The following is a 104145-nucleotide window of genomic DNA, read 5'->3' on the forward strand; positions in this document are numbered from 1 at the left end:
CAGCTGGGGGAGGTGGCCTGGCTCGTTAATTCAGAACTGTGTTTGAGATAACCGGCTTTTTTAAATTTTCCCAAGTGATGCCACTTTGAAATGGATGCTTTGGCAATCAAAGCTTAAGTCAGGCACCTGCATTACCAAACCAAACCAAAGCGGGCTATCCCCGCTGACACTACAGAAGCATGTAGGTTTTCCCCATCTTTTTGTATTAGAAATTATGCCGAAAGGGTGCTTGGAAGCTCTCCTCAGCTGGACCATTAGCCGCAGGCAACTCTGCGGCCCCTCCAGCAAGTGGTTTCCTAGTGGCTCTGGGGGCTCTGCAGAGTGGGGCTGAGGTGTTGCCACGTGGTGGGAGGCCACTTTGTATTTTCTAATTTTATAAGTGATGGGATTTGGCTGATCTTTCACCTTTCAGTGTTTTGTTTTGTTTTGTTTTGTTTTTAAAAGATTTTATTTATTTATGAGAAGGAACAGAAGCATGGCAGGGGGCAGCCGGAGAGGGAGAAGTAGGATCCTCGCTGAGCCTGATATGGGGCTGGATTCCAGGACACAGGAATCAGGACCTGAGCCACCCACTCGCCCTCCCAGTATTTTTAAATACAAAAGTGCCATGCCTGATAGTCATAATTCACCTGAATTTCCATAAAACAATCCTAAGCAAATAAAGTTATTGCTTTTATTTCTTTTCTTTTTTAATTTATTTATTTGACAGAGAAATCACAAGTAGGTAGAGGCAGGCAGAGAGGGAGGGGGAAGCAGGCCTTCCTGATGCAGGGCTCGATCCACGACCCTGAGATCATGACCTAAGCCGATGGCAGAGACTTAACCCACGGAGCCATCCAGGCGCCCCTTCATTTTATTTTTTAAGTTTATTTTATTTTATTTTAGTGATCTCTCTACCCAACTCAAACTCACCACCTGGGTGAGTTGGGACTCAAACTCACCACCTGGAAATCAAGAGGTGCCTATGCTTCCAACCGAGCCAGCCAGGCACCCTTAAAGTTATTGCTTTGATTTGATTTATGTATTTTTAATTTTTAATTTTAATTTTAATTTTTTTTTAAGATTTTATTTATTTATTTGACAGAAAGAGATCACAAGTAGGCAGAGAGGCAGGCAGAGAGAGAGGAAGGGAAGCAGGCTCCCTGCTGAGCAGAGAGCCCGATGCAGAACTCGATCCCAGCACCCTGAGATCATGACCTTAGCCGAAGGCAGTGGCCCAACCCACTGAGCCACCCAGGAGCCCTATTTTTAATTTTTTAAAAAGATTTATTTGAGAGAGAGCAAGCACATGGTCATACTTGAGCAGGGGGAGGGGAAGAGAGAGAGAATAAGGCTCCAGCAGACTCCCCAGGTAAGCCTGGACACCCATGCAGGGCTCAACCCCAGGACCCTGAGATCACAACCTGAACGGAAACCAAAAGCCAGACAATCAACCCTTTTTATTTATTTGCTTTTATTGCTTTTATTTATTTATTTATTTTTAAGATTTTATTTGTTTATTTGACAGATAGAGATCACAAGTAGGCAGATGCGGGGCTCCATCCTAGAACCCTGAGATCATGACCTGAGCTGAAGGCAGAGGCTTAACCCACTGAGCCACCCAGGCACCCCTGAAGTTATTGCTTTTAAAGCTGTAGAAACTCGCAAAGTTTAGACAGTGTCCATTCGAAGGAGTGGTGGGGGGGACAGTACTGACCTGGGCCAGGGCGTGCTGCACAAAGGCTACCACATGCGGCAAAGGAGGCAATGCTCCAGATGCTGCAGACTGGGACTGTCCCTGTGGCCTGTGCCAGGACTTCCCTGGTCGGGCTCCATTAAAATTAAAAACCTTTGTGCATGAAAGGATACTATCAAAACAGGAGAAACAACCCACAGAATGGGAGGAGATAGTCACAAATCAGAAATCTGATGAAGAATCAATACCCATGATATATAAAGGACTCTTGTAACTCAATAGTAAAAACAAAAACAAGCCTCCCTGCAAAAACAAAAAACCCATTTAAAAAAACGGACGAAGGGGGCGCCTGGGTGGCTCAGTGGGTTAAGCCGCTGCCTTCGGCTCAGGTCATGATCTCAGGGTTCTGGGATCGAGTCCCGCATCGGGCTCTCTGCTCAGCAGGGAGCCTGCTTCCCTCTCTCTCTCTCTCTCTGCCTCTCCGACTACTTGTGATTTCTTTCTGTCAAATAAATAAATAAAATCTTTAAAAAAAAAAAAAAAACCGACGAAGGACAAACAGACATTTCTCCAAGGGAGATATTCAAATGAACAAGAAGTACAGGCAAAATGGCCCTGAGTCCACAGAGAAATGCAAATCAAAGCCGCAAGGACACCCACTGGCATGGCGGGAGAGGAAAAGGCAGATAGCAAGTGTCACGAGGGTGTGCAGCCTGGAACCCTCATCTGCTGCTGGCGGGGGTGGGAATGGTGCAGCCCCAGGGGAAACCAGTGTGGTAGTCCCTCAGCAAGTTCAATGTAGAGTTCTGTATTGCTGGGTCACCTAATCCCAGGTGCACGCCCGAGAAGTAAAAACACGTGCCCACACAAAGTTGTACGCCGACATTCATAGAATTATTCATGATAGCCACAGTGTGGACACCCAAATGCCCATCAGTGAATGAACGGGTGACCAGTGTGGTCGGCCGTGCAACGGGACGCCTCGGGCAGTGAGAAAGAATGAGATTCCTCACACCCACCACAGAGTGGATGATCCTTGAGAACATGATGCTAAATACAATACGCCAGACACAAAAGGAGAAACACAGTGTGCTTCCATCCATGGGGTACCTAGACAGGCACACTTATAGGACAGAAAACAGAAGAGAGTTACTGGGGCTGGGGGAAGGAGGAAGAAAGGAGTTATTGTTAACAGGGTCAGCGTTTCAGTTCGGATGATGAAAAAATTCTGGAAACAGATGGTGGTGATGGCTGCAAAACACTGTGACTGGCTTAAAGGCACTGAACTGGATACTAATGGTTAAAATGGTATATTTCATGTTATGTACATTTTACCAATATACTGAAATACGGTTTCTCACATCACGGTAGCAGAATCTGGAAAGTACAGTATCCCATTTTGCTGGCGAGGCTGTGGGAGAGCAGGCCTTCTCATATTTTGCTACTGGAAGAAAGCTGTCATTACCAAAAAAACATAAGTGTCCTTACCTTTTCTTTTTCTTTTTCTTTTTTAAAGACTTTATTTATTTATTTGACAGAGAGAAAGAGATCACAAGTAGGCAGAGGCAGGCGGGGGTGGGGTGGGGGGGGCAGAGCAGGCTCCCCGCTGAGCAGAGAGCCCGACATGGGGTCTGGATCCCAGGACCCTGAGATCATGACCTGAGCCGAAGACAGAGACTTTAACCCATTGAACCACCCAGGCGCCCCAACCTTTTTTTTCTTTAAAGATTTATTTATTTTACCACCCAGGTCTACTCACCCACTATTCCTTGCACAGGCTGAGTGACACACAGAGAGAGAGAGAGAGAGAGAGAGAGGCTGTGTGTGTGGATAGTTGGCGGACAGAGGAACAGGGAGAGAAGCAGACCCGCCACTGGTGGGGGTGGGGAGGAGCCTGCCTGGGGCATAACCCTGAGATCAGAAATCAAGCCAAATGCCCAACCCACTGAGCCACCTAGGCGCCCCCTGTGTCTTTACCATTAGCCTTAGCAATGCTAATTCCAGGAATTTACCTTGAAGGTACATCCTCAACAATATGAAAATACCTCTGACCTGGTTACTCATGGCAGCTTGTAATCACAAAATCCTGGAAACAATTTAGATGTTCATACAGAGAAGCGCAGTTGAATGAGAAATCCATCCACACAGCTCTGTGAACTGATGTGGAATGATTTCCAGGCTCTGTTGCTAAGCGAGGAAAGGGATGTGTGAAGAAGTATCTATAACGTGCTACCTTTGTGTACAAAAGAAGGGGAATTAAGAAAATAAACATTTGCCTCCTCACTGGAGTATAGAGAAGCCTAGGAAAGAAAACCCAAAGAGGACGGAGATTGATTTCAGAAGGCAGTTGGCAGGACTTGAATGGAGAGAGAGAATTTGGGAGAAGCCATTTCTTTGAATAGACCTTTTTGTCCAGACCTGACTTTTGGAACTATGTTATCATTTTATGTATTTGAAAAAATAAAATAAAATCTTCAAGGATGGGAGAAAAATAAATCCCCAAATTTAATACAAACAGAAACAAATAAACCAAAGCATTCTTTCAAATGAATAACATAAACACACTCAAGGCTGAGAAAAAACAAAACCAGTAACTCAAGTAACTTTTTTTTTTTTAAGATTTTTTAAATTTATTTGACAGACAGAGATCACAAGGAGGCAGAGAGGCAGGCAGAGAGAGAGAGGAGGAAGCAGGCTCCCTGCTGAGCAGAGAGCCCAACTCTGGGGCTTGATCCCAGGACCCTGGGATCATGACCTGAGCCGAAGGCAGAGGCTTTAACCCACTGAGCCACCCAGGTGCCCCCTCCAGTAACTTTTGAACGTAGTAATATTTGGAGCATAGGCCACCGGGCTAAAGACAAAAAGAATCTAAACAAATATTTAGTTCTAATTGGAACTGGTAGGCTCCCCCCGCCCCCCGCCACACCCCCCAAATACAGATGAAAAATTCTGAAGCTACTTTTTGGAATTCTGGCAAACTCAATCCACAAATAAAGGAAACCAAGTCCCTCCGGACTGGAAAACGGGTTTACAAATACTGAGTGGGAGAACAAAGAATGAACCAGCCGATTCGGTCGGGATTAAAGACGGTGTAGACTCGTGCATGTGTGCATCCTATCCGTTTCCCGGCTCCGTTCCGCAGGAGGTAACGATGCCACAGCTACGCTGAGTGCACAGCAGAGAAACCACACTGACCACCTTTCCTAAACACCTGAACACTGGAAGGCAGATACCTTTTCACGCTATGCAGAGAACAGAGCATCACTTCCGTGGTCCCCCCTGCCCAAAGCATGGACCCTGACATCAGGCTAAACATCAGACACATCCAACTTGAGGGACAACAGTTAAATAAGGTCTGCGGGTTACTGTACTGTTTCAGTCTTATTTTCCTGATACTGGAAACTGGGCTGTGGACTCATTAGAGAATTCACTGCTCTCGCCATAAAAAAGGTTGACTGCTTATCTAGGGGGTGGTCCCGAGCAGCCAATTAAACGCGCTGATGGACACAATTCAGGACAGAACAACGGATGAATACTGGCAAGGGTCATCCTTGAGGAGAGATCTCACTGGACAGGGTGGGTTCTAAGAAACCGCCAGCTCGGGTGCAGAACTAGGCTCCGCCAGGGTCCCCTGGGTTACTCAGAGGGGTTCCGCTCATGCAGGCGGGATCTGCAGGTGCCCAGGTTGCAGGAGAGCAGGGTTCTAACAAGGCCAGGGCGGCCGGCGCTCCCACAAGAACCGGCGGGCCTTCCCGTTCCAGCTCCCGAGATTGGGCAGGTTAAAAAGGAAATTTGCTAACAGCCAACACAGAGCCCCAAACCCGAAGGGACTGCCGCCCACCGGGTCCCCGAGAGGATGCCAGACCCCGCCACCATGACCGGCACCGCCAAGGGCGAGCCCAAGGTCGGCGGGCAGGTGGCGGGGTCTCAGCCTGGCTGGTTTCGGCTCTGCTTTGTGACAGCACAGCTGGTTCTCAGGCTAAAAAAAAACCCGGTCTCTAAAAAGGTCACGAGGGACATACTACATGGGGTGAAAAATTAAGGGTGTTTGTGATGTTTCTGCCCTGACACGCTGAGCCCGATGCGGGTTCCGTAGGAGAACATGGCGTCGCAGCCCGGCCGCCTTACCCCGAGGCACTAGTACGAAAATCATCCCCAAGGGCAGCCAGCCCGGTCCGGCACCGTCTGCAGCGTGGAAGCTGCTAACACCTCGGCCAGCTGCTGTGGCCTTCGCCTCAGGCCCTGGCCCTGAACCTGGGCTCTGAAGTTAGGTGTTGGCCCGCTGCTTGGGGTCTGCGGGGGCTTCTCCCGGGTGCGGAAGGCCGGGTGCGACGCCGCCGCGGGGGTGCGGTGCTCACACCTAAACAACTCTGTCGCTGGCCTCGGACCATCAACTCCAAACATGGGGAAACAAAATGGCGGCCGTGTCCCGGGCCGAAGCCACATACGGGTTCCGCGGCACGCAGGACCTACAACTCCCAGAGTGCTCTGGGTCGAAAGTGAGGGGGCTGGGAGCGCGCTACCGTCCCTCAATGTGGCGCGAGGCTCTGTGCCCCGCCCCCTCCCGGCGGAAACCCTCTGGAATACGTGGCCTGCTACGGGCCGCTCACCCGCCCTTCTTCGCACTGACCGAAGGGACTCGTAGTTCATTGGCAGCGGCGTTGACCCTCCCTTGGGTCTTAAGAAACTACAGTTCCCGATGTGACTTCGGCGCTTGCGCACAACGCCGCAGGGCGTACTACGGTTCCCGGCGGGCCCTGCGACGCGCGCGGGTGCGTGCTGACGCGCTTAGCTGGTCGTGCTGACGTGCAGCGTGGCCCAGGCGGGGTGCGAGTGGCGCAGTCGGAGCCCGCTGCGGCCCCTGAGGAAGCGAGGAGGCGTCGGTGTCGGCTGAGGCGGGCGGACCGGCGAGGCGAGGCGGCAGCTCCAGGCCCTGAGGGACTCGGGAGCTTGAGCAGCGGCAGCACCTCTCCCCCTCGGAGGCGGCGGGCGGAGGCGGCGGCGGCGGCGGGTGAGAGGGTGAGGGAGCGCGCGAGCCGGGTGGGGGAGGGGCGGCGGCCCCCGGCGCGAGGCCAAAGCGCGCGGAGAACGGTCCAGGCCGCCGCGCGCACGCGCGCTCGCCGCCCCTGGTTCACGCGGACGCCCTCGCCTGCCTGCCTCCCCTCCCCCTCTCGCCTTCCCTCGGTTCCTGTCGCGCGCGGGCTTTTACTGCTCTCCCCCTCCCCCATGGCAACGGCTCGCGCCGCCGACTGCTCTCGGGTTCGCGCGCGCTCGCGACGAGGAGGGGGGAGCGCGCGCCTCGGCTTCTCGCCTCCCCCACGCGTGCGGCCGAGGAGGCCCTCCCGCGGCTGCCCCTTCCGACATTTTCTCGGCGGGGAGGCGGCGGCGGCGGCGGGACTCTGTTCCTGGATCTCTTCCCCCGAGTCTCGCCGGCCTCTCGCTTCCCCGTCCCTCCCGCGGGCTTGCGGTCCGGCGCGGAGCCTCCCAGACTCCTGGGCGCCACGCAGCCCCCTCCCCCATGCCTGAAGGCCGAAAATAGGCCTTGGCGGCCCCGCCGCTGCAGGGAGGCCTCGACTCGGTGCCCCGCGTATGGGGGCCCTTCAGACTCGTTACCGTTTGTCTCGAACTGGTAGGGCGAGGAGAGCTCCAAATCTTGGTTTGGTTTTGTTTTCTTTTTTTTTGAAAGACGTTCGGCTCAGGTACGTAAAGGCAGACTATGTGCTTTTCTTAATTTTTAAAAAAATTTTCCACTTTTTATCGTCGTCTTGAAAGTTGTGCTAAAGCCGGAGAGGCCGTTGGAGCCCTTCTTTGGGGGAAGAAAGCGCTGGGCGCCGGTGTAGGCCTTGGCACCCAGCTCTCCGGAGCCTTCGTCCGCACTCGCGGCTATCTAAAATGTCGTCTGTGCCAGGAATCGGGAAGAGCGTCTCGTTGCCTTTTAAGTGTGTGGTTTTAGGTCTCGTCTTGAGCTACTATTTCAGATGTGGGGTTCCCCCAGCGTCTACCTAGCTACTGAAATGCCCTCTTAGGAGCTTCCGTATTAGGTCTATTTTTCCCTCACACCCACGTCCTTGTTTCTGGTGCGTTTCTTGAGTGTCTCAGTATTGAATTTCCAGGTTGCCGTCTATCTCTTTGTTAGTTTGGCGTCGTGATTTTAACTTCCCAACAAAAGAAATCCTGTTGCCTTGCTTTGCAGCTTATTTTTATTCTTTTGACTTCGGCCTGGGTGACTTGGATGCTCACAGCGTGGCACCCAGTTAAGGATGCCTGTTTTATAAAGTTAATTGGTTTGGGTGATTTCTGTGTGTGTGTTGGGGGGTGTTCCCCTTTGGTCTTAACCTTTCCGTGTTTTGAGGACTGCATCGGAAGCTGTGCGCTGTTTTTTTGGGGGGGTTCCCTAAAAGATCTCCAGTTCCTTGTGTTTTAATACTCTTTTAGCAGCTACCAGTTTTCCCTTCTAAGGGAGTGGGAGGATTTTTGTGTGAGGTATGGAAGTGTGGGTGAGTAGTTAGGCTGTCAGAGCATCCCGTAAGGGGGGAAGAAATTTAGGTGGGCTTTAGAGAGACAAAGAAGGACCTAGGTTTAGGGTGGGGAGGATTGGTAGTTGAGAAAGCAGAAGGGAAGGTTGGAAGGTACAGAAACTGATTTTTTTGTGTGTTGTAAAGAGATTTTTCTTATTTTGTGCATTTCCATTTTCTTTTCGTAGATTAAGCCTTATTTGTGACTGCTTTACCTTAGTGTAGTTTTCTCTTTGTTTTTAGCCCTCTTGAGTGCTACTGGGGTTGGGCAAGGATCCAGCCTTTAGAGTTTGGGGATAGAGGTACAAGCAGTTCTGGAATTGGGCAATTTTCCTTCCATTCAGTGTATCCCCGTACTTAAATTTTTGTTGTTGTTTGTTTTAGTATGTTTTTCCAGGTATTTGTATGGTGTTTTTTTATTCTGGAATTTTCAAAACATACCGTTTCTTTTTTATCCAATTTTATCTCTTTTAATCTCTCCACTTGTTCCTTGGGGTAGTTTCCCCTCATATTTATGCTTTGTGAAGCTGTCTACAACAGGATGAGATCGGGGAAGAAACAAAGTGTATACAGTAGGGAAAAGGAATAGAGTATGTGTGAATAAGAAATGTAACCAGAAGAATGGGGGCTTGAGGGCTCATTCTGAGCCATGCTGGAGGTTGGGACAGGTTGAGAGGAGAGAACGTGGTAGAAGGTGTGGAGATGAGAGGGATAAGGCAGGGCTGGAAGAGAAACTCTAGGAAGTGAGTGAGATACAGGGGTTGATAGGGAAAGCTGACATTTGTAAGTGAAGGGGGAGTATAAAGAGTGGGGGGCGGCTTCTGAGTAAGTTTAGGGCAAGGAATGTAGACAGTATGGGAACAGTTGGAGCAGAGAAGGCTGATTTGATGTATTCAGAGCATTGAGTTAAAAACAGGTGATGTTTAAGAGGAGCTAATGAGACTTGGGTGAGCTGCAAATCATGTAAGAAATCTTGTTGGGAAGGAAATCAAAGGAATAAGAGATACAGGTGGGTTAGTGGATAGGCGCTTGTAAATAGTTGGAATCCAAGAAATGACCCCTTCCTTCTGGGAGGTAAAGTACAAGAAGATTATGTATTCAAGGTTCATGTGTTTGTGATACGCATACTGGCCTTTTCTTCAGCGTGAGGCTGTACAGGACACTTGGCTTATATGAGGAGCCAGTCAGTCCACCTGGTCAGGTACATAGGGGTCGTTCAGTCTGTTTTGTTTTCATAACAGGGTAGTCTGAAATTCTCAGGTCTGCTCTTAGAAGAATCTTTGAACTTGGACCGTGGGCCTTAGTTGCCACAGATCTGTGGTGGTGGTGGTTCCCTGTTTGGAGGCCTCAGACACCAGATGTTAGGGATTAGATTAGTTGGTGGAGACATCTCTTGTACTTATTGGGGCTGGAGAATAAAGAGGCGATGTGGAGAAATTTGAGAGAAACAGGTTTCTTGTTTCCTTAGTGTGGAAAAGAAGAACATTTAGGTGCAAATAGAAGTGGAAATAGCTCTTGCCCTTTGGGGGAAAAGGCTGTAAGAGCTGGGCTGTGATTTTAATGGAGAGTATGGGAAGGGTGAGGAAGGGTTTTTGTTAGACCAGGAAGATTATGCAGTTAAAGGAGGTTTAGCGTGGAGATTCATGCTGAAATAAGGATGAAGGAGTACAAGGATTTGGGTGGTGGTAAGTGGTTAGTTTGGGGTCAGGGGCCTGACCCGTGTTATCCCGCTCCCCCTCAGGAGCGGTGGTGCCCCCCCGGGCACGGGGCCATGTACAACGGGATCGGGCTGCCGACGCCCCGGGGCAGCGGCACCAACGGCTACGTCCAGCGCAACCTGTCCCTGGTGCGGGGCCGCCGGGGTGAGCGGCCTGACTACAAGGGAGAGGAGGAACTGCGGCGCCTGGAGGCTGCCCTGGTGAAGCGGCCTAATCCTGACATCCTGGACCACGAGCGCAAGCGGCGCGTGGAGCTGCGATGCCTCGAGCTGGAGGAGATGATGGAAGAGCAGGGGTGAGGGGAGGGCTGGGGGAGAGCCAAGCACTGAGTGAGTGCAGAGCTGGGGGAAATTAGATGGGATGTAGGGAGTTTAGGGTTGGTTGAAAAGAGGCCTGTAGAGGAGTTCAACGGAGGGGAGGAGATAAAGGAGCTAGTGAATGGAAAGGAGTTAAGGGACAGCTCAGGGTGGGAGATGAGGAAACTGTGACAAGAGGAAGCCTCAGGGAGTATGAGTTCTTTAGGTGGAGGCACATGGGAAAAGAGGGAAGTCGGAGAGAGAGAAAAATGTGCTTTAAGGGGAGAGGTGGGGAAGCAGGTACCAGGGAGGATAAGAGTTGAGGTATAAGCTGACAGGTGTTGTCATTGGTAGAGAAGAGGAAGGTAAATGGATTTAAGGATCGAGGCCTTGGAACGTACTGAAGGCAGGGAAACAGGAACTGGAATAATACCTGGATAAGAGGAGATCATGGGTTGAGTAGGGAAGTGAAATTTTGGAAAGGGGGTGTAGTCAGGCAGAAGACCTTTTAGAGCAGTGGTTTTCAAACTTGAGCAGTGGCACCCTTTTTACACAATGTACTTTTGGAATCTCAGGAAATACCTGTTGTTGAAGTTGGGGAGGAGAACCTAGAACTTGCTTAACTTTCCTCTTTTGGCCCCTGGAGTGTGGCATGTTTAAAATCCACTGTTCTAGAGGCTACAGTCAGTGGACAGAAGAAAGATAACAGGAAAAGATCAGAAAGATTTAAGAGAAAGGCCCTTTGGGTGACAGTGAGTGAAAAGTTTTATGTGTGCATGGAAAGGGAAGGGATCCTCCTGGGAATGAGGAAGCTGTAAACATGGGACTGGGGAAAGTGCTTAGTCCAGCTTTAACCCTGAAGGGATTTGTTCTTTAGGTACGAGGAACAGCAAATTCAGGAAAAAGTGGCTACTTTTCGACTCATGTTGCTGGAGAAGGATGTGAACCCTGGGGGCAAGGAAGAGACCCCAGGACAGCGGCCAGCGTGAGTCTTTTCACTGTCTCTTACTTCCTCTGGACGCCAAGTAGTTCTTTATATTATCCTCCTTATCTTGTACTTTTCCCCTGCCGTCATCTTCTTTTTCCAGTCCCATTGGACTGCCTACAGTTGTGTGAATATCACTTTGCTCTTTGCTAACTCCTTCTGACCTTTGCCTTATTTTTCCCATAGGGTAACTGAGACTCACCAGTTGGCCGAACTGAATGAAAAGAAAAATGAGCGACTCCGTGCTGCCTTTGGCATCAGTGATTCCTATGTGGATGGCAGCTCTTTTGATCCTCAGCGTCGTGCTCGAGAAGCTAAACAACCAGCTCCAGAGCCCCCTAAACCTTACAGGTACTTAAGGCCAAGACACCCATGCCAGCTCCTTTTCTTGATTCTGAGTACTCTGGTTTTTGTTTTTGTGGGGTTTTTTGGACTGCTTATTATCAAACTGTTGAGATTCTGTTGTTTTGAAGTTGAAATGTTTAAAATTTGTCGTAGCACTTAACCCTGTTTCATTTCATCTTTCCCCAAGCCTTGTCCGGGAGTCCAGCAGTTCCCGCTCACCAACCCCAAAGCAAAAGAAGAAAAAAAAGAAGAAAGATAGAGGACGGTAAGTTAGTTGGGAAGTTACTCTAATAGCCAGAGAACCAATCCTGTCGTTTTCTTTCTCTTTCTGGAAATGGAGAAGCAGGTGAGAGTTGTCACAGAAATCAGGGAAGATGGGCGGGTGCCTGGGTGGCTCAGAGGGTTGGGCCTCTGCCTTCGGCTCAGGTCATGATCCTGGGGTCCTGGGATCAAGCCCCGCATTAGGCTCTCTGCTCAGTGGGTAGCCTGTTTCCCCCTCTCTCTCTCTCTCTGCCTGCCTCTCTGCCTACTTGTGATATCTCTCTCTCTGTCAAATAATATCTTTAAAAAGAATCAGGGAAGGTGGAGTTTCCATTCTGATTTCAGTTGGGGAATGAATATGTATGTTTCTTCAGTGGGGAAAGGTTGATTCTGCATTTTTGTCAACTAAGAGTTAACCAGCAATATTTTAAATTGTATTTTTTTTCTTATTTTGAGATTTGTTGCTTTATGCTAGAGATACACTTCTTGGAGAGTAAATAAGTCTGAGAAACTGGTGTGCCTTTTATTTTAAAAAGCCTCCTTTTGGGGGTAATTGTAAGTGGGAGGGTGAGGGAAGGAGCTGAGCAGAATGACTTTGTTTTTAAACCCATCTTTAGCAGGTCAGAGAGCAGCTCTCCTCGACGGGAGAGGAAGAAGAGCTCTAAGAAGAAGAAGCACAGGTATGAGGTGGGAGTATGTGGAGTGATTGTGGAGAAGCTTGATGAGTCCAGACAGAGATATTGGTTCATTTTTTTTTCTTTTCTTTTCTCTTCCCCTTCTGACAGGTCAGAGTCTGAATCCAAAAAACGGAAGCATAGGTAAGAGTTTTTTGGGGCATAAGGGGCATAGTGGCGTATGGAATGGTGAGCCCCATTGGCCTTGCCTGTTCTCCAAGGGGTTTCTTGGAATTTAGCTCAATTTTTTGATCTTGCACTGTTAAAAATTTCCCTGATTCTTCCCTTTTCTATTTTGGTTTTATTGTAAAATGATTATTTTTAATAATCTCACTTACATTGTCAGGTCTCCCACTCCAAAGAGCAAACGTAAATCTAAGGACAAGAAGAGGAAGCGGTGAGTGAATTTGTGTGGATTAGAGGGTAATTAATTGGCCTAGCAAGTAGGTAAAGGCTACCTGGTGGGGGATAGAGAAGAATTAATTATGTCCTTGACTGATGGTGGAGGGTTGAGAGATGGATGAGGAGAATCCAGTACAAGTGTGACAGTGAGTTGTGGTGACCTTCCTTCAGGTCTCGAAGTACAACACCAGCCCCCAAGAGCCGCCGGGCCCACCGTTCAACATCTGCTGACTCTGCTTCCTCTTCTGATACTTCCCGCAGTCGGTAAGGGGTGGTCCAGGAGGAAGGGAGGGAGAGGGACTTGTGGGTTAATCAATTTAATATTTATTGAGCGCCCACGGTGTGCTAGGCGCTGCACAGACCATTCGGAAGACACGGTCCCTGCCCTCTAGGAGCTGACAGGCTAAAGCAACAGGATGGACAGACATATACATTTCCCCTTCTCTTTTTTGTTTTTGTTTTTGTTTTTGTTTATTTTGTTATTTTTTGTTTTGTTCTGATGTATATGGACTGCCAGAATAGGGGGGGTGGTGGTTTGTTCGTGGTGTCTGGGGGAGGAAGGAATCCTTACCCTGGCTTCCTTAATCGGGGAAGGCTTCCTGAAGGAGGTGGGCTCAGAGGTGAGTTGTGAATGAAGTGGGTAGGGAATGGGCAGGGTGGAGGGTTTGGGGAGGTTGGGGGAGGTGAATAAAGGGGTAGAGGGAGAATGTTTTTTGGGGAACTGTTTTAGGAAGAAAAAGACAAAAGTGAATTGGACTTGAATTTCCATATGAGTGATTTGAGTGATGTGTGTAAGAGAAGGCTTTTTGGAAGAGGGTTTGTACAGTCAGGAAAGGTGGATGGGAGCTGGGGAGGGGGTATTTTGTTCTCCCCTGAGCTGATTTCCTTCCTCTTCCCTGCCCTCAATTACCTTCCTCAGGTCTCGAAGTACAGCAGCAAAAACCCATACAACTGCCTTGACTGGGCGAAGTCCTTCCCCCGTTTCAGGGCGGCGAGGGGAGGGAGATGCACCTTCTAAGGAACCAGGTACCACCAACACAGGGCAGCCTAGCAGCCCGGAGCCCTCTACAAAGCAGCCTAGCAGTCCGCATGAAGACAAAGACAAGGAGGTATGTTAGTGAGTTGGTGGATGTTTATTGGGTTGCAGGCTTAGGATGGGTGTGTGAAGTGAAGTTTTTGAAAATGAATTTAGTTCTCTTTTGTGCATTTCTCATCAAGTTCTTTTTTGCATCTGCACATTCTTTAAAGTTACGTTTTTCAAACCTAAGTGGTTATTAATAGGTTTTACGTCAGCATTTTTTTTTTTTTTTTTTTTTTTTACAATTTATGTACAGTTTGGGCAATTTTTTTTTTTTTAAATTTAGCCTTATTCCTTGATCTATCTAGTTTTTTATTTTGCTAAATGCTGCTTGTAGTTAACTAAGAATTTTCAACCTCCTGGCTTGCTGCCTGCAGTTTGAAAACACTACTACATTTGTCTTTCCAGTACCTACCATTCTGTGGTTATTCTCATTGAGCCTTAGTCACGATGTTTGCTTGCTATTACATAAATTGCTCTTTGCTAAATTCTTTTTTGTTCATTTTCCATGTCATCCACAGTTAGGTTTCTAAACAAGGTGGATCACCAGAAAAATTTGTTTTATGTTTAAAAGTGTTTATAACTTAGTCTTCTGTCTGCATTCTTTTCAAGGGTGAAATCAGATGCCTCCTGCTTTGGGAAACCGTTTTGTTTCTCCATTTTAAAAAAGTGCCTTTGTGTGTGTGTGTGTTTCCATAGCATTTTGTTATGGTTGTTACACAGTGTCATGCATTAGTTGTTTTTATTGTGGTTTTTTTGTAGGTAATAAGACTTAAAGTGACAGCTTGTCCATACTTTTGTGTTACCTTCACTGTCTTTTTATATGATCTTCTGTTAATGAATGATGGTCTGTGGTGAGGAAAGGGACAACTTGGTGTAATAAGGATGTGTAGAGAAAAATTTCACTGGGAAGGACATTGTGCTTTTACAGGTGATAGGAAGTTTTGGTGCTTACATTCCTATCCGTACTTTTTTTTCCACTCTTAGAAATCTGCAGTTCGACTTAGCCCCTCTCCGGAAAGGAGCAGCACAGGCCCAGAACCACCTGCTCCCACTCTGCTCCTTGCTGAGCAACATGGCGGCTCCCCACAACCCCTTGAAACAACCACCTTAAGTCAGGAGCCAGTGAACCCCCCATCTGAGGCTTCCCCACCCAGGGGCCGTTCACTACCTAAGTCTCCTGAGAAACCAGCCCAGTCTTCTTCAGAGAGCTGTCCACCATCCCCTCAACCTACCAAAGTTTCTCGACATGCGAGCTCTTCCCCTGAAAGTCCTAAACCTGCACCAGCTCCTGGGTCCCGCCGAGAGATTTCTTCTTCTCCCGCATCCAAGAGTCGCTCACATGGCCGGGCAAAGCGGGATAAATCACATTCTCATACTCCTTCTCGAAGGGTGGCAAGGTCCCGTAGCCCTACCACTACTAAGAGGGGACGCTCTCGGTCTCGAACCCCTACCAAGAGAGGTCATTCTCGGTCCCGATCCCCTCAGTGGCGTAGGTCCCGGTCTGCACAGAGGTGGGGACGATCCAGAAGCCCCCAGCGACGTGGGCGCTCTAGGTCTCCTCAGCGACTAGGCTGGTCTAGAAGCAGAAATACCCAGAGAAGAGGCAGGTCTAGATCAGCAAGGCGAGGCAGGTCACACTCTAGATCCCCAGCCACTAGGGGCAGATCTCGTTCTAGAACGCCAGCCCGTCGGGCCAGGTCTCGTTCTAGAACACCCGCCAGGCGGAGATCACGATCCAGAACACCCGTCAGACGTAGGTCTCGCTCTAGAACACCAGCCCGGCGGGGCAGGTCTCGCTCTAGAACACCTGCTAGGCGCAGATCTAGGACCCGATCACCAGTACGACGGAGGTCTCGTAGCAGATCACCAGCCAGGAGAAGTGCCAGGTCACGTTCTAGAACCCCAGCAAGACGTGGGCGGTCACGCTCTAGAACCCCAGCCAGAAGAGGGAGATCGCGGTCTAGAACACCTGCAAGACGAGGTCGGTCTCGGTCTAGGACACCGGCAAGACGAGGACGGTCTCGGTCTAGGACACCTGCAAGACGAAGATCTCGTAGTAGAAGTGTGGTTAGACGGGGAAGATCTCACTCTAGAACGCCACAAAGAAGAGGCAGATCTGGTTCATCTTCAGAGCGGAAGAACAAATCCAGAACGTCACAGAGAAGGAGCAGGTCTAACTCAAGCCCTGAAATGAAAAAATCTCGCATTTCTTCAAGGCGGAGTAGGTCTCTCTCTTCACCACGGTCCAAAGCAAAATCTCGCTTGTCTTTGAGGCGAAGCCTTTCAGGGTCCTCTCCGTGTCCTAAACAGAAGTCTCAGACACCACCAAGGCGCAGTCGCTCTGGATCATCCCAACCAAAAGCTAAATCTAGAACGCCACCAAGGCGAAGTCGTTCTGGTTCTTCTCCTCCTTCTAATCAGAAATCTAAAACACCATCAAGACAAAGTTGTTCCAGTTCATCTCCTCAACCTAAAGTAAAGTCTGGAACACCACCAAGGCAAGGGTCTGTAACAAGTCCCCAGGCAAATGAACAATCTGTAACACCACAAATACAGAGCCGTTCAGAATCATCACCTGACCCTGAGGTGAAATCTGCAACCCCTTCGAGACATAGCTGTTCTGGGTCCTCTCCTCCTAGAGTGAAATCTAGCACATCTCCGAGACGGAGCCGATCTGGGTCATCATCTCCACAACCCAAAGTGAAGGCAGTCATGTCACCCGTCCTAAGCCATTCTGGCTCCTCTTCTCCAAGTCCTAGCAGGGTGACATCTAAAACACCTCCAAGGCAAAGCAGATCAGAGTCTCCTTGCTCCAAGGTGGAAGCTAGATTGTTGGAAAGACACAGCCGTTCTAGGTCCTCCTCACCAGATACCAAAGTGAAACCTGGAACGCCACCAAGACAAAGTCACTCAGGGTCTACTTCGCCATACCCTAAGGCCAAGCCCCAAACTCCATCGGGGCACAATATTTGTGGATCAAAGTCACCATGTTCCCAAGAGAAATTGAAAGACTTAACAGCACAAAGTTCTGGATCCTTCTCTCTGTGTCCAGGAGTAAAGGCTAACACACCACCAGGAGAGCTGTATTTTGCTGCTGCCTCTTTGCAACAGAAAGGACAATCTCAAACTTCACCAGACACTAGGTCTGATACTTCGAGTCCCGAAATGAAACAGAGTCACTCTGAGTTTCCATCTGTGCAGAGCAAATCTCAGACACCTCTTAAAGGTGGCCGGTCCAGGTCCTCATCTCCAGTCACTGAGCCGGCCCCCAGATCTCCGGCAAAACAAGAAGGAAGTGAATTGTCAAGTCCTAGGCTAAAATCTGGAATGTCTCCTGAGCAGAGCAAGTCTCAGTCTGACTCTTCCCCATATCCTGCAGTGGACTCTAAATCTCTTGTGGGGCAGAGTAGATTGGAGCCTTCTGAATCGAAAGAGAAAACAGTCTCACTCCTTCAGGAGGAGATGACTGCGTCCTCTCCTAGACCAAGAGACAAATCGAGTCCTCTTCCAGTGCAGGACAAGCCTGATTCCTCACCAGTACTCAGAGAAATGCCTAAAACCCCATCAAGGGAAAGAGGTGGTGGTGTTGGATCATCTCCAGATCCAAAAGACCAAAGTGTGTTAGCTAAGCCAGGCCAAGATGAAGAGTTAATGGAGGTGGTAGAGAAATCGGAAGAATCCTCAAAGCAGGTCCTCTCCCATCTGTCTCCAGAACTTAAAGAAGTGGCTGGCAGTAACTTTGAATCGTCTCCTGAAATAGAAGAAAGACCCACTATGTCTCTGACTCTTGACCAAAGCCAGTCGCAGACTTCCTTGGAAGTAGAAGGCCCTGTAGTGCCCTCAACTTGGAGTGGGCCACATTTTTCTCCAGAACATAAAGAACTGTCTAACTCTCCCCCAAGGGAGAATAGTTCTGGATCACCTTTAGAATTTAGAAACTCAGGTGCTGTTGCAGAAATGAATACTGGGTTTTCTCCTGAAGTCAAAGAAGATTTGAATGGATCTTTTCCTAATCAAGTGGAGACCGATCCATTTGTAGACCTTAAAGAACAATCTACAAGGTCTTCTAGACGCAGCAGTTCTGAGTTATCCCCAGATGCAGTGGAAAAAGCGGGAATGTCTTCGAATCAGAGTGTTTCCTCACCAGTACTTGATGCAGTACCCAGAACACCGTCTCGGGAAAGAAGTAGCTCTGCCTCTCCTGAGCTGAAAGATGGCTTACCCAGAACCCCTTCACGGAGAAGCAGGTCTGGGTCTTCTCCAGGACTTAGAGATGGGTCTGGGACTCCCTCAAGACATAGCTTGTCTGGGTCCTCTCCTGGAATGAAAGATATACCTAGAACACCATCCAGGGGGAGAAGCGAATGTGATTCTTCTCCAGAACCAAAAGCTTTGCCTCAGACTCCTAGACCAAGAAGTCGTTCACCATCGTCCCCAGAGCTCAACAACAAGTGTCTCACCCCCCAGAGAGAGAGAAGTGGATCAGAATCCTCAGTTGAACAGAAGACTGTAGCTAGGACTCCGCTTGGTCAGAGAAGTCGATCTGGATCTTCTCAAGAACTTGATGGGAAACCAGGTGCATCCCCTCAAGAAAGAAGTGAGTCAGACTCCTCTCCAGATTCTAAAGCTAAGATACGAGTGCCTCTCAGAGAGAGGAGCCGCTCTGGATCATCTCCAGAAGTCGAGAGCAAATCGCGACCTTCTCCTCGGCGCAGTAGATCTGGCTCATCTCCTGAAGTTAAAGATAAGCCAAGAGCAGCACCCAGGGCACAGAGTGGTTCTGATTCCTCTCCTGAACCCAAGGCTCCTGCTCTTCGGGCTCTTCCCAGACGAAGCAGATCGGGTTCATCAAGCAAAGGCAGAGGCCCTTCTCCTGAAGGAAGCAGCAGTTCAGAGTCATCTCCAGAACACCCACCCAAATCCAGAACTGCTAGAAGAAGCTCTAGGTCCTCCCCAGAGCCCAAGACCAAGTCCCGTACCCCACCTCGCCGTCGCAGCTCTCGATCATCTCCTGAGCTGACCAGGAAGGCCAGACTTTCTCGTAGAAGCCGCTCTGCGTCGTCCTCACCAGAGACCCGTTCTAGAACTCCCCCAAGACGCCGAAGAAGTCCTTCAGTGTCTTCCCCAGAGCCAGCTGAAAAGTCGAGATCCTCACGCCGCCGGCGCTCAGCTTCATCCCCGCGTGCTAAGACAACCTCAAGGAGAGGCCGTTCTCCTTCGCCAAAGCCTCGTGGGCTCCAGAGATCCCGTTCCCGCTCAAGGAGGGAGAAAACCAGAACGACTCGACGTCGAGATAGATCTGGATCTTCTCAGTCAACCTCTCGGAGAAGACAGCGGAGCCGGTCAAGGTCTCGGGTCACTCGTCGGAGGAGGGGAGGCTCTGGTTACCACTCAAGGTCTCCTGCCCGGCAGGAGAGTTCCCGAACTTCTTCCCGACGCCGAAGAGGCCGTTCTCGGACACCCCCAACCAGTCGGAAGCGGTCCCGCTCACGCACTTCACCAGCCCCGTGGAAACGTTCAAGATCTCGGGCCTCTCCTGCCACTCACCGGCGATCCCGCTCCAGAACACCTCTGGTCAGCCGCCGTCGGTCCAGGTCTCGAACCTCACCAGTCAGTCGGAGACGATCAAGGTCCAGGACATCAGTGACTCGACGAAGATCTCGATCCAGAGCATCCCCAGTGAGTCGAAGGCGATCCAGGTCTAGAACGCCACCCGTAACCCGCCGTCGTTCGAGGTCCAGAACACCGACACGCCGGCGCTCCCGTTCTAGAACTCCACCAGTGACCCGAAGAAGGTCTAGATCTAGGACTCCACCAGTAACCAGGAGGCGATCACGAAGCAGAACATCTATTACTCGCAGAAGGTCGAGATCCAGAACATCCCCAGTTACTCGTAGGAGATCTAGATCTCGCACGTCTCCAGTAAATCGCAGGAGGTCCCGCTCTCGAACCTCTCCAGTGACACGCCGCCGATCTCGATCCCGAACGCCTCCAGCTATTCGGCGCCGCTCTAGGTCTCGGACCCCACTGTTGCCACGCAAACGTTCTCGAAGTCGCTCTCCACTTGCCATTCGCCGCCGTTCTAGGTCCCGTACTCCACGAACAACTCGGGGCAAACGGTCCTTAACAAGATCTCCTCCTGCCATCCGAAGGCGTTCTGCATCTGGAAGTAGTTCTGACCGTTCACGTTCTGCTAGTCCTCCAGCAACAAGGAATCATTCTGGTTCTCGGACACCTCCAGTAGCACTCAATAGCTCCAGAATGAGCTGCTTTAGTCGTCCTAGCATGTCACCAACACCTCTGGACCGCTGTCGATCACCTGGAATGCTTGAACCACTTGGCAGCTCTAGAACACCCATGTCTGTCCTGCAGCAGCCTGGTGGCTCTATGATGGATGGTCCAGGTCCCCGAATTCCTGATCACCCAAGAACATCTGTGCCAGAGAATCATGCACAGTCAAGAATTGCACTTGCCCTGACAGCCATCAGTCTTGGTACTGCTCGGCCGCCTCCATCCATGTCTGCTGCTGGCCTTGCTGCAAGAATGTCCCAGGTTCCAGCTCCAGTGCCTCTTATGAGTCTCAGAACGGCCCCAGCTGCTAGCCTTGCCAGTAGGATTCCTGCAGCCTCTGCAGCAGCCATGAACCTGGCCAGCGCCAGGACACCTGCCATACCAGCGGCAGTGAATCTGGCTGACTCAAGAACACCAGCTGCAGCAGCAGCCATGAACTTGGCCAGTCCCAGAACAGCAGTGGCACCTTCTGCTGTGAACCTTGCTGACCCTCGCACCCCTACAGCCCCAGCTGTGAACCTAGCAGGAGCCAGAACCCCAGCTGCCTTGGCGGCTTTGAGTCTCACCAGTTCTGGCACACCCCCAGCTGCTGCAAACTATCCCTCCAGCTCCAGAACACCCCAGGCTGCAGCCCCTGCAAACCTGGTGGGTCCTAGATCTGCACATGCCACAGCTCCTGTGAATATTGCCAGCTCAAGAACCCCTCCTGCCTTGGCACCTGCAAGCCTCACCAGTGCTAGAATGGCTCCAGCCTTGTCTGGTGCAAACCTTACCAGCCCCAGGGTGCCCCTGTCTGCCTACGAGCGTGTTAGTGGCAGAACCTCACCACCACTTCTCGACAGAGCCAGATCCAGAACCCCGCCAGGAGGCCCAGGCTCCAGAACCCCACCATCTGCCCTGAGCCAGTCTAGAATGACCTCTGAGCGGGCTCCCTCTCCTGCCTCTAGGATGGTCCAGGCTCCCTCACAGTGTGTTCTCCCTCCAGCTCAGGATAGAGCTAGGTCCCCTGTGCCATCTGCTTTTTCTGACCAGTCCCGAGCTTTGCTTGCCCAGACCACCCCTGTAGCAGGGTCTCAGTCCCTTTCCTCTGGGACAGTGGCCAAGACCACGTCCTCTGGTGACCACAACGGCATGCTCTCTGGCCCTGTCCCTGGGATGTCCCATCCTGAGGGTGGGGAACCACCTGCCTCCACTGGGGCCCAGCAGCCTTCTGCACTGGCCGCCCTGCAGCCGGCAAAGGAGCGGCGGAGTTCCTCCTCCTCCTCCTCCTCCAGCTCCTCTTCATCATCGTCATCATCGTCGTCCTCTTCCTCCTCCTCCTCTTCTGGTTCCAGTTCCAGCGACTCAGAGGGCTCTAGCCTTCCTGCTCAACCTGAGGTAGCACTGAAGAGGTGAGGGGCTGGGCTCTCAGAACTGTTTCTATGGGGCAGGTTTTGGGCGTGCTTGGTTGGGGGGAGGGAGAAGTCCCATCCAGAGATTTTCTGCTCTTCGAAGGAGGTGTGGGGACCTTGACCCTTAAGCCGGGGGTAGAAGAGAATGCGGGGGTGGGGGCAGTGGGAGGGGGAGGAGGAGCGGGTCAGATAAAAGTCTCCAAAGGTTCATTCTCTAGAGGATAATGATGAGTTTTCCGTCTCTACAGAGGACAGAACTAGAGGAAATGGACTTAATTTTACAGCAGGAGGGATGGCAGTTAGACCTCAAGAGGAACTCCCTGGGCTGGAAGGATCTTCAGAGGTCATCCCGTCCCTCTCCCTGCCTCCAGGCAGGACGGCCCCTCCCCCAGCCAACCCGCGCACACGCAGGGGCCTCCCCAGACTGTGGCTCTCCATGGAAGGAGACCACCCTGCTCGACTTCCACACCTGAGCCCAGGGGCCTTATTCCTCCATCAGGGACATTCTTGAGGTTTAGCCTTGATCCCTTGTGCTGCGGGCCCCAGCCTGTTGCTTGTGTTAGCAGAGGTTGGGTCAGCTCGGGGCCACTGCTCTCCAGAGAACACACTCACTGGCTCTCAGCTTGGACAGCGCGCAGGGCCTCTCTGCGGCACCCCTCCCCCACTGCCGTTCCTCCAGGCCAAGGAAGGTAGGGTTGGGGCTGGGGCGGCTTGTCTCCTTGTGACACTCTGCTTCTCCCGCAGGGTGCCCAGCCCCGCCCCAGCTCCAAAGGAGGCTGCTCGAGAGGGACGTCCTCAGGAGCCGACCCCAGCCAAGCGGAAGAGGCGCTCTAGTAGCTCCAGTTCCAGCTCCTCCTCCTCTTCCTCTTCTTCCTCTTCCTCTTCGTCCTCCTCCTCCTCCTCTTCCTCCTCCTCCTCTTCTTCCTCTTCCTCCTCCTCGTCTACTTCCTCCCCCTCCCCTGCTAAGCCTGGCCCTCAGGTCTTGCCCAAACCTGCAAGCCCCAAGAAGCCGCCCCCTGGCGAGCGGAGGTGAGTGCTGCCCGGCTTGAGATGGAAGGGGTGGGGTGAGACCCTGGGTGTGCAGTCCCCGCCGGGAGTCTCAGGCGGACTGTGGTGTCTGGTTCTGTGGGAGGAGTTGGGCTCTCCTCTCCCCGCCACCTTCGTGGTGCCCTGCTGTGGCGAAAGGCTGCACCATCCGAGTGGGTGCTCTGGTCCGAATCGTGGAGTCCTAGGTTCCGTCCTCTCCCCGCCCCTGACATGCTGCCTGCTCCCTGCTCCGAGGTCCCAGGGATACTAGCTTTTAAATCTCCCCGTTGCTACTGCCAGGGCTCCGGTCTGGCCACCATCGTCATCTCCCGACTCTGTCCACAGCCTCTTCCCTGTCTCCCTGCCTCCACGCCATTCTCTTCCACACGTAGCCAGAGGGATCTTTCTAAAACGCACATCTGGTTACTTCCCTCCACTCCACAAATCCTTCCGGGACGCCCTGTGGCCTGCAGGATAAAGCCCCACCTCTGCGGGAATGGCGTGTGAGGCTCTTCACCAACTGGCCTTGCCTGCCCTGTGTTCTCCTCTCCTGCCCGCCCCCACACATGCCCTGTGCTCCAGCCACACCCAGCGCCTTGCAGTCTAAGGAGAACCCCATGCCTTTGGACATGCTGTTCCTTCTGCCTGGAATTCCCTTGTCCGCCTGGTGAACTCCTCGTTCTGCAAGACTCCGCTCAAACAGCACCTTCGAGAAGACTACCCTGCCCCACATCCCCTCCCCCTGGGTCCCCAGCCCCATGTACATCGGTCCTTGTGGGGCTGCTTCCCATACACGGGGCCAAGTGGGCCTCCCTTGGCCTTCCTCCACCACCAGACCGAGCCCCTCCAAGGGCAGGGACTCTTTATCTGTGCCTCCCCCGCTGCACCCCGTGCCCTGCCCACTGGGGCACTCGGTGGATGGTGTGCGGGCGGATGGGTGAGTGAGCAGACAAAGGTGGGTCTGAGGCTGGCCCTGTGTGGTATGAGGTTTGGTGGTCAGGACCTGGGGGGTGGTCCTGAGTGCCGGCTGGTGGCTTTGGAAGACTGTGGTGCTATGGGGACTTTCTCTGCTCCCCAGGTCCCGTAGCCCCCGGAAGCCAATAGACTCCCTCCGAGACTCTCGGTCCCTCAGCTACTCACCTGCGGAGCGCCGCCGCCCCTCACCCCAACCCTCGCCACGGGACCAGCAGAGGTAGGGCCTCCCGTCAGACCAGCGCGGCCCCGTGAAGAGTTTCAAGGCCCAAAGGTGCCACAGGTTAGTGTTGCTTCGCGCGCAGACTGATGTCATTCCTGTGTTGTTGCAGCAGCAGCGAGCGGGGTTCCCGCAGAGGCCAGCGTGGGGACAGCCGCTCCCCGGGCCACAAGCGCAGGAGGGAGACGCCCAGCCCCCGTCCCGTGCGGCACCGCTCCTCCAGGTGTGTCCTCCTGGCGTCCAGCGCCAGGTCCCCTTCTGTGTGCCCCCGCGCTGGCTGATCTCGGCACTGACTGTCCTCTTTTTTGTTGCAGGTCTCCTTGAATCTTTTTTGGGGGGGATTCCACCACACCCTAAGTTCTGGAGCTGCAGGGAGTGTCCCCTTTCCCCAGCAGAGCCATGGGGAGGGGTCCTTGTCTGCCCCCCTTTGAACCCTGGCAGCATCTTGGGGGAGGGCTCTCTCTTTTCCCTCCCCCCTTTTTTCTTTGTTCCTGTGAAATGTTAATCTCTGTGAGTTTTTCCTGGTTCACGTTTTGGGGGGTTTGGGGGTGGGTGGGAATGAGAATGGGAGTTGTGGGAGGGGAGGATACAGTTGGGGACATCCTGGTCTTGAGTTAGAAAGGGCCTGGGAGGCAGTGATGCCCCCTTTTAACCCTAAGTTCCTGGGGAGCAGTGCTTTGGAATTTGGGAACTTGCGTGAGGTATACCTAGAAGGAAGGGGCAGGAGTGGAAATGAGTTGGCCCCTGCTGCCCCCCCAGTGACGTTGTGGCCCCTCCCCCAACTTTTCTTCACGTTTCTTAAAGGCATTTTGGTTTTTTAAAATCTGTACAGCAAGAGCAACTTTTTCTGTCAAATAAAAATGAGAAATGCAGGAATTGGGTCTATAGATGGTTTATTAGGGGTGAGAGCTGTTCTACTGACTGCCCCCCCACCCCCGTGCATTCTTATGGCCTCCGAGGACCTGTGTTGGGCAGCTCTAGGCTTCGGGTCCTTTGTGGAGCCGAGTCTAAAGCCAGGGCACTGGCTCCAGCTTCCTTTTGCTCCTGGCTTGTCCTTACCTCTCAGAAGCTGCCGTGAGCCTGCCTACTGGTGGGAACTCATGAAAGGAACAAAGCCTCAAAGCTTGGGTTTCCAGGCTGAGCAGAAGGCTGGCCTGCGGGCTCTGGGTTCCTCCCAGGCCCCTGTGGTGGCCTCAGAGGGGCAGGTTGGGGTGGGGGCAGATGGCTGGGACCACAGAGCTTGAGGTCTCTGAAGGTGGCCTTAGCAGCAAGGGGCTGAGGTTGGGTCTCGCAGGGGTGCAGAGCCATCCCAGGGAGGGCGAGGTCTGCAGCGGGAGAAGGTGCGCAGAAAAAGGCAGCAACCAGGCAGACACCCAAATCTCTTTTATTGAGGGGGGTGGGCACTGGGGTGGGCCCAGGGCCCTCTCACTGCACCGCTTGTTCATTGGCGCTGCTTCCTGAGTCCTGTGGCTTCATCACATCGGGCAGCTCAGGTGGGCTGGAGAAGGGCTCGATGCGCAGAGCCTCAAAAGCTTCATCTGGTGGACAGGGAGGTTGAGAGAGCTGGAGGGAACGGTTAGCGCCAGCTTCCGGGGTCCTCTGACATCCCCATCTCTTCAGAGTGAGTCTTCTCCATGACCCTACTAGAATTGCGTCCCCCCTACATGCCCAGCCGGACTGCCCACCCGCCTTCCCCATGCTAGAGTCCTCTGCCTCACCCTTTATACCCACTAGGGACGCTGTGGGGACCCCTGCCCATCTGGTCCCCCCCCCCCCCCGAAGCTCCACCATCTCCTTGTCCCTTTCACACCTCTCTACCAAGTACAGATTTTTAGATTCAAACCAGACTGTTCTTCCTTGTGTAAAGCCTTGCAGTGGCTTCCCATGACGCTCTGAATAAAATATCTCAAGTCCATTGCCCTCTGTCCACCTGTCTCCTGTGTTCCCACATCAAGCTCTCTCCTGCCTCGGGGACTTTGTATTTGCTGGGCCCAAGCCTGTCACTCTGGCTGGTTGGGGGAAATCAAGGGGACAACCCAAACGTCACTCGTCAGAGAAGCCCTCCCCAGCCTCTCTACATAGATCGTCACTGCATCCCAACTGTGTGTCACTTCAGGAGCACTTACCTACCGCTTTGCCAAAATGGCCTTGACCAACCAAACTGCTTCCCCCACTGGCACAGTAGCTCCAGAAAGCCCCCTCTGGTTTCTGTTGCCTTAGCAGAGCAGGTAAGCCCCACTTGCAACCCTTCTCGCACTTTGTTCCAACAGGGAGACATCTCTCTCCCTGGCTCAAGGTTCTCAAGCAGTTAGACCACCGAGGACAGCTGCCCACGTCTGGCAGTTCTGTTTGTGACAACTTGGCCGAGTGGGCAGAAGGCCATCTCTCCTAGTGGCCAGAGATGCTTAACCACCCTGCCGTGGACACCCAATGGCCTGACCCCCAGAGGTCAGCAGTGCCAAACTGGACCCTGGCTCAGCTTAACTAGTTCATCTTCCAAGCCACACATATGCAGTGACCATTCTTGCCTTCGTTCACAATTCCATTTTTGATTAGCTAAATTTGGAAACCGCCCTTTAACACTTGATTTGAGCAGCCAGTCTGCGCTGGAAAGTTCTGTCTTGCCCTTCCAAAAACTCTTAAGGAAAACAGTTACCCACGCAAAGGGCATTTTTGCAACAAAAGTAGCCCAAAGGAGGAACAAAGAACATCTAGTCTGGTCCACACTGTGTCCTCTATAAAGACAACAATCACCTGTCCCAGTGGTGACACCGCCTAGGGGTTAGTCACCCCCATATTCAATGCCCTAACTGGGGTCATGGGAAAAACAAATGCCCTCCCTCTGTTCTGAGCTCTTGGAGAACAAAACAGGCCCACGACATCCTCCTCAAGAGTCCCCACAAGCCTGCAGGAGACACCTGCCCTTGAGAGGCCGGGAACCACAGGGGGAATGCAGCCGAGCCCGGGCTTAGGAAGCAGAATGGGAGATGCGCCGTCCCCTCACGTAACCCCCTCCCAAGCGCACCTCTGTACAAAGTCTGCACCAGCTGTGCGCCTGCCTTCACGTCACAGAGGGTCAGAGGGGACCCGCAGGAGAGGCCCCTTAGATACGCATCTGCCAAGCACCCTCAGGCCGAGGCCCGGGGTGTGTGGGGGCTTGAACCACCCGTGAGGCTGGCCTGGCCTGAGTGCCACATGCCGCTATGGAGTCGGAACTCCAGCCAGGAGGACGGGAGGCATGAAGTAGGCGCCCAAAGCCAGAGCTGCTGAAGCCTGGCACAGTGACCCTCATGAAATCTGACAGTGGCTAAGGTGGTACGCGCCTTCCTCAGGCCTCACTATAGTTTTCTCCTAAGAAGCCAGAAAAACTTACCACCTGAGTCTATACAGCCATCCACACAAGGCTGAGTCCACGGCTGTGAACCCCTGTTCAAGTTTCTAGAGACAATAAAATTCAAACCTCTTTTTCTTGGGGGAAGAGGGTGTACTGGAGGGCAGTGAGCCACCTCCACCCTTGTGTTTCTAAACACTAGGCAGGGGGCATGTGGTTCATGAGAGCACAGTTCCTGGGGCAGGCAGAGACCTGGATTCCAGATCTGGCAGCAGTGACCCCACCTCCTCAGGCTCAGTTACTCATCCTTAAAATGGGCACAACACAAGCGTGCGTGTGGAGATGCTGGAGGGCTGTGATGGCTGCAAACACTGCATGGCACGGTGCTCAGCTCAGGGCAGGTCCCCGCAGTCTGCATTTGGACTGCAGCTCCCCAGGGGACTGCCTGTTTCCAGTCTCCAAAGTGGAGACTGAGTATTAAATGGAAAAATGGGAACAACGCAGATTACAGGACCCAGTACTCGCTAAGACCTCTGCACACACAAGCTGGTAGCGTGACTTGGACTGTTTGAATCCTTCATGAAATAAGCTTCAATTTCTACAAACATCTCCTCTGCTGCTTTTTTTTTTTTTAAATAATCTTGCCGAGAAACAAATACATGGTCTGACTGCGCTTTGTGGCCTAGGAAGACACTGCCCTTGACGCTGAGAGGAGCACCAGCGGGCTCCCCGGTGACCCCTTCCTTTGGCTGTCTTCACTTGGTCTGGCAGCCCCACTCACCCGCTCGGAAGGCCAGCCCTACAGTGGCTGGGGCCTGCGGCCGGGCCGTCTGACTGGTGAAGCCGCACTCTCCCAGTGTCTTGCCGTCATCCAGAAGCTGGTCATCCTGAGGAGAGAGGCAGGGTGTTGGGAAAGGCCCCAGGAGGGGTGGGTCCCAAAGACTTCCCTGGTCAGCAAATACCCTGAAAGTTAGAAGAGGGAAGATAGATGGCCCCAAGTGGGGCCCAGAAGCACCCCCAGAACATAGCAAACACAATTCACAGGGCCACACACAACACTTTCCAATCAGAACCTTCCAGGCTACCACTGGGGAATCTTTTTCCCTTCCAAGTCTCCAGGTGATCCTAATTTCAAGAGTCCGTGATCCATGGGCAGACCTCATTTGAATCCCAGCTCTGCGACCTTGGACAAAGCGGTCGAGCTTTTTGATGTGCAGTTTATTGGTAAGCTGGCAATTCTCGGAATTCCCAACTTGTCGGGCATCCCCGAGGTTCCAGCGAGTGAGGCACCCCCAGAAAACACGAAAGGCAGTACGTGGAAGGAGCACAGGCGGCAGGGAAGCGTCCCTGGACGCCCGGCAGGAGGGGCTTTCAGAGACGAACCCAGCCTCGGTCTGGAATCAAAGGCCAGTTTCCCACTTCCCACTCTCCAGCGAGAGTCAGACCAGGACCGCCAGGTGAGGGGCGCCATGCTGCTGGACGCCCGAATCGGGCCAAGACGGAATCGGGCCCCATGGAAACCCGAAGCCCCAAGCCATCTTCGCTACTTAACTGCAGTGGGTTTGAGGGGGAAAGGACGGGCTTTCAGAGCACCGGCAGGAGCATGGGGACAATGCGCTCGTTGGCGGAGGCCTGCTGGGCCTCTACTCACTCCGACCCCCTTGGCTTGCCGACAGTAAGGAGTGGGACTGAAGGGGTGCGCTTCCGACGGGCCCATGGGGCCCTAAAGGAAACGGGGTTCAAACCCCGGCTCTGCCGCTGACCTTGTGCTGAGCGGCCGCCTCGCCCAGCCTCAGTTTCCCCAGCCCTCCGCCGCGGGGATGAGACGCGCTGCCGAGCCCCCGCGCGATCCCCGGGGCCGCCCCTCCACGGAGCGCCGGCACCGCCTCGCCTCCACGCGGGGGAGTTCCGGCCACTGTTTACACCAACGACGCGGCCGCCGCGCAGCGCCCGTCCCCGCCCGCCCGGGGCCGCACCTTGTACAGCCGCTGCTCGTCGGGTGGCCGCTTGAGGATGCCCTCGACGATGCGCTTCAGCTCGAACACGGTACTCGACTCCTTGGCGTCCGTGAAGATGGTGGTCTTGTGGCGCCGGATCATGAGGAACACGTCCTGGGGGCGGCGGGCCGGCGTGAGCGCCGAGCCCGGCCCCCCCGCTCCCCCGCCGCTGGCCGTCCCCACCCCCACCCCAACCCCGCGCGGCCCGCCGCCCCCCGTCGACCCCCGCCGGCCCGGCCCGCCGCCCCTCCCCCCGCACCCGCTCACCATCGCGGCTGCTGCCTGTATCCCCTCGACGCGCCGGCGCGGCCACGCTCCGCCCCGTTCCCGGCAGCCCGCGCGGCTCGCCCCAGCGTGCCTCGCGCCCCGCCCCAGCGTGCCTTGCGCCCGGCGGCGGCGGCGCCATCGCCGCCGATATTTTAAGTGATGCGAGCCTGCCGCTCGATCCGACTGTATGTCTGGCTGCCGTCTCGGCGCCGTGGCCTGGTGGGCGTGCGGCCGGGGCCCCGCGCGGCAGATGGCGGCGCCATCTTGGGAGTGGCAAAGCTGAGCCCCACCCCCACCCCTCCGGTAGCATTGAGGGGGTGGTCTGGACGCAGCATCGACCCGATGGTGGGGAACGTTGGGGACTGACGTGGCGAGTGTATAGTAGCCCCACATCCCAGGGAGGGCCAGTGAATGTTGTGTATCTTGGTCATCGGGGCGCAGGACTTTCGCGTCTCAACGAAACCACCTGTGCTGGTGTGTGTGGGGAGGGAGGTCTCATAATTGAGGGGCTCCCTGGCCGCCATTTTGGGGGGGGTGATAATTCTGGCTCTTCCGGCTGCCCCCACGGCCAGCCTTGCCTGGGCTTTGTGGCCGGGAAGGACCCTAGGAAGCTGTCCGTGGGTGTTGGGGGAGGAGGTGGGCTGGGGGAACTCCCAGGGAAAATGTCCTAAGGCTCCAGGGGACTGTGTGGCTCAGTAGGTTTAGGTCTGTCTTCTGCTCGGGTCATGATCCCAGGGTCCTAGGATCCAGACCCCCCACTGGGCTCTTTGCTCAGCGGGGAGTCTGCTGCCTCCGCAGTCTCCCCCTGCTTGTGCTCTCTCGCATGCTCGCTCGCTCTTTGACAAATAAAATCCTTTTTAAAAATGCCCTAAGCCTTTGCCAAAGTTGGTGCTCGCTGCCCAGGGGAGGAGGGAGGAGGAGCCCCCCAGCCCAGGGGCCTTGGCTGGCTCCGTGCACTGGGGTTCTGGAAGGACCCCTAGACTTGGTTTCCCGGGCTGGCTGTCCTTGCAGGGGGCTTCCCTATCAACAGAGCAGGCCTTGTCCTTCAGTCACTGTCCTGCCTTGCCCCAGGTAGCACTTACACTAGAGCAAGGGCAAGACGTGTTGTCTCTCCCGTAGCCAGTACTGGGAGGGACAGCGCCTCGGCTGGGTCGCTCACGGCTCGTGTCCCCCATGCCGGGGCACCCAGGGAGCCGGTGGGTGGCCCTGCATGCCAAACAGCGCTGCCGATTTTGGGGGCTGCGATGTGAATGACGTCTCTTGAGAGTGGTTAGAAGCTGAACCTGCTGCTGCCTTGGCCGTGAATCAAGCTGGTGACTAACAACTATTACCCTTAAAAAAATAAAGCTGCGGGTTATTTTACCAGCGAAACTGGGCTTACCTGGGGAAAGCGGAGAATTACAAGCCGGGACGAGCAAGCTGCCGCAAAACCGTAGGCAAGTCAGCAGAACGAGGGAGAGAAACTCTGGTAACAGAGGAAAGGCGAAATCGGGAGGGCTGTTGCAAACGAAAAAGTGAACTGGAATAAAGTGAGTTCTAGTAGTGGCTTCTCATTGGCTGGGCTGTTGCCTTCCTCCAGCTGGGGTGGTCAGGTAGCGTGCACCTGCCCGGGGGTGCGACTCTCCCCGTGGGGGCCGCGGTTGATGAGCGAGAAAGCTGACAGCGCCCCCTGCTGGCCTCCCGGCTGCGTTCTAAACTAGGTTTCCTTTGACTAATTTTCCCCAGGCTGGGCTTGGTGTTCAGACCACCGGGGGATTCATTCCAATCCTCCGTCCCGGTGCAGCCTATGCCGCTTTGGGCAGTTAAGGTCATGAAAGCCCAGTTTCCTCGTCTTTAAGAGGAGAGAACAGCTGTTTATAAAGTTCATGGATTTTCGCTAAGAACCCCAGTACCTGGGGTTCTCGGTTGAGTGTCTGCCTTTGGCTGGGGTGGTGATCCCCCGGGTCCTGGGATCAAGCCCCACATTAGGCTCCCTGCTCATTGGGCTCTCTGCTCAGCGGGCAGTCTGCTTCTTCTGCCCCTCCCGCCTGCTCATATTCTCTACTAAAATCTTTTTAAAGAATTGGTCCTCAGTAGGTGTTTCTAAAACTATTACCAAAATTATTATTTTTGACTTCTAGCCTCTGCCTTCTCCAGAGCCTCCTGAAGTCCTTTCCCCTCCTGTGACTCTTCCCTCCCTGATCCAGTGGCCGTGGCTCCCTGCTAACTCCCCCGCCCCGCTGGTGATCTGAGGAGGCTGTGGCCTGTCCTTGGCTCAGGCCAAAGATTTCCATCTTAATCTCAGCCTCTTTGTGTATAGAGATTTGGGGGCGTTAAATCCTGTACTGCTGAGGAAGGAGAGCATGCGGCAGGGGAGGCGTGGGGACTGTGGGGACCATGGGGGCCAAGAAGGTTCTCAGTGGCATCCAGCCAATGTCCCGGAATGAGACAGGGAAAGATGGAAGCCCAGAGGTGTGGGGAAAGGAGGGGCCTCCTCTCCACCCACCATGTTCTGTCCCAGCTGCACCCTGGCCCGTTGTCCCTAACGTGTGCACTCTTGCCACCTAGACACCTGCTTTATTAGGTTTGTCCCGGCCGGTGTCACAGCTCAAGATACCTACTGGGAGTCACCCTGAGTGGGCCCACACTCCATCCCTCCAAAGATCATGTCTGTCTCCGCCCACCCTCCAGCAGGCTGTTTGGGTTCAAACATCAGCTTAGTAACTATGATCTCCGGCAAGGCCCTGAGCCTTAACCTGCTTTCCCATCCACGAAGGGGATACACAGTTGGACTCCGCAGGGCACTTGGGGGCGTTATGGAACTAACACACACACAGCCCAGTGCTGGGGTTTGGGTGATGACTGGTGTCTGATTACAGCGGTCCCCTCTGTGGGAGGTCACCCAGCCTAGGGGAGGTGGTGAGGAGGGTGGGGGGGCCTGCCCAACATGCCCCTTACCCTCTCTGGGCCTGTCCCCCCTTTGGCGAAAGTGAACAGGAGTTCACTTTCTGAACTTAGTGTTCTTAGCGCAGCCAGGACATGCCCGGTAGGTGAGGGCCTTAGCCGTCTTCTCAGCCCTCCCAGCCACCATGAGAGGGCGAGCAGCATCAAGTCAGAAGACAGAAGGGGAAACCGAGGCCACGTCGGCGGTCTTGGGAGGGCCTAGGTCCTCGGGCTGCAGCATCACCAGCTGGAGCAGCAGGGCAGCTGGGAAATGCCTGCCTTACAGGGGAGCCCAGCGTCCCCCTTGCCTGGGACTCCCCAGAACCACCCTGGGCGACCTGGAGCCTCCCGGGGGCACAGCCTCCCGGCCTGTCACCTAGCAGGTTACGTCACCCCCCACGCCCCCCAGCATCCCCACTGACCTTGCGGATAGACGCACAGCAGGAAGGAGCCGAGAGAAAGGGGGCCTCTGGACCCCCTGCGCTGAGGGGAAGCAAGCAGAGAGAGTAAAGGGGATTGGAACCTCCGCCCTCCCATCCCCAGCTGCCTACAGAGTCAGACTGCCTGGGCCAATCCCAGCCTACCATCTACCCATTGCGTGACTTGGGGCCTCAGTTTTCTCGTCTGGTTGATGGGTATCAGGTGATTTCCCACGTGGCGGTGCAGCAGAGCTCTCCGCGTGGCGTCTGGTAGGGGCTTCATGAGAAGCAGCTGATGTGTTCGTCTGTGCGGACCCCTCCCCTCCAGCCCAGCTCCCGCCCCTCCAACTCCGGACACTCCCACTGAGCCCCTGGGTTACCCTTCTGAAACATGGGGCCCTCTGAGTGCGGCCCACTCCTCCAATCGCAGCAGGTCCACGGCTGAGGCAGACCGGCTCCCAGCCCCTGGCTTGTGCCCATCTCAGCATCCTGGGGAAGGTCCGTTAGCTGGCTACAGGCTGAGGGAGGGAGCGAGGATGGCCGGCATCACCCAGCAGGGGCCACCGGGGTCCCCTTGCGGACGTGCCCATAGCCATGCCCCATTTTGGACACCCTGCTCCCTGTTAACCATCCCCCAAGGACAGTGGAGCAGCGCTTCCCTTGGACGGATGGCCCTCGGCCTTGGGGAGAATGCAGTCTGGAGCCCCCTTGTGGCCCAAGTCTGTGGGCCCAACCTGCCTGCCTGGCCTGGAGCACCTACCTTCTCTCCTGGGAGGGAAAGGAGGAGGCGAGCATGGGGCCTGGGCTCCTCTCCAACCCCTGGGGCCGCATCTTTGATGATGGCCTCCTCCAGGTCTCCTGGCCCCACTGACCCTGTTAGCCCCAAAGATTAGGCTTTGGGGTTCCCAGGTTTTGCTCAGCTTCTTGATCTTTCTGCAGACACTGAGCTGTATCTACTGGGATGGTCGGTCTTCCGCCTGCCAACGAGCAGACGGCAGGGAGGGGACAGGAACCAGGTCCCAGGCACACAAGAGCGGGCAGGGAGCTGCAAGGGGCCTCACCTGGTTTCCATGCAGGTGGCAGGGGGTGGTCCTGGGCGTGGGGGCCTTCGCCACAGCCGGGACACAACCCCAGACTCTCCCCAGCAAGGGGCCCCACCACAGAAACTAGCACGGCTGAAGCTCTGGCCAGGCCTGTCTGGGGGCTCCCGGCCCTGCTTGGGTAGAGGGCATGGGGCTAGGTGTCCCAGGCTCCTGAGCCTTTTAGAGCCTAGGGCTGGCCCACCCAGACCTCGGGGGCACCTCCCCTGCAGGGGGGCGAGGTCTATACTCGTTTTCTATTGCTCCGTCGGAAATGACCACCACTCACAGAGCAGCCTGCAACACCTGCATTTATTAAGTCACAGCTCTGGGGGCCACAAGTCTGGGAGGGCTCCACCGGGTTCAAGGGCTTGGCCTGTGGGGTGGCCTGATGGGCTCTCAGCTGGAGGCCTGGGGGGAGTGGGGAGGGCACTGGGTCCCAGGTTCATTCAGCTCCTTCCGGTTGTGGCAGGGAGGCGCTTCCCCACTGGCTGTCAACTGGGGATCCCCCGCAGCCATGGAGAAGCATCTCCTGGGCCTGATTCCCTCTCATACTTTGACTGTCCCCGACTTCCTCCAGATAAACAGATAAATGGGGCCCAGAGGCCAGATGGTGCACCAGCTGACTTGCCTGTCTCTGGGCACCCAGGGGTGTGAGCTGAGAAGGGTAAATATGAGCGGGAAGGGGAGGGGAAGGGAGGGATTGTGACACAGCACACACCCCCTCGCCCCCGGGAGGCTCCTGGAGGAGGGCTGGTGGCTGGGGTTTGGTGGGCCCTACAGAGGAGACGGCGATGGACTGGTGGATGATACCACTCATGAGCCTCAAGTCGGAGGTACAAGGCGGGGGTACTGCGCAGGTCCTCAGAGGGACCCCGGCCTCTGGCTCCAGGTCAGTGTGACTGCATTAGAGGCTAAGGCGAGCCTGAATCCAGGGGCTGTAAGTGGCCACATTGGTGTAGACGCCTGGACGGTTGGGCAGGGCACAGCCCTTGCCCCAGCTCACCACGCCCACCAGAACCCAGCGCCCAGATCTCATGCAGGTCAGGGGTCCCCCAGAGTCACCCTGCAGGAGAAAGGCAAGCTTAGGTCTCAGCCCTTTGAAGATGTGGGAGGGCAGTCCCAGGGATCTAGTCCCCGAGGTGCTGCCTCCGGGTTAGGGGCCAGGATGGATGACCCCTCTGTCTTGGGTTCCAGGGAGGGAGGGAGGGCGGGTACTAGGCACAGGACCTAGACTCCAGGGCTCCAGGCAGTTTTGCGCACCTGACAGGCGTCTTTGCGGCCCTGGACGTAGCCCGCACACAGGCTTCCCGGCAGCACGATGCGCTCAGTGCCGGGCACGTCGGTGCCCACGTGGTACAGATGGTCACAGGTGCGCCTGTCCAGCAGTGGCACCCTCACTCCCTGCAGAGGTCGCCAGTCTGGAAGTGGCACTGGGGTCGGGGCAGGGGGTGGGAGGAGGACTTCTGAGAGCTGGGAGAGACCAGGGCTGACGAGCCTGACCCCGGGGGCCAGGCACGACTCCCTGTCTGACTGGGAGGAGGAGGACAAACAGGGAAGACCTCCCCAGAGGTCGCGCCCAGTCCCGGACAGGGACAGCGTGGGGCTGGGGTTCCCGGTCAGAGGGTGATGGAGAGGAGCCCCCGCCCCCGGCCTCACCTCCCGGGTACAGGCTGCCCCAGCCGGTGACCCAGCACGGTGTGCCGGTGGGCGGGCGGGCCCCGGGCTCGGGCAGGCACACGGGCTGGACGCGGGCGCTCAGGGGCACCGGACGGCGCAGCTGCAGCAGCGCCAGGTCGCCGCGGGCGCCGTCCTCGGAGAAGTCGGGGGGCAGGAGCACCCTGCGCACGGGCTCCGAGAGCGCGCGGGGCGAGGCGGGGACCAGGCGCAGCGCCCCCAGAAGCACGCGGTACTCGGACGGCAGCGTCGGCCTGCACGACCAGGCCAAGCTGCTGCTGGAGCCTCCGGCCCGGGCCCCGCCCCCCCGCCCTCCTCGGGGCCCCGCCCCCCCGCCCTCCCTCCCTCCCTCCCCGGCGGGGCCCCGCAGCCGCCCGCCGCCCTCCGACCTGGGGAAGCAGTGCGCCGCGGTCAGCACCCACTGCGGGGCGATGAGCGAACCCCCGCACACGTGCTCCCCGCGGTGCTGGATGCTCGCCTGCCACGGCCACTGTCCGACCCGGGCGTCCCGGCCTCCTACGATCCGGCTCGACACCTGGGGATGCCCGCAGGCTGAGGGGGACAAGGGATACTCGAGGGAGGGCAGAAGACGGGGGTGGGGATGGGGAGTAGGCTGCGAAGTGGGTGGGATCGGGGAGACGCCGGGCCGAGAGCTCAGGGACTCTGAGGCGTCCTCACCTGCAGACTCCCGCGTCGCTGTCCCAGCAGCTCCTGGAGGAGGAAGCAGCAAAGGGAAAGGCCTGGATTAGGAATTTGGTGTCAGATAACGGGGCTCCGGGGAGGGATGTCGGAGATTAGGAAGGAGGGTGGAACATACTCGTCACACGGACCAGGTGCCAGGCTTTTGTGCAATCACCACACCGGCCTGGTTACCTGATTTAACCCTCTCCAGGGCAGCCTGATGGGGGGGGTGTCTCACACCCCTACACACATGCGCACACAGGAGCTTGGAGAGGCCACGGTCATTAACAGGGAGAAGGGGAACCGGTGAAGCCAAGATTAGGGTGTCCCTGAGTGCTCTAGGGGAACCAGGCCAGACTGGGGTGTGATGGAACATCAGGGACCACCCCCGGCCCTTGACCCCCACTCACCCAGCAGCAGTAGGACCAAGACCCCGAGACAGGAAGCCCCCCTCATGGTGTCTTCAGAGCCTGGTAAGGGTGGCACAGCTTAGGGTGCGGACTCTGGTCAGAGCCTGCAAAGAGATGGGAGGAGGGTCCTAGCCCAGGCCCCAGAGGCCCTCTGTCTTTCCTCAGCCCCTGGTTGGTCCTGGATCTATCCTGGCTCCTGGGGATGGGGGATGGGGGCAGGTCCTATGCAGGACCCTCTGCCCACGCCACAAGATTCTGCCCCCCAGCTCCCACAAGATTTGAGCCCCCTTGGCCTCCCCAGGCCCCCGCCCCACCACCTTAGCCCCTCTGCCTGCCGGCCGCCCTCGCCTACCCTGGCAGTGTCCGAAGCCTGCTCTCACCCTCTGGCCGGTGCCCTCCCTGCTGACTGCGCAGGGGAGGACCTGGGGGCTTAAAGGGCCAGAGGGTGTGGGGGCCTGGCCAGGGGGTGATTAAGGAGCCAGGGCGGGGCTGTGGCTTCACCAGTGGAGCCTAAAACAAAGATGCTTTGAGCAGCACTTTTGAGGTGGCAGGAAAGGGACTCCTGGGTTTGTCAAAGGACACCTGGCTTGGGCCACAGTCCTGAGAGCTGGGGGTGGGGGCCTGGGCTCGGGGGCCAAGGATGGGTGGAGGGCTGCGGTCAGGCCAGGGAAGCGCTGGAGGAATCCCTGGCAGCTCATCTCTGAACCTGATCCCGGCTCCTGGCTGCTGTTCGTGCTGGTCACGGAGCCTGTGAACACTACCATTCTGTCCAGAAATTCCCGGCGTGGCCGCACACAGAACACCGAGCTCTACTCAGTTCCCTACTCTGCACTAATTCAACGCAAGGCACGGCTGGTTCAAAGCCTCCAGCACTCCTTGCTTGACCAGAAGCAGACTTGACCCTGAGGAACAGTCCATTCTTGAATTTGGTGTGGCCGGAACAGCGAGGCTGTTGGCCTCCGTGAACCTGGTCGATGCTGGGAACCAGGGTCGGGGAGTCAGGCCTGGACTGTGTCTACCACCCAGAAGTCTCTGGAGCTCTTTTCTGCTGGCTCACCTCCTCCTCATCCCGCAGCTGTCCACTCTGCCCCCGGCCTCCTGGGGCGCCTTCCTGCCCAGCCCTAACTCTGTCCCAGGCTTGTCACTGTGTGCGTTGACATGTGATGGAGGAGGCCTGATTCACGGCTGTTCATCTCCTCCTTGGGAGGTAAGGTCTGGGTGTCTGTCTCCGCTCTGGCTGCCAGAACAGAAAAGCACACTGAGCCCCGAAACAAACATGACTGCCAAGTCCAAGGACAAGGTGCTGGCGAGGAGGGTACTGTCCTGACACCTCTGTTCCTGGTGCCTAGGCCATGGCTGTCTCTCAGGGAAACGAGGGAGAGTTTAGGAGATTCTCCAATAACCAGATGCCGAGAGGGAGCGTCGCGGGCAGACCCACCGTGATGCGGAGCACGAAAGGGAGCCGTTGGGCAACAAAGGACACTGCATCCTTTCACGGGAGGAGAGACGGCTCGGGTAGAGGTGTTCTTACAGTCTGGGTTTGTCACTTCTCTTTTCTCCTTGCATAATTGAAGACACATGCATAAAGCAATTGGACGTCTCTGCTCATGGTTGCACGACATGGAAACTGGACGCTAACAGCTTAACAGGGAGGAACAGAGCTGTACAGGGGCAGAATTTCTCTATACTACTGAGGTTGAGCCAGTATTGACTCAAAATAAATTGCTATAAGGGCGCTTGGCGGGCTCAGTCAGCGGAGAATGCAGCTCTTGACCTCAGGGTTATGAGTTCAAGCCTCAAGGTTAAACTCAAGGTTATGAGTTTAAGAGAATACTTAAAAATTTAAAAAAAGAAAATCTTGAATAAAACAAAATGAAGGAAGTTTAAGTTGTTGATTATCATCCATGGGACAACGGCTACAAAAACAGAACAGGAGCTGGGAAGGGAATCAACACAGGACAGTAATAAAACGCAGTGAAACAGGGGCGCCTGGGGGGCTCAGTGGGTTAAAGCCTCTGCCTTCAGCTCAGGTCATGATCCCAGGGTCCTGGGATGGAGCCCTGCATCGGGCTCTCTGCTCAGCGGGGAGCCTGCTTCTCCCTCTCTCTCTGCCTGCCTCTCTGCCTACTTGTGACCTCTCTGTCAAATAAATAAATAAAATATTTTTTAAAAATCAATGAAACACAAAAGGAGGAAATAAAAAATATCCAGGACATAGACGTAGCTATTAGACAGGACAAGATACAGGAAGCAAACAGAACAGCGGGAGAGGTTACTCATCAGTTGTTAATTTTAATGTAAATGGACTAAATACTCCGGAGGAACCCCGTGGCAGGATGGATCACAAACACAGGACCCCAGCACATGCGGCGTGCAAGACATTTTATTTTTATTTTTTTTTTAAGATTTTATTTATTTGTCCAAGAGAGAGAGTGAGCACAGGAGACAGAATGGCAGGCAGAGGCAGGCTCCCTGCAGAGCAAGGAGCCCAATGTGGGACTCGATCCCAGGATGCCGGGATCACGACCTGAGCCAAAGGCAGCTGCTCAACCAACTGAGCCACCCAGGCATCCCCATGCAAGACATTTTAGAGTTGCAGGCACACAGAGCTGAAAATGGAAGGTGGGGGAAAGCAGGCCATACGAACAACAGCCAGAAAGGAGCAGAGGTTGTGTCTGAGCGTCAGACTTTCAGTTAAAACTTGTGAGAATCAAACAAGGACATTCTAGACTGATAACTGTCAAAATCATTAAGAAGACAAAATAATGACCAACATCTACACTCATACCCAGACCCAAAATACATGAAGCAAAACTGACAGAACAAGTGGGAGAAACGGTTCTGACCACCGTGGGAGGCTCCATACGCCACTTTTAATAACGAGCAGAACCGCCAAAGAGGAAGTCAGCCGGAAGAGGGCCGGAGGATGCCGGAGAGCAACGAGATTCAACACACACTGACAGAACCTGCCCGGACAACCGGCAGAACACACGTCCTTCTCGGGCACGACGGACACCCTTCAGGACAGACAGTAGGTCTGGCCACAAAATAAGCTGCAAGAAATTAGAAAAGATTGAAATCATATAAAATGTTTCCCCAGGGTGCTGGGTGGCTCAGTCGTTAAGCGTCTGCCTTAGGTCATGATCCCAGGGTCCTGGGATGGAGCCCCACATTGGGTCCCCTGCTCAGCGGGGAGCCTGCTTCTCCATCTCCCCCTCCCGCTGCTTGTTTTCCTTGTTTTTCCTCTCTCACTGTGTCTCTCTCTGTCAAATAAATAAATAAACTCTTTAAAAAAAAAGAAAGAAAAGAAAAGTTTCTCTAAGCCACAGGGGACTGAGGCTGGAAGCCGCTAACAGAAGACTGAAAAATTCATGGATATGTGGACATGAAACAGCATATTCCTTACCAATGGATTGAATTAAAAAAAAAATTCACACAGGAAAAATGAGAAAACGCTTTGAAATGAATGCAGATGGAAATAGACCACCAAAACTAACGGAACGCAGCACGGGCAGCCCTCAGAAGGAAATTTACCAGCTGGGAACGGTGACATTAACACAGGAGAAAAATCCAACGTACTTGGATTTACAGCTTCCGGAATAGAAAAAGAAGAGTGCAATGACCTCAATGGTAGAAGAAGGAAGGAGATCGTAAAGAGAGGAACAGACAAAATCAAGCTGGGGGTAGAAGAAGAGAGGAAATCAATGAAACCAGAATTTGGTTCTTTGAAAGACGGACAAAACTGACAACGAAAGTGAGGACATTACTACTGATCTTATAGAAATAATGATGACTGTAAGGGACTATGACCAGTTGTACCACCAACACATTAGATGACAGCAATGAGAGGGACAAAATCCTAGACCCACAAAAACTACCAAAACAGAATTAGGAGGAAACAGAACATCTGAACAGAGCAATTAAGAGACTGAATGTGGGGGCGCCTGGGTGGCTCAGTGGTTTAGGCCGCTGCCTTCGGCTCAGGTCATGATCTCAGGGTCCTGGGATCGAGTCCCGCATCGGGCTCTCTGCTCAGCAAGGAGCCTGCTTCCCTCTCTCTCTCTCTCTCTGCCTGCCTCTCCATCTACTGTCAAATAAATAAATAAAATCTTTAAAAAAAAAAAAAAAAAAAGAGACTGAATGTGTGCTGGGAACATTCCAGCAAAGACAAGCCTGGACCAGATGCCTTCAACGGTGAATTCCACCAAACATCTGCAGAAATGAACACGCATTCTCCTTGAACTCCTCCAAAATATAGAAGAGGAAGGAGCACTTCCTAACTCTTCCCCGGGACTAGCATTATGGTGATGCCATCCCCAGACAAGGCATCCCGAGAGACAGAAACAATAGATCGATAACGCTTACGGATGCTTGTGCACAAGTCCTCACCAAATCGTAGCAGACTGAACCCAGCACATCTCAGAACAACCGTACGTCATGGCCAAGTGAGATCTGGCCCATGAATGCAAGCGTGGTTCCACAGGTGAAAATCGATCAGTACGATGGGCTTCATACATGAACAAAACGAAGGGAAGAAACCACAGGGTCAACTGATGCGGGCAAAGCACTTGGCAAAAATCCCAAAACTCCTTCATTACAAAAACCCTCGATAAACGGAACGGAAGGGGCTTCCTCAGCATGATAAACGGCGTCTGTAAAAAACCCACAGCTAACATCATACCAAATATCTAAGACTGAAAGCTTTCTTCCTGGGATCAGGAAGGCGACAGTGAGGCCAGTTTTTGCCATTTCTATTTGACATTTTACTGAAAGTTCTAGTCAGGGTAGTTAGCCCAGAAGAAGAAATAAAACACATCCAAACTGGAAAGGAAGAGGTGACGGTATCTCTATTCGTAGATGATGCGGCTTTATATACAGAAAATCATAAAGGACACACAAAAGAGGACCACGTTAATAAGTGAAGTCAGCGAAATTGTAGAGTCCAAGATCGAGACGAGTCTGTTATACCACCAGTGAACAATTCTAGAAGGAAATTTAATAAGAAATTTCATTTTCAAAGCATCAAAAGTAATAAAAAGGAAATAAATTTAACAGGAGATGAAAGACTTATGCACAAAAAAGCTACAAAACATTGCTGAAAGAGACCTAGAAGCACCTGGGGGGGGCGGTCTGACTCTTGATTTCAGCTCCAGTTATGAACTCAGGGTCATGAGATCTAGCCCTGCACCAGACTCTGTGCTCAGCCTGGAGTCTCCTTGAGGTTCTCTCTCTCCTTCTCCCTCTGCCCGCCCCCCTCCAGTTTGCATGTTCTCTTGCTCTCTCTCTCTTAAAAAAAAAAAAAGAAAGAAAGAAAGAAAAGAAAGAAAAAAAAGAAAAGAAAGAAAAAAAGAAATTTTTATAAAGGATTTTATTTATTTGAGAGAGATAGTGAGAGGGAGCACAAGCAGGGGACAGAAAGAGGAAGAGCAGGCTCCCAGCTGAGCAGGGAGCCCCAAGTCCAGCTCCATCCCAGGACCCTGGGATCATGACCTGAGCCGAAGGCAGATGCTTAACGGACCAAGCCACCCAGGGTCCCCGGGAAAAGGAATTAAAGACCTAAACAAATGGAACTACATCCCCCGTCCATGGATTGGATACATAATAAAGATGGCAGCACGTCCCAAAGCAAGGCACAGATTCAGCGCGACGCCTCTCCTAATCCCAAGGCTCCTTTTAGCAGAAATTGACTCAAAGAGTCGGATGGGCGGAGCTCGGTTCTCCCAGCAGGGACCCTGCCCACCGGGGACCCTCCTGTGAGTGAGCCCCAGGGGTCTGGAGGTTTTACTGTCTGGCTTCCACCCTGTGAGCACAGAGCCCCTGTGGCAACATCAGCGCCTCCAGAGGTCCCCAGGGCACAGGGTGGCCCTAAACGTTGCCGGCGGCCACGCTATGAGCGTTAACCATCTGGAGGGGCACAAGGCTCATGTCTACAGAGATGCTCTTGTCAAGCAAGACATTCCAGAGGCTCAGAGGTGATTTCCTAGGAGCTGGTCGAGGGCCCCTGCTTTCTTTGGCTAGTGCCTGGGGGGAGCGTCGGCGGCCTGGCACTAGTCTGTGACCACCGCACAACCACCAAGGACAAAGCAATGTTCGCAGAAAGCCCATGCACGCACCAGAAACATCTGTTTGAATCAATGGCACCGCCTTCCAGGAGAACCGAGAGATGACATGGAACAGGAGAGGACTTGGAGGATCCTAGCCGCTGCCCCCAGGAAGCTCCTCCGCCGTGCTGGCAAACACGACACAGGAATTACCCAGGGAAAGAGTGAGCAGAGAACAAGAAAGGGCAGACCTTGAAGGTGCTGTTGGGAGAGATCGTCTGGGGCAAGGGCTGAATGAGAAAATGGATGTAGCTGAAGGGTGACCCGGCAAATTTGAAGAAAAGGTAGAGAAACCTCTTCAGACCCCAGAGCGAAAGTACATGAAGATGGCAGGACCGAAAATAGTGCCGACAGGGAGGGACACACGAGGTCAGTCCCACAGCAGACAGTCGTCTACGCTGGGTGACGACTTGGTGTTTCCTATTCTCCTCTAATCTGTGTATATTTAAATTTTTCTGTAGCAAAAAGTGTTTTAAGTAAAATAAAATCAGGGGTTGAGAGCAAAGACAAGGCAGGGCTCTAGACAGCTGGGAAGGTCGGCAGACCGACAGCCCTGCCGTGTCCCCGGCCGTGTGCCTGGCCTCGCTTGGAAGGCTGCAGTGCAGAGGTGTCTCTCCGCCACCCTGCTCTGTACATTCCTAACACGAGGTCAGGAGACACAAGGGATGGCGCGAGCCCACACCGAGGAAGAGCACTGTGACATCACTTCTGAATCAAAGGCTTTGCTGGGTGACCTCATCCCCTTGGGCTGCTGTGACAAAATACCGTAAAGTGGCAGGGAGGGTCACAGATAACAAGCATTTCCTTCTCATGGTTCCTGGGCTGGAAGCCTGAGGTCAAGGTCTGGTGAGCTGAGTGGGAGGGGTGGAGGGAGAGGGAGAGAGAGGATCTCAAGCAGGCTCCGTGCTCAGCCTGAAGCCTGACCGGGGGCACAATCCCACAACCCTGAGATCGTGACCTGAGCCAAAATCAAGAGTTGGGGACCTCACTGACTGAGCCCCCCAGGTGCCCCAGGGCTAGAATTCTTAAGAATGGATTATACCGGGGCGCCTGGGTGGCTCAGTGGGTTAAGCCGCTGCCTTCGGCTCAGGTCATGATCTCAGGGTCCTGGGATCGAGTCCCGCGTCGGGCTCTCTGCTCAGCAGGGAGCCTGCTTCCCTCTCTCTCTCTCTGCCTGCCTCTCTGCCTACTTGTGATCTCTCTCTGTCAAATAAATAAATAAAATCCTAAAAAAAAAAAAAAGAATGGAATATACGGATATTTTACATTGACACAAGTTACAAGTTGCTGAAAAGATTATGCCTCCAACAACAGAGCTTTGAAATAAAGAAAAAAAAAAGTTCCAAATACTCAAGATACAAATAAATCCACATTTTTCTCAGAAATCAAGAGCTCTGGTAGATGGAAAAAAGCAATAACACCAGAGTACTCACTGAACATGCTTTGGACCTAAATCAAGTATTTGGGGCTGCTCGGAAACCCACCATGCCCCCCAGAGGGAATAAGCCCCTTGGAGAAGGAGCTGCCTAGAGGCTGGGTTGACGAGGTGCATCAGGAAGGATGGGTATTTCTTGAGAAATGGATAAAACTTAGCAATCAGGGAAAGTGTCCTGCACCCCTCCTCCCCTCAGGGGCCAGGCTGCTGGGTTCTGGTTTCTGGGCCTCGCAGGCAGTGGCCGTCCAGGAGCTCGCTACATGTGGTCGGGGAAAGGGCAGGGCTGTGCTCTGCAGCTGCTCCTGGAGGAATGTCTCCTCTCACTTGGCCCCGCCTTAGGCCCCTCAGAGCCCCAGGGTGAAAACCAGCAGCTGAGAGAGCAGAGTGTGTCCTAGGTTGGCAGTCCCCTCCTTGTCCCCCCACACTGCGACGCAGAGCACGAAGTTGAAATATCTGGCTTTTCCCCTCTCGGTCAGGTCATTCAACCGCAGGAGTTTCACTGACTCTGCTGTAAAATGCGGCTCGTAATAGCTCCCGGGGAATCAGGAGGCAGAGGCGTGTGTGACATAGGGCTGGCCCATGCTGGGTGCCCCAGACGTGGTGGGGGTGGGTGGGCGCTCTGATGCTGGGGCCAGGGCAGGAAGGGGAGGGCAGGTCCTGAGGGTGGCCGAGGACCCTGTGCCCAGGAGCAGTCTGGTGGCCTCGAGGATGAGGAGGGAGGGTGGCAGCCCCACCCCAGGGCAAGCCCAGCACTCGGGCTAGACGGCTGTCGTCTTCGGCTCCTTAGTGCGTAGTGGACTCTGCTCCCGGAAGTGGGGGCTGGAGCGCACCATGGAGCTGGCCCTCACTGCCACCCTGCTCGCCCTCCTCCCCGCGGCCCTCCAGCAGAGCACTCCCCTCCCAGCCAGCCTCTCTGTGACCCGTGCCTGGGAGAGAAGCCTGGACTCAGGTAGGACAGATCCTGGGGTGGGGGAGACGGCCACGGCAGGACAGGGAGCCTGGGCACTGGGCTGACAGGGGCATCAGAAAGGATGGGTCCTTCTGGAGAAATGGATAAAACGTAGGAATCGGGAAAGTGTCCTGCATTCAGGGGGCAGATCAAGAGGAGTGTGTAATTCCTTCCCTGCCCCTCCTACCCTGTGCTGGGGCATGTTCTCTAAGGAACCCTGATGTTGGGAGGGGGCCTCCCTCAGACCCCGCCAGACCTCAGCCCCTTCACTGTCCCCGCCGGCCAGGCACACAGGACATGGCAGGCACCGGGCCACAGAAAGGAGCCAGCGGCTCCCAACTCCCCTCTTCCCTCTGAGCCTGAAAAAACCACCCAGCCCCCCAGCTCCCACTTCCCCCGACTCAGCAGGCTGTGCGCCCCGCCCTCCCAGGGCCACCAAGTCCTTCCCTCCAGCAGAGGGTCCTCTATCACAAGGAAGTCCACCTTGGGGAGGCTGGGGAGGGACCAGGTGCCGACCCGTGAGTGGCAGGGATTGGAGAGGGCCGGTCTGCGGGGCCAGGGGATCCCAGGCGGGACCACGCCTAGCTGGCCCATGGCTCCCCTTGCAGAGTGTGGACGCCCACACGTGTCAGGCCGCATCCTGTCGGGGCAGGACGCCACGCTGGGCGAGTGGCCGTGGCAGGTCAGCCTGAGGGAGGAGGGACAGCATGTGTGCGGGGGCACCCTGATCGCTGAGGCCTGGGTGCTGACTGCGGCCCACTGCTTCGACCAGTGAGTACCTCCAGGGAGCAGGGCTCTGAGCTGGGGGTCGCGCTCCCCGACACCCTCCCTCCCCATTTGAACCACAGCCTTCCATGCAGCTGGAGCTGTGTGGGGGAACATCCGCCAGGATGGCCCCTGTCCTGGGGCCAGCCCTGGGGAGAGTGGGGGAGGGGACAGACCCAGCCCGGCTCTCCATCACTGGTGAGATGATTCATTTCCCAGAGACCAAAGGCTCCCACATGGGGATCTCTCGAGAAGCTGAGGCCTCCAGTCCACTGCCCAGCATCTGGACGGCACGTGGACAGGTGACCGCCTCCCAAGCCTGATTCACACTCACCAGATGGACAGGGGGCTGGGGGCTGTGCAGGGATGTCTTAAGGAGTAAACGGGGTCCTTTTCATTTCTGGCATGTGCTCCGCTTGCAAAGCTGTCTATAATGTCAGGACCCTCAAGTCAAGACGGTCCCTTCCCCCGACCCGTGAAACCCGGCACAGCTTTCCTGACACCACCCCCTACCACCCCGGACTCTCTCACCTCCAGGAAGCAGCTGCTGTCTGCCTACTCCGTGCTGCTGGGCTCCGTCTCCTCCTACCCCCAGGCCGAGGAGCCCCAGGAGCTCCGAGCGGCGGCTGAACTCATCATCCACCCAGAGTACTTGCCGGAGACCAGCAGAGCGGACATCGCCCTGGTGCAGCTGGCCTCCCCTGTCACCTACAGTGACCTCATCCTTCCGGTCTGTCTTCCTAAACCCGGAGACCCCCTGGATCATGGCACCTGGTGCTGGGTCACCGGCTGGGGGAACATCGACTTGAGTATACGTAAGGACGCCCAGGCAGGGAGGAGCTCCATAAAGGGTGGCCATGGATTCCGCACACGCTGTTGTGCGCGCGGCAGAGGGGAGCCCTGGAAATACGGCCACGAGCGTGGACAAGGGGCCTGCCACCCCAGACCCTCCCTCAGGCTCCCCAGGCTGCCCTCCCAGCACACGGAACCCCAAGGATGAATGCTGGCCCAGACTGGGGCCCAGGCCCTACTGACCGTGCCCCATACTGGTTGGAGAATGCGATGCAGGGCCCCCCCCCCCCCCCCGCTCCGCCCCCACCGCGATCCTCACAGCACGGGAACTGGGGCCAGACTCCCTGGCCTTTGTCCTGGCTGGGTGACCTCATCGGCCTCGCTGGGCTGTGGCTGCCCCTCAGACAAGCAGAGCCTCCAGGGGACGATGCATTTCAAGCGTGTCCCACAGGGTGGGGCAGGAGCAAGGTCCACGGTGTGGCAGGACCATCGTGGTCACCGTGAGCACGATCACCTCTCATCCGTGTCCTGGGCTGCCAGGACAAACCAGCACAGGCTGGGGGGGGGGGGGTTCAAACCACTGAAATGTAAGCTCTCACGGTTCAGGATGGCACGAGGCTGAATTCATGGTGTTGGCAGGGCCGGGCTCCCTCTAGAAGCTCCAAGGGAGGACCCTTCCTTCTCCTTCTGGCTTCTGGTGGCTCCTGGTGATGCTTCGTGTCCCTCGGCTGGTGTCTGCGTGCCCCTGCCTATCCCCATCTTCACATGGCCTCTCTCCTGGGTGCCCCTGCGTGTCCCTTCCTTTTCTGTCCTCCTGGATCCCATATGACTTCATCTTAACGAATTAACCTGTAAAGCCCCTATTTCCACCAAAGCTCCCATTCTGTGGTGCGGGGTGGGCTTGAGTTTTTGAGGGGCGCGCTTCAACCTGTTTTTGGCCAGAGCCTTGGAGAGTTACAAACAGTCGGGTCATCCGGTGGAAGTGACTTGACCACACCCTGTGGCCAGGGCCAGGCCCTGACACTGAGTCCTGGCTCTTGGCCAGCACCCCAGTGTGTCCCCAGCCCCCCACCAATCCTGCCCTGGCCTGGGCACTGGGAGGGCAGCCAAGCCCGAGGGGAGCTCCGCACCTCTGTGCACGCCCCGCCAGAGGGAGGAAAGGAACGGTTCTTCCTTGTGCTTTGAATATTCGACACAGGCTCACCTTGGCACCCAGGCTCATGGGTCAGGGACTCCTGAACACCAGTGCAGGCCCAGGGTCCTCGAGGGGCAGAGCAGTGGAATGCTGAAATGACAAGACAGGCTTCTTGCCATCAGTCCCGCTGTGCACGGGGGAGCAGGGATGGGCCAGCGAGAGCCCGTGGACAGTCACCTCCCGTCTGAGCGCTCCTCTGCTCCCCACCCCAGCGCTGCCCCCGCCCTTCACCCTGAAGGAGCTGTCCCTGCCGCTCATCAATGCCTCAACCTGTGACGGCTACTACCACGAGAACTCGGACACCCCCATCCAGGAGCCCATCATCCTCGAGGACATGCTCTGTGCCGGCTTCGAGAGTGGCCAGAAAGATGCCTGCGGGGTGAGCAAGCGCCCTCTGGGAGGGGGGGCAGGCAGCAGGATCTCCCACTCCCCAGCACCCCCGGGAGCACCCCTAGGGTGGAGGAGGGCAACGTTGCTTTAAATACCAGAGTCAATTCCAATAGAAATCACGTTCTCTCTCCGCTGTCTCCCTTTAAATGTATGGTATCGGTATTATCAGAAATGAAATACTTGAAAAGCGTTCAAGCAAACGGTGACCATATCCTTATTCCTATAGCTCTTCTTTGCGGCCCAGAACGGTCTTTTTTTCTTTCCCAAAAAGAATTTCAAGGCCTCTGAGCTGATTGCCCCCAGGACCAGGTTACTTCTGGGCTGGCTTGGTGTTGTGTTTCCTAGTCTGCTTTCACAGGCAAAATGCACATTAGCTCACACGCCCTCTTAGCATTGTTGTATCACAGATTTTTTTCATCCCAGAGCAAGCAAACAGCATTCTTAGCAACACCAAAGTGCCCCCCGATCCCCTACCCTGACACGCACAGTTGTATCTGGAGAACACGGCATTCCCGTGCCACTGCTTCTCCCACCTGCCAGACATTTTGCCCAGAATTCCCAGATCTCTGTTGCCTTCCAGAAACATCCAGCCCGCCGATCCTCCGTCCACCAGACCTAGCTAGCCGAGCTGAAGGGAGGTTGGTGGGCCCGGGGAGATCCCTGGGAAAGTTCCCCCTCGCAGTCCCGACACTTCTGGACTCCTCCTTTGTCCCTAGGGTGACTCCGGGGGACCCCTGGTCTGCGACGTTGGTGGAGTCTGGGTCCAGGCAGGCGTGGTAAGCTGGGGCTTTGCCTGCGGACTTCCAAAAAGGCCGGGAGTCTACATCAACGTCAGCACGTACGCCACCTGGATTGCCAGCACCATCTCCAGCTTGGACCTACACCCCGAAAACTCTTCTCCACATCTTGCCGGGCTCTTCTTCCCGCTGGTGCTGCTGGTTCTGGGGCTGCTGGGGGACACGTTTGCCCCCCTGAGGCTGACCTAACCAGGCAGCCAGCCCTGTAGACTCAGCCTCTGCTGTAGAAACTCAGGCCCTTTCTCTGGGGTCTGCTGGCATCTGTCTGGAAACGCCTCCCCAAGCCCTCCCAGGAAGGCTCCCTTCCACCACCCTCCGTCCAGGTCTGAGTCCCAGGGTGCACACACACTCTGGGATTCCTCTGGCCGCTTGGGGGAACCTGTGGAACTGAGGTTTCCAGCCCCCAGCGCAGGGCGGGTGCCTTGGCAGGCCTGTCTTGTCTGAGAGGCAATAAAGAGAAGGCAGCACGCAGAAGGCCCTTCCTCCCTGCGCCTCCAGGCCTCAGAGGGTGTCCGGGAAGGCGTCTCCCACTTGCGGGAGCTCTCCCACCAGGGTGCCGCTGGGTGCAGCCCCGAGAGGTGCATGTTACTCTTATTTCCAGTTTTTCAGATGTGGAAACTGAGGCTGGGGGGGCCTGGGTTTATATCTGGGCAGGAGATGGGAGGAGAGGAGGGCAACCTGAGCCTGTTCTGGTAGGCGTTTCAACCCCCATCCTGGGACAGCCCCCACCCCGGCCTATGCCTGGCTCTCCCACACACAGGTGAGCCGAGTGGTCCCATCCTTCAGTGGCTCCCTCTGCCCCCGAGCAGCAAGCTGAGACCCCTTCACCCTCTGGAGCCCCCAATTACCCCTCTAGCCCTTTCTCCACAGCGTCCCCAGTCCCTGCTGCCGAGCCCACCGGAACCCCATGCTCCCCTCTCTGGAGACTTCTCTGCATGCACAGAGAAGTGGGTCCCCATCAGGGCTGTCTCCCGATGGCCACATAGCCAGGGAGCTGCCCCCATCCCCAGCGCTGGGCCTCTCCAGGAGGGGGAGCAGCCATGCAGGTAGCATGGGGGGGGCTGCGGCGAGGGATGGCCTGAGCGCTGAGCCACAGGTGTCAGAGCAGGCCCCCTGGGTGGCCCGCCCTGGGGGAGAGGGAGCCCGTGTTAGATCTCCAGGATCATCTGGGGCCCAGACCACAGCAATGGGCTGACCACCAGGGTCACGGCTGCAGTGACCACACCCCCAAGGCTCCATACATGTTTCCAACACGTGTCAGCCAGGCACCCCAGGGAGGAGTGTGAGTCCCCTGTGCATGTGAACGACAGACACGAACTCTGGCTGCTGCTGCCCTTCTACTCCAGGCATGTCACCTGGGGGCACCTCCAGGGGTGGCAGCCCAATGTGACAGTGTGCATGAGGGAGAGAGAGGAGGACAGGCTACCGCCTCGCCTACCAAGGGGGTCTCAGTGACCCGAGCCTTGCACACCCTGCTTCTCCATCCCCAGGAGCTGACAGCCCCCAAGGAGCTCCAAGGGGACACCTGATGAAGCTCATGGTCAGGGCCACTCCTGGGCCACTGATGTCTCCCCTGTGCTCCTCCTCACCACTCCTCCCAGGCCAGGAGACCTGGAGGCCCTCAGGGAGGCAACAACAGGGACCTCGAGAGCCAGGGCCCCTCCAACCCGGGAGACGCTCTGCCAATCCACGTCCTTCCTTTTCTACCTTCTCTCCTTCCAACCCTCCCTCCCAACACTTCAAGTCCACATACATCAAGCCTGTCACACAGAGGTCCTGGAGGCTGACAGCCAGATGCACACGTGACCAAACAAGATCCTTTTGGATATTGCTAACTTCCAAGAAGAACATACAGGGGGGGCAGTGAGAGACAGTTGGGGAGCAGGAGGGAGGGCATGGAGCTTGTTGTGGCACCAAGATCTGAAGTCTACAGGGAGAGGTCGCCCCAGGCTGGAGCAAGCTTGGGGTGCACTAGGAAAAGGTAGCTGGGGAGGGGAGGGATTCAGGGGTAGGAGGGCCCTGGGCGAGCCTGGGTCTGCAGCAGAAGCGATCTTTTGGGCTGTAGCAGAGAAGGGGCGGCCTGGGCTCTCTGTGCAGCACCAGCAGGCAGGCGCGGGCGCAGCATGCCTCATAGGCCCCTGCTGTGGGGAACTCACAGGAGACTGGCCAGTTATGGTGCTGTGGTGCCAAGGCCACAGAGGGGGACGGTCATAGGGAAAATCTTGCCTCCTTGCAATGCCTGGGGTCCCAGTCCCACCTAGCAACGGCCTCCCACAGGGACCTGTTCAGTCCCTGAGTCCACCCGGCTGAGCCCGTGCCCACCATCCCTCACTCTGCAGGTGATTTGGTGGGGGGCACACCAGGGCGCAAACTCAAGGGGGTCTGGTGACAGGCCAGCTTCAATACCTGTAGAAGGTTCCAGGGTCACCAAGCATCCAGTGTCTCTCACCGGTGTCCCCCTCAGTGTGCCTGCATTGCGGGCACCGCGCGGAACTCTCCTGCTCGTGCAGGTAGGGGAGCCGGCCTCCAGGTAGGGGTGCTGACTCTGCCGGCTCCAGCCTCCAGCGCCTGATCCCTTGGCCACTCATTGCCCAGGCCCAGCTGAGTGTGTTGTGGGGCTTGGCCCACCCGCAAGGCTCCCACAGAGTGGATACCTCGGGACACCCCTGCCAGTCCAGACTGGCTCCCCTACCTGGAAGGACCCCAGAAGCTGATGCTGGGAAACTCACAACTTTGTCTATACCACCACATCCCCAGTAGCACTCAGGACACAGACAAGGACACCAAGAAGTCACAGCCCTCCCGGAAGCCCCACTGGTAGAGTCACTGCTCACAGGGACGCCAAGATGGATAACCTCCCGGTGTCTCTCTCATTTAGGCCATTTCACTCCCCCAAGGACCCCATGCAAGAAAGTAAGTTTGTTAAAGGTGGTTTCAACCTCCAAAATGTAAACTGAAGGAGGATGAGGAGGGCTGCGGCCTGCCTTGCCAGCTACTGACCTGGAGTGGGCTCAGGGCTCGACAAGACCGGAGACTACCATTTCCCCCAAGAAAGGAAGAAAGGGGTCTTCTCTTCTTGGCTCAGCCCCTTACTGCCAGGCCCCTGAGGGGTGCTCAGGGAGCACGTGTCAACGTGTTCTCACGGGAGCCCTGGCCCTGGGCCAGACACCGTCCTTCCTGGAGGAGTGGGTGGCTGTAGGAACGGGGGCAACTGGGGGGGGCGGCCAGGACCCCAGGGTCGCCGACAAGCAGAACTGCGTGGGTGTACGCAGGGGGTGGGGGACCCAGCCCAATTTGGGGCTCTGAGCCCAGCGCCAGGAGGCACGATGTTACCGGACCACGGGCCCCTCCCACCCGGAAAGGTCCGAGGGGCCGGGGGCCGGGAGGTGGGGGCCGGCGTGGCGGGCGCTCCCTCTCCCCCAGGGGGCGCCCGGGTCCGGCCCCCAAGCGGGCGGAAGCAGAGGGGGCGCCACGCGGCGGGAGAGGAGGCCATGGACGCGCGCCTCGGGGCGCTGCTGCTGGCGCAGCTGCTGGTGCGAGCGGAGGTCGGGGCGCAGGGTGAGCTCAGGCGGGGGTGCCGGCAGCCCAAGGGCTGGGGGCGGGGGTGGGGTGGGGCGTGTACAGACCGGGCGGAGCTCACCCGCACCCCCCCCCGCCCCCCAGAGTTGGAGGACGAGGACCAGCTGTTTGCAGGTAAGGCGCCCAGGACGCGCGCTTCCCCGCGTGGGCCGCGGAGCCGGAGCGCAGACGGCGCCTCATCTTCTCCTCTCCCCCCGCCCAGGTTTCGAGAACTCGTCGTTGCTCACGTGTAACTGCCGGGCCCCTGGGGGGAGGGGCGGGCGCCCGCGGACCACGTGGGGAGGGTCCCGGGGGTCCCCCGTCCCCCTGCGGCAAGACCCCCGACGTGCGCCCTTCCTTGTTGCCCGGGAGCCCCTTCCCTTCGCGCGGGCGGTCGGGGTCCTGCAGCTCAGCCGCGTGTCCCGCTGTCCGTCCCAGGGCCCTGCGGCCAACGAACCGTTTCGACGCGCATCGTGGGCGGGAAGGACTCGGAGCTGGGGCGCTGGCCGTGGCAGGGCAGCCTGCGCCTCTGGGGCTCCCACCGCTGCGGAGCGAGTCTGCTCAACCGCCGCTGGGTGCTCACGGCCGCGCACTGCTTTGAAGAGTGAGTCTGGGGCAGGCGGGCCGGGTCATGCGTGCCCTTTGGGTGCGGATATGGCCTGCCTGTTCTCCTGAGCTCCAGGCCTGGCTGCAGGCACGTGAGGCAAACCCCGTTCCCCTTCTAGAATGTTCCTCAGAGCATTCACAAGCACTTTTGTGTCGTGTTCCTTTCTGTCTTCTTTTCTTCCCAAATGACAGCACCGGGCGTCCCCTTCCTCATCCCAGGTCCGGGTGGAGGTGTACCGTGGGTGGGAGGAGGTGGGTAAGTGCTGGGCCTGTCCTGTGGCGAGGGCGGTGTGGAGTTCTCCACCTGCTCTGGTCCTGTGCATCTGTTCACCGTTTTTTATGATGGCTGCGGGAGGTGAAAGTCTGGCTGAGTGGCCAGACCAGGCCCCGGGGGAGGGGAGGCATCCTGCTTCCCCCCACCCACCCCTCCCCCCACCCCCAGACATCAGGTGTGCTCAGGGGCCGGGCCTCCTCTGAAGACCCTGCCTGCTCTCTCGTCCTGCCAGCCACAGTGATCCGTTTGAGTGGTCCGTGCAGTTCGGCGAGCTGTCTTCCTCACCGTCTATCTGGAATCTGCAGGCCTACTACAACCGATACAGTGTGGAGGAGATCATTCTGAGCCCTCTGTATCTGGGGGCTTCGTCCTATGACATCGCTCTGCTGAAGCTGTCCTCCTCCGTCACCTACAATAAGTACATCCAGCCCATCTGTGTTCTGACCTCCTCCTCTGAGTTCCAGAACCGGACCGACTGCTGGGTGACTGGCTGGGGGGACATCGAAGAAGAACAGGGTAGGGCTGCGGGCAGGGGGCTGGCGGGGGGGTGGGGAGCCTCACACCCCACCATCTATTCCGTCCGCACCTAGGTCTGGGTGCAGCTGGGTCCCTCCTGGGGCCGCTCGGCACTTGTCTCATCACCTGCCGTCCCTCCTGCTTCTCCTGAAAGGACAGACTTCCTGTCCTTACACCAGCTTCCTTCTCCCTTCCAGAGACTGTGAGCCAGAAGCCGCAGTGAGAGGGAGGCCAGCTGGGCTCGGGCCTGCACCCCCCAGACGGCAGGGGTGTTGGGGTTGTGGGAGGGCCTCAGGCAGCCTCGGGCATGGACTGATGTAGCCAAGCACTCTTTCCACGTCGGCATGGATGCTCAGCCAGCACCCAGCCAGCCCCACCCTGGCTCTCCCACACCTCCTCCATCTCCCTGCCTTGCTTCCTTGCCTGGAGCGCTGAGCCCGTGAGTCTCCTCCTGCAGTTTCAAGCCATCCACAATCCTCGGCTTCCCACCCAACTCTCCGGGGGTCCTTGAGCCAGCATGAAGTGCCACCTGCATACCTCTCACCATGAATTCCCCAAAACTGCTGGGCACAGCCTTCGCGGAGGGGCCCTGGGCCTGGACTGCCCCATACACAGCTCCCTGGCCCAGCCCGTTCCCACAGCACCCTTCCCACAGCAGCAACGACACACAGCTCCTCACGTCTGTGCTGTGCACCTGGCCCTGTTCTAGGCTCTTGAGACTGAGGAATGAGCAGGGAGAGGGCTCTCTCCCTTCTGGACCTTACCTATGAGTGAGGCTGGGAACATTTTTAGACCTGCTTTACAGATGAGGAAAGTGAAAGAGGTAGGGAAATGGCCCTAAGGCCCCAGCAGGAGTCGGAGAAGCTGGGGTTCACTGGCCAAGAGGGTCATGGGTCCGTAAGGTCACACATCTGGAATTGGCAGGGGGGTGGAGGGGCTTAGAGTACCCACCACTGGCCCCACCTTCCTCGAGAGCTGGGGTCCTGGACGAGTGTCCCTGCAGACCTCCCCTGGCCCAAAGTGCCGAACGGGTGTGAGCCAAGCGGCCTAGTCTCCAGACTCCCTGACCCCGTGCAGACAGGTAGTCCCGACCAGGCCCAGGCTCCCCTTCCTGCCGGCAGGTAGGAGGGGGCTTCTGGACCCCACCGTCTTGCAGGTGTCAAGCCCAGCTCAGCCACATGCCAGGTGGGAGACCTCGGCCACCTCATGTGGAACGGGGCCATCGTAGTTCCCACCTGCTGAGGTGGCTCAGAGCTTTGACACTGTTTATAGGGAAGGGCCCAGGCGGGGGCGTGGCCGACAGGAGGCCTCCCCGACTCGGCAGCTCTTGCGTCAGCCCTGTGGCCGTCCCCTGGCTCGGCTGCTGGCCTGGGCCTAGACTGCAGAACTGCAGGGGTTTGGGTTTGGGTTCACAGCCGGCTCAAGCTCCCCCCGGTGCTCTGCGGGGGCGGCGGGGTGGTGGGGTGTGGGGTGGGGGTGGGGGTCTTCCCTTACCTGAACGAGGGTCATGGTGGCGCTGTGTCGCATGAGGGCTCCAAAAGCCCGGAGAGCTCCTCCAGACGCTCTGGAAGCCTTGGGCTGTGTGAGGAGGGGAGGCTACTAGGGTAGGCCACAGGCTGGTCCACCTGCTCACGTGCCTGACCGCCCCCTGCGGAGGCTCAGCTGTGCCACCCCCGCCCCCTGGCTGCTGGCCACCTCTGAGGGGCTGCTCTCTGCCTGCTGCGGAGGGGAAGCTGCATGTTGGGAAGGGGCTCTGGCCGCCTGCCGTCGCCCACAGGGGGCTGCGTGCTGGCCCCAGGGACCCTCTCCCCTACCCTGTAGCCTGGGCCAGTCCTCCTGCCCATATGGCAGAGGAGAGGCTTAGGGTGCCGTCTTTGTCTCTCCCCGCCCCCCAGAGCTGCCGTCCCCCTACATCCTGCAGGAAGTGCAGGTCGGCATCATAAACAGTGCCATCTGTAACTACCTCTACGCACAGCCCGTTTTCCGCTACGACATCTGGGGAGACATGATCTGTGCCGGCACTATCCAAGGTGGCAAGGACGCCTGCTTTGTGAGTGTCCCTTCCCAGCCCAACCAGGGGCCTCCGGGGCCCAGCAGGCCACCGCCCCAGCCCCAGGCTTGAGAGCCACCAGTAGCCCTGCACCTCATTTGGTCCTTGTGTCCCCCTCAGAGGGTAGAGACCGTGGCCCCACTTTGCAGATGCAGAAACTGAGGCTTGTTCACTTCCGGGGTGGAGCATAGGGTTTGCACCCAGTCTGCCCAACTCCACAGCCCCTCCTGCTGTCCCTGCCTCTCCACCAACTCCTTGGCCCCTCTACCCCCAACGCCTGGCTCTCCCACGCTGCTCCCCAGGGTGATTCAGGCGGACCCTTGGCCTGCGAAAAGAAAGGGCTGTGGATTCAGGTTGGAATCGTGAGCTGGGGGTCGGGCTGCGGGAGGCCCAACCGGCCCGGAGTCTACACCAACGTCAGTAGGCACTTCAGATGGATGCAGAAGCTGTTGGCCCGCAGCGGCGTTCCCAGGCCAGCCCCCTGCCTGCAGCTATTGCTCCTGGCTCTGCTCGTGCTGGCCTCCCCACTGCGGATGGCCTGAGCACACCAGAGCGCCTGGGAGTTGGGGCCATCTGCTATGCCAGGCCCCATCCCCCACTGTCCTTCTGCTAATAAACACGTTCCGTTCACATGATGGAGTCTATGCCTTGCAGAGCCCTCTGTGGCCCGGGGGGGCTCCCCGGACACCCAGTCACCCCAGCAGCACGCCCTTACTCCTGAATCTTGCTCCAGGTGTCTGCACTCTTTGGGTTTGGGGGGCAAATCATAGGACCCCCTCTGGTTAGATCAGTCAGAAAGGTAATTGCTGGGAGGACATTAGTAGCCCTTGGGGAGACGAGGGGGGTTGCCGGGAGGAAATGTCCTGAATCCCCCGGTGCTCAGGCCCCCCACCACACACAACAGACACTCCTGGTCTGACCTCTTTCCCCGAGGCTGACCTGAGACCAGGACTGGAGTGCAGGAAGCTGCTTTGGGAGGTAATCCCAGGAAGCCTCAGTGGGGAGGGTCCCGCTGTGGACTACTGAGGCACAGTCCCCCTGGCGCCTGTGAGAAATCATGGAGGCGCGTCTCGGTGTCGGCAAAGCCAACCTCCCTGCTCACCCGTGATCCTGGGAGATGGGAAGGGGGTTCGCTTCCCCAAATGGGGAGTGGTTGAACACTGGTGGGCTGCCACAAACAAGACCAAAGTCCTCCCCGCTGGGCAGGAGGCCCCCAGCCCGCTCCCTGTCTCACCAGATACCTCAGAGGCTGCTACTGTGGCATGCGCAGGCCCCGGGTTCTGTTTCCTTCCTGCCCTCCCCCTGCAGCGGGAGGACCTCCTCTCCACACGCAGCAGGGCCAGTGGCTTCCCTGGGCTCCTGGCCGGTGGGGCACCCCACGCTTGCAGGAACCCTGCCACCTCCTGTCACCCCTCACCCCTGTCAAGACTCCCCACCACGCTGTTACATGGCGCCTGTGTGACCGGCTCTGACCTGACTTGAGGTCCTTGCGGGTACCGTTCCCTTGGTCTAGAGTGTTCCCTTTTCCTGGTTGAGCCCTGTTCTCCAGGCCTCAGCTGAAACCTTGCTCCTTCCACTCTGTCATCCTGCTCATCACAGTCCTTACGGTTCTTCCTGCCAGCTCTCCGTTTGTCACTAAGTGGCCTTGGCCATACTTTCCTGCATGGGCGGTCCCGGAGCCTGTATGGCCCAGCCATGACCATGCAGCCCTGTGCCCTTCAAGGTGGAGATGCCCCACCACCCCGCCCGCAATCAGTGATGGGCTCCGGGAGGTCTAGCCACGGCCCCCTGCCACCCCTTCATGTGGCACAGACCACACTGGATGTTTCCAGGCCCAGGGTGGAAGGGAGCTGCAGGGGACCGTCGACACTGCACCCCGGGGGTCATCGTGGGGCAGCATTGGGTCCCTGGTTTACTCACCCCGTAGCGTCCCCTGCCTTTGCTCTCCTGAGATAGGCCGGAGATGGTGAGAGGTCTCAGCCATCCTGGGAAGGGACTCGGCAGCTTCAGGTGGGCAACTCGGGCTCATCACTCCGCCACCCGCCCCTACCCCCTGCGGCATTCCCGTTCCCAGCTGTCTTCCAGGGAAGACATGGCCCTGCCACAGAGAGAGGCCTTGTGCGCCTGGGCATGCATGGTCCAGCAGCCTCCAAGCTGATGTTGGGACCCCGTCACGGACCAGTGGGCCTGACCCGGTGGCCACTGGAGTTGCTTGTTCCCCCACAGCTGGTTCAGGGCATGCCACCCCACTGTGGACAGACAGCTCAAGTCACTCTGACTGCTGGGGAGGACATGCATAGTGGGAACATGGGAGTCCTGTCTGGTGAAGAAGGTGGAGGCTTGGGGGGGGTCCCCCAGACCATAAGTGACCACTGTCCTATCGTGTGCTTTCCCACCAGCCAGTGTCAACCAAGAGGGGGCCTTCCCTTGTGGTCAGTTCCTGCAGCTTTCACCTTTAAAGACATCTTCAGCTTGGAGTCAAAGTTTTTTTCTTGTATCGTCTTTTATTTTCGCTTTCTTTGCTTTTTCTTCCTTCTGTAGGTTCCACGACCCGTGTGGAGTCCAGTGTGGGGCTTGAACTCACAACCCTGAGATCAGGAGTCAGATGCTTAACTGGTTGCCTGAGCCCCCCAGGAGCCCCTGGAGTCCAGAATTTCTGAACATAGTTTCTGAACATAGAGCAGATGTTAGCTTATGACACTCATCATTATTTTTCACTTCTATTATGGGTGATACCAATGTATTTTTTCTTTTCCTTTTTCCTATTCTCCAAAAAGTTGTAGAAGCCAGAGCACATATTTTAGGTAGCCACTAAGATTTACTATTTCCCTTATGCAAACAAGAATAATTACAGAGTTGGGCTGCCTGGGCGGCTCAGTGGGTTAAGCCTCTGCCTTTGGCTCGGGTCATGATCTCGGGGTCCTGGGATTGAGTCCCACATCGGGCTCTCTGCTCAGCGGGGAGTCTGCTTCCCCCTCTGTCTCCTCCTGCCTCTCTGCCTACTTGTGATCTCTCTTTCTCTCTTTGATAAATAAATAAAATTTAAAAAGAATAACTATGGAGAAACGGAAGTATTTTGGATGGGTTCTATGCATAACCACAGTCCAGAGCTTCATGCATTTCATAGTGTGTGGAGAGTCGGGTGCAACTAGGGACACACCAGAGTGTCCACACTTGTCACCCTTGGGTGATAGCCGTCTAGGCACTTACCATTCTTTTAAGCCTTTTCCAGATTTCCTTTGCTACCCCTTTGCTATCGTGTTGTAATCAGAAAAAAAGAAAAAAAACCCACAAAAACACAAAAAAACCCAGTAAGGGCATTTAAAGACCAAACAAGAATCCAGTTGGTTGGGTGTGTGGACAGGTGACATTTTCTCAGGCTTATGGAGGAGGGTCTGCTGATGCACTTTCAAGCCACCTGCCTGCCACTTCCAAGGACAAACGCCAGGACTGCCGCTATCAGCAACAATAGAATAGCTACGAAGATTCTGCACTTGATCTTAGCCAAAAGGCCGAGAAGCGACGAAGATTCTGGTACAAGAGCGAGAAACTGGTGCTACCGGGTCTTCAGAGATCGGAGACAAAGTTACGTGGGTGTTGAATTCTAGATCCTCTAACAACCAGTCAAGGGGGAGAGCAACGTGATGTCATTCTCAGGCGGGACGGCTGATGAAGGGGACCTCCCGCCTGCCCTTCCCCAGGGAGGTTCCTACGGCAGGGAACAGAACGGAGCCCAAGGATGTCGGCGTCCTAATCTCCGGAGACTGAGTGTGTCACTCTCGGTGGCAAAAGACACCCTGCAGACGTGGCTGAGCCAGTGGTGTGACATGGGGAGACTGTCCTGGATTGCCCTGGTGGGACTGGTGTCATCACTGGGGGCCTGAAACCTGAAATTCCTGGGAGGAATCGGAAGAAGCAGTTCCTAGAAGTGGTGCCCGAGAAAGAGGCTGGATGAGGCAGTGGACGCAAGAAAGAATAAATAAAACATGCCAAAACGGCAGAAATACGGTGTCGATGTCCCATTTCTACTGGAAAGAAGAGGGAAAAAAAAGGCAATCGGGGGCATTAGAGGTGAGGGCAGCAAACCTAAGAGCCAAAATTAGCCAGCGTTCCCCAAACTGACCTGATCATGGAACCCTCGTCTTGGGGGGAGTTTCACAAGAGACCTGTAAGACGCTGCCCCACGTCTCCAGGGCCAAGCTGGGTCCCGGCAGTCTCCTGAGTCCCTCCCTCTCCTTCAGGAGCCCGTGATCTGATACACTCCATCTCCTGGGGTGGATTTTCCTTCAGTAAACTCTCAGGGCTTTCAGCACCTGTCTCTGCCATGTGTGCCTTCTGACACAAGGGGGCACTGCTGAGCTGGAGCTGCACAGGGGCTCTTCTAGAGGGCAGGCCAGGGCTCTGGGGCAGCGTACCTCACTGCCTGTTTGCTAAATAAGCAGGTAGCTGAACATGCAGGTGACTTGGGGGCCCGAAGCAATGTTTCCGTCCCCATACTTATTTGTATGGGATGAGGACCCCGCCCCCCCCCATGCGTCCCCATTGCCATTAGCCCCGTTCTGTGTCTGCGGGATCCCTTCCCTCCACTTCAAGTGGTGTCTCCCTTTCAGAGTCCAAGGCCAGGTGCAGAGCCAGGCACCCACGGTCTGCCCACGGAGCAGACTGCACTCCTTCGCATGTGAGAAGCGGACGGTCACCTGGAGACTTTGCACGTACCCTGCTCGGGGGACAGACCTACTTGCAATGTCCAAATACCCTCAAGATGGTGACTCTAAAATCAGTGCATCCTCCTTAGAACATACAAGTCCACAAAAGGAGCATAAAGAAGAAACCCTTAAAGATCACCAGAACTGAGGGGTGCCTGGGGGGTTCAGTGGGTTGAGCCTCTGCCTTCGGCTCAGCTCATGATCCCAGGGTTCTGGGATCGAGCCCTGCATCGGGCTCTCTACTCAGCGGGGATCCTGCTTCCTCCTCTCTCTCTCTGCCTGCCTCGCTGCCTCCTTGTGATCTCTCTCTGTCAAATAAATAAATAAAATCTTAAAAAAAAAAAATCACCAGAATCGAACTTTGAAGGAATTTCTTCATGTTGGACATCTGGGTTGTTGACCAATGTCCTTACACACGACACGTCTGGGGCACCTTCGAGGCTCCGTCAGCTAAGCGTCTGACTGGATCTCAGCTCAGGTCTTGATCTCAGGGTCATGGGTTCCAGCTTCGAGCTCGCTTCGCACTGGGTGTACAGCCTACTGAAAAACAACAAAACACATCTTCGGGGGAATCTTTATAATCTCAGCACCTGCTCCCAAGCATTTCTTTGGCTAACGTGTCTACAGGCTCGATGCTTCCGTCAAATGGACTTCATGTCTTCAAAGGACTTTAAATGAGGAGGAGGACACCAGGGCTCTCCTCTAACAAAGGAAGAGGGACCCACCTCCCAGCCTGTTTTGACCCTGAGGGCGTCCACTTTCATATCCTTTGTAAACTTAGAGGTTAAAAAAAAAACGCTTTTCAGGGGCGTGGGTGGCTCAGCGGGTTAAGCCTCTGCCTTCAGCTTGGGCCATGATCCCAGGGTCCTGGGATCGAGTCCCGCACTGAGTGTTTCTGGTTCAGCTGGGAGCCTGCTTCTCTCTCTCCCTCTGCCTACAACTCCCCCTGCTTGTGCTCTCTTGCTGTCAAATTAATAAAATCTTAAAAAAAAAAAAGGGGGGGGGCGCCTGGGTGGCTCAGTGGGTTAAGCCCCTGCCTTCGGCTCAGGTCATGATCTCAGGGTCCTGGGATCGAGTCCTGCATCGGGCTCTCTACTCAGCAGGGAGCCTGCTTCCTCCTCTCTCTCTCTCTGCCTGCCTCTCTGCCTACTTGTGATCTCTCTCTGTCAAATATATAAATAAAATCTTTAAAAAAAAAAAAGAGCTTCTCAGTTTGTAAAAGTGGTAATCTAACCATAACAACAAAAAAGTCAAAGCAGAAAACAAACAAACAAACAAACAAACGGACAGGAAGGGAGCAATGTCCTAAATGCCCTCATGTGGAAGTAAGCGTCGTTGCTTGGATGTTGCTGCAGAAGTCTGTTTGGGCAGGCAGGTTCAAGGGCAGGCCAGAGGAAGGATGGGGTAGGGTGTGCGTCAGGGTGGGGTCCCGGACCCCAAGACCTCTGAACTCCAGGAAAGGAGAAGATGTTTACAAAGGGAATTCTTCTCTAAGTGTTGGACCCCTGCTATGGGGTGGGTCTCTCAAAGCAGAGAGGCAGATGGGTTTGAGACGATGGGGGTGGGGGCTTCAGTGGGCTTGGGGGAGGGGCTCTGGCCATCTGGAGGTGGGATGCACTGGCTCTGGAGTTTGGGAGAGTCTCCCAGCCAAGCCTCAGCCTGGCTGGGTAATGTCCTGTGATGGGTTAGATTGTCGTCCCCCCAAAAGGATATGTCCACCCAGAACCTCTGATGGGACCTTATTTGGAAAAAGGGTCTTCACAGATGTAATTAAGGTAGGGATCCTGAGACACTCCTGGATAGAATGGGCAATGAACACAACACCAGCCGTCCTTACGGAAGACGGGAAAAGAAGCCACAGTCACAGGGAGCAGCGCAGGTGAGGGAGGAGGAGAGACTGCAGGGGTGTAGCTACGAGCCGAGAAGCACCCGGGCCAGCAGGCAGCCAACAGAGAGTAGAAGAAGCAAGGGATATTGTCCTTCAGAGATTTCGGGCTGAATAAGGATTTATTTATTTGAGAGAGTGAGCACGAGCAGAGAGCAGAGCAGAGGGAGAGGGAGAAGCAGGCTCCCCGCTGAGCACAGAGCTCGCCCTGGGGCCCTGCACGGGGCTGGATCCGAGGACCCCGAGATCATGACCTGGGCCAAAGTCAGATGCTCAACCGACTGAGCCACCCAGGCGCCCCGTGTAATTTGAACTGCGTAAAAGATTGGACAAAATGTGTGGTTTTCCAAAACAGGAGTTGCATTTCTCTGGGGAGAAGGAGAAAAAGTGCTTAGCTGAGAGCAGGGCATCAGTGAGAACCGGAGGCTTTCTTGTCTGCTGTGCCGCAGGCTGCAGGGCACAGAGGGGCCTCCCCAGTCCCCACATCCCGACGGGAGGGAGACCCAGTCCAGCCCCTCTCCTCTGCTGGGAGAAGGCCGCATTGTTTCTGCTCCTGGCAGCGAGGTCCAAGCACGTGCTCGGTGGGGATTATGGCCTCGCAAATCCTCTTGTGGGGAGCTCTCGCCCTGAGGGACAAAGGGCTTGTGTTGAGCCTCCCCAGGGCCAGTGCTGCGCCACGGGGGATGAGGGAGGCCCCTTGGCAGGGGTGCATGTGTGCGTACGTGCAGGTCCTGTGCAAGGCCCTGTGTGTGGACAAAGTCGGGCAGGCGTGCGAGCTTGAGGGTGCGTCTGAGGGCGAACGCATGTGTGTGCACGTGAGTCCTGCCCTCTGAAAGTGTCCCTCGTGTGTGCTTTTTGGCACATCCTGGCACCCCTGTCATCTAGGCAGCGACTGGCTCTTCTAGCCAACCCCCTAGGCAGTGCTCCCCTGAGTTCTACTCCCCAGTAGGATCCCCAGAGTTCTACCCCCCAGGCAGCGCTCCCTGGGGTTCTACCCCCCAGGTACTGCTCCCCGGGGCCTTCCCCCGCCCCCCAGGCAGTGCTCCCTGGGGTTCCGGTTCTCACAGATTCTCCTGGGCGCAAACCCAGCCAGCCTGGCACTAGGAAGGAGGCACCTGAGTTGGCAGCCACAACCACAAAAGCACCCAGCGATTGAGTGGGGTGAGAAACAGAGCCCCCTTTGTGCAACCCCCATCCCCTCCTCCCAAGCCACGTCTGCCAAGGTCCTGGGCCTCCGCCACCTCCACTGCCTCTGCCTCACAGGAGGCTCTGGGGCCTCAGGAGGGGATTGGCTGTCCCTGCCCCTTCCATCAGTGGGCCCGAGGACCTCTGGGAGGGCGAGGAGCATGGGGGCCAGGTGGGGAGCCCTTGGCTTTCAACCTGAGTCAGTGGAGGGTGGCTGAGCCATAAGGGGCCTCTGCAGAGAGACCAGCGCAGGCCCAGAAGGAAGGGTCCAGTCCAAAGCAGCCCTCGCTCTCCCCACAGGGGGCTGGCTGGGGGATGCTGTGGACGGGACCGCCTCTCTTCCAGACTGGGGACCAGCGAGGCAGCAGGATTGCTGACTTTGTGGGTAAAGGGCCAGAGGACACACGTGGCAGGTTTTCTGGGTCACAGAGTGTCACAGTGGCCCAGCTCTGTGGGGAGACAGCAGCCCCAGACGATGTGCCCATGAATGGGCTTGGCTGTGTGCCTGGAACACTTTCTTTGGACCGTGACAGTGGAGTTTCACCGGCCTTTCATGTGTCACAAAGCGCTATTCTTTTGAGTTGTCTCTAACCTTCGAAAACTAAGAAGTGTTCTTAGCTCTTGGGCTGTGCACCAAGGGGGTGGGAAGCGGGATGTGGTCGCGGGCCGTAGTTTGCTAACCCCTGGCCTGGGTACCTTGGAGGCACGTAGGGAGTGGAGGTCCCTTGAGACAGGGTCTCCACGCCGTCCCCAGTCCCCCAACACTGGCATCCTGGTGAAAGCAGGAGGAGGAGCCTGCGCGTCCAGACTGGGTCTGTGCACATAAAAGGCCATTCTCAGCACCCACTTCTTGTAACCTGATGGGACCTTCCCAAACACCCAATCTGCGCTGAGCCTGGCTCCCGGCCCAGGCCACGCATCCCTCCTTTCCTGAGCCCGCAGAGTGCTCCCCTGCACTGCCAACACCATCATTTATGTGTCTGGTAACCAAATGGACAAGCGTGTTGTTTCTGATCTTTAGCGATTTCGGAGGACATGGCCCAAAACGACCCCGTCCACCTGGCAGCACAGATAAGGCCCGGATGGTCGGGCCCTTGCAGGAGAAGGCCCCCCGAATTCTCCTAACGCCCACGAGGGGGCTGTACCGCAGCCCATGGACAGCAGATGACCTGATTGTCTGTTGGGGTGGTGGGAGCTCCCGGTAGCAAGCCCCACACGCAGGGAAGTCAAGATCTAGACGCAGTCTGGCTCCTGCGGCGGCGCTGGCAGGGGCCTGAGACCCGCAGCCCTCGACAAGTGGCCCGTTACCTCCCAGGTATGTCTGACCCGTAAGCCTGACGTCAGGAGTGCCCAGGGGCACTGGCCTAGAGAATCGCCCGCTCCCCAATCCTCTGCACCTGGGTCATCCCAAGGCCTGTTGCAGCCAGCCTGTCCCGGCGCCATCTGCTCCGGACACAAAGCAAAGACCGTCACTGTCTTCCAAGTGACATACCATGGAGGGACCGGCCTCTGGGGTCTCTTCCACCTGCAGCTGGGCACAAGGTCCAGCTCTCTCTGACGGTCCGGGGGCAGCTGGGCCTGAGCTCCTGGAAGCCCACAAGACCCCAAGCTCCACAAGGCCTGAACGAGGTCCTGGGGCCGGTTCTGCACAAGGCAGGAGCCCCGGTGGGCACCCGACTGCAGCTCCTCCATGGGGTGCAGACCTGTCTGGCCAAGCTGGTGTGGGGGGGGTCTCAGCAACCCCCCATTTAAAGTGCCATTCTAGTCCAGGTGCTGAGGAGGGAGACCTGGAGGTGGCAGAGAAACGCTCGTCACTGTCCCATTTTGTTTGTGTAGGCCATGAAGCCGAGATAATAAACACAGCGTGTCCGGGAGCCTCCCCCAGGACGGCTCTGGGATTCCCCCAGGAAGAGCCCTCACCGCCATTCCTTCCTGCTCCCCCCGTGGCCCTCACTCCTTCCTTCTGGATGGGGGCCCACGGGGATGGGGTGGGTATAAAGGGCCGGGGGGAGAGTGCCCAGGCACAAGGCATTGTGCCACTGGGACTGGGCGACAAGACTCACGGTCAGGTATGGTGGCGCTCCCCTCCCACGATGGGACCTGGCGAGGTCCAACGGGGGCCCCCCTCAGAGGCAGGGGCCTGTCCTCTTCCCTCCAGGAGCCTTGGGACTCACCATCCAGAGGCCATGCTGCTGGGGCTGACTCTCGGCCTCCTGTGGAGCGCCACCTGCTGGGCAGAGCGTAAGTCTCACTGAGTCTGACCCCCCCAGCTTGCCGCCCACCGTGGGGGGGTGGTGGTGCATCCTCACCCCGGCCCCAGCCCGTCCCCCGGGAAGGCCACACTCACCCTTTGCCACAGACCGATGACTCCAGTCCTGGAGCCTCGCGGCTGTCTCGAGGGCTGTGTCCAGCTCAGGGCAGGGACATGCTCTCCGTCAGCATGTGTGCCCTTCTCTTCCCCTGCTGGCTCCCCTCGTCCCTCTAGAGATGTATGGGGTCGGAGGAGGCACATATTTCAGCACCTCCAGTGACTGTGAAATCACCGGAGTCCGGGTGGCTGTGGATCTCATTGGCCTGGTGAAGAGGTGAGTAGGGCCCGGAGCCCCATCGCCACGGCCTCAGCAGCCGGTGGAGGGGGCTTCGCACCTCGTCCCCGCATGCCTGTGCGGGGGGGCTCGGGATGACCCTGGGAGTTGCAGAGCCGGCAGCCACCAGCTCCCTTCTTGTCCCGGTTCAACGCCCCCTCGCCCGCACATCAGCCCCTCCCATTGTCTGCAAGTCCCGCTGGCTTCCCTGGGCTGATCTAAAAAGAGGGGGAGGGGCGCCTGGGTGGCTCAGTGAGTTAAAGCCTCTGCCTTCAGCTCAGGTCATGATCCCAGGGTCCTGGGATCGAGCCCCACATCGGGCTCTCTGCTCTGCGGGGAGCCTGCTTCCTCCTCTCTCTCTCTCTCTCTCTCTCTGCCTGCCTCTCTGCCTACTTGTGATCTCTGTCTGTCAAATAAATAAACAAAATCTTTAAAAAAAAAAAAAAGAGGGGGAGATGATGCTCCTCCCTCCTTTCTCCCTTCAACCCCAAACAGCCTCTCAGTCCGAGAGGCTCGAGATACTCTGCTCCAGATGCCCAACGGGAAGCCCGGGGGTGGGCTGTCCGGGGGAGAGTCTGAGGAAAGGCAGGGACACAAGTCAGCAGAAATGTGTGAAGGCCCAGAGTTGGTCCCTGCCCTAACCTTGCTCCAGGCCCGGGCGGATCCGTGGACTGCATACCCAGGGTCCTGGCGAGAGCAGTAGGCCTCAGAGGGGACAGAGCGCGGGTGGGGCCAGCGGGAGGAGGCGTGTGGAGGGAACAGGGCGGTGAGCGGAGCAGAGCTAGTCGGACTCCCCCAGGTGACCACGGGTGTCGCCTGCTTCTCAGGCCTGGGACCTGGTCTAGTCAGTAACTGGGGCTCAAAGTCCAAGCTGGGTCTGGGGACAGCTCCCCACTGCGTGCAGTGACAGCAGCTGACACCGCCCACCTTATGAATGATCTCGCTGACTGCCCCCAAACCACTTTCAGAGAAGAAAACCAAGGCCTGGAGAGGCTGGGTGACCAGCCCAAGCCCACAAGGCCCGAAAGCATCAGAGCAGGGGTGTGAGGGCGACAGCTCTGTCCGCGGGCTGGGGATGTTTACCAGCAGTGAGGGGACTGTTGTCCTCGCAAGGGGACCGAGTGCCCGGGGAGTAGGGGGCCAGCCCGGCTCTGGCCTCCAGCTACCCCCCCAACCCTGTCTCCCAGCATCCAGGTGCGATGTGGCAACTCCTGGGGCCCGGTGTTTGGCGCCTCGGGTGGGACGACCCAGGAGTTCCTACTGCTGCCGGGAGAACACATCGATACCATCTCCGGCTCCCACAGGGTGTTTATCCGGTTCCTGTTCATATCCACAGACTGGGGGCGCTATGCCACGTTTGGGCGGGAAAGTGGCAACACCTTCTTGGCAGGTGGGGATGGGAAGGTGCTCACAGGAATCTGTGGTCAGCATAAGATTTTAGGCCTTTCGGGCCTCTGCTTTCGCTGGGACTACCCTCCTGAGGAGGAGGAGGAGGAAGAGACCACTGCATCACCCCCTACCTCGACTAAATGCAAGTAGGGCTCCCGGTGAGCCGAGGGGGCTGAGGGGAGCTGAGTTGACCTCAGTTGGAATCCGGCAATAAATAATGCTTCTGCGAGAACGGCGGCTCCACGTGTGGTCCTTGGGCCCGGGGTGTGACCGAAGTTTTCCCGGCTGGCGGGGGACGAGGCTTCAGGAGTAGAGGTACAGGGTGCAGAAGGAGCGGGTCTGACGCCCCAGGCCTTGGGGATTCTGCCTGTGCAGACCTTGGGCCTTGGAGATCTCCCATCTTTTGGGAGTCTGGGCTCCAAGGACGCCCCCTACCCCGTCCTGACCCCAAACCCGTCCGTGGGCCTCTGACGGCCCAGACTCAGTCCTGGTCTTCACCGAGTGGGTGACAGGACTCAGGGAAGCCAGCCATTCACATCCCCGCTTGCTGAGCGCACCTCTGCCAGGGCCTGGGCTCCCCCAGCCCCTCACGGTTAAGAGAAGAGGCCAGGGGTCCGGCTGAAGGGTGCCCTGTGAGGGGTGGAGGCAGAAGCAGGTGGTGGCAGCTGCATTCACGGGGACACAGGCAGGGCACTGAGTCCGGCACCTGCGTAGAGTAGAGGAATTGGGGGCGTGCTGCAGGGACCCTGCCTCCAGGGGTCCTCCTTCCTTCAAGGGGGGACCCTACCTCACAGTGGTCCCCCCACCCCTTCCGAAAGGAGGCAGCATCTGGGCCTGCAGGTGGAGGGACACCTGGCCTGGTGGAGACAGAGCCAAGGGCATTCCCGGCAGAGCGACCAGTAGGGCGAAGGCAGCTGAAGACAGGCTCCTGGAAGTGTGATTGTGAGAGAAGCCTGGGAGCTCGTGCAGACCCCGGGCACGCCCGTTCTTTGTGTGCCCCATCCCGAGCCCGGGATCCCACGTGAGAGCTTACCTCGAGTCCCAGCGACCTCCAGAAATAGGGCTTCCAAACACTGGGGGACGGTGACCGCAGGAAGGCAGGTTCTGCACTGCGCCACCGTGCACACGCACAGCCAAGGCTGGCTGCCGGCGCGGGCTGTCCGGTCCGGCTGCACCCGAGCGACCCCGTGGGCAAGGCCTCCAGCAGCTCCTGCCTGGAAAACGAGCAAACTGAGGCACAGAGAGCCCAGCAGCCTGGCCTGCGTCACACAGTGGCGGGCAGCAAGGCCGGGGTTCACTTGGGCTGGGAACCCCAGACCCTTGCTGACATTTTTCTCTGTTCTGCTTCTTACCCTTTGAAAGGCTGCATGGGACCCACTTTGTGGTTCTCGTCTGGGGTCCGTGGGCAAATTTCAGAGAATCCATGAATGTGGCTGGGGGTGGGGGGAAAGATACCTGTTTATTTTGGGTGTTTTCTACTGGAAATTCGGTGTTTCCTTCACATGTGCGTGTGACCACACCAAGCTCATCAGCAGTGTTCATGACCTTGACAATGACACTTGTCCGGACTTCAAAGTTACAGGCATTTTCAGATGTGCCCCGGGATCTGTCAGTAGTAAAGGGGATTTGGAGAATTTGTGAGGACACATTTTGACGAGCTCATCTGACTGTTTTCCTCCAGTGTTGTAGAAAAGCCCCTGGGCTGGGGCTCTCCACCCTCCCTCGACAGCGGCTCCCTGGTGCCCGAGGTCAAGCATCATTTCTTGCCCCTGGATTGCTCAAAGGAAAATCTGTTTTCAGTAGGAGACTCCTGACCGTTTCCACAGGGGATTTTCTCAGGGCTGGCAGCTTCAAGGGGGCACCCTACCTCCCAGTGGCCCCCCACCCCTGTATGGCAACAAGGACGGTCAGAAATGGGACGGTGTTGAAGAGGGTAAGCAATCGCTGCCTTGTGACCAGATCAGACGGGAAGGGAGAGGACAGGCGAGAGGGCAGGGGCTGGAGAAGGAGGAGACGCAGACAAAGGGGCTGGCTCCGGGCAGTCAGACCCACTGACTGCAAAGCACAGGCCGAGAGATGACCCGACGGCCATCCCCCCAAGCTCCAGAATGCTCCCGGCTCCGGCTTCTTCCCACTCTGATATTCCCAGACGCCTCTCAAGGAGGGTTGCCAGATACACAAATTTCAGCATTTCAGATAAATAAATAATGTTTTACCGAAGTAAGTATCAACCACTGCATTTTTAAAAGTGTAACTACCGGGGCACCTGGGTGCCTCAGTGGGTTAAAGCCTCTGCCTTCGGCTCGGGTCATGATCTCAGGGTCCTGGGATCGAGCCCAGCATCGGGTTCTCTGCTCAGGGGGAGCCTGTTTTCTATCTCTCTCTCTGCCTGCCTCTCTGCCTACTTGTGATCTCTGTCAAATAAATAAATAAAATCTTTAAAAAAAAAATAAAAGTGTAACTACATCCTAAATATATATATATGTAAATATTAAAAATATTTATTTATTTATTTTAAAATGTAAGTATATCCCAGACACTGCACGGGATATACGTATACTAAAGGTTTTTTTGTGTTTTCCTGGAATTCAAATTTAACTGGGGGTTCTGTATTTTCATTTGCTGGATCTGGCAACCCTAACCCAAGACACATCGTGTGCTGCCAGGGGAGGGGTCCTTAGACAAGCCAGTGGGAGCGGTCCGGAATGGAACCGTCGGGAATATGGGCCCTTCTAGGACAGGGCAAGGGACCCGTGGAGGGGACGGAGTTGAGTGTGACGAGCGGAGACCCAGGGAGGTCTGGGGACTGAGAGTTCTCCTGAGGGGGTGCCTGCCGCTGACCTCTGAGACCCTGAGGCCCCAGAAAGAGGGGATCCTTCACTCGCTCCCATCCCGATGCCCCGCACTTATGATTCTTCCTGAGCTTTCAGTGCTTTTATCAGCAGCCTGCCCCGAAGCCTGTATCCTTCCCTCCTCCCTCCAGCACCCCAGGCCATGGCGGGGCAGGGGGCCCAGGTCAGGCCTGCTCTGGGGGCTTCAGCTTCGGGAAGTACTGCAGAGTCAGCACATCTGGGGACCCTCTGGAGCCCCGAGTTTTGCTCAGCCCTTGCCTAGATCTGGATACCCAGCTCTCCCCTACTCTCCTCTGCCCCACGTATCCGTGGGAGCTCCCTCAGTGCCTCTCAAGGGCAGGTGTGTCTCGAAGGTGTGTCTCGAAGACAGTAAGCGGGAGGCGGGGGCGGGGGTGGGGGTGGGGGTGGGGCTGAGGGGGGACAGAAAGGAGAGAGGGCGGGTCCAGCTCTGTCACCTCTGTCACTGGGCAGGTGTGCCAGGCTGCGGGCTGCACGCGGGACAGCTGGGGGAGGGGCAGGGAGGGGCCACGTCTTGGGGGGTGGGGGAGTGAGCTGCAGGCAGGACCAGAGAGGCCAGGAGGCACGTGGGACTTAGGCCTCAAGGTCAGGAGCAACAGGACAAGGAAGGAGCTCCCAGGAGGCTCTGCAGAGGCGAGGTTGGGAGGGAGGGGTCCTGGAGGCTGGGCACGAGGACATGAGGGGAACCCGTGTTTCCTACAGGCTTCAGAGACTTAATGAGAAGATGGCACCCAGGACAGTGTCATGGGGTGTCACCCACACAGCTGCACAGAAGGGCCCCCCTTTGGCTGGGTGCTCTGACATCATCATCCTGAAGTTCTTGACAAGTGTGACTCAAGGAGCCCTGTGTTTTCACTGTACGCTGCGCATTCAAAGTCCGCAGCAGGTCCAAGGAGAGAGTGTTTCCTGAGGCCCCTTTCCGCCCTGCTCCCTGAGCCAGTCCCTAGATGGGCCAATCATGCCTCCTCTTCTGCTCCGGCCTCGCCTCCCAACGCCATGCAGGTCCCGCCAGCTGCACGTGGGCTGAGCCCCTCGCCCGGGCGCTGCCCAACCGCCCCCACCGTGAGGGGCACTGAAGATGGCACCTCTGGCACGGACACTTGCTGCATTCCAGCTCCCAGCCCCCAGGAAGTGAGCCCTACAGCCCAGCCAAGCCCACAGGACATGGGGAGAGCAAGGGAGGGGTTGGGAGGGATGGTCACCCATGGTGACATTAACCGAGGCGAGGGATGGCCCAAAGCTGAGGGGCTCGTGTTGGCTCTGAGCACCCACGCTGCGCCGGCCGAGCCCTGGACGGGGGCGAGGAAGAAAGCAGACAGGTCCTGCCTGAGACGGGCCCCTCGAGGGGGCAGAGATGTCGAAGCATCTGCCTAGAGCAAGAGAACACTTTCTGCCCCCGGGATTTACTTGCCTAAGCTCGTCTGCGGTCCCCTCCCCGCTGCAGCTTCCGGGGACTCATAGGTGGCCTGCTGTCCCAGCACTCCGTCGGCCCAGGCCTCACAACGTCACACCCTGCTTCATTCCCATCTCACAGCTGAAGAATCAGCTGGGGACACATTTAGCACCTTCCCCGAGGTCACTCAGGGAGTCAGCGGCCAAGGCCAGACTCAATCCCAGGGACAAGTCGTGAGCAGGACCTTCACTGCTGCCCATCCCACCCCGACAGACATGCCAGAGGACAGACACTCGACATCGGGCTCCCGGCGCCCCTGGGCTCTTTGTCCCTCCCAGCCAGCTCCTGCCCCTTCCCTGGCCCTGCTTCTCCTGAAGGTCTCCCAGCGCGCAGCCACATGCCCCTGGCTCCCTCCGACGCCAGAGCAGGGGCACCACCCACTGGTCCCTGTAGCATATGCCCGGGGGCTCCCCGCCCCTGGCACTCCTGGCTGACGGGAAGGGGCAGCCAACGCTGGGGAGGGGGCCGGGGCGGCGATGGGCAGCCTCCCCCCAAGGCCTGGGAGAGTCTCCCCGTAGGGCTGCTGGGATGACAGGAGTGGGGGCCGAGGGCCCAGAGGGGCCAGCTGAGCCCTCCAGTGAGCTGCTCTCGGGAAAGGGCACCCGGAGGCCGCTGACAAAGGGCTCGTGGTTCCACTGCTGAGCCCCAGGCTGGGAACCCTTTTGCGGGTTTGGCTGCCCTTTCAGGTTCCTCCTTTCCGCCTCCCGGAGGCACCTTCTGGGAAGGAGGGAGGGCGGGGGGGCCGGGATCTCATCTGGCTAAGAACCAGGACTGCCCCAGGGACCAGGCAGCCAGAGCTTGCTTTATCGTCACCATTGCCCCATCACCCAGCCGAGCACTGGGCTATCGTCTCATCCGATCCTACAGCGAGTGAGCGACGTTCGCCCGGTTTTACAGATGAGCCGACGGGGAGCCCAGGAGGGGAAGTAATGGGTGAGCCTTCCACACGCCAGAGCTGGGGTCCCCGCAGGCACACACGTGCCCGAACAGCCCCAGACCCGAGCTCGTGGATGAGGAGGCCAGAAGCCCACAGCCAGCGGCTCCCTACCGGCAAGACGTCGGGGTCCTCGGTGACGGGCTTGCTCGCTGTTTCCAAGGCCTTGGGTCCATCAGGAGGCTGCACAAGAGGACCAGCCGGTCACAGGGACTTCTCTGGTGACAGAGGGTGATTCGGTATGAAGCTCTGTTTTACAGACGGGGCGCTTCTCCAGGGAGGACCGGGACAGGGCAGAGCGGGCCCCTGACCCTGGGGAGACTCTCCGTCCGGGAACTCAGCTTCATGGAGAGCCACAGACTGTCCCACGGCTAGGGCCAACCCCCTCGGCTTAGGGCCGTGCTTCCCACTGGGGGTGATGGTGCCCACAGGGGACTTCCGGCCATGTTGGGAGACATTTTGGGTTGTCACAACCGAGTACGTGTCACAGACCTCGTGGAGATAGAGGCCAGGGACATCGGCACATACCCTACAACACACAGGATGGCCCCCACAAACACAGAGGCGAAAAAGAACTCTCTGCCCCCAAACTGCGGGAGGCCAAGGCTGAGAACCACGGGCTAGGTGCTTCGGTCTGTCCCACAGCCCGCTCCCTTCCACCCCTCATGAGTCTGATGGCGTCCAGAGTGGCGTCCATCTCCCTGGAGCTCCAAACCTCACAGCCGGAGGTCTGAGCCCCCATCCTGGCGTGCCTTTGGGCCCGGAGTATCTTCTCTGGGATCCCGCTCCCCAACCCCGGTTCCCATCGCTCTGGGCTTTCCGGTGAAGGGGTGTTCAGTGACGCTTTCCCTATCAATTCATGGCTGCATGAGGCTGGCAGATACTTTTTTTTTTTAAAAAAAAAAAAGATTGTATTTATTTATTTGACAGAGAGAGATCACAAGTAGGCAGAGAGAGAGAGAGGAGGAAGCAGGCTCCCTGCCGAGCAGAGAGCCCGATGCGGGACTTGATTCCAGGACCCTGAGATCACGACCTGAGCCGAAGGCAGCGGCTTAACCCACTGAGCCACCCAGGCGCCCCCTGGCAGATACTTTTATTGTGGTGAAAGACACATGAGATTTGCCACGGAAGCCATTTTAAAGCATATGCCGTGGCGACACTTAGGGCCTGTGTTGCCGTGTGGCATTGCCGCCGTCCCCCAGCCCCAGAAGCTCCTCAGTGCTCCGACGGGGGCCCCAGACCCCAAACCCAGGAAGCGTTTACTCCGGGTACTTCCCAGCTGTCTGATGGACCTCAGACCGGTTGCACAGAGAAGTCTGCTCCCTGCCTTGGTGTCTGCGGACGGTTTTGTCGAGTTAGGTCTGGGGCCCGCGACAGTGCTGAGGGTCAGCCACGTTCCCCTTGAGTTTTCCTGTTCTGGTTTCCCACTCAAAGTGAAACGCATGCAGTGAAACGCATACTACGTTCACAGTGAAGTCTGATAAAAATTTGACGAACGTACCCAGCGGTGTCATTGCCACTACACTCAAAACAGAGAAAGTGTCTGTCACCGCTGCAGGGCCCCTGGAGCCCATCTTCTCCCAAATCTAGGTCCAGAGAACCACTCATCTGGTTTGTTTTCTCCCTCTAAATTGTGTTGTCTTCTCTAAAACTTCAAATCAGCAAGGTCACATAGTACGTGCTCCTATATGTCCAGCCTCCTCTGCCCAGCGCTCTGGCTCGGAGGTTTGTCCCTGTGACTCGGACCTCACTGGTTCCCTCCCCGTCGAGCGTAGCACCGTGTGCATCTGTCTGCGGACCAGCCGACCGACAGCGGGGCGGGCTGTCTGGGCTGTTACGAATAAAGCTTCTGTGGATGTGCGTGCACGAATCTTTGGGACACGCCGTTTCCATTGCTCCCGGGGGAACGTCCAGCAGTGGGATCGATGGCTCACGTGGTCAGCGCAGGTTTAAGTTAAGAAGAAATGGCAAGACAGCTTTCCAGGGTGGTGGGCCATTCTGCGTTCCCAACGGCAGCACCCGCACCCTCCAGGTGGCCAGCACTTGGCACTGTCAAGCTCCCACATTTAGGCCATTCGGGCACTGCCGCCACAGAATGTCTTTCTACACCTCTGCTGCCCGCTCCCCTGGTCTTCCTCGCTGACGTCTCACACCGAACCTTTGCCCAGCTGTTTGGTGTTTTATATGGAGCTCCCTTTTCCTCTGGCTGTCATCCGGTGTATGAGGTGAAGGGAGCAGTGGGTGACTTGCTGACGACTCAGTAAGGAGAGCTCCAGCCCATTCCCGGCTTCACCTGGGGCGGCCTGGGCGCACCCTCGGGCCCCCCAGGGACGTGCGCCCAGTGTGTCTGTTCTGTGGAAGCATTTTCTCCGAGGCCTTAACTTTGTCACTGAAGTTTGAAAGGTCCCTGCCACTGTGACACCAAGGTCCCTCGATGAAGAGGCTAAAGACATTTCGGATGTTCCCAAATTGGCAAAACACTGGCAGCTGGGGGAGAGGGAACAGAAGCTGCCATCAACTCTTCCATGAAATGCAGTTCTGGAATGTTTTTTCTCGTTACAAAAGTCCTACGTGTACACTGCAGGAATTACACTGGAAAGAAGTCCCACTACCCAGAGGGACCCACTGCTGACTTTCTGGTGTATCTACTTCCGGTGTTTTATTTTAAGATTTTCTTTCTTTCTTTCTTTCTTTCTTTCTTTATTTGACAGACAGAGATCACAGGAAGGCAGAGAGAGAGAGAAGAGAAAGCAGGCTCCCTGCTGAGCAGAGAGCCCAATGCGGGGCTCGATCTCAGGACCCTGGGATCATGACCTGAGCCGAAGGCAGAGGCCCCAACCCACTGAGCCACCCAGGCGCCCCTTAAGATTTTCTTTTAAAGATTTTATTTATTTATTTGACAGAGAGAGATCACAAGTAGGCAGAGGGAGAGAGAGAGAGAGAGAGGGAAGCAGGCTTCCCGCTTAGCAGAGAGCCCGATGCGGAACTCGATCCCAGGACCCCGAGATCATGACCTGAACCGAAGGCAATGGCTTAACCCATTGAGCCACCCAGGCGCCCTAAGATGTTTTTTTCTTTATTCATTGGAGAGAGAAACAGAAAGGCAGAGCATAAGCACAGGGAGAGGGAGAAGCAGACTCATCGCTGAGCAGGGAGCCTGACACGGGGCTCAATCCCCGGACCTGGAGATCATGACCTGAGCTGAAGATACATGCTTAACCCACTGAGCCACCTAGGCAGACCAACTTCTAGGGTTTTAAAACGCATTTAGGCAGGGTCCCTGGCCGGCTCAGTCGGAAGAGCGTGTAACCCTTGATCTCGGGCTTGTGGGTTCAAGCCCTACATTGGGTATAAAGAATACTAAAAGATAGGGGCACCTCGGTGGCTCAGTGTGTTAAAGCCTCTGCCTTCGCCTTGGGTCATGATCTCAGGGTCCTGGGATTGAGCCCTGCACTGGGCTCTCTGCTCAGCAGGGAGCCTGCTTCCTCCTCTCTCTCTGCCTACTTGTGATCTTTGTCTGTCAAATAAATAAATCTTTAAAAAAAATACTAAAAAATAAACTTAAAAAAAAAAATAGGATGGATTCAGGCATATAAAGGGTTAAGTGTGATGAACAGGGCTGCTGGCTATAGAAGCTGGCGGTAGGGAAGAAAGAATCTGAGGCCAAAGAGGTTCAGGAGAAAAGCTACCGGGGGTGACCTGGACCTAGACAGGAGACGAGAGAAGCAGCTCCCGGTGTTTGCAGGGGGTCGTGTGGGAGCTGAGGCTCGGGGGTGCCGGGCAGGGGCGCCGGGCAGAGTAATTCTGAGCCAGAGGCCACTGGCCCCCGAGTACACACGTGTCCATATGGATCTTTCTCCTGGAACCAGGGGACTGGCGGACGGACGCACAGAGCAACGCTAACATCCGTCATGCACCTGCTCGGGGCCAGGCCCGATGCTCGGTGGCTTCCCAAGTGCTCCTGCACAAACCCTGGCACACACCTGCGGGGCGGGCACTACACTCCCATCTTCCTGGGGGTTCCTGTGCCCCAAGGGCCTGGGGCTTCAGCACACCACAGCACGGGGTTCTTGCAGGCTGGGTCCCCCCATCTGTGACTTCTTTCTCGGTGACTCACAACAAGCTCAGAGATGAGGTCCCCGCCAGACCTGAGCCCGGGGTCCGGGCTGAAGAAGGGGCTGTTTATCCTGTGCTGGGGTCCTCTTCCTCACAGCTGGCTTTCGTGCCAAAGTCAGCCTCCAGGAACATTGGAGTAAATGTAACTACTTCCTTATCCATGTACTGGCTCCACCGCCACACGAACCTTTCCTTCTTATACAACATTGAGCTGTGCGGCTCCTGGCCCTAATGTGTCTCTGGGAGGTACCCAGACTCAGCCCAGGGCCTACCAGGCCCCCCAGGGTCCACCAACTCATCAATCATGACTGGGGAGTGTCCCAGGAGATATTCTTTTTTTTTTTTTTTTTTAAGATTTTATTTATTTATTTGACAGACAGAGATCGCAAGTAGGCAGAGAGGCAGGCACAGAGAGAGGAGGAAGCAGGCTCCCTGCTGAGCAGAGAGCCCGATGCGGGGCTCGATCCCAGGACCCTGGGATCATGACCTGAGCCGAAGGCAGAGGCTTTAACCCACTGAGCCACCCAGGTGTCCCCCTGGGAGATATTCTGTTGTGAGGGCGGATGCACGGCAACTAGGGGCAAGGGGCTGAGTGAGAGCCCTCCATGCTTGCCTCCCACCCCGCCTCCTCAGGGCCAGGACCCACCCGCTCCCCTCACTAGGATCCAGGAACCCCTATGCTCCTCACTGGGCACAGGACAGCTTACCCCACCCCCTGCCAGGCACCAGGACCCCCTACCCCCCACCCCACCAGGCACCCGGACCCCCTACTCCCGCCCCAAGCACAAGAGAACCTCCTTTGTCTGCTGCAGTCAGTGGGGGTCAGGGTGTTACAATCAGAAAGGTCAGTCTTCTAAATCCTCCCCACACACCACCTCTGGGGGGACCTGAGGGACAGAGACAAAGGGGCTTGTGTCTGGGCTGCAGTGGTAAACAGCTGGGAAAATCTTCACGTGGGTTTGGTGGCAGGTTTGGGCTCCTTCCCTCTCATTGGTCTTGGGAGAGGTGGGAGGCGTTGGCGGGAGTCACCTGTGGGGGGCAGGAGCTGAGTAGTCTCACTGCCTACCTACCGTCCTGAACGTCTGGGCTCCCAGGAGCACGCACAAACCTGCGCACACATGCACGCCCATAATGGACACGTGCAGCACACAGGGCGTGGTACCACGGCCCTGGGCAGTCAGCGGTCACCTGGGAGATGGGGCCTCGGCCCTGGACAGTGAACTGCAGCTCCTGGGTGGTGGGGATGACGCTGGGACACGGCCATTATCAAATGCAGCAAAGAGGCCGAGGAAGTGAGGGACATTACCTGTAATCCTCCCTGTCCTCTCCTCACTGCTTTCTGGAAGGGCCTCGTGCAGAGCAAAGAGCTGGAGGTTTAACAAAAGAGCACAGAGAAGTGATGAGCGAGAGGAAGTCACCAGGAGGGACAGACTCAGCAGGGCCGGAAGCCCTGTCCAGGAGGCAGAGGGAAGGGGGGGAGGGGAGGGACAGCAGAGGAGAGGCTCTGAGGGGCACTCGACAGGGCCAGGGAACATCCCAGAACATGTCCAGTGTGTGGCTGAGGCAGCAAGCCTTCTGGGCAGCTTCCCCGAGGCTGTTGGGGCTGGTCTGGGCCCCAAAGGGCCGATGCCACAGAACCATCCCACATATCTGCCCGGCACTGTCCTCCCCCCCAGCCAGGGCTCCAGTCAGCCCCGAACTCCCTCCTCCACGGAATGTTTCAGAGACAGCCCCAGGGAGAGGAGGGGCAAGGGGACACCGTGGCTGCCTCTCTCAGCCCTCTGCGGACTAACTGAACTGAAAGCAGGTCCCCCTTGCCTCACAGACGCCAAGGGAGCTTATCAGGATGGAGGGTGTGCGAATGCCCAAATGCTGAGCCGGTCCCACAGGTCTGGCTTTGTCCCTGCTTCAAACACACATTGCCAAGCTGGCAATGGTTGCCAGGGCCCTGGGAGCAGCCCCTGGGTCACTGGCAGGGAGGGTAGGAGGTGGTGGTTGTGCCACTGGCCAGAGTGAGGAGATTCAGTCCTAAATGCCCAGCTGGCAGCCATGGTGACAGGCCAGGGGTGCAGAGACTGAAAATCGGGGGGTTCTGAGAGGCCGGGAGCCCTGGCAGCTGAGTCACTGCTGGGTGGACTGCAGAATTCTCCAGCTCTAAGGACACTTCTGGGAACACAGATCACGTTAAGAAACAAAATCCAGAGGAGGAAACGTGAAGACTGGCTTGCGTTATCAGCGATGTGCGGGCCTGGCAGTGGGGAGCTCAGGGCTGCACCCAATGGAGAATGTTTAGGAGAAGCGGGGGCAGGGAGTGAGCAGCACAGAAAAGGATGGATGGCTCTGGGGAAGGCTGCTTTCCCCCTGGGGCAGGACAGGGGTCTGAGGTGGCTTTCCACACCTTCTTTAGGGGATGGCCAGGCTTGGGAGGGCAGAGGACCTCACCAGTGCCTGCCAAAAAGCTCCCACCCGCCGCTTAAGACCATGTTTCTGGGGGTGCCCGGGTGGCTCAGTTGGTGAAGCGTCTGCCTTTGGCTCAGGTCATGTTCCTAGGCTTGGGATCAAGTCCCGAGTCGGGCTCCCTGCTCGGCGGCGAGCCTGCTGCTCCCCCTGCTTGTGTTCTCTCTCTCTCACAAACAAATAAAATCTTTAAAAAAAAACTTTTAAAAAAGATTGTTTCTGGGGGAGCCACGCACGTCAGGTGTTAAACTCTAGGTGGGAGACTTGGCCCAAGTGATACCATTTGGGGCCTGGGATTTCTTTTTTAAAGATTTTTTTTTTTCTTTAACTTAGACAGAGATCACAAGTAAGCAGAGAGGCAGGCAGAGAGCGGGGTTGGGGGGGGGCTCCCTGCTGAGCAGAGAGCCTGACGTGGGGCTTGATCCCAGGACCCTGAGATCATGACCAGAGCCGAAGGCAAAGGCTTTAACCCACTGGGCCACCCAGGTGCCCCTTGGATTTCTTTTTAACAATAATCCCAGCAGGAAAGGCATCACCCTAGACTGCCAATCGAGCCTAGGCTGTCCTCCGCACAAGCAGGAGAAATGCCTCTCAAACTCTCTGGGGTAAAGGACTACCTCTTCATGGTCTACCACGGTCAGACGCTGTCCTGACCCACTCGGGCTGCAACTGCACAGACCGGGGCAGGGTGGTGCAGACAAGCAGTTGTGTCCCCACCATTCTGGCTGCAGGTGGTCGGAAAGCAGGCGTCACAGGGATGGGCTGCTCTCTCCCAGGCCCTCAGGCAGCCTCTGCTTCACATGGTCCAACCCATCAATGCACTGGGAAGTGTGCGTGTTTCCCTGAGCCCTGTAAGAGGCTCTAGTCCACTGCGGGGGCTGGAGAGGAGGGACCGAAGGGGAGGAGGGACCGAGGGGGAGGAGGGACCGAGGAGGAGGAGGGACGCTCCACTCTGCAGGCTGTGATTGGAAGCACAGGACTGGGTACTGGCGTCTGGGGAGGGGCTGGGGCTGAGTCCCTCACCTGTGGGGCTGCTGCTGTCCCTGGGTGGACCGTGTCATGACTGGGCTGAATTCCGGGCACCCCCTGGTATCTGAGGAGCCCGGTGCTCGCCACGCTGGAACCGGCTCTGGGAACCTTAAAAAAATAGTGGCATGTGCTTTTGTAAAATATAATAATATATTTGTAAACTACAATAAAAATGAGTAACTAACAAATAGGAGGGGGGAGAAGACATAAAACACATACCTACATTTTCTATAAAAATAAAAATAGGGGGCGCCTGGGTGGCTCAGTGGGTTAAAGCTCTGCCTTTGGCTTGGGTCATGATCTCAGGGTCCTGGGATCGAGCCCCACATCGGGCTCCTGGCTCAGCGGGGAGTCTGCTTCTCCCTCTTTCCTGCTTTGTCTCTCTCTAATAAAGAAATAAAATCTTTAAAAAAACCACTAAATATACACACAGTTTATGACCCAGCCATTCCACTTCCAGGTGTTGGCTCAGCGGAAGTGAAAACACGTCCACGTGTGAACACTTCCAAGTGTTCACAGAGCTTTAGGGGGAAACAGCCAAACCCAGAAACAACCCAAGGGCCCATCAACATGAGAATGGGTGAGGTCTCTCAGCGCTGTGGCCTCTCAGGAACACCCAGGCACACCACCGGCAATAAGTGCACACCACCGCCGGGGGAGCCCCCACAGACATCCCGCTGAAGCCGAAGAAGCCAGGCCCAAGACAGGACTTGCTGGGTGACTCTGTTTACCTCAAATACCAGGAAGGACAGAAGGCAGATCAGTGGTCACTCGGGGACTGGGAGGTGGGATAGGGGAACTGACCAGGAAGGGGCACAAGGAGGATTTTGGGGTGACTGAAACGCTCTGCAACATAGTATGTTAAACAGTAATACATGTCCCAGGGAAGGAAACCGTGCAAAGGAAGAAGAGGGGAGGGAGGGAAGGCTGCTCTTGTAAACAGGATGGTGACATGGTGGCATCTGAGCGCAGATCTGTGGGAAGTGGAGCCTGCAGTCACGTGGGGGAAGCGGAGACTGCAGGTGCAAAGGCCCTGAGGCAGGAGCATGCCTGTGGTGTTCCAGTGCACACCTGGGAGCCCTGCAGCTGCAGCTCCCTGACTGAGGAGGAGGGGGCGGGGAGGCCAGAAGGATGACGTCATTTCCTCTGAGGGAGGTGAGGAGCCCACAGAGGGTTCTGAAGGGTGGCGTGAGACTCAGGCTTGGAGACAGCCAGTTTCAGAGCTGTGCAGCTGTGCGGAGACGAGGCTGCTGGAGCCAGAGCAGAAGCAGGGAGCCCAGTGAGGAGGCCACTGCCGAAACGCAGGACCTGGTGGAGAACAACCAGGCCGGTGGAGGAACGAGTGGCCATATCTGGACATATATCCTGGATGGAGGAAAACCAAAAGGATTGGCTGATGGCCTGAATGTAGACCAGGAGGGCAAGAGAGGAGGCAGGGGGTGCCCACGGCAGCCACTACCTGCTCTCCGCCCCTGCGGCCCTGGGAATTGGCAAGTCCCCTCAGCTTGCTCACAGGGCGTCTGCAGGCCTCACGGGGCGTCTGCCCCTCTCAGTGGCTAAGCAAATCCTCCCGAATGATCGGGCGCCGTACAGTGTGTTTTCTCTGACCACCAGCTGGAGGGCATTTCGGGGGGCTGCACTCAACATGGACACTGGTGAGTTCGCCAGGACCCCATCAGCTGGGGCAGCGGTGAGACTCCTTCAGGTGCCTTGGGGGGCGGCAGCCCCACAAAGAGACTTGAATCAGGAAAGAGACAAGGAAAGGCTTGTTCTTGGACAAATTCTTTACATCCTTGGGATCCCTGAAACAGCATGGGGGGGCCCTCTGCAGGTCCAGGATTCTTGTGGGCAGGTATGAGCTCAAAGCCTTCATAATTTGGATAATTCATATGTGCAGGATGCCTGGCCGGCTCAGTTGGTGGAGTGAGCAACTCTTGATCTCAGGGTTGTGAGTTCGAGCCCCACGCTGAATGCAGGGGTTACTTAAAAATAAAATCTTAGGGCGCCTGGGTGGCTCAGTCAGTTAAGCATCTGCTTTCAGCACAGGTCATGATCACATAATTCCGGGATCGAGTCCCACCTCGGGTTCCCTGCTTAGAGGGGGGTCTGCTTCTCCCTCTGCCCTTCACTGTGATTGTTCTGTCAAATATAAATTTTAAAAAAATCTTTAAAAAAAATAAAATTTAAAAATTAAAAAAAATTAAAATCTTTAAAATAAAACCTAAATGTGACGTGATTGACGAAATCTAACATTACCGTTTTCATGATAACAAAAAGTTTTCTGTAAAAAACCAAGAATCTAAATCTAAAACTATTCTAAAACTATTGTAAAACAGAGGATTTGCAAGTATAACAGCTAGAAATGCAATTAGTGGCAAGTAAAAGATGGACCAACAGCGGCTTAGAAGCACATGGACGCATGGATGGAGGCAGCTGTCAAAGACCGGATAGTGGACCCACCATGTCCTCACACCCACAGCTCCTGAACCTTTGCTGTCATTTGGTGTAACAGCTTGTCACCTCATGGTGGTAAGATGGCGGCTGATGTTTAAGCATCCCATCAACATCCAAGACTAGAAGAAGGAAGTGGATGGGAAAGGATGTTGGCTGAGTATGTCCCTTTTACCAGGAAAAAGCCATCTTCCCAAGAAACCACCCACCGGACATCTGCTTCCCTCTCCTGGACCAACACTCCAGTGACCTTGCAGGAGATTGCAGAATTCTGCTTTTCACTTTTCCAGTATCTTCAGAGGAGAAAGCAAGGGAGGGGCATGGGCTTACCTGGCACGGAGGCTGCCACTGTACAAGAGCTGGGCTCAGTGCCTGTGTGCTCACTTGCTCTGGACGTGCGGGCAGAACCGTGGAGTCCCGGGCATGGGGATGGACGTCTCAAGGGTTAAAGACCTGAGGCGAGAGCATGTGGAGGGACAGACTGAATAGCCCGCAGCTAAGGCAGCTCCTGCTGGAATGACATTTGTCACCTTGGGGAGGTCAGGGGAGCTCTGGGAAGGGCTGTTCTGTGTGGGAGGCTGTGGCAGGTGGAGACAGCTGCCCCCCTGGGCCCCGGGGACTTCTCCTGAGACCACCGGCAGGCCCAGGGACTCTGTGGTCCCCAGAGGCAGCTGGGGTCCATGGAGCCCAAACAGCCAGTCCTCCCCACCGAGTGGTCCAGATTTGGGGGTTGTTCCTAGTCCAGCTGCAACCCAGGAGCAAAAGGGCTTCTCTGCTGGCACTGGGTGGACTCGGTTTCCACCTCCTGGATGCCCCAGCCCTGAGCAAAGAGGGGTCAATGCATATGGTGTTGTGGTGGGGACCCAGGTGCTGGTTCCCCACTTGGCGCCCAGCCTGCCCTCCCAGCCCGCCATCCAGCTTCTCCAGGAGGGTGCGCTGGGGGCTCCCTGGAGGCCCAGAGCCCAACTCAGAGAGAACCCACCCCCACTGGAGTGTCCTGGCAATACCCCTACCCGTTCCCTCCCTCAGGGGCTTCTGTGGGGGATCCTCTGTTACTGGGGACCAGGGAGAACATGAGGAACAGAAGACAGAGAGGGGAAGAATGAGGAGAAGCAGCAGGGGCAGAAGAAGGGGCGAGGGGTGCTGGGAGAGCTTGGAGGACAGAGGGAGGAGGAGGCATAGCAAGAGGTGGGGCAGGCTGAAGGCAGGAGAGGGGGCAGGGCAAGTGGCAGGTAAGGAGGGGACTGGGTCACAAAGGGAGGGCTGGGATTTGGATGCAGCGCTGACCTGAGTTACCGCTCCCTCCCCAGGCTGGTTCCCAGGTGAGCAGGAGGCAGGGGCCCTGTTTGTTTTTTGATAAAACTAACCCCAAGGCAGTTACACCAGGGTCATCAAAACAACACGAACCAATGCTTAAGAAGCTGCTCCTTAGGAATGGGGCCAAAAAACAAGCCAGCCAGAACCCCGTGCTGCCTTCTCAGAAACTCGCTTCATAGGCAATTTCTAGCTGGAGACACTTTGTAAGCAGTCCGCAGGCATGACCGCACCTAGTTGCTTCCTTGACTTCTAGAATGAATCTCTTTGTGTGAACCACCATCGGGTTCACACAACCACAGAGCCCTCAGCTGGCACATCCATGGGCTGCAGGGAACCCCAGGTGGGTGAAGATGAGGTTCTCGGGGTGGGGGGGGTCTCTGGGGGGCAGGCCCAGGAGGCCACGGCCCCCGCTGCAGAGGAGAGGGCGGGAGAGGGGCAGTCCCAGGGGAAGGGGGTTAGCTGACATACCCTCTGTGGCCCAGGACTTGCCCCCCCCTCCAACCCGCCACGGGCTCAGGCCAGCTGACTCTAGCCCACTGTGTCGCCAGGCTTAGTGACCTCCCATCTCATTGTTTTGCTCCGTCCTTGCATCCTTGCAGGACTACTCACAGAATCAGCAGTGAGTCACTCCTGAGTCAGCTCCTGGGGGTGCAGAGGCCCTGGTTGCCTCAGCCCAAATCCGGGAGACCTGGTTCTCAGTGGAGGGAGGGGACACCCCACTCTCATATGGGCGGGTTTTTCCTCACTAGCCCAGTTTTGGAAACCCAACAGGCAGGTTGGGGGCCTGGACTGGCCCTGCAGCCTGCTGGGCCTCCCGCCTCCTCTCTCTGTGGCCTTCCGGTGGGAGGGGGGCAGAGGAAAGAAGTGCAAAGGCCGGGGGTCAGAATGCTGAAACACAGGTGCACGGGACACCTGGTCCCTGGCGTGCCACCACAGTCACACCCATCTGCTCCACTTTAATCCCAGGTGTACCCCTGCTTCCCAATGTCCCCACACCTGGAAAAACAGGAACAGGGGAATAAATAATTTATTGAAATTAGAATAAATAAGATATACGGGCAGGGCTACAAATAACTGTAAAAATCGTTAACATATATACACATAGAAAGGTGCTCCTGCGGGTGGGGCAGGGCCTTGCTGCAGAGGCAGCGGTGCCGGCACGCAGGCGCCCCCGGGAGGCAGGTGGCTCACTTACAATGGCGGCCTCCCATCTCCCTGGATCCTAAGGCACAAGGCCAGGGGAGGGCCCGCTCCCCTGCGAGTGCCCACGTAGCTGCACCCCCTGCACGATCCGCATCACCCAGGAGCGGTGGGCAGCCAGGCTGATGTAGACGCCAGGCCGGTCGCGCTCTGCGCAGCCCTCACCCCAGCTGATGATGCCCGCCAGCAGCCAGGTGCCCTCCACCTGGCACATGAGGGGGCCTCCGGAGTCACCCTGTGGAGAGGAGGTGAGGTCAGGGACCCAGGTGGGTCAGGGCTGGGCAGAGCCCAGTACTGACACCTCAGGTGGCAAGGGGTTCCCTTGTAGGGTGGGTGGTGGGGGTGGGCTTCTGCAACCTGGAGGACAGGCCCTCGGGCTCACTGCTGGTGAGGGGCACTTTGAGCCAGACCTCGGCGCTCACAGCCCAAGCCACATTAGCACCCCAGGTAGCAGAGGAGGAGCCACGAGCAGGATCTAGTGTCCGAGCCACCCACTGTATGGAGCTGGAGCTGGGGGCCAGGACGGAGGAACCCCCTCAGAAGAAGGCAAGCTCCCAGAGAGTGGGGCCTGGCACCCGAAGATGCTCAGGAGAGCTTTGGTGTATGGCCTGGCGGACGGGTGCCTGGGCCAAGCAGAGGCCCAGTTCTGTAGGCATCTCGGGAACTCGCGGGTCCCAGCTGACTTGGGGGGTGGGCAGCGGGCAGTGCTGGGAAGAAGGTGGGTGCTCACCAGACAGGCATCTCGCTGCCCCTCCAGGTAGCCCGCACACAGCATGTCCTCAGTGATGGCCCCCTGCCCTGCTCCCCTCCAGTATAGGCGGCCGCAGATTTCTGAGTCGATGATGGGAACCTCCAGTTTCTGCAGGGTCTGGGGATGGGGCAGGGGCACTGGGGGCAGGGAACAGGGCATCAGGCTTGGGAAACCCTCTCTTCACTGTCCCCACGGCCCCTCAGTCCCCCTTGGAGGCCATTCTCAAAGGCTAACGATCAACTCTGTCAGATTCTCCCAAACGCCTATAGAAAACCCCAATTCCCAGACTCCACCTCTGGATCTACTGAACCCAAACAGGAGTGTGCATCCTGAGACCCAGAATTTTTGGAGATTGGAGATGCCCACAAATGGAGAGAATCATGGGTCCCAGCTCAAGCACCACCTTGTCCAGCGTGGGGACAGGACAAGGGAAGTGGTCACCATCACCCCATGCTGGAGGCTATTAGGACATGAAAGTCCCCCAAACCCCAGGGAACTGGAGGCCTTGGGGACAGTCTGCAGACCCTCCCCAGCCCATAACTAGAGTTCCTGGAAAAGCCCTGTAGGATGACCATGGGGAGGCTGCCCGCAACCTCAGACTCAGGGACCCCCAGGAACCTGGTGTCATTTCTTGTACTTCTTTTGGAATCTGGTTGAGGTCCCATTTTTCTTACACTTTTTCCTCTTAGCCTCCCTCCCCATTATCTACCTACCTGCCTTCCTTCCCTCCCTCCCTTCCTTTTTTTCTGCTTCTCTGTCTCTTACTTTATCTGACTTATGATGTTTTCCAGACTTGGTCTGACAATTCTGTTTTCTGGTTATGGTGACTATGTCCTTCTGGAAATTTTGCCCGCAATTATGGCACACTGCCACCAGGAGGAGCCCGTTTCCCACTTGGACATCGGTCTGCAGTCAGCCCGGCCCCACACTCTTCTTCCAGACCTTCCTCCATCACTTAATAGCCTTGCTGATCTGCCTGTTGCGGCCTCAGGACATCGCCACAGATCCCTTTTATGGAGAGAGGCCCAAAGCTGTCTGCCTAGCTCTCCATGACTCCCCACCTCTGGACTGCAGCTCACTTTTTGTCTCTGTCATCAGAAGAGAGTCTTTTTCCTTCTGCTACGCCTCTGGCCTCTGCCCTCTGCTCCCCACCATCCCTGTGTTCCTGGCTACCCTCCAGCCCGGGAGAAGCCGCACCTCCGTCACGGATGCTCCCCCAGCCTGCGATCCAGCAGCGTGTGTTCGGAGAGAGGTGGACGGAGGAATCAGGCAGGCAGATGGGCAGGACTCGCTCAGAGAAGCGGATGGAGTGCTCCAGGCGCACCAGGGCGATGTCCGCACGGGAGCCCTCTCTCCAGGAGTACACGGGGTGGGACCGAACCCAGGCGATACCCACCTCCTGGGACCTCGGGCCAGGGTTCCCCAGCCGCCAGGCCCCTAGCAGCACAGAGAACTGGGATGGGTTGTTCAGATTGCTGGCAGGAGAGGAAAGGAGATCGGGTCATTAAGGAACCTGGGGCGTAGGGTGCCAGGAAGGGTCTGGGGGATGACATGCTCAGGAAGGCCCCTGAAGCAGAGTCTCTCTTCTGAGAGGCTCTGGGACTGGACTGAGACCTGGAGGCTGGGGCTGAGTGGGGAGCCCACGGTCTAGGGCAGAAAGCCTGGGTGTCAAGTACAGGACAGGCCATGCATACCCCTTGAAGCAGTGGGCGGCAGTGACCACCCAGCGGCTGGTGAGCAGCGAGCCCGCACAGTGGTGGGTCCCGTTCTTCTGGATGCTCACGACCCAGGGCCACTCGGCATCGCTGCTGTCCTCGCCACCCACGATCCGGTTCAGCCGCTGCGGCTTCCCACAGGTCGGGGGAGCTGGTGGAGAAGAGTCACGTTTTGTCACCCCTGGGGCCCAAACCTCCCGCCCTGGCTATGCCCCGTGCGTGTGTTGGGGGGCCCTTCCCCGCCCTTCCTCTGCCCTCCCCTCAGGCTGGCCTTCCTCTGAGCTCCTCTCACCCGCTGATGTTGCCCTGCCCTGGGCCCCCTCTCGGCTCTGCTTTCCCGGCCCCTTTTGCAGCCTGCCTTCCTCTCCTGCTCCCCCAAGACAGACAGACTCCCCTGCCCCTGCCACTTGGTACAGGCCCCACTCACCAGGTATCCTGGCAGCATGGAGGGAAGCTGCAGGAGAGAGAAGGAAGAGTCAGGTGAGCAGAGAGGAGGCCCCCGCCCCCAGTGCCCAGGGCAGCTCCCCAGACCTCCAGGGTGGGGCATTTCCTGGAGCCTGGGTAGGGCTGACGGAAACCTCAGGCGCCCTCTCTCAGTTGCAGCCTTACCCTCCCACCAGCCTCCTGGCCTGCCTGCACCCACGCTCCATCCCACCTGCCTGGCAGAGGACGGCCGGCTCCTGGGCACCTCTCACGGAGGCTAAGAGTCGGGGCGCACACGCCCAACCCTTTTAGGTTTCCCCCAGACCTGAGGGTGGGGCCCGAGACCCTCTCTATCCCCAGCCTGAGGCCTACAACAGAAATGCGTGGACCAGAGAGCAGGGAGGAGGACGAGGATGAGGGGGACAATGGATAGCTCAGGGACGGCTGAGGTGTGGTGAGGTCCAGGCAGGGGCGCAGCCTGCCTCAGTGTGTCCTGCAGTCCTGCTGGCAGCCACAGGACACAGCAGAGAGGAGCAAGCAGCAGAGAAGGCCGGGGGGGGGGGGGCGGGGTGGTGGTGGTGGAAAGGAATGGAGACCAGGTGCAGGCAGGGCTGGGAGGGACCGGCAGGTGGGCAGATGCTGAGTAGGGAGCAGGAAGGGGGTGGCTATGGGGGGTGCAGAGGAGGGGGGGCAGAGCCTCAGAACTCACCTGCAGAAGTCAGAAGCAGCAGTGGGGTTAAGATCCTGAGACCGCCCCCACCCAGGGCTGGGGGAGCTCTGGAAACTACCATGGCCAGCAGGGGCACAGGCGCACGGCTGGGAGAGCAGTCCTGCCTGTGACAGGGTGTGTGGAGTTCCCTACAGGTCACCCGAGGTTTTATCCTGGGAGGTGGAATGCTGTTGGACCAGTCCCCCAACTGAGTGAGTGGTTCAGTCCCTGCCACCCCAGGCTATAGGTCACAGGAGGGGTGGGACTACTGGGAGGAAATGAGCCGTTAAGGGGAATGGGGGCTCTAGCTAAGACCCCTCCAGACCCCTCCCTCTGCCCTGGAGCAGTGGACTCAGGGATCTGGTTTGGGAGCTCAGGACCCTGGCTCCAGCTGTGGGCCCTGGATCTACCCTCTGGAGGAGCAGAACCCGGACCCAGAGGTCTAGGCCAGTGGCACTGACATTGCAAAAGCCCCAGTTTGGGTGCTGAAGGGAGGGCCTGGGGCCTGGGCCTGCAGAAGCTGAAGGCTAGGATAAGGGGTCTTGGCGAGGTCCCAAGGCCTTGGGGAGAAGGGGGCTGCCCAGAAAGGCTCAGTAACGGCTCCTTCCTCCAGGGGCCACCGTGACTCAGCCAGGAGACCTCACCAAGCCCCGGGCTCTGGGATCCCGTTAACCACTTCCTGGAAAGCTATGAATCAGGCCCCCAGTGACTGCTTGTCATGTGGGTCCTGCCACTTGGTGGCGAACGACTCACCCCTCACCTGGACTGCAGGGAAGACCAGGCAGGGCCGGCCAGGTGCCCAGGTGACTGACTGACACGGCTGCCTGGGCAGGGCTGGGTGCCATCCCCCACACTCGGGTCAGAGGGCAGCGGGGCTCTGCTGGCGCAGGGGGTGCCCCAGATGAGACCCGGTGACCCGGGGTCCCCACCAGTTCCTCCCTCAGTGCCCCGATCCCATGATGCTCCCACCCCAAGCAGGAGGGGCAGGCCGAATCCTCTTCCAAGACCCACCGTGTATCTCTGTCCTTTTGTTCATTTGATCAATAAGCCCTGTGCTGGGAAGGAGCACAACATAGTGGGAGCCTACCGTGGGCCCCACCCCGCTGTATCTCAGCGGAGGAAACAGGGCCTGGTGGGAGGGTGGAGTTGGGGTGGGGGGAGCCTAGATTTGAACCTCAATCTGGAGGCAGGTGACTGGACGGGACTCAGCAGATCCTGAGGGATCCCGGTCCAGGGGCTGGATGGTTTTTACCCAAGGGCCTAGGTGTGGGGGTGCTGGGAGTCTCAGGGGCCCAAGGAGGCGCCGGACTCTGACGGCGGCCAGCAAAGGCCGCCCAGAAAAGGAGGGCCTCGAAACAGAGGCCCAGAGGGCAATTGGGAGTGGGCCGTGCAGAGACTCAGGCAGGAGGGTCCTTGCAGGAGAGAGGGAGTCTGGGCTGGGAGGAGCTGGGGGCCCTCCAGGCCGCGCCTCAGTGCACCCCACTGGGCACACCCCCTCAGCCCCTCTGGCACTCCCCAGCTTGGCCAACATGCTCCGCTCTCACAGCCTGTGTGGGGGGCCGACTCCAGCGCTGCCTCCCCACCCAGGATGGAAGGGTCTGGCGGTGGCAGGTGTCAGCAACTGGTCACCTCCCCTGGAGACGGGGGGTGTCAGTACCAAAGGACCATCGGTGTGTGTTACTGACCCCCCTCCCCCACTCCCGCTTCGGTGGGAAGGGCAGGAGAAAACTGGGGGTTAAACTGCAGCCAGAATCACCCCTCCACATCAGGGCGAGCCCGCCCTCCACGAACAGCCCCCACCTAATACACTCTTCCCAGGACTGAGAGGAGGGGGCTGCCCGAGAGCACCTCGCCCAGTCGCCAAGGTGAGGGGCTGATTCTGCAGGTGCTCTCCCTCACCTGCCTCCGATCCTGGGTCACCCCTGTACTCCATGCCTAGCCTCAAGCTCCCCCAACCCACTCCCTTCCTGCTACTAAGGTGGCTGGCCTCCCAGGCTCATTTGATAAGCATTTACTGGGCAACTGCCGTAGGCCAGGCCCTGTGCTGGGCACTGGGAAACAGTGGTGGGTAAGACACAGGTCCTGTCTTCAGGCAGCCCGCATCTTCCCTGCGCTGGGAGGTGGACCACACGACGATGGTGAGTCAGGGACGAGGGCAGAGGGGATTCTGGAATATTCTGCTGGGCTGAACCACTCCAGACTGCTGCCTCCCCAGCGTCCTCTGTATAACAGCCTTTCCTGACACCTGGGTGACTGCCCAGGTGACCCAAGGGGCAGGCATGTGTCTGAGAGGTCACTGTCCCCAAGACAGGGTAGCCTGGCTGAGGGCCTCAAGCAGAGGGACCTGGCAGGTGCCACAGAAGTCCTGAAAAGCCAGTGAACTCTGGCACGGGTCCTAAGCAAGGCCCCAGTTCCCACAGTGGGAAACCTGGCATGATTCAATGGTCAACCAAAGACCCACGGCATGCCTACTGTATGCTGGAGGGACGCCAGGTGTGCTGGCTGGGCCCCTCGTCACCTGGGCACCCACCCTGCCACCTACCTGTAGCCGTCTATCTGGGGTGCCCTCTCAGGGCCAAGGATGAGGCCAGAGGTATGCAGGACGCAGGGGACTGCGGAGCTAGTCCCACCACGCTCCAGGCAGAGGAGCGCCTACTAATGCCATCCCCGGCAGGGCAGACATCTGCATCGGGCCACACACTCACCCCCAACCCACAACCACCAGAGCCCGCTGGGCACCGCTGCACCAGCCCAGGACACAGCAGGGAGTGAACTGAAACCAACCCCAGAGGAAAGACAAAAACAATAGGAATAAATCATTTAGTCTGATGGATGATGAAGTCCTGGGGAAGCCCAATCAGGAAGGGGATGCGGCCGGGGAGAGGGCAGCCCTTGTGTCGGGACACAGGACAGTGCTCCCTCCAGTGCTCCCTGTCCGTGGAGTCTCATGGGTGCAGTCGGAGGTCATTCCGGCCCCCGGAACCACACCAGCAAAGGCTCCACTGGCTGGGACTGGCGGATTTGAGCTGTGGCAGAGGAGAGGCATGGCGGCGGGGTGGGGGGGGGAGAGGTATCTAGGTGACACTGACCTGGGCTCCAGGGAACCAGACAGGGAAAGAAGTGGGGAGGCTGTTCCACGGGGAGGGCACAGGGACAGGGTGCTTGGGGGTGCGGGGAGCAGCTCTCAGCAGACGGTGAGAGGACCCATGTGCCTGAGCCCCACGTCCACAGCAGTAGGACCCACAGAGCCGAGCCGAAGCAACCCCGTGTGCATCCACGGATGAATGGACAAACAGTGTGGCCTGTCCACCCACCCAACAGAATAGCATCGATAGTATCCAGCTATAACAAGGAAAGAAGCATCGGACATCTGCCATGGGGTGGAGGACACTGGGCTCAGTGACAAGAGCTGGACATAAAAGGACAGATACGGCAGGATTCCACTTCCAGGAGGTCCCGGAGGTTGCAGAGCCACAGCCCCAGGATGTGGAAGGGGTGTGCCAGGGGCCAGGGAGGGGCCTGCAGTTAGGGTTTGGCGGGGACAGTCCTTCGGGAAGCTGGGAAAGGTCCGTGGACAGTGGGACATGTGCACGTGTTTAATGCCACTGAGCCGCGCACTCAGCAGTGGGGCAAACGCTCAATCCTGCCGCTCTGACTACAGCTAAAAGAACAGGGAAGAAAGTCTGAATGTCCCCCTGTGAACACTGGGCCGCAGCGGGGGAGTGGCCCTGGCCAGCACCCAGTTGCCCAGACAGCGATCACACAGGCCCCTGGCGAGAGCCAGCAGAGCACTCACAGGAGCAGGGAAACGGAAGCTCCTCCCTCCACCTGGGCCTCAGTTTAACCATCTGTGAGGAGGCCCGGCCCCACCTTGCCTGTCCAGGTACAGGAGGCAGGGCGCTCAGGTGTAGGGCCTGGCAGCCTGCAGGGCTTAGCACCAGTGAGCAACACTGGCCACAAGTCTGCAGGCAAGGGTTTCTGGGGCACTAGTGGCTTTCAGGAACCATTTGTCCCTGGCTGGCAGGCCCCGGGGACACCCGAGGACATGGCTCACTGGCTGGTGTTCCGTCACTGGGGATTCCTTCTGCTGGTCTAACCGCACTCCTGAGCTCTCCTAGGAACCCACAGGTCCCCAACCCTGTCCCAGGTCCCACTCAGAGCCCCTCCTCCACCCCAGCCCAGCCCCCATAACCAGAGCCTTCCATTTTCCGTTCTTTGCCCAGGCCCCTCATAGTCTCCCCGGTTCTGCCCATCCCCGTCCTGGCCACAGAGCTCTGCTGCTCCCTTCCACCCCAGGCGTCTTTGGATACTGGGTGGCTCGACCGGGGCCTCAAGCGGCAAACACAGTGAATCCTCTCCCCATCTTCCAGCTCTCCAGCCTGGCCTGTGTGGTCTGAGCACATCCCCAAACACCACCTACCTAAAACTCAGGGGAAAAAAGCTTTCTCCACCTTATAATAGCATTGCCTTCTGTGCCACATCTCCATAAAGTGGAGGCGGAGCAGCCCCCTGTTGCCCAGCCTTCCTTTCTCTGGTCTTAGGGGTCCCCCTGCCCCACTCCCTTCCTCACTCCCACACTTCCTAAATACAGAGCTCAGCTGCCTGACTCTGAATGCTACACTCCATTTGTTAATTATAGGACTCAGGTATCTCTGTGCTGGCTGGCTAATGTCTTCCGGGAATAGAAAGCATTGTTAGTTCTTGTGGTCCACTAAGACCTTCAGGCATCTTCCAAGCTGCACTTAGAGCTGCTCCACTATCCCTTACTGATTTACTATCTTCTGCTATGACACCTCTCTAAGTCAGCTTGCTCTAGAGTTTTCCCTCCATGCCTTAGAGCACTCTCCGAAGTTTTGTTCACAACCATTTCCTCCTTCAGAAAAGCTGGCTGTACACTGGGTTTCTTAGGGCTAACCACGTTTTTTCAGTAACTCTCACTGTTCTCATGGAAAAATAACTCATCAGTTTGGCTGTGAATCTGTGAGGAGGAAAGCAGTCAGTCCTACAGACCTACAAGTGGTCTTGTCCACCCTGGGGGCCAGAACCCCTTACACCTCCATTCCCTCGCCTACACACCACCTCTCTGGTTGGCGGAGCATCCTTTCTTTTGCCCACACCACCATCACAAGAATTGTCTCCTTGTGTCTGGGCAGGCTGAAGGATCACAGGTAAACGTAGACCCCTCTGCTCTGTTCACCTTTCAAACTGCACGTTTACTAGAGGGATGTGTTCCCACGGGCTCTGACTGGCTAGCAAGAGCTGGTCGTTAAGTTTGCAGGAAGTCTTCAAGTGGCTGACATCACATTAGTATTCTGAAATCAGGTGAGCACAACGGGACAACGTACACCACCAAAATCAGCAAAGGCCACAAAACAGGCCTTTCCCCTGAGGCGGCGCACCGTGAAGTTCTGACCAGCAAGCCCCCTGAGTGTCTTCCACATGACCAGCCTGGGCTAGAGCGAGACTCCCAGCACTGGGGCATGTCTCCTTCCACCTGGACGGACTGGAGCCCGCTCTCACAACAACACTGACATGAGTCCGGAAGGGCTGTGCTTCTCCACGACCAGGAAGCAGAAGGGAGCTCTAGGTTGGGAAGGCCCAGGGCCGGGCCCAGAGGAGCCTGCTGGGAAAAAGGGCAGACGGCAACAGGCAAGCTGGCTGTGTACCCATCACCAGGCTGGGCAGCTCCCAGCACTCTTGGTGACATATAAGTGACTCACGGATGAAGGGGAGGGGGCAGGACCTCAGAGTCTTGAGGTCAGAAGTCATGGCCAAGGGCTCATGGAAAGGAAGTGAATGCTGCACGGGATCAGCCACATCTGGGGGCAGGTGTAGAACGAGAGGCCCTCGTCCAGTTCCCGAGGGAGCTGGTCCCAGAGCTGGTCCCAGAGCCTCGTCCAGTTCCCGAGGGAGCTGGTCCCAGAGCTAGGAGCGGCAGCACCCCAGCCTTCCTTCAGAGCTTCCCACAGAGACGTGACCTAGTCCCCCTGGTGACCTGAACAGCCGAGTCATGCCTGCAGAAAGGAAGCATGGAAAACCAGCCCCAGCCTCCCCCACAGGGTGGAGAGCCACCTCCAACCACGTTCCTCCTCCCCCTCACCCCTCCAGGGCAATGGGTGACTTCTGGTTTCTGCTAATGAATGGCTTCTGGTTTCTCCAGCCTGGAGGACAGACAGCTCTGGGGCAGAGGTCAATGACTGAGATGGGGACCCCTATCTGTGCTGGAAGTTGGTGGAGGGGGAGGCCCAGTACACTTAGTGAGGTATGAGGCACCCACTTCCACTCATCACTGCCTGTCCTTCAAGCCCGTCTGGGTGCTGAGGACTTGGGACCCCCAATGGGCATCCCCAGACCTCAGATCCACTTGGACGGTCCAGCCCTAAGGTGAGCCATCCCATCAGCCTTTGCCTCTCCACCCGTATCCAAATGAAGAGGAAAAACTACTCTGTACACGCAGAATACTCTTCTGACACCAGACATGTGGGATTTTGCTCACCAAGCAGTTCTCCAGCTTTCCAGGGACACCAACTGGACTTGGCGCAGACCCCACAGGGTAAGGGCTCAGCCTCACAAGATCCCCCCGACACCAGGTACCAACCGATGTGGCTACAAATCCAGGGTTCCCAGAACCCCCTCCTCAGGTTCTGTAATTTGCTAGGATGGCTCACAGAACTCAAGAGAACACTTATGTTTTCTAATTTATTGTATGATAAAGGATGGAGGAACAGCCAGATGAAACAGTACAGAGGGCAAAGTCAGGAAGAGTCCCGAACACAGGACCTACCATGTCGTGGAGCTGGGGTGTGCCGTGCTCCCAGCACGTGGACGTGCTCACCAACGTGGAGGCTCCCCGAACCCCACAGTTCAGGGATATTCATGGAGGCTCACCTCGTGGGTGTGAATGACGATTCACCCCATCTCCAGCACCTTCCCGTTTCCTGTAGACTTGGGCTTTCTGGTGATGGGCCTATCCTAGAGCTATCCAGAGTCCACCCAGAGTCGCCTCCTCAAACAAAAGACACCTCTGCCACCCAGAAAATGCCAAGGGATTTAGGAGCTGTGGGTCAGCCGCTGGTCCCAGTGTATCTGCAGCAGGAGGCCTGACAAGAAGATTTGGATCACGGATCACAGGGCATCCGTTTCAAAGACAGCCATCTGGAATAAATAGGTCACCAGCTGCGTGACAAAGCTACCAGTTACAACCAGACAAGGAGCCAGGCCGACCCCCTCGTGGAAAGTCCCAGGTGGGCTAGGTAACTGGCCCCTAGAATAACCGCACTCCTCCCTTCCTATGCCCTAATTCCTGCTCTTTGTTTAAATCCACCAGTAAGCAGAGAGATCACGAGACCCTAGCCCTCTCTGGCTTGGACCCTAGGAAAGGCAGAGCCCTGGTGGGTGCCCTTCCCCACCTCCCGGAGACCTCACTGGGTGGCCCGAGGGTGAACGGTGGCTTCTCCAGGACTTGAGAGTAACAAATCTGGATTTATTTTGTTTCCAGTTTCCTGATGGTCCCTGCTGAGGTGCATCTTGCAATCAACCACAGGAACCACAAGGACCTAAACAGTCACATGGTGTCTGGGGGTCCCACCACCATAGTGCAGGCAGACAAGTGCCCTGAGTGCCCCCGCCTAGAGAGAGCAGCACCATCAATGGGATCCGCAGCAGGCCACGGGGGTCCAGCCATGAGTGGGGCGTCCAGGCCCCCTCCCCTGCCGCACAGCTCATGAGCTCTGCCCTGGAGTTGGCAACAGCCTCTTCTCCTCACAACCGGAGCTGCTGAACAAAACTCTCGTCAGATCTGGACTCTTCCTCCTTTACAACTGTGCCGCTGCCCCCTGCCCTTGGGAGGAGCTCCAGACTCCTCCCTCAGGCTCTGCATTACCTGCCCCCTGCCGCCCTCTCCCTCACATTCCCTCCTCCTGGCTCATTCCTGCCCAGTCACATGACACAGGTGCCCTCCCTGTCCTCAAAGCCCTCTGCCCTCAGAGACCCATTCAGGGCCTCAGAGGCCCTTGAATCTGGAAGGTTCTAATCCCGTCATTGTTAGAGTCCGCACCTTCTCCCACAGCTTAGTTTAAGTGGCGCTCTCTCCCCGACTCTCCTACTGGCCCACAGGGCACAGTGCAGGAGATCTGCCCTGGGCCAACGAGGTAATGAGAGCTCCTGATCCTGCCATTGTGTGCCCTAAGGGGTCTTTTTTTTTTTTTTTTAAAGATTTATTTATTTATTTATTTGAAAAAGAGAGAGAGAGAGCGCGCACAAGCAGGCAGAGAGGCAGGCAGAGAGAGAGAGGAAGGGAAGCAGGCTCCCTGCTGAGCAGAGAGCCCGATGTGGGGACTTCATCCCAGGACCCTGAGATCATGACCTGAGCCTAAGGCAGCGGCTTAACCCACTGAACCACCCAGGCGCCCCCGCTACCGGGTCTTTAATGAGGCTATTTACAATCCTGTAGGGACAGAACTTAATTGTCAGAAAACAGAGAGTAATGCCAGTAACTCGGATCTCTAGAAAAAGCAAGTCACACCCCCCAATGCAACTGCGCTGTTTCCTCCCTGTCCTGACAACTCCTTGTCAGTTGGCGAGTTCATTTCAGCTCTTTCCAGGACTACAAATGTGTGATGGTTTGAGCCCTCTCCTGAACCAGTTAGTATCTTACTGGTTCCCTCCTTAACTGACGAAAAAAATCTGCTGTCAGCCTGTACATTTCTCTTATTAAAGCCACCGCATGTTTGTTCAGAAACTAGCATGGTGAACGGTCAGTTCCATGAGGACAGGAACTTCTTTTGCTTCTCGGGAAAAACCTTGATACTGAAACATGTGAAGAAGGAACCTGGCTGTGCTCCCAGAGGGGGCTGAGCACAGAGGGCAGGTCCTCCCGAGCTACCTGACTCTACAGGGTCTCTGGTCTGCCATCTTCAATCAGGCTACTTCAGCACTGCATCTCCCCCTCCAGCCTGTGGAAAAAATGATTCTCAGCATCATTTTTTCTTGTCCTGTAGGATACCAACCAGTTCTGTATCCAATTAGCAAAATGATTTCAGCACTCCTGATTTCCTATATATGTCCTCTTCAGAGTCCCTTTTATTTTTTTCTCATTTATTTATTTGACAGTGAGAGGGAACACAAGCAGTGGGAGTGGGAGAGGGAGAAACAGGCTTCCCACCGAGCAGGGAGCCCGATTCGGGGCTCGATCCGAGAACCCTGGGATCATAACTTGAGCTCAAAACAGATGCCTAATAACTGAGCCACCCAGGCGCCCTTTCAGATTCTCTTTTAAACTAGTTTTGACAAACTCTTGGTTTCCTCATTAAGGACTTAAAATTTTTGACACACGCCCATTTTTTATTTATTTGAAAGTCATGCCTTTACATTTCTGAAAATTACCTTAAAAAAAAAAAAAAGATTTTAGGGATGCCTCAATGGCTCAGTTGATTAAGTATCAGCTCAGGTCATGATCCCAGGTCATGGGGCCAAGTCCCACACTGCCACGTAGGGCTCCTTGCTCAACAGAGAGCCTGCTTCTCCATCTGCCTATTGCTCCCCCTGCTTGTGCTCTGACAAATAAATAAGTAAAATCTTAAAAAAAAAAAAATTTAACATATTTTGGTATCCCATGTCCATAAACTACTCATTGGTAACACGACTGTTTATGCCATGTAATCTCCCACTGTATAATCTACCCGAGGCCATGTCCTCTGATACTGCACATTCATTCTTTTTACTGTTACATATAATACTTCACTAAACAACCTTGTTCATAAACCCTTAAAAGACGTCTGTTTAGTTCCTCTAGTTATGTTCCTGGTAAGGAAATCACTAGGTTATAAACTTATTTGATACATACTGTCAAACTACTCTCTTAAAAGACTTTTCTAGAGTTGTGTAGTGCTTTCTTTCTCCCCCTTTTTTTACCACAGAAAAGTAGAATGCAAGTATTTTCCCTTGTATCCTGGCAGGGTTTGAAGGCTCAGCCTTCCTTGTCCTTAAGGGAAAGAAGAATTAGCTCTCCAGTGGCTAATGATGTGGTGTCCAGGCTGAATTCACCAGCAAGGTGTTGTGAAAGAGGGAAGCACTGGTGTGGAAAGAGAGAGGAGACAGGAAATGTGTCAGCTAGGAACAGGAAAGGGGAAAGATTTCCCCAACTCTAAGATGGGCAGGCCTGCAAACCTAGCAAAGTCCTGTGAGGGTGCACTCAAATGTCCAGGAGCCCCAGAAGCCGAGGCCTCACCGGCAGACCCCAGCTCTCACCAGGACCCTGTCGATCATGTGCCAGGGCTTCCCTGCACAGGTGGATTTTCAGGCAGGATGCTGACAGGGCCCAAACTGAATGTCAGCTTCGAACAGGTAAACAGCCACTTCCCTAAGGCCCCAATTGCCCCTAAATGCCCAGCTGCTCTAGTCCTCCCCTAGACCTTCCCAAACTCTATCAATTAAAAAGTTCAAGCGTGGGGGCCTCTGGGAGGCTCATTCAGTTGCACAGACGACTCCTGACCTGATTTCTGCTTAGGTCATGATCTCAGGGTCCTGGGACAGAGCCCCATGTTAAGCTCCCTGGTCAGCAGGGAGTCTACCTGAGGGACTCTCTCACTCTCCCCCTGCCCCTCCCCCTGCTCTCTGTCTCTAATAAATAAATCTTGGGGGAAAAAAAAAAAAGTAAAAGTTAATGCCTGTTGAGGCATGGGGCTTCCCAGCCTCTTGAGCAAGCCTGTTCTCATTGTTTAGAACTAGTTATTGAATATATTTAATGTCACCCTTGCACCTGTTCTGGGGGGCGGGGGTGGGGAGTAGTCTAGGAAAGGGAGGAAACTAGACTGTGCTGGTAGAGTGGTTAATATCCTGTCCACTTCTCCTGCTGGCTCCCAACCTGGTTAACACACCCAGTCCTTCCCAGCTCGCTCACTCGGGGCCCTCAGTCTGTTCTAGACCCACAATATGCAGAGCAGCCCACACCACCGATGACCGCTGACGCTGCTCCAGGATCAGGTGGACTTCAGTTCCAACAACAGCTGGCTGCCACGCTCAACATGTGGCCTCACTTCCTCTGTACTCTGCTCAAAGCATCGTCTTCCCCACTGTACAGATGAGGAAATGAGCTCAGAGAGGGGAGCAGCAGGGGACATGGGAGGCCAGGAGTCAAATGCCCCAAGGCCATTTTAAGGTTCTGATAACCCCTGACCATACAGCGTCAATCACACGCACCTACACCTCTCCCTACAGGGTAATGCAACGGACGCGTAACTATATGCCTTGAGTTGCTGCTGGGTGGTGAACAGTAATGCTTTCAAGATATTAATAAGCACCTATTCATTTCGATTTGGCAGCTCCCTTTTCCTATGTGAGAATAAGAATTGTTGTTTTTTTTTTAATTGTTTTTCAGGACTCAGACATTTTTATGAGCCCCACGGTGCTACAATACCAAAAGGCTAGCATAGGCTGAAACCCTGGTCTTCTCAGGGAATGTCCAGCTCCTACCCCTCCCCCTGCAATATGATCCCCACTCTACAGGTAAGCAAAGCCCATACAGGATTCCTCTGGATGCAAATAACCTAGGCCGGTGACTCACCCGCTGAGGCAAAATAACGTGACTATTATTGGGACTTAACCATGCCAGGAACACCTGCCCAGGGAAACAAAAGGTGCAAATAAACTGACTCTCCCACTTCTCAAAAATCCATTTAAAACCGCACAACTTTCCGGGCGCCTGCGTGGCTGAGTGGGTTAAGCCTCTGCTTTCAGCTCAGGTCATGATCTCAGAATTCTGGGATCGAGCCCTGCGTGGAGCGCCCCGCTCAGCACGGAGTCGGCTTCTGCTTCTCTCTCTTCCTCTGCCCCCACCCCCAGCTCATGCTCTCTCTCAAACAAATAAGTAAAACCTTAAAACAAAACGAAACACCCGCACAGCTTTCAACAGTTTCCATTAAACAACAGTCGAAGCTCCAAGACTGGAAACCCTCACCTCACTGGGACCACAAATCCTTAACTTTTGTGCCTGACCATGCTCAACTAGGTAGCCTGAATCTCATCCAATCCTAATTAAATCCTGCCTCCAAAAGCCCTCCTTAAGCTGGCCCCGAACCTCAGTACCTCAACCGTGCCCTCCCACCTCCTCTCGACTCAGAACGCTTTCCACATCGCGCTCCCCCTGAACAAGACAAGCAAGAGGAGCTCTCGACGCTGTTCCCAGCTTGTGACTCGGTGGCGACCGCGCTGGCGCGAACGTCTCTGCCTCAAAGCACCGCGTGAAGGAAGAAAAGCGGCGTCTGCTGCAGAAAGTGAAGCCCAGCGGGGCGCGGCGCCTTGCCCACGGTCACGAGAACCGGCCTGCGCCGCGGGAGAAGGCAGTCCCCCGGTCCCCCCACCGCCCGCGGGGCACTGCCCTCGTCTGCGCCCTTGCCTGCAGCCTCCTTGCCTCATCCCCCCGGCGCCGCTGACTCAGGAGGAAGCTCCGGTGGCTCGTCCCTCCGCACTAATCCAGCCGGACTCAGCACACGGGAAAACACACGCGACTCCGCGGTGACTCACGGACTCCTAGCGACGAACTACGCGCACTCTCACGGGTTCCCCAGCCGCCGGAAGTGCGGCCCCCGCGCGGGGAGTGCCGGGAACGCGGCCGGTCGACTTCCGGCCGCAGGGGCTTCTGGGTGGGGAGGTGTGCGCGCGAGGCTGCCACGCGTAGAGCGGCGGGCGGAGAGATCGCGTGGCGCCCGCGCGGGCCCTACCCGGTGCAGGACTCGGGAGGGGACCCCGGCCGGGGTGGAGGAGAGACGCCCCCCAACTCGGAGCTGAGGCCTGTGTCCAGCGTGCCCGGTAGCCGCCCCCCCAGCTCTCACCTGCCCCCGTTCAAGAACTAGAATACGAACCACCAGGAACGGGGGGCGCGCAGCCGGGCGCGTGCTGCACCGGCTAGTGCCAGTCCCGAGAGCCCCCTTGGGCATCTTGCAAGCCGGCTGGCAAATGCTCGTGATCTTTAAACACTTCTGTAAACCTACAACTAAGTTACATTAGAAACAAGCAAACTGGAAACTCTCCTAATTATTGCGCTACTTCTTACTCTGTCCTGTGCTCTACAGACTTATTGTCTGCGTTATGTCCGCTCTGCGTGCTTGCGGACGTTTACTTCAAGCCCCCGCCCCCTCCGGGACCCTGCGGTGCCGCGACCCGAAGCTTCCTCCCTGGGCAGGTCCCGGAGCTACCGGGAGAGGGAGGTTGGGCGGGCTGTTGTAAACTAAACGTCCATTGGAGTAAACCGGGAGCTCTAAGTATGGAGGCTTCTCATTGGCTGGGCTGTGAAAGTCTCTCATTGGCTGGGCTGTTGCCAGGGCAAGAGGAAACCCTCCTGCTGGGATAGTAAAGCAGCATCCACCTGCCGGGTGTGTTGGTGTGGCTGTTCCTGAGTGACAGGGCTGAGAGTGCCCCCTGCTGGCGTCCTGACTGCAGGTCTAAAGGAGGTTTCCTTTTTACCAATTTTCATAATAAACACTGGGGGACTCTAGAAACCACCACAACTCCACCCCGCTCCCCCGGAGCTGGTTGTTAAATATTCCCCAGCACATCCCTTAGTGACACAACAACCAGAATAGAAAATAAGGCCCAGGGCTTTTTTTGGACCTACCCAGGGACGGAATCAGCCTCCTCTTTATTAAGGCCTCCTGCAGGTTCTGACCATGGTGCGCACAGGGCATGTTTGAGGAAGGGAGGGAGGAAATCATGTGCTACCCTGGGCTGTCAGTTTACTTAAGGTCGGCTTGCCTAACCCTGACCCTGACTGTGACTCTCACCTGACCTTTCTCTAATTGTCCTAACAGCCTTCACTGCACCCGTGCAAGGCCTTGAATGCCAACACTCAAAAGATTTTCCCTGGTGAATGTCAGCCAGGAAAGGATTTTGAATTGGGGTGATAAAATCTAAACTTTGCTTTCGGATGAGAATCATGCCCGTCTGGAGGACAGCCTGAAGAGAGGGATGAACAGACACCAGGAGACCAGCCTGTTCATTTGGGACTTTGTTCAGTACCCACTGTGTCAGACCTTCAGAGATGAGCATGAGCCACTATGCATGGCTCCAGGGAGTTCAATCTAATGGGGCAAGAGACAGTAAACAGACAATTACTATGAGTGTGATAAGTGCATTGAAAAACGCAGATCAAAGTGCCAAGGGGTGACTCATTCTTTCTGGAGGAGGTAAGGAAGCTGTAACCCAGCCCGGACTAGTGGGTCTTGTAGGCAGAGGGAAGTTGTCAAAAGGAGGAAGGGGGTGGAGCTCCCAGGCTGACAAACTGCCCTGGCAAAGGGCCTTGTTTGTAGAGGGCCTAGGAGACTGGACTGGAACAGAGAGGCCAAGAGGGCGGGGAATGGGAGACCGCCTGTCAGCTGTAGGGGGCAAGAAGCCAGTCCCCACAGAGTGGGGTTGGGGTGTGTTCTCTATTATTCTCCAGTCATGAGCTCTGTATCTGCAGTGACACTCACCTTTCCAGCTGTATCTCCCACCTTCCTTCCATGCTCCTGCCAGAAAGGAATACTGTTCGCAGCCTGACTCCGCACCAGGTACTCTTCTCAGCTCACTCAGGTGTGGTACCCTCTGCTCTTATGCCCCAATCTCTCTTCAAACACACATATGCTTTCTTTTTTTTTCAATTTTTAAAAAAAAATTATAAACATATAATGTATTATTAGCCCCAGGGGTATAGGTGGGTCACCAAAAGTTGCACTCACCATAGCACATACCCTCCCCAATGTCCATAACCCCACCACCCTCTCCCTACCTCCCTCCCCCGGCCACCCTCAGTTTTTTTTGTGAAATTAAGAGTCTCTTATGGTTTGTCTCCCTCCCGATCCCATCTTGTTTCATTTATTCTTTTCCTACCCCCCAAACCCCCCACATTGCATCTCCACTTCCTCATATCAGAGA

At 56.6% G+C, this 104145-nt stretch overlaps 7 protein-coding genes and 1 long non-coding RNA gene across 25 annotated transcripts; 4 read left to right on the plus strand and 4 right to left on the minus strand.

The window, feature by feature from the left end:
* The first annotated feature begins 6455 nt into the window (after positions 1 to 6455).
* Positions 6456 to 24728, plus strand: SRRM2 (serine/arginine repetitive matrix 2). 15 transcript variants are annotated; one of them, XM_032328270.1, is made up of 15 exons: positions 6456 to 6694; positions 9932 to 10203; positions 11082 to 11189; positions 11376 to 11540; positions 11722 to 11799; positions 12413 to 12475; positions 12581 to 12613; positions 12816 to 12866; positions 13043 to 13135; positions 13791 to 13980; positions 14937 to 21634; positions 22379 to 22663; positions 23739 to 23852; positions 23965 to 24075; positions 24167 to 24728. In XM_032328270.1, exons 2-15 carry the CDS (start codon positions 9962 to 9964, stop codon positions 24174 to 24176), a joined length of 8241 nt encoding a protein of 2746 aa, XP_032184161.1. In that variant the 5' UTR covers positions 6456 to 6694; positions 9932 to 9961; the 3' UTR covers positions 24177 to 24728. The 15 variants fall into 15 exon arrangements, 11 of the variants coding, with proteins under 11 accessions (XP_032184161.1, XP_032184160.1, XP_032184162.1 ...); XM_032328269.1 differs by having other exon boundaries at positions 6456 to 6686; XM_032328271.1 differs by having other exon boundaries at positions 6456 to 6686; positions 23968 to 24075.
* A 488-nt stretch (positions 24729 to 25216) lies between these two features.
* On the minus strand, positions 25217 to 31068 carry ELOB (elongin B). Of its 2 annotated transcripts, none has more exons than XM_032328285.1 (4): positions 30829 to 31068; positions 29160 to 29294; positions 27965 to 28070; positions 25217 to 25390 (listed from the first exon to the last, which is right to left on the minus strand). In XM_032328285.1, the coding sequence occupies exons 2-4, from the start codon at positions 29280 to 29282 to the stop codon at positions 25278 to 25280; spliced, it is 342 nt and encodes a 113-aa protein (XP_032184176.1). In that variant the 5' UTR covers positions 29283 to 29294; positions 30829 to 31068; the 3' UTR covers positions 25217 to 25277. The 2 variants fall into 2 exon arrangements, with proteins under 2 accessions (XP_032184176.1, XP_032184175.1); XM_032328284.1 differs by lacking the exon at positions 30829 to 31068 and adding an exon at positions 29448 to 29560.
* Positions 31069 to 32866: 1798 nt separating this feature from the next.
* Positions 32867 to 55891, minus strand: PRSS33 (serine protease 33). The gene is made up of 9 exons (XM_032328286.1): positions 55508 to 55891; positions 47882 to 47962; positions 37693 to 37872; positions 36636 to 36739; positions 36223 to 36255; positions 35934 to 36096; positions 35527 to 35798; positions 35131 to 35300; positions 32867 to 34933 (listed from the first exon to the last, which is right to left on the minus strand). Exons 4-9 carry the CDS (start codon positions 36679 to 36681, stop codon positions 34775 to 34777), a joined length of 843 nt encoding a protein of 280 aa, XP_032184177.1. The 5' UTR covers positions 36682 to 36739; positions 37693 to 37872; positions 47882 to 47962; positions 55508 to 55891; the 3' UTR covers positions 32867 to 34774.
* Positions 44985 to 49524, plus strand: LOC116581199 (serine protease 33-like). The gene is made up of 5 exons (XM_032328280.1): positions 44985 to 45120; positions 45729 to 45891; positions 46423 to 46700; positions 48085 to 48251; positions 48979 to 49524. The coding sequence occupies exons 1-5, from the start codon at positions 45003 to 45005 to the stop codon at positions 49246 to 49248; spliced, it is 996 nt and encodes a 331-aa protein (XP_032184171.1). The 5' UTR covers positions 44985 to 45002; the 3' UTR covers positions 49249 to 49524.
* LOC116581201 (testisin-like) lies at positions 52505 to 56698 on the plus strand. Of its 3 annotated transcripts, XM_032328281.1 has the most exons (7): positions 52505 to 52617; positions 52723 to 52752; positions 52841 to 52867; positions 53056 to 53221; positions 53730 to 54013; positions 55909 to 56063; positions 56366 to 56698. In XM_032328281.1, the coding sequence occupies exons 1-7, from the start codon at positions 52551 to 52553 to the stop codon at positions 56603 to 56605; spliced, it is 969 nt and encodes a 322-aa protein (XP_032184172.1). In that variant the 5' UTR covers positions 52505 to 52550; the 3' UTR covers positions 56606 to 56698. The 3 variants fall into 3 exon arrangements, with proteins under 3 accessions (XP_032184172.1, XP_032184173.1, XP_032184174.1); XM_032328282.1 differs by lacking the exon at positions 52841 to 52867; XM_032328283.1 differs by lacking the exons at positions 52723 to 52752; positions 52841 to 52867.
* A 9109-nt stretch (positions 56699 to 65807) lies between these two features.
* Positions 65808 to 68045, plus strand: ZG16B (zymogen granule protein 16B). Its single transcript, XM_032328399.1, has 4 exons — positions 65808 to 65908; positions 65998 to 66080; positions 66325 to 66424; positions 67612 to 68045. Exons 2-4 carry the CDS (start codon positions 66026 to 66028, stop codon positions 67961 to 67963), a joined length of 507 nt encoding a protein of 168 aa, XP_032184290.1. The 5' UTR covers positions 65808 to 65908; positions 65998 to 66025; the 3' UTR covers positions 67964 to 68045.
* Positions 68046 to 75477: 7432 nt separating this feature from the next.
* On the minus strand, positions 75478 to 80961 carry LOC116580831. The gene is made up of 3 exons (XR_004281807.1): positions 80667 to 80961; positions 78375 to 78553; positions 75478 to 75557 (listed from the first exon to the last, which is right to left on the minus strand). It is a non-coding gene; the product is annotated as an uncharacterized LOC116580831 (long non-coding RNA).
* Positions 80962 to 85449: 4488 nt separating this feature from the next.
* Positions 85450 to 92793, minus strand: LOC116580828 (brain-specific serine protease 4-like). The gene is made up of 6 exons (XM_032327584.1): positions 89239 to 92793; positions 88534 to 88560; positions 88086 to 88257; positions 87589 to 87866; positions 86371 to 86528; positions 85450 to 85875 (listed from the first exon to the last, which is right to left on the minus strand). Exons 1-6 carry the CDS (start codon positions 89318 to 89320, stop codon positions 85663 to 85665), a joined length of 930 nt encoding a protein of 309 aa, XP_032183475.1. The 5' UTR covers positions 89321 to 92793; the 3' UTR covers positions 85450 to 85662.
* Positions 92794 to 104145: the final 11352 nt, after the last annotated feature.

The sequence above is a fragment of the Mustela erminea genome, chromosome 20 (assembly GCF_009829155.1).
Source record: "Mustela erminea isolate mMusErm1 chromosome 20, mMusErm1.Pri, whole genome shotgun sequence".
Lineage (NCBI taxonomy): Eukaryota > Metazoa > Chordata > Mammalia > Carnivora > Mustelidae > Mustela > Mustela erminea.

Bases quoted from the DNA above. Each gene is read 5' to 3' on its own strand.
- SRRM2 (XM_032328270.1), top strand. From the start codon at position 9,962: ATGTACAACGGGATCGGGCTGCCGACGCCCCGGGGCAGCGGCACCAAC. The intron at 13,981-14,936 runs GTATGTTAGTGA...TTCCACTCTTAG, and splicing joins ATGAAGACAAAGACAAGGAG to AAATCTGCAGTTCGACTTAG. The intron at 22,664-23,738 runs GTGAGTGCTGCC...TCTGCTCCCCAG, and splicing joins CCGCCCCCTGGCGAGCGGAG to GTCCCGTAGCCCCCGGAAGC.
- ELOB (XM_032328284.1), bottom strand. The intron at 28,071-29,159 runs GTGCGGCCCCGG...CTCTCTCCTCAG, and splicing joins ACGAGCAGCGGCTGTACAAG to GATGACCAGCTTCTGGATGA. The intron at 25,391-27,964 runs GTGAGTGGGGCT...CCTGTCCACCAG, and splicing joins AGGGCTGGCCTTCCGAGCGG to ATGAAGCTTTTGAGGCTCTG.
- PRSS33 (XM_032328286.1), bottom strand. From the start codon at position 36,681: ATGAGGGGGGCTTCCTGTCTCGGGGTCTTGGTCCTACTGCTGCTGG. The intron at 36,256-36,635 runs GTGAGTGGGGGT...TTCCTCCTCCAG, and splicing joins CTTGGTCCTACTGCTGCTGG to GAGCTGCTGGGACAGCGACG. The intron at 36,097-36,222 runs GTGAGGACGCCT...TGTCCCCCTCAG, and splicing joins AGCGACGCGGGAGTCTGCAG to CCTGCGGGCATCCCCAGGTG.
- LOC116581199 (XM_032328280.1), top strand. From the start codon at position 45,003: ATGGAGCTGGCCCTCACTGCCACCCTGCTCGCCCTCCTCCCCGCGGCC. The intron at 45,121-45,728 runs GTAGGACAGATC...CTCCCCTTGCAG, and splicing joins GGAGAGAAGCCTGGACTCAG to AGTGTGGACGCCCACACGTG. The intron at 45,892-46,422 runs GTGAGTACCTCC...TCTCACCTCCAG, and splicing joins GCGGCCCACTGCTTCGACCA to GAAGCAGCTGCTGTCTGCCT.
- LOC116581201 (XM_032328281.1), top strand. From the start codon at position 52,551: ATGGACGCGCGCCTCGGGGCGCTGCTGCTGGCGCAGCTGCTGGTGCGA. The intron at 52,753-52,840 runs GTAAGGCGCCCA...CCCCCCGCCCAG, and splicing joins CGAGGACCAGCTGTTTGCAG to GTTTCGAGAACTCGTCGTTG. The intron at 53,222-53,729 runs GTGAGTCTGGGG...TCGTCCTGCCAG, and splicing joins GCCGCGCACTGCTTTGAAGA to CCACAGTGATCCGTTTGAGT.
- ZG16B (XM_032328399.1), top strand. From the start codon at position 66,026: ATGCTGCTGGGGCTGACTCTCGGCCTCCTGTGGAGCGCCACCTGCTGG. The intron at 66,081-66,324 runs GTAAGTCTCACT...TCGTCCCTCTAG, and splicing joins CGCCACCTGCTGGGCAGAGC to AGATGTATGGGGTCGGAGGA. The intron at 66,425-67,611 runs GTGAGTAGGGCC...CCTGTCTCCCAG, and splicing joins CTCATTGGCCTGGTGAAGAG to CATCCAGGTGCGATGTGGCA.
- LOC116580828 (XM_032327584.1), bottom strand. From the start codon at position 89,320: ATGGTAGTTTCCAGAGCTCCCCCAGCCCTGGGTGGGGGCGGTCTCAGG. The intron at 88,561-89,238 runs GTGAGTTCTGAG...TCTCTCCTGCAG, and splicing joins GCTGCTTCTGACTTCTGCAG to CTTCCCTCCATGCTGCCAGG. The intron at 88,258-88,533 runs GTGAGTGGGGCC...CTTCTCCACCAG, and splicing joins CCATGCTGCCAGGATACCTG to CTCCCCCGACCTGTGGGAAG.